Raw genomic sequence first — 144,179 nt, forward strand, 5'->3', positions numbered from 1 at the left:
GCCCAGAGGGAGAAGCAGACAGAAGGGAGGAGGACATCGGAGTGAGATCCAGTGCATGAGATTTGCAGATGACATTTTCATGGCTGAGCACATGCAAACCCTCTACAATGATCCAAAAAAATGGAATCAGAACAACACTGGGGACCAAAATCAGCAATGCAATCTCAGAGGGATAGACAGCTGGTCCAGAAAGTCTGTCGCTAGACGCAAGCCAAAGAGACAATCAGATATACACCATGGCTACGTCTAGACTGGCATGATTTTCCAGAAATGCTTTTAACGGAAAAGTTTTACGTTAAAAGCATTTTCGGAACAGACCGTCTAGATTGGCACGGACGCTTTTCCGCAAAAGCACTTTTTGCAGAAAAGCGGCTGTGGCCAATCTAGACGTGCTTTTCCGCAAAAAAGCCCCAATCACCATTTTCGCGATCAGGGCTTTTTTGCAGAAAACAAATCTCAGCTGTCTAAACTGGCCCTTTTGTGCAAAAGTTTTGCGCAAAAGGGACTTTTGCCCGAATGGGAGCAGCATAGTATTTCCTCCGCAAAAAGCACTGATTTCTTACAGTAGGAAGTCAGTGCTTTTGCAGAAATTCAAGCGGCCAGTGTAAACAGCTGGCAAGTTTTCCGGAAAAGCGGCTGATTTTCCGGAAAAACAGGCCAGTCTAGACATAGCCCATAGGAGTAACTTACCCTTCCCCCCCGAGGACTTTTTTGAGAAGAACTTTCCACCATCTAGAAGAAGATTTGCATTTCATATATACATTTTTTCTATTCTATGATTTGTGTGATTATGATCTGTAAAAAAGTTAATATTGCCCAAGACTAGGTTACCTTTAGCAGATGTTACTTGTTATCTTTAAACACCTCAGGTATACTAAGGCACAGAGGAGAAGCCGAGATTGAAGCTACTACAGAAGTCTCAGTGACTGAATATGCTACTCGGCTATTGGGATATACAGATGGGAAATACTTAAGAGTGGCAGAAAATCCCTAGGAGCTGCCAAGCAAGGACTTCTTCTTTGTATGGCATTTACAAATCATGCTAATCAATGCAGAGATACTGGTGGCTTAACTTTATCCACACTTCTAACTAAGTACTGAGTGGTCCAGTTAAAAAGCAATATTAGATGGGGCCAAACAGTTTAAGGAGCGTGGCTGTGACTTTCCACTATGGAAGTAAAGTGCTGTCCCTCCTGGATCTTTTGGAACTAATTCATTGTGTACCCCACTACAGCATCCGAGCAAGGGTGCAGCCCAAGATGGCCAGTACTCCAGGGTCACTCCATTAGCCTGCCTACTTCCTCCCCTGGCTCTTAGGGAGTGTTTCTGCATCCAGAGTGTGGTAAGAAGGTGTAAATGTCTGTGTTGTGCCCATTGCTGAGTGAGGCACGTCTGGCAGAAACTCCTTGCACTACTTGCCCTGTCTGGAGCAGGTATACCTCTGATCTTACCATTCGGGGATATAAGTCAAATTTCTATAAGGAGGAAGAGATTCTAAAATCTGTCCAAACATCATCTTATAGGAGTGACATTCATTTATTTGGTGGAAAATAGTCACCATAACCAGATAACTAACTAAGGGTATGTCTACACTACAAAGTTAATTCGAACTAACAACCGTTAGTTCGAATTAACTTTCATAGGCGCTACACATGCAAACCACTAGTTCAAACTTAATTCGAACTAGTGGAACACTTAATTCGAACTAGGTAAACCTCATTCTACGAGGAGTAATGCCTGGTTCGAATTAAGGGCTGTGTAGCCACTTAATTCGAACTAGTGGGAGGCTAGCCCTTCCCAGCTTGCCCTGGTGGCCATTCTGGGAAACTCTTCTGCCCCCCTCCCAACCCTGGAGCCATTTAAGGGGCATGGGTTTGCTACGGTGCCCGTGCCAAGTGCAAGCCTGCCAGCACCCAGCCAGCAGACCCTGCACCTGGCATGGCACGAGCCAGCCACCCGCTGCCACCCAGCCCTCCGCCTCTTCCCGGGACCAGGCTGGCGGCTCCCAGGAGCCTGCCCGGGACTGCAAGAGGTGGGCGCCCGCCTGGTCTAGTGCTGAGATCGTGGACCTCATCCAGGTTTGGGGGGAGGCCTCCAACGTCCACGACCTCCACACTAGGCACAGGAAAGTGGCCGTCTAGGGCAGGATAGCTACCAGCCTGGCCACCAAAGGCCACATGCAAACCCAGGAGCAGGTTTGCATGAAAATCAAGGTGGTCCAGTGAGACCCCCGACCCTGAGCCCTGAGCTTAGAACATAAGAACATAAGAATGTCCATACTGGGTCAGACCAAAGGTCCATCTAGCCCAGTAGCCTGTCTGCCAACAGCGGCCAACACTAGGTACCCTGGAGGGGATGGACCGAAGACAATGACCAAGCCATTTGTCTTGTGCCATCCATCTCCAGCCTTCCACAAACAGAGGCCAGGGACACCATTTCTACCCCCTGGCTAATACCACTCCATGGACCCAACCTCCATGACTTTATCTAACTTCTCTTTAAATTCTGTTCTCATTCTAGCCTTCACAGCCTCCTGTGGCAAGGAGTTCCACAGGTTGACTATTTGCTTTCTGAACAAGAACTTTCTTTTATTAGTTTGAAGCCTGCTACCCATTAATTTCATTTGGTGTCCTCTAGTCCTTATATTATGGGAATTAATGAAGAACTTTTCTTTATGCACCCTCTCCACACCACTCATGATTTTATAGACCTCTATCATATCCCCCCTCAGTTTCCTCTTTTCTAATCTGAAAAGTCTCAGTCTCTTTAGCCTCTCTTCATATGGGACCTGTTCCAAACCCCTGATCATTTTAGTTGCCCTTTTCGGAACCCTTTCCAAGGCCAAAATATCTTTTCTGGGGTGAGGAGACCACATTTGTACATAGTACTGAAGATATGGCGTACCATAGTTTGATACTTCCCCTCCTCCTTCTCCCCCTCTGGCTTCCCCCTTCTAGCTCCCTCCTCCCAGGTTTCCCCTTCCCCTCTCCTACCCTTTCTCTTCCCCTCTCCCACCTCCTTTTCCCAGTCTCCCCAGAGGTTTACCCCCCCCCCCCGTTTTGTTAAATAAACTAGTTTTTAGGTCTAGATGCACTAGTTCGAATTAGCTTAGTTCGAATTAACTAATTCGAATTAAGTTAGTTCAAATTAGTGCTGTAGTGTAGACATACCCTAACTCCCCACCATCCACTTACAAAAAGAGTACCAAGCAGTTAAACAACCCAGCTTTTCAAACTAGGAAAGAGTCTGATTGCTTGAGGGGAAAAGTTTTAACTAACTTTGTATTCTTAGGCTATTCATATGACCAGCTCTCATACTTTTGCTACAGAGGGAATTAAGTAATGGGAAATATTTTTATTTGAAGCTTCGTTTAGAACACAACCTATGTAAAAGGTCTCGTCACTGAAATATAAGTGTTGATGAATGGAAGATAGAGGAATAATCAGAGAGGAAATAATCACAAGGAAAATACCTGTTACCAGGGAATAGGGAACTACAAACACCACTGATGTATGAATAGTGGCAATTAGCCTGGCTTTGCATCTCACATGATCGAGCAATTAGAGAAAAGCGAATGTCCAAGTTAATAAAAAATGAAATTCAGGTGAGTTTCCAAGAATGACTGCCGTAGTAAGAGAAGCTGCATGTGCAGATCTTAAATTGAAGTAAAAATTCCGATGCGAGAAGTCGTAGTTGTGATCCTGTAATGAGAGTCTGTGCATACAAGGGGGCAAAGGTCAGACTGGGTGTTCTTCCTAACTGGCAATTTCTGACTAGAATGTTTAACTGTGCAGCTCTAATGCTGTCTTAACAAAAGGCCCAAGGGCTCGCAGGGTTCCCACTCACAATGTAGCACTAGGCCTCCTGGGCAATAGCCATCCTATGCAGCTGAGTCACAGCTACCCAGCCCTTGGCTGTCCTTTCCCTAGGGTGTGTCTACGTGGGATAGCTATTTCAGGATATTTCTGGTGTCTCGAAATAGCATTGCTCCGTAGACATACTCCTAGAGGCCAGGCTCAAAGTTGGCCCAGTCCAGCTAGGGTTGCCAGGTAGACCCCGCCAAAAAACTGGACACACTTGATCGTGGGCGGTGGGGGGAGAACCGGCCAGGAGGGGGGCGAGGCAGGAAGCAGAGCTGGTGGTGGGGAAGGGGGTACGGGGACTGCAGGGCTAGATGGGAGGAAGGGGGGGGATGGGAGGAGGGGGAGGGGGAAGCAGAGCTGGCAGGAGGGGTTGGGGCCGGGGGGGGCTGGACGGGAGGAGAGGGGGGCCCGGAGGAAGGGGGGCAGGAAGCAGACCTGGCGCGGAGGGGGGAAGGGTGCATCCACTGGCCACAGCTGGAGTCCTTCGGGCTGCACCCCCGGCAGGCACTCCCTTTAGTTGCAAGCAGAAGCTAGGCGGGAGCGGGGATGGAGGCTGGGACTGGGAGCCTCTGGTCATGTACAAAAACCGGGCAGGGGGAGTGGCTGGGAGTCCTGGCCCCCGCCCCGCCCCACCCGGCTTTTGCGCTACCATAGGGCTCCCAGGGCCAATTGTGGCCCCGCCTCCCAGTCACTCCCCCATCCCCGCCAGGCTTCCGTCTGGCACCCAGCTGGGAATTCAGAAAATACTGGACATTGCACGTGTCCAGTATTTTCTGAATTTTTCTACCGGACAGACAGTGCAAATACCAGACTGTCCATTAGAAAACAGGACACCTGGCAACCCTACGTCCAGCAGAGTGGCTGGAGTGTGTGCATGGGACATCAGTAGGGTCCTATATCCGTTTGACATCCTTGTTTGAGCTTTCTGGCATAGTGACAGCCCATGGAAGTACGAAGGGTTCATTATTCCTTCTTCCACCCAGCACCAAAACACAAATGAAACCCTCAAACCTCTGGTCCCCAACAGTTCAAGCTCTGGTGTCTCCAAGTGCACCTGCAACGTCAAGGCCCCCTTTGTTCCTTGGGGGCCACTCTGTGGAGGCTGCTGCTGTCTCCAGGCAGCAGACTATAGTTCCAACAGTTCTGCTGTATCCAAGAGTGTCATGATTCCCAGAGACCAATGAGTTCCCTCCCCCACTCCTGCCTCCCCTCCAGGATCTTGGGCCTGCTGCGCTTGCTTGCAGGCTCCCTCCTGCTCAGGCTTTAGTCTTTGGTGTTTTGCATTACATTTGAGCAATAGTTTCAGCTGATCTCCCTGGGGAAACCCTTTATTCTCAGTGTGCTGCTTAAGGAGCTATTCAGAATCAGAAGGGTAAACTGATCTCTCAGTTCCTGGTGCCCCATGATGCACAATCACATCGCCCCCCCTAAAAAGAACCATTTGACGTCAAGATTTGGATGATAAGAATATGGGACACATTAGTCATGGAAGAGCTGACATACATAAAGAAAGAACAAATAGATTATCTTGATACTTGGCCGCTCTTCTTAGACTATACAGACAAGGAAAAACCCTGAATAGCCATCATAAACCAAACAGACTTAATTCCTTTTGCTCCTGTAATATGTGGCCTGCTTTTTGGTATATGAGAATACCGCACTTTGTAGGAGCCTTGTAAGATGAAAGCATAAAAGAGCGGTTGTAAAACAATATATAAAACATTGCTCCAATTAGCCACCACCCCCTTAGTATTTTTGCTTTCAGCATTCAGATTAATTGTATAGTTGTTGCTTATAAAATGTATATGAAACCCCCCTTTTATTATATATATTACAAGGCATATGAGATGTACTATCTTTTTGTTAAAAAAAAAAAAAAAAAAAAAAAAGGAAAAACCAAATAGATTGCTAACAAATGCCCTAAGCCAAAAAGGTACTGGGAAGCATGCCTAAATGTAAGTATTTGAACTGCCCATTTAAGTAGTTGGAGTTACTCACATGTTTAAAAGCCGTACTGAACAGGGTCAAAATTCATTATTTGGGTGGTCCAATGGCTGGTGGGTTAGAGTTCCAGAACCCTTTGTTCTCCCCACCCCGCCAATAAGAGATCTAGCTCTAATTTCCCATCTCATCCCAGTCTGGAATGGGGAAAATAAAATCAGCATGGTGGGTTTTGGAGATGCACTTCTGTTACTTATTAGTTCACTTTATACTGTATATCACATATTTCATACCGTACTAGACTTTCTCTTCCCTGGAGCTATAGTCAAATAGCTGGCCTGTTGTCAAGTGCCAGTGCAAATCACAGAAGGGGCTGGTTATCCCTTACCATGTTAAAAGTTCAAAATATTAGCGTGATGTTGTATCCAGAGGTGAAAGTAAGCAGATGTACCCCAGTCACAGCTCCGGCAACAACGGGGGGTATGTCTACACTACCCCGCTAGTTCGAACTAGGAGGGTAATGTAGGCATACCGCACTTGCAAATGAAGCCCGGGATTTGAATTTCCCGGGCTTCATTTGCATAAGCGGGGAGCCACCATTTTTAAAACCCCGCTGGTTCGAACCCCGTGCAGCGCGGCTCCACGGGGCACGAACTAGGTAATTCGAACTAGGCTTCCTAGTTCGAACTACCGTTACTCCTCATTTCACGAGGAGTAACGGTAGTTCGAACTAGGAAGCCTAGTTTGAACTACCTAGTTTGTGCCCCGTGTAGCCGCGCTGCACGGGGTTCGAACCAGCGGGGTTTTAAAAATGGTGGCTCCCCGCTTATGCAAATGAAGCTCGGGAAATTCAAATCCCGGGCTTCATTTGCAAGTGCGGTATGCCTACATTACCCCGCTAGTTCGAACTAGCGGGGTAGTGTAGACATACCCTGGCTGAGCTGCGGCAAAAGCCAGCCGGGAGCTATTTAAAGAGCCAGTAGGGACCTGGCTTGCAATAGGACAGTATCTATAAGAAATTTAAGTTCCTTTCACCCCTGGTTGTAACATGATGTGGAAAAATACAGCTGTGGTACTGACAGGGTCCAGCTGTAGAAACTCCCTTTGAGAATAAGCAAGTTACATCTCTTTTCACCACTGCACAGGGACAGCAGAAGGTCCTGCTGCTCTCACAATACCCCCGCCATGCCCACTGAGTCACCTGGGAGAGGAGTACTGCTAACACTAGCTTGGCAAGTTTGACGGAGCTTGGTCCTGCCTTGAGGGCGGGGGGCTGGACTCGATGACCTCTTGAGGTCCCGTCCAGTCCTATTATTCTATGATTCTATGATTCTATAAGCTCCCTGCACTCATAGCGGCCCTAGTACTTGAGAAGGGGAAAAACCCACTGTGCCCTGTGTGCGTCTATAAGGAGAGCTCCCCATCGAGTGCTCCTCCACCAAACGTGGGCAACAGAGGCAAAGATCAAGGAATCGCCAGTCCCTAACTCCCTGAAAAAAAATCAGCTGAATTCTAAAAAGCAAAATGTCGCACCTAATTCCTATGCTAAAGATGACCAGCAAAGCACACGATGTGCCCTCACTTAGATGAGGCACAGCTAGGAACAATGGTCTTCTGGTTCAAGCCCTGGTGTGGAATTTAGGAAATCTGCTACTTAGAGCTCTGCATTGGCTTGATCTAGGGCCATGGACAAGACATTTGGGCTGTGTCTATTGGGAGGAAGCCCCCTAGCCCATGTAGACATTACCAGGACTTGAGCTGGCACACTAAAAATAGCATTGTAGCTTGGGCAGCAGTTGGGCTTTCAATCCTAGGGGGGCAAGTGGGCTTGAGAGATTTGAGCTATAGGTAGCCGGGGCCCAATATCCACACTGCTATTTTTGGTTTGCTAGTATAAGTCTGCCTACTTGGGCTGGAAGGCTGGATTCTGCCTGCAGTATCGACATAAGCTTAGGGCTCCATCCTGCAAAGTTCTGAGCACTTCTGTGAGGTGTGGGCAATCGCAAAGTCCTACTGACTTCAGTGAAAATTGAGGGAACACAGCACCTTGAAGACTGGAGCTCTCTTTCATTGTCTGCATCAGTTTTTCCATCTGTAGAATGGGGACAATAACATTTTCTACTTTATAGGGTTGTCAAGAGGCTAAAATCATATGGATGTTTGAAAAGTGTGTTGAGCACCTTAGACAGAAGAGACTGTAGAAATACAAGAGATTACTGGGAGTATCTTTTAAATTTTCATTTATATTTTCCACTCCAAACAATATCACATCTCCAATGGGTTTCATATTTAAAAATCACATCTAATCCGTGAATCTGAGTTGTTCCTAAAATGTAATAAACATAAAATGTCTCAAGTTCAGGTAATAATATTCTGAGGCCAACTTCTGCTCTCAGTTACACGTGTGCAAATACATCAGATTCAGAGCATTTGTGCCTTATCAACTTATCAACCATCAAATACTGCCTGTATTTCTGAAAACCTGGGTTCCTTTACTTACTAACAAAATAATATTAATGAATAACACTCATAGCGTCTTCGACATAGGCTATCGAAGTGCTTTGTGGACAGTACGGACCAGATTCTTGAAAACCCTTCCTTATTTTTACTAGGACTTTATCACTTAGTGCCATTGAGCTCAGAGACTGATAAAGGAGTAAGGCATTACTCAGTGTGAGCAAGGGCACTGGAATCTGGCCACAATTAAACATTTTATGTGGTGAGCCAATTAACAATAATGAGAGAAATACCATTTGTGCTGTAAAATCCCCAGAGCAAATGTATTAACATCCATGTCATTAACCATGTCATGAACGTGGCTTCTCTTCACCGATCATTAGCCTTGGGGCATAATGGGAGGTGCTGTAAGCTAGGTTAGTTATGCAGCAAAAGGCTGGTTCAGGAGTTCAAGACAACTCCAGAAAGAGTGAGGTAAAGTTTAGGTGAATGACAGACGTATGGGAATAAGTAATGAAACCAATTTAACAAAATCCTCTTAGACTGAGAGTAGATATCCTGACCTTAGACAAGGTGACCTGATGCATATCTTTTCCTTTTTCGTCAGGGCTCACTGGAAAGGCCAAGGCAGGGACTGTAGAGGGGGAATTTTCCAATAGAAATCAGAGACATGGAGAAGGTTCTCCCAGTTAGTAGCCACATTGCAAAGGAGGCCGGAATTGCCCCTTCTCCTCTAATACATGTTGTCAGATTGGTTCAATTGATTTTTATTTTATTCAGAGACACCCTGTGTAAATGTCTGTTTCACTCTGCCCTTTATGAGTGAAGAAGATAGATGCTTCATTGGTTCTACATGTCATTTCTATAAATGTATACAAGAATGAGTGTGCAAAGCCACGCGCTGGCAGCAAACAAATGGCACTAACAAGCGTACGTCAAGTCCACAGAAGATGGAGTGCCAACATCCAGAGTGTTCTAAGGTCTAACCATTCCAGTTGGCTAGGGTTTCACAACTTAGAAGCCACCCTGAGTTCTATGGAAGTGGTTCTCAAGCAGGGATATGCATACCCCTGGCAATATGCACAGGTCTTCCAGAGGGTATATCAACTCATCTAGATATTTGTCTAGTTTTACAACAGGCTACATAAAAAGCACTAGCGAAATCAGTAGAAATTAAAATTTCATGCAATGATTTTTTAAACTGCTCTATATACTATACACTGAAACGTAAGGACAATATTTATATTCAACTTGATTTATTTACAATTACGTGGTAAAAATAAGACAATAAGCAATTTTTCAGTAATAGTGTTCTATGACTTTGTTTGTTTATGGCTGATTTTGTGAGCAAGTAGTTTTTAAGCGAGATGAAACTTGGGAATGTGCAAAGCAAATCAGACTCCTTAAAGGGTTTGGGAAGATTGAGAACCAGTGCTGTCTTGCATTCAGAATGTTGTGTGTCTATGAATGTCACCTTAAAGCATCAAGGGAAAATTCACTCAGTCAATTCATTGTAATTACTCCACTTCATGTGGTGTCAGTGAAAGTGTAACTGGTCACCCCCTGACCAGTATGTCCTTGGCTACACATTCCCATATAAGAAGAAAACCTTTTCTTTAGTTATATTCAGTAGAGCTGGTATAAACGTGTTTGCATGCTAATTTTTTAAATGTCAAGTTTAAAACAGAAATGATTTTTTTGCTGATATGATCATGAAAAAAAATCTTGTTTTTTGACGAATTATATTGCTGGTTGAAAATTTTCAGAAAAGAAAAGTGGTGTCAAAATTTTGACTCACTTCTAAAATGATAATACAATAGAAAAGGATGAATTTTTCAAGATTTTTTTTTTTAAAACAAATTTCCCATTTTTTACAAACTCTAATATGTAGCAATAACTTTATTTAACATTTACTTAACAGGACATTTCTAAATTAGGGAGGAATAAGAGCCTCAAACTTCTCATTAGTTTTCAGGCATTGAGAACAATTCTTGATGTTTGGTACTTTTCATAAAGCCTTTCCATCCTAGATGTTTGTGATGAGGTGAGAATCTCAGCTTTCATTTTTAAAAGTTTCTGGCTTCATGGTTTTGGAGAAAAACATGTGAGAACATGACCTCTAAAGACTATGAAACCAGAAGACAAAGAAAGCTATTAATTTTTTTAAATCGCTTGAGTTTTGGGGGCTTCATGATTTCTGAATGCTTGTGGTTAGCTTTTTCAGTGCTGTCACAGTTCCTATGCTGAGGTGTGCTATTGCACAGTGACATAGCTGTAAGTTCTCAGCCATAATGCATGGTCCCTTAGAAAGAATTCGTGGTATTCCAGATTTGTGCTCTAAGGAACATGGTCAATCCACAAATGCCTTCCCTGCTGTCTGAATGTCTGAGGCCAGTGAGGCTGAATAGCTCAATTGAGGGCATTAGTGTGGGACTCAAGAGACCTGTATTCAAATCTTTGCAGTGCCTCAAACTTTGTGCAGGGGCCTGACAGGCTCTGTGGGCAAGGGGGAGGAAGACTGGCTCCGCAGCTCCCAGAAGGGACAGGGCCTCAGGCAGAAGGGATTGGGCTGAGGCAGCCAGACCTGAGTGTTGCCTGCAGTGCACCACATTGGCTCCCAGGCACCCCTCAGTGCCACCCAGACAACAGTATGCCCTCTATGACTGCCCCTTTGCTTCCCCCATCAGTAGTCCTGACTCTGTGTGACCAAGGGCAAATCTCTTCATTTCATCTACGCAATAGGGATAATTGCATTTGTCTATTTCACAGAGGTGCTGGGCAGCAGACCAACATACACTGTGAGGTGCACAGATGTGACAATGATGGGGGTTCATATACATATCTAAAATAGACATGCTGGAAACACAAAATTAGACAGGCATGTACCATGCTAGCCAGAGATTCCCTGTAGCCAGTAACCCAGGCAGGCCAGGCCAAAGGGTTTGCAGGGCCCAAGGCAGGATGCCAGGACTGGGGCCCTGGGCCCGGTTGGTGGATGGTGAATACTAGCAAGGCGGGGCCCTGAAAGCACAGGGCCCAAGGCATTTGCCTTGCTCGCCTTGCCCTAGGGCCGGGCCTGAACCCAGGCCTTGAAGGCAGAGTCCATCTTTTTAGGTCTCTAAAAAACCAGCCCTTGTGCCCATTGTAGCAGCATGCCTTTAAATCTGAAGGTCAGTTTGCAATGAAAAACAAAGGTTGGGGCAGCTCTGAGTTAGTGTCATACCACTTGCATGCTCAGTGGGACCAAATTCCCCCTGGGAGCCCCAAACTCCCCCTGGGAGATGTTTTGATTGGCATCTACAGCCCACATACAATTAACTGAATGTACAGCCAGAGTTAAACCTGACTTTCTGTCCTCTCTATTACACAAGATCGCCAGGATAACACTCAGATCAATTTATCCCACTCAGGAGAATAGAAAAACCAAACATACAAGCACTGTTGCTTGTCAAATAGCCTCTTTTATCCAAAGAGTGTCATACTTCAAAGACAACAGGCGCCCAAACTGAAACTTTTGATCTACCTCCCCTTTGTGGGCCCCTTTCGGTACTTACATGGAATGAGCCAACTAATCTCCTGAGCTTTGCCCACCACAAGTTATTACAGCATTTGGTATTACTGGGATTTTGCCTTCATTATAATAGCTAACATTTATACACATTCTCAGGGACTCTCAAATGCTGCCTCTAGACCCTTCATGCAAAGCCTGAATAAACAGGCTTTGTGCTTTGGATCTGGGGGGAGTAATCCTCTCCCCCACAGCCATACAGTAGCTTAGGGCAGAGAAGCTGCACGTTCCATTGGATGTGTGTGTTGGTTCTGTGGAGCTACAGGCTACCAGCCATTCCCTCCATCAAGGTCATCAAGTTCAACTCTCTGATAAAAGCAGGACCAATCCCAACTAAACCATCCCAGGCAGGACTTTGTCAAGCCAGGACTGAAAAACCTCTAGGGATGGAGATTCCACCACCTCCCTAGGAAACCCATTCCAGTGCCTGATCACCCCACCACTGTCAGCCGACGGTCAGGGCAGTGTGTGCGTGTGTGTTACACCCAAGTCTTCAACTGCTGAGACACAGAGTCTCGTTGCAGCGGGCAGCCTAGGAGGCTGGAGGGCACCCTGAAAAGTAGTTTAACGTCCGTGACTTTACTGCTAGGACCGAGGTCCCGTCGCAGAAGGTAGCCAAACAGGCTAACAGACGCCCCAGTGTGTACAGGAAGAGCTTATTACGCTTCAGATTTTAGCTGCTAGAATTTCATAATTCCTTCGCAGCGGGCAGCCTCGGGGAGACTGAGAAGCTCCCCAACTGAATTTTGCCACCTGGGTGTGACACAAATTCAAACGCCCAAGCTCTTCCTATACTATGTGTGTACTATACGCCTAAGACTTTAACTGCTGAGACCGGGGGTCCCTTGCAGTGGGCAACCTGGAAGAGGTTGAAAGGCGCCCCAATAAGTGTACAGGGAGAGCTTATTACGCTTCAGATTTCAGCTGCTAGAATTTAATAATTCCTTCGCAGCGGGCAGCCTCGGGGAGACTGAGAAGCGCCCCAACTGAATTTTGCCACCTGGGTGTGACACAAATCCAAACGCCCAAGCTCTCCCTATATCTGTCCCTTTATGACCGGCTGAAGTTCTTTTGTTTGTGTTCGGTTCGGGTACAGCAGCACGGGTTCAAGTCAGAAGCTTGACACGCACTGGCTTATTTATAGGAGAAAGAAAGAGAAAAGAAATAAAGAAACTTGGTTCAGTGTATATAGATATATATATTTTATAAGTGAATGAGGGCACCCCACTTGTCCCCAAAGTTTATAGCTAAATCACCTTACCAAAGGTGATTTACAATAGAAATGAAGCAGTTTGACTTTAAGAAAACTATAATAAAGTAACTAACTTACAACAGAGAGACAATTAGAGTGTACACATAAAGAAAACACATTGCAGGTACAATTCTCACCCCTGCGTTCCAGACTTGGCGTGGCCAGCGTCTTTCTCTCAATCCCTCGGGAAGAAGTAGGGCGAGGTTGGGCATCCCACGGACCTCGGGAGACAATCAATACCTGCCAGCAGGTGTAGGTGATTGGAGCTCAAATTGGGTGGGCAACTCAACCCTCTTTATACCCCTTGGGTCACATGGGCTTCTTCCTGGTCTCAAGTGGCCAATCAGGAAAAATGGCTTTGAATGCCAAGTTTCCCACGAAGGGTGCAAAGCATAATTCACACCTGGGAAGATGCAGACAATGGGCACCTCTGGTATGTGATGGGCGAAGATTCCTCTCCCGAGACAGTGCAGGCGTGTCAATTACTGATACTAGCCATCACGGGGACGGGAGGCCTCCCAGTCGTCAGCTAGCCCATTTACTGTCTGGTTTCTGTTTATGGTAGAATAAGGGACAGGCACCACACCTGCGTTCCCAGGGCATCAAAGGCTGACTGCCTTTCTCTTGCTCTCGGGGGGGGGGGGGGGGGGGGGGGAAACAAGATGGGGCTCGTGGAAAAACAAGATGGGGTTTTGTGTCTGGTTACAACCACCTCCCTAGGAAACTATTCCAGTGCCTGACCATCCCACCACCTCCCTAGGAAACCCATTCCAGTGCCTCACCATCCCACCACCTCCCTAGGAAACCCATTCCAGTGCCTCACCAACCTCTTAGTGAAATAGATTTTCCTAATATCCCACTGTAACTTGAGACCATTGCTCCTTGTTTTGCCATCTGTCGCCATTGAGAATAGCCTTTCTCCTTCCTCTTTGGAACCTCCCTTCAGGTAGTTCAAAGGCTGCTATCAAATCCCCTCTCACACTTCTCTTCTGTAGACAAAATACCCTTCTCCTGCCATGCCACCACCAAAAGGCAGGCACAGCTGAATTTCCCTGTACTGACTCCCCATGGCATACTCTTCACCTGCTGCAGTGTGACACCAGAGCTATACAACAGCATTTTGGGAGTCTATGCCTTGGGGTGAAGGGCAGGATATGCAACATTTAGCCCTATGTGTCTAGAGTAAAATGTGCAGTACCTCGAGCAAAGATTACTTTAAACTGTGATGCTGCATTTTGTTTCAGAAAGCAGTGTCTTGTTACTTGTAACCCCTCACCTTCTGGCCCTGTGTTATACCCTAATTACTCTCTTACATTTCTCTTTATTTAACATCATTCAGACTGTCGTCTTTTGTTACCATTTAGTTAACAAAACCAGACAAATCCCAGTACTGAAAGCAGGCAAAGAGCCAGCATGTTGAAACCTGCTTTTAATTTAGGGTTCTGGGGCTAGTTTCCTCAGTATTGCCACATTTTGGAGAAAATTCATTTTCTTTCTCTGTGTCAAGTGACAGTTGATTTAGATCTAATTAGGGTCAGTTTCATCTAATGATGAGTCATTTCTACGCTCATGCTATAGCTTCCAAATGAACAGTCGGAACTAAAATCCAAACTCAAATTCCATTGCTGCTTGGGATTGAAGACTCAATCAATGAATTCTCATCCATAAAGATTTTGGATCGCGGAAAGACAGCTAAGACAGACTGACAGCTAGATGGACAGACAAGATAAAATGAATATAGTCTGAAACAGGATTAAGATAAAATACAGGATGATGCTATTTCAAAGGTGACTTACCAAAGAGGAAAAGTGCTATTTTTGATACTTTAGAATGAATAAGACATGAATGTTCAGTCTTGCGCTACCTGCTTCCTCCACCATAAACAATTAAAATATACAAATACCCCCATCTCTTTGTAAGCTCTTGTCTCTGATCATTTTTGCTAGAGAGTTGTATGAATGATTAGAGAGCTACTGGGATTACAAAAGAAAAGAGGTAAAATCGGAACAACTGAGAGCAGGTTCTTCAATTTGAGTTGTGAGCATGTTTTCAACTCAAATTTCTAGCAAAGACTTGGGAGTAGGGTGCTTTTTGTTAAGTCCCTCTCCTCTCCAGAGACAAGGGGGCACTTGCAGAGAATGGGCAGGCAGAGTGAGGGCAGCTGGCTTCAGCAGTGTTACTGAGTATGCTCAGCCCATGTGCTTATACTCAGTATAAGACAAGTAGCAAATCTGGGGGAAAGGAGACACATGGCTCTGCTTGCTGTACCCCACACCTTGGTGTTGCCTCTGCTCCTTCTTTTGAGAGCAGCAAAAGCTCTTGAAGCTGCAGTTAACAACAGGGAAGGCAAGACTTGGTATTGCTGACAACTCTCAGTGCCACATGGCCTGGAAACCTATGAAGGCAGGAACTGTTAGTCCTCTTCCTTGGGGGTGCTGGCCTCTGTACCATTGTGTTGGCTACTTCCTTTCACAGATCTGCTCTGTATTTGAGAGGGGCAGCAGCAGATTTAGGGCAGAGCGAGCGGGGCGGCTGCCCCGGGCGCCACACTTCCCGAGGCCCCGCGCATGCACCGTGTCAAAGGGGGGCCCCGCGAAATTTTGCTGCCCGGGGCCCCGCGGCGCTGCCCTGGGCCCCAAGGCACTCTCATCCGCCCCTGGAGAGGGGACAATGTTATGAAAGTCCCTTCCTGCCTGAACAGGAGGGGTTAGCCTCTAATCAGGGTTATTGCCAAGATATCCAAACAGTAGGCTAAACAGAGATGTTTGTAACATAGGACGACTATTGCTGGGAAAGGATTAGGTCACTGGCATAGACACATTTTCTTATGAATGCCAATTACAAGCTAATTTAACATTGATGTTTTGTGCTTTGAATGATTTTGTCAACAGAAGGAACCATTGTTCGGTCAGTATTAGCTACATTAGAAACGCCATCAGAAAGATTGATGGCTGCTTAGGTCTTGATTGCAATTACACAGCAGGAGTGTGTTTGATAAAGCATCACTACTAGTTACCAAAATAACCATCTAGCCATAAAGCTTTATTCAGCCTAAACACTTCTAGTTAGACTCCTGGTCACAGGTTGCCTTTGAAAAAATATTTGTATTGATTATGCTATACTATCCCTTAGGAATGAATAGAGTACTTTCTTCTCAGCCCCTTATTTGTTTAGATATTTGCAACATTATGCTGAGTTAGGAACTTCTCTGGGACATGGGATAAGCAAGGAGCAGTTTTCTTATTAACCAGATAAAAGGGACTAAGATCACTAATACTTGTTTGAGTATGGAATGGTATAAGCACAGAAAGAAACTGAAAGCTATAATTGTGTATAATTGTATGTGGTTTTAGTAAATAAATAAAAGCAAAAGCAAGCAGCATTTCTTGTTTAATTTTCAGCCATTAAATTTCTCCAGGATATGTAATCCTTAGTTAATTGAAGCATTCACAGTAGGAGCTTCAGAATTTTTCTAAAGGAAACATAATGAATTTTGGATTGCTTCTCTGAAGTGATCCTCAGTACATTCTGAGATTCATCCATCACCACAAATGGGCCTTAACCCAGCAGTGCATCTAAGCCCGTATTTCACCTTCATCACAGACTAGAGTCCTGTTGAAGTCGATTCTGAATTATGTGTCAATGGAACTATTCACAGTTTTGGCTGGATCTGGGCCTTAGAGAGTAAATCCAAACACAAATGGACCCAAGCCAAAGTTCTGAATCCCAAGAACATTGACGAATTTCAGCCTCTCGCATTTCGTCTTTGCTGAACCAAACCCCCTAACCGTGGGAAATTTAGATCCTGATCCAAATTTTTTTGGTTCAGGCCCAGGTCTGAAAACCAAAGGCAGGTGCCTGTGTGTCTCTTTTCCCATTACCCCTCTCACACACAGTGACACAGTAAGAAGAAAGGGCCATGTGGACTAACAGTGAAGAACTCTTTTGGAGCACCACCAATTATTTCCAGAAGTCTAATTGAAGCCTTCTGGGAGCACATGGCTGCAATAGTTTAGTTATGGATTTCAGCAGAATATCACTGATTGAAGAAAAGCCATCATTCAAAGGCCAACCTGCCCTTTGTTAACTTACTGTGCTTGTAGTTTCAATGCATGACTGAACTGCTGCATAGATATTTGGTTAATTTGAGCCAGCTACAATTCAGCAGCAGTAATCCCCAAACTACATCAGAACACATTGAAAAACAAAAGCACTCTCCCAACTGGAGGGCCCCAGTGGGTTAAATTTGTAGGATAAAATTGAGTGGATCCATTATCCCATTTAGAGACAGTGAAAACCTGTAGGTACTTGCTTTGCTAGCTTCAGTAAAAGAGAGATTTACTGGCTGGCTTGGCACAGCAGTCTCTCCTCCTCTGTCTGCCTCAGCTGACAGCCTTTCCAGCCCTGCCATGGTCTGCTTCTTCCTGGGCCTTAGATCTCCAGCCAGGTCCACCTATCCTAGAGTAGCAGGGTCCCACAACCCAACATTTCAATAATCAGGTCTTTGGCCTGATCAGGTATCAATTGTCCTCACCACCACTAGGGAACCCAGGCTCTCCTCTCTTCTCTGGGATTCAGTCCAGAGTCCCTGCAGTAAGCAAGCAAGATCTGCTTCCACAGACTCCTGATTGTCTCCTTGGACTTCCTAGCATGGCCTATCTCTGGGCCCATTTCCCTAGCCCCTTTCTGGATTCACTCCTCTGCAGTCTTTTCTCCCCTTTCCAGGGTCTGCAGGCTTCTTCCCAGCTCTTGTGCCCGGACTTTCTCCCAGGAGGTCCAGCTCCTGTCTGCCTCCTGCAAGGTCTTCTACATCTGCCCGTGTGTGTGTGTGTCTTTCCTTCAGAAACTCAGCCTCCAGGCTGCTTCCTGGAGTCCTGCCCTGAAGGTTGCTAACATTTTATTTAAAAAATAAGTGTAATGGGGTACACAGCCTGCCCTTCTTCCTCTGGGCCCATCTGCCCTCCCAAATAAGTCCAGAGAGACTTCAGCTCTGGGCAACACTCATGTCCTTTATTCTTTAAGCGTTCTCCCACCATCGGTGTCCAACTATATACAATCTTTACTCGATTCTTGCCTACCACAGGGTGGGTCAGTAACCAGCTAGAGGACTTCCACCTTCCACTTTGACTGACTTCTGGTTGTCCCCTTTCTTCTGGCTCCTTTCCAGCCTATGTAGCTCCTGGCTCATCAGGCTGACAGCTGTTGTCATTCGCCAGGAAGACATAAGGCTTTTCAACCAGCCCCCATGTATCCACTGGATTGGGGCTGGCATAGCAGGCATGATAGGTGTGTTTGCAGGAGCACCCTGCCACAGACTGTTTCTTAGCACCTCCACCCAGCACTTCCTTCCTGATATTATCATCATTATCATATATAGAGTAGCCCAATATTGAGAGTCTGTAACACCGAAATGCTGGCTGTTCCCTCTGGGTGGCCTGTGCTGCATGGGGAGTGCGAGGCCCAAATGACCGCTTGCGCCGCTTGCTCCCCTGAAGAGGCCTGGCTGAGCAGCGCAGAAGTCAGCCAAGCGCCACGGCAGGAGGCTAAGGGGGGCGGCTCCAGGCCCCGCCTCCTGCCATGAATGTCACCGCCCCGCCTCCCTTCGCCTCCCACCATGGCACTCGGCTGACTTCTGTGCTGCTCAGCTGGACCGCCGCAGGGGAGCAAGTGGCACAAGCGACCATTTGGGCTCTGCGCTCCCCATGCAGCACGGGGAGTGTGGATCCCAAATGGCCATTTGGGCTCCGCGATCCCCTGAGTGAGAGGCAGGAGGGGGAGGAGAAGAGAAAGAGAGAGACAGAGAGAGAGGCAGGAGGTGGAGGAGAGCTGAGGGGGGAGGGGAGGCCGTAAGAGAAGGAGAGAGAGAGAGACGAAGCGAGAGACCGGAGGCTCAGGAGAGAAGACCGACATGGAGGAGAGACCTGAAAATCCAGCCTTATGACGGGCTAATTGCCTAGTTAACAATAATAATGAGCAGGACTCACCTACATTTGCTAGGGGTCTCTCTTGCTGCTCTTTGCAGTGCTCAGCAACTCCCAGTCTTGTTTTACAGAGATGAAAAAATAGGGACCGTCCCTTCTAATAGGGGATTATTGGCAACCCTACATGACGACAGATGATTGTGCCATCCTAGTGACTTTTCAGTGCCTCTCTTGAGCTTCTCTGGGCCTTCTATTTCCCTGCTATGCCCCTGGAGTCATTCCTTTATTAGTAACCCTCCTCCTCCACAATTGGGCCTATCCTAAATTGGGCTGGATGCATGGTCAACCCTCCAAGAGCAACCAGGTGACTTATCACTCTCTGGCTCCAGTTAACTTTTTCTTTTCCAGTGTGGAATACACACTCCATCATCGGTATTATTCAATGGCTGTAGCCTGCCGTTTCACAGTGACTTATCTAGTTTTTTAGAGTGGATTGCTGATATGCAAACAACCCTGATTGGACACGATCCACTTTGTATGTCTAACACTCATGACTGTATGTAAATAGGGCTGAGAGGTCAATTGTGTTCCCATCCTGCAAGTATTTTCAATCTTTCAAAATATTTTCTTATTCTCAGGCTCTCTGATGGGGGTCAAAGGAGAGGGACAACGACGACAAAGGAGGCAGTTACCCTGGGGCCCAGTGATACAAAAGGGCCCAGAGCATCCAGCTGCTGCCACCCAGACCCTTTAAATTGCTGTGGTGCTCTCTGGGCAGTGCTAAAGGCTCCCTTGGCTCTGCCCCACCCTATCTGTCTTAGGTCCCTCCCCTTCCAGAGACATGGAGCAGGATCCCCCCTCCCCGCCGCCTTGCCCAGGGGCCTGATCATGCTGTCAGGCTATTCTGAATTAGTTCAAAAAAGTCAAAATCTCCAAAATGTGAATAAAAAATCTGAACATTTTTATTCAGTTCAATCAAAACATTTTCATCATTTCAAAACATTACATTTCTGTTTCAAACTTTCCCTCTCATTTCCCTCCTTTTTAATGTAAATTTAATACAATGTTCTCCCAACCTCCAACCTTTCCCCCCAGTTTTACTGGTTTTTGAGTCAAAATCTTTCCAGTTCGGCAATCTCAAAACTTTTTGTTACTTATTTTTTTAATTGAGAGTTTTGTCAATACTGACACTATTTCCCAAAACCGTTTTGATTTAGATGAATCAGCATTTCTGACAAACACATGTTGTTGGAAAATTCCTATTTTGTTCTATTCCTAAGTGTATTTTCACATTTTCCAACACTTTTCACACATAGACAAATGAAAAGTGAATGTATGAAAACTATCTCAAGTACATATCAAAACAGGCAGAACTGTATCGAAGGAGATATAACTGAGGCCCAAATAAGATTTATTTCTCTTCTGCTGAACAAGTGATTATTGAATACATGTGTTAAGCATACATTTTTCAGGTCATTTAGTTAAACATGTAGAAAGTTTAATGGTAATGAAAAATATACAGCTTTTGATTTAAAGCTAAATATTGAATAAGTCTCAGACAAGTAAGTTTTATCCAACATGTACGTCACAAACACATAGCTTGATTACTGAAAAAATGCATCCAGTCTTCAAAGGATATTCCCAGCATAATATATGTGATAAGAATCCAGTAAAGTGCCTATGCAAATAAGTACAGACAGACTATCACCCAAAGATTTCCTGTTGTCTGGTCTTTATGGGAATCTTCATAAATTTCTAGCAGGCACTCTACTCACACTTCCTCAGAGTTTGTACTAATACTCTTTGGCTGCGTCTAGACTGGCGCTGTCTACACTGTCCGCTTGAATTTCCACAAGAACACTGATTTCCTACTGTCTGAAATCAGGGCTTCTTGCGGAAATGCTATGCTGCTCCCGTTCGGGCAAAAGCCTTCTTGCGCAAATACTTTTGCGCAAGAGGGCCAGTGTAGACAACGCGGTATTGTTTTACGCAAAAAAGCCCTGATTGCGAAAATGGTGATTGGGGCTTTCTTGCGCAAAACCGCGTCTAAATTGGCACGGACGCTTTTCCGCAAAAAGTGCTTTTGTGGAAAAGCGTCCATGCCAATCTAGACGCTCTTTTCCGCAAATGCTTTTAACAGAAAACTTTTCCTTTAAAAGCATTTGCGGAAAATCATGCCAGTCTAGACATAGCCTCAATGTATGGAATCCATAAGTAGAGAGGCAGTGAGGTCTAGTGGATTAAGCAGAGAAACAGGAATTCCTGATTTAAATCTTAACTCTGCCACTGATTCGTTGTGAGGCCTGAGACATGTGCGTTAGCCTCCTTGTTGCAGATGATCATCACCTACCTCAGAGGGGGGATGTCAAGATGAATTAGTTAATGTTTGTGCAGTGCTTTGAAGTTGCATTGTGTTAATATATTACTGTAAATAAAGTTGCAATAATACCTTCTTAGCAAAATTTTGTAATTTGAAAGGTAAATAACCCTTCGTATGAAATATCTATCCTTGTGTATGTATGGTGAATTGAAAAATACATGTGTCAAGCCCCAAATATATGGCATATGTCTCTTTTAAATGTATGCCTCCATCTTGTGTCTGCCTTCAAATACCCCTTTGTATTACACATCTCAAAACTAAAGTTTACTGTGATGCAGCAACTGGGGCATAATCAATTATGGGATAATTGCTCATGGACATAAAGCTTGGTATAAGGACTCACATCATCCTTACATCGTTATATTCTTAAGGAAAGAAATGATTGCCATAATCAGACACATTTAGCTTTGTGTGGCTGACCTAATTATCTAATCAAATTTATACTGCAGTCCGTAGATTCTGATGTACATTAGGACATACTATTCCAGTTGTAAATCATAAGGGCATATTGTACTGTATGGTGACTGGTTCTCTTTGGGATCATGAGCAAATTGTGCCTTGACTCATGCCCTGCATATGACCACAGAAATCTTCAGAGGTTGCGTAGTGTGTTAGGGTCAATATCTCAAAGTGCATGCACTGCTCATTCAGCCTTGTGCCTGGCAGGTTTTATCTATCGTGTGAGGTATTTCCAACTCAGATGAAGTATGGCGCCTGGAAATTTGACCTCTCCAAAAGAGGCAAGTCCTGCAAGAAGCAACCTTGATTTCTGTTGAAGTCAGCAGGAGCTGAGAGCATTCAAGGGAGCACACAGAACTTTGCAAGCGTGAGCTCTTAGCCACTTCCCAATCCTTACTGCACATCTGCTGAATAAAGTCATCAGTGTCTGAAGGATCAGGACCTAAGAACTCAATTTTATACCTGTATGTACGTTTTTCTCCTCTGTGAGGTCTGAAAAGGGCCAGCTACTATATTCCAACTAGCCAATTAACCCATCATAAAACGGGATTTTCAGGTCTCTCCTCCATGTCGGTCTTCTCTCCTGAGCCTCCGGTCTCTCGCTCCGTCTCTCTCTCTCTCTCCTCCTCCTCCTCCTCCTACTGCCTCCCCCTCTCTCTCCTCCTCCTCCTACTGCCTCTCTCTCTCTGTCTCTCTCTTTCTCTTCTCCTCCCCCTCCTGCCTCTCACTCAGGGGACCGTGGAGCCCAAATGGCTGTTTGGGCTACGCACTCCCCGTGCTACATGGGGGGCGCAGAGCCCAAACGGTCGCTTGTGCCACTTGCTCCCACGCAGCGGCCTGGCTGAGCAGCACAGAAGTCAGCCGAGCGCCACGGCGGGAGGTGAAGGGGGGCGGGGCGGTGACGTTCATAGCTGGGGTCGGGGCCTGGAGCCACTGTCACACCGCACGTCACCACCCCGCTCTCCTTCACCTCTCGCCATGGCACTCTGCTGACTTCTGCGCTGCTCAGCTGGGCCACCGAGGGGGAGCAAGCAGTGCAAGTGGCCGTTTGGGCCCGGCACTCCCCATGCAGCACGGGCCACCCAGAGGAAACAGCCAGCATTTCAGCAACAGCGCCACCCAGAGGAAACAGCCAGCATTTCGGGAACAGCGCCCCCCAGAAGGAATAGCCAGCATTTCGGCGTTACAGACTCTCAGACAGTGGGGTACTATATATATGATGGGTCAATTTATAACCAGTGGTACCTGACTTGTGAACAGGGTTTCTTTCTGCTAATTCAGTCCCTTACATGTATACTAGCCATTAACATGGGCCACTCAAGTAACTTCATTTCTTCTAGTTATTTGTTACACAAGCTAATTTTTCTGAGGTTTCTGGATTCCTTGATTGGACTGGTCCTCGCTCACACCAATTTTCTTTGAAGATTACATTTGCAAGCCTAGAGTCATAGTACCACCGAAGGCCATAGTCAGGGTTTACAAGGCCTGGGAGAAGATCATAGAAGTGGAGGTTCTGTACTCGCCTTCCCACACCCTACTCTGAAGAGCTGACTACAGCTTGCAAGGTGTGAATATGAATTTGGTCAGTACTTATGAGTTTAAATTATAGAGGTGCCATTTATGGCTCCATATTAACGCCAAGCTGAGTTTACAGTTCAATGAAAATTACTCCAAGAAGAAGGCTCCAATGAATTCTTACAAATACATGCAGACATATACACTGACATATATAATAGCCTACTACCCCTTTGTTGTCTTTTTAATTCTGTTTTCTCCCTTTGTTGCTGATCAGATAATCCAAATTGGCTGTGGCAAGCAGGTGAAGAAATTAAGGAATCAAGTAAGCAGTAATGTTGTTCTGTCTGCTGATGGATAATATAGCCTAGGATTTATCACCTTCAACAGATGGTTCAGGGATTCCTCCCACCTCTTTCTCACACTGCTCCATGGATATGCTGCATAATACTGGTGGCTGGATGTTTAACACAATCATGACCTTGTTCCACGAGGAGTAACCGTAGTTTGGATTAGAGAGCCTAATCCAAACTACCTACTCCGTGCCGCGTGTAGCCGTGGGCACGGAGTCCGAACTACCGGGGCTTTAAAAATGGCGGCGCCCAGCAAGATGCAAATGAAGCCCAGGATATTTAAATCTCGTGCTTCATTTGCAACTTCGGTTGCCTACATTAACCACCCTAGTTTGAAGTAGGGTGGTAGTGTAGACATACACACACTTAGGATAAAATCCTGGAACAATGAAAGTCACCTGATGTGTTTGGATGGGTTCTGTGGCATGTGTTACACAGGAGGTCAGACTAGTTGACCACAATAATTTCTTCAGGCCTTGAGTTCTATTAAACTATAAAAAAATCCATTAATTTCAGTAGGGACAGCACTTCATTCATTAGGTCTGAGCCAATGCCCATTGAAATCAATGGAAAGACTTCAAAAGAACTCAGTGAAGTTTGACTGAATCCCTTAACTTTACTTTGGGTATGTCTACACAGCAACAGTATTTCAAAATAACTGGTGTTATTTCAAAATAACTTAGTCCATGTCTACACCGCAGGCAGTTATTTCGAAATAATGTTAAAATACTGTCAAGCTGGAGGACTTTTTACTCCAACTCCTCTAACCCTCATTGTACAAGGAGTAAGGAAAGTTAAAGGAAGAGTGCTCTATTTCAAAATAAGTGCTGTGCAGACGCTCCCAATTTCGAAATAAGCTATGCAATTGACATAGCTCAATTTGCGTAGCTTATTTTGAAGCCAGCCCTGCTGTGTAGACCCACCCTTACTGATTCAACATGTCTTTCACAAGTCAATCTTCTGCAAGAGTTTGTACATTCAACTGGGCACCTTAAGTGTTGATGGGAAGAGGCATCTGAGGTTTGGCGTATCTAGTCCGTAATGCAAAGCTGTAAATGTTAACTTGGAAAGTTGTTTCATCAGCATCCTCTTGGAAACAGGAATTAAACTGATCATTAAAAAAAAGATGTAATACATTCTGCTAGAAAAAAAGGCTAAGAGGAAAAGAATCAAAGAGCTAAAATCAGGCAATGAAATGTGCTAGGCTACAGAGAAATTGGAGTGATTAGACGTAATTTGCAGATAAGGCAGTTCCCCAGCAGGGCTACAAGAGGATCCTTTGTTCCCTTGGGAGAGCTACTGTTGATAACATAATTATTTTCCAAAGGAGGAGAATCGCAGATGGGTCTTTGAAGATTGAATTTTTCCAACTAGTGAAGGAGATGTGTTTCATAATCAGCTGGTATGTATGTTGTATTATGTAGCTGGTATGTCCCGCTGTTATTGACCAGTAATAAGTCAATAGTTCTCTGGTATAGCTAGAAAGATGGATTTCCCAGTTCCAAGGCAGAAAGCAAGAAATAAACTACCAAGGCAGATTTCCGTTGGCAAGTGAGCAGAATTCAGCATATCTGCAAATAAATAAATAACTCTACAAATATGCTGGGATGAGCTCTGTGGCTTGGACTGCAGGAGGTCCCTGTCTGGAGGAGCCAGTGCTTATTAAAAAGAAAGCACAAGGGAAGGAGATGCTACTACACAACCAGTTATTATTCTAACAATAGAGCCTGGCTCTCAAGATGGTATTGTCCGAAGGGAATAAAACAGCCCATTTAGATTTCCAAAAGCTTGAGGACAAGAAAAGATTGAGATCTCAATCTAGGTTTCAAACACCCTGAAATATTTGGACCTAAGGTTGGATTCAGACCATTCTTAAAACAGGGATTTTCTGCTAATCTTGGATTGACTGAAATATGGGTTGGATTAGAACCACCCCTACTTCATTAAATTTGGGAGTGTTTTGATCCAGAGCTTTGGCACTGGGCATCTTAAAAAATGAAGTCCCCCAGCACCTGCTGGAATACAGAAGTAGCAATGTCCATTTTTGCCCATGTGTATTTTCTGATGAGGTATCCAGTACCAACTAATGTGCAAGGCCTAGGAAAAGGGCTCTTTACTGGCACAAAATGCCAATTAAAAGTCTAATTATTATTTCACAAGTTAAAAAAGACAGAGAGGAAAGGGTAAGAAAACCAAAAATGATAATATCAGACAGAAATTCTATTGGCAGAACCAGGGTGATCTGTAAGATTAAATAGCAACCTTGTGACCGACAGGCCCCAGAAAATCAGTCCTTCCTTACACAGGCCTTTCTGACAAGCTCCCCTACCCACCATCCACATTGTACTTCTAACCCCAACCTCACCTGAGGCAGCCATTTCTTCCCACCCAAATCCCCTCTGCCCATGGATTCACTGACTTTCCTCCCTCACCTGCATGTCCCACCCCCCAAGAGAGATAGGTGGAGAGAGATTCTGCCCTCATTTACACCATGTGTGACTCCAGTGACCCCTTCCTCCTCCACCTTTTTTCCACAGTTTGTACAATATCTCCCTATCCAGTGAAACTGAATTAGAGATACTAAAATAAGGCAACCCCCTCTGCCACCAACGGGCCAAAAGATCACAAGACAGTTTAAAAACAAAGCGAGAACAGCCATAAGGCATCAGGAAGTACCACATCTCCTTCCCTCCACTGTATGTACTGACTTTTGCTCTTGGGACAGAGCCTGTTATGACATTTCCAGCCCAATTTTACTGACCTAAGAGGCTGGGGGAAACATACAAACTTAGGAATTGTTGAGTCAGAGGAAGGTGTAAGACCCCTGCATTGGACAGATGTGGGGTAATCCCCTCCCCTCACACACACACCACCACTTTAGATTGGTTCAAACTCTGAAGCACCAGGTTTGCTGCCCCTTCCAGTATTTTTGCTTTGATTAATTATAATAATTCTGGGGGACCATATAGCTATTGAGATCTTTGACTTAACTGAACCCATATGCCCCACACTTCTGGAGGCCCTGGGTCTCCAGTTCCTCAAGCCTGGGGAAAGCCCCAGCTGTTTCTCGCATGATATTCTTATCAATAAATTTGGCAAATACAACTTAGATGGGGCTACTATAAGGTGGGTGCATAACTGGCTGGATAACCATACTCAGGGTATGTCTACACTACAACGTTAATTCGAACTAACGTGGAACGAGGTGTCCCGGTAGTTCGGAATAGGAATCCTAGTCCGAACTACCTAGTTCGAGCCCCGTGTAGCCGCGCTACCCGGGGTTCGAACAAGCGGGGATTTAAAAATGGTGGCTCCCCGCTTATGCAAATGAAGCCCGGGAAATTCAAATCCCGGGCTTCATTTGCAAGTGCGGTATGCCTACATTACCCCGCTAGTTCGAACTAGGAGGGTAGTGTAGACATACCCTTAGTTCAAATTACTTAATTCGAACTAAGCTAATTCGAACTAACGGATCCAGACTAAAAAACTAGTTCGAATTAGCGTTTTGCTAATTCGAACTAGCGCGTCCACATTAAGTGGACCCTGAACCAGTCTTAAGGATGGCCGGAAGCAGTGCCGGCAGGGCATCAGAGGAGGACTTAGAGCATGGAGATGCTGTCTCAGGCTAGCCGAGGGCTGTGCTTAAAGGGTCCCGACTCCCACCCCGGACAGACAGTTCTCAGGGGTGCCCCGCTTGCAAAGCAGTCCTGGCTTGGAGTGCCCAGAGTACCCACACTCGGCACATCACACCACTCGGCCATCAGCCCGGCTGCACTTGCTGCAGGCTGCCATCTGGGGAGAGGGGGCAATTGGGGGCTGCAGGAGAGCTTCCACCCCCAGAAGCCCGCAGAGCCAGCCCAGTCCTCCCCATCAGGGGCTCGTGCCCCATTCCTCCCTCACCTCCTTCCACTTACCCCTCCCTAGCCCCCCTTCCTGATGTACAAAATAAAGATAACATGTCTTCCAAAATGGAATCTGTCTTTATTGAACAAAACTGGGGGAGACTGGGAAAAGGAGGTGGGAGAGGGGAAGAGAGAGGCTGGGAGAGGGGAGGGCAACTAAAATGATCAGGGGTTGGGAACAGGTCCCATATGAAGAGAGGCTAAAGAGACTGGGACTTTTCAGCTTAGAGAAGAGGAGACGGAGGGGGGACAGGATAGAGGTCTCTAAAAGCAGGAGTGGGGTGGAGAGGGTGCATTCATAAAAGTTCTTCATGAGTTCCCATAAAGAAGGACTAGAGGACACCAAAGGAAAGGAATGGGTAGCAGGCTTCAAACTAGTAACAGAAAGTTCTTCTTCACAAAGCAAAGAGTCAACCTGTTGAACTCGTTGCTGCAGGAGGCTGTGAAGGCTAGAACTGGAACAGAGATCAAGTCATGGAGGTTGGGTCCATGGAGTGGTATTATCCAGGGGGTAGGAGTGGTGTCCCTGCCCAAGGTTTGTGGAAGGCTGGAGAGTGATGGCACGAGACAAATGGCTTGGTCACTGTCTTCGGTCCATCCCCTCCAGGGTCCCTAGGGTTGGCCGCTGTCGGCAGACAGGCTACTGGGCTAGATGGACCTTTGGTCTGACCCAGGATGGCCATTGTAAGCTCAGGGCTCAGGGTCGGGGGTCTCAGTGGACCCCCTTGATTCTCTTGCACACCTGCTCCTGGGAGGCCAGGCTGGCAGCTCTCCTGCCCAAGCCAGCTACTTTCCTGTGCCTAGTGCGGAGATCGTGGACGAGGTCCACGATGTCCGCACTAGCCCAGGCGGGTGCCCGCCTCTTGCAGTCCCGGGTAAGCTCCCGGGAGCCGCCAGCCTAGTCCCGGGAAGAGGGGGAGGGCTGGGGGGCATCAGGTGGGTGGCTCGATCCGTGCCAGGTTCAGGGTCTGCTGGCTGGGTACTGGCAGGCTTGCACCTGGCACGGGCACCATAGCCAGCCCGTGCCCCTTTAAGGGGTCCGGGGCTGGGAGGGGGGCAGTAGAGTTTCCCTAGTGTTGGCCAGAGTGGCCACCAGGGAAACCTGGGGAGGGCTAGCCTCCCACTAGTTCGAATTAAGGGGCTACACACCCCTTAATTCGAACTAGCTAGTGCGAACTAGGCTTAATCCTCGTGGAATGAGGATTACCTAGTTCGAACTAAGCGCTCCGTTAGTTCGAATTAAGTTCAAACTAATGGAGCGCTAGTGTAGTGCCTATGAAAGTTAGTTCGAACTAACATCTGTTAGTTCGAACTAACTTTGTAGTGTAGACATACCCTCAGAGAGTAGTTATTAATGGTTCACAATCCTGCTGGAAAGGTATAACAAGTGGGGTTCCGCAGGGGTCTGTTTTGGGACTGGCTCTGTTCAAAATCTTCATCAAAGATTTAGATATTAGTATAGAAAGTACGCTTATTAAGTTTGCAGATGATACCAAGTTGGGAGGGTTTGCAACTAATCTGGAGGATAGGGTCATAATTCAAAATGATCTGGACAAATTGGAATAATGGTCTGAGGTAAACAGGATGAAGTTTAATAAAGACAAATACAAAGTGCTCCACTTAGGAAGGAACAATCAGTTTCACACATACAGAATGGGAAGCGACTGTCTAGGAAGGAGTATGGCAGAAAGGGATCTAGGGGTTATGGTGGACCACAAGCTAAATATGAATCAGCAGTGTGATGCTGTGCAAAAAAAGCAAACATGATTCTGGGATGCATTAACTAGAGTGTTGTGGCAGGACATGAGAAGTCATTCTTTCGCTCTACTCTGTGCTAGTTAGGCCTCAGTTGAAGTATTGTGTCCAGTTCTGGGCACCGCATTTCAAGAGGGATGTGAAGAAATTGGAGAGGGTCCAGAGAAGAGCAACAAGAATGATTAAAGGTCTAGAGAACATGACCTATGAGTGAAGGCTGAAAGAATTGTGTTTGTTTAGTATAGAAAAGAGAAGATTGAGGAGGGACATGATAGCAGTTTTCAGGTATCTAAAAAGGTGTCATAAGGAGGAGGGAGAAAACTTGGTCTTCTTGGCCTCTGAGGATAGAACAAGAAGCAATGGGCTTAAACTGAAGCAAGGTAGGTTTATGTTGGATATTAGGATGAAGTTCCTAACTGTCAGGGTAGTCAAACACTGGAATAAATTGCCCAGGGAGGTTGTGGAATCTCCACCTCTTACCATTTACTTAAGAGTAAGTTAGGTAAATGTCTATCAGGGATGGTCTAGACAGTATTTGGTCCTGCCATGAGGGCAGGGGACTGGACTCGATGAGCTCTCGAGGTCCCTTCCAGTCCTAGTATTCTATGATTCTATGATCTCTAGCACCTCAGGGTTCGTTTACACTACAGAGGAAGATCAAAGCTGCCATTATCGATCTTCTAGGGTTCGAATTAGTGGGTCTAGTTAAGACAGCTATTTCAAACTGAGAGGGGCACTCTGGTTCATGCAGGTAGTCCTGCTTCCATGAGGAGTAAGGGAAGTCGAAGGAAGAATGTTCTCCCTTCAACTTCCTGCAGTGTAGACAGCGCCAAAAGCCAAGTTAAGGTGCTTCAACTTCAGCTACACAATTAACGTAGCCGAAGTTACGTATCTTAATTCAACTTTGTCCTGTAGTGTAGACATACCCTCAGAAGCTTGTTTAATCAGACAAGCAGCTTCCTTATGCAGCTACAACTTTACTTCAAAAGTTGAAGCATAGTTAAGCGTCAAGGAATCCTGTGGCACCTTATAGACTAACAGATGTATTGGAGCATAAGCTTTCGTGGGCAAAGACCCACTTCGTCACATGCATCTGATGAAGTGGGTCTTCGCTCACAAAACCTTATGCTCCAATACATCTGTTAGGGTACGTCTACACTACAGCGTTAATTCGAGTTAACTTAATTCAAAATAGTTAATTCGAATTAAGCTAATTCGAATTAATGCAACTACACACAAAAACTATTTCAAAATAGCGTTTTGCTATTTCAAAATAGTGCGTTCACACGGAGTGGACCCCGAACTGAAGTTAAGGCTGGCCGGAACCAGTGCTGGCAGGGCATCAGGTTAGGACTTAGTGTGTGGGGCTGCTGCCTGAGGCTAAACTGAGTTCCATGCTTAAAGGGACCCTACCCCCACTCCGGACAGACAGTTCTCAAGGTTCCCCGCTTGCTTGTCTACCTCGATGAGGGACAGCAAAGTAGTCCTGTCTCGGAGTGCCCTGAGTGCCCGCACTCGGGACACCACAGTACTTGGCCACATGGAGCCAGAGCTGCCCCTGGGCATGCCAGTGGGTCTCATGGGGTCGTTGCCATCAGCCCAGCTGCATTTGCTACAGGCTGCCATCCAGAGGGGTCCATTGGGGGGGCTGTCAGGATCCAGGAGGCCCTGAGGGAGAGCGTCCACCCCAAGGAGCCCTCAGAGCCACCCCGGTCCTCCCCACCAGGGATTCATGCCCCATTCCTCCCTCACGTCCTTCTACTCACCCCTCTTTAACCTCCCCTTCCTGATGTCAAACAAAAGACACGTATGTTCAAAAATAGAAACTGGGTTTATTGAACAAAACTGGAGAAGGATGAACCTCTGGGGAGACTGGGAAAAGGAGGTGGGAGAGGGGAAGAGAGAGGGTGGGAGAGGGGAAGGGGAAACCTGGGAGGAGGGAGCTGGAAGGGGGAAGCAAGGGGAAGAAAGGGGAGGGGAAGCTCAGGCCCCAGCATTGGGGGGGGGGGGGGGTGTTGCTGGACCAACTTGATTTTCATGATAACCTGCTCCTGGGTTCGCATGTGGCCTTTGGTGGCCAGGCTGGCAGCTATCCTGCCATAGATGGCCGCATTCCTCCATCTAGTGCAGAGATCATGGATGTTGGGGGCATCCCCCCCAAACCTGAATAAGGCCCATGATCTCCAGCCGTGGCCAGGAAGGTGCCCACCTTCTCCAGCCCCTGGCAGTCTCCTGGGAAGTGGCAGACTGCTCCTGGGGAGCGGTGGAGGGCTGGCTGCCAGTGGCTTGCTGGCTCATGTTTGGAAGCCACTGGGTCAGAAGCCCCGGTGGCCACTGCTGGCTCTGGGCTGGCAGACTTGGAGCTGGCACAGGCACTATGACCAGAGTCTACCCCTTTAATGGCTCCGGGGCTGGGGAAGAGGAGAGTACGTTTTCCTGGTTGTGCCCAGAGTGGCCACTGGGGCTCCCTGGGAAGCGCTGGAGGCCCCCTATTTCGAATTAAGTGTTTACACAGCACATAATTCAAAATAGCTATTTCGAATTTGGTGTTACTCCTTGTAGAATGAGGTTAACCAAATTCGAATTAAGGGCTCTGCTATTTCGAATTAATTTCAAAATAGCGGTTTGCATGTATAGACGCTATTAAAGTTAATTCGAAATAACAGCTTTCTTCTAGTGAAAGCGAGAATGCTCTGCACTGCCCTACAGAGTGCCAGCTGCCAGGTCAACCTGGCATTCACTCAGAACAGACTGGGAGGCGCACCTTTCCTACCAACAGAGAAACTGCACTCAGGATTGCCACCTACTGGAGCTGAGAAGAAGAGAAGAAAAGAAAGGAATATCAGCCTGAAGTCTGCAGTGGTCTCAAGTCCCTGGCATGGGAAGATTTTTCTTTGCATAATGAGCTAAACTGACATGCTGTTTTGCTGAAGGCTGTTAAAAGGGCAGTGTCAGGCAGTGACCCTTTGTGGGTTTACACAACCTAATAGTCATAGAAACAAGTATAGAAATAACAGAAATATTTCAAGGAAAACATTTTTTTAACTTCAAACAATTCCCATAGGTATCATTGCAACATTATGTTATTACCTGAGAACCAGAAGGTGGAATGTGTGAGACTGCTCAGCCTAGCGTCAAAATCCAAGGGCAAAACATTAACCCAATGAATAAATGATAAAAACTAGGTGACACTTTCACCATTATTTCAGGGTTAAATAGGGCTCTGTTGGCCCAGATAAAAAGATCCCTAGATGCAAATACTAAGGCTACGTCTACACTGGCACCCTTTTCCAGAAATGTTTAAAACGGAACAGTTTTCCGTTATAAGTATTTCCAGAAAAAGCGCGTCTACATTGGCAGGATGCTTTTCTGGAAAAGCACTTTTTCTGGAAAAGCGTCCGTGGCCAATTTAGACATGCTTTTCCGGAAAAAAGCCCCGATCTTCATTTTCGCGATCGGGGCTTTTTTGCGGAAAAGACTACTGTGCTGTCTACACTGGCCCTTTTCCGGAACAGTTTTTCCAGAAAGGACTTTTGCCCGAACGGGAGCAGCATAGTTTTTCCGGAAAAACACTGACAATTTTACAGTAGATTGTCATTGCTTTTCCAGAAAAGCAAGCGGCCAGTGTAGACAGCTGGCAAGATATTCCGGAAAAACGGCTGCTTTTCCGGAATAAGTGGCCCAGTGTAGACACAGCCTAACAGAACTGGGGTCTGAGCCAAAGCCCCGAGCACTGGCTCCTGCTACTCCCCCTTGCTGCCTCTCTCTGATAGAGGCAGCAAGGGGTGGGGGAAGCAACTAGTCGAGTCACTTCTCAATTATCCAATGAGCATTTGCTAATCAGATAGTCAACTAGTCGCTTACTTCCCTACTGCATACATGAACCACACTTATGGGTAGCTAAGTTAAGAACTACTACAAGATCGGGGAACAGAAGCTGTGAACTTAAGAGAAATGATCCACTGCCATGGAAGCATCTTAGAAATTGGGATGATAGGACACATACCCATCTTGCAGCTTTCCTCTGAACCATCCTAAGTCTTACTGAACCAGTCCTCTTATCCTCTCATTAAGCCTGCCTTCAGATTGGAAAGGAAACATGGCATGAATCCCTCCTTACACAGATTCCTCCTCCTGGCCATGCACTGAAATGTGCAACCTCTCTGTATTGTTTTTCCTCTTCTGCATGTTTTTACATGGCAGGGGTTGATTTATCACTTTGGAAAGCACTTAGGGGAAATCTGTTAGGAGTTAAAGTGCTGTGCAAATGGAAGATTTTATGATTATTATTATTATTTTAAGTGAGAGTCACAAAGCCAGGTTGGTTTCTGCTGGGAGCTAGGTGAGAATTACAGGTGTTCAGCTATAGGAGAGTCCAAGCCAAAAAGAGGAGAATGCACCTGCTTGGTTGTTTTTTTTTCTTTTTTCTGAGGTGGATGGGATTTCCCCTCCCCAATATGATTTAACACAGGTAATACTCGCAGGGGGAATCATCTGTTGAATTTCAAGACCCTGGCAACCTCATTTTGGCCCTAGTACCTCCAGGGCTTCACTTGGCTCTACTGAATATCCTGGGCCAAACCTGATCACAGACTGGAGATCCAGCCAAGGTTACTGGTCTGTGTTTCACTGGTGATTTATTTTCTTCTTTCCTCTTTTTAGTTTTATTAGGGCATAAGTTTTTGTGGGTAAAACCAACTTCATCAGATGAACTGGAGTAGAAATTGCAGAGGTAGGGATATATATTAGGATAACAAAAGAAGGGAGTTACTTATCAGCTGCATCTAGACTGGCATGATTTTGCGGAAATACTTTTAACGGAAAAGTTTTTCCGTTAAAAGTATTTCCGCAAAAGCGCATCTAGATTGGCACGGATGCTTTTGCGCAAAAAGTGCTTTTGTGCAAAAGCATCCATGGCCAGTCTAGACACAATTTTGCGCAAGAAAGCCCCGATCGCCATTTTAGCCATCGGGGCTTTTTTGCACAAAACAGTTCTTCCCTGTATTCTTGTGCAAGAGGGCTTTTTCCTGAGCGGGAGTGTGAAAGTATTTGCGCAAGAAGCACTGATTTTGTACATTACAAAGTCAGTGCTCTTGTGCAAATTCAAGTGGCCAGTATAGACAGCTGGCAAATTTTTGCGCAAAAGCATGTGCTTTTGCACAAAATCTTGCCAGTCTAGATGCACCCATCAAGTGTAGAATCAGTGGTAACAAGACCAATTCAGTCAAGGTGGATGTGGCTAACTTCTAATAGTTGATGGGAAGGTGTGAATACTAAGAGAGGAAAAATTGCCTATGTAGTGGGATAACATTTTAAGTCCTTATTCAGTCTTAATTTAATTGTATTAAATTTGCAAATGAATTCCAACAATGCTGCTGTTTCTCTGTAATCTGGTTTTGAAGTTGTTGTTTTTTGTGTGGAAGGATATCTACTTTTAAATCTATTACTCAGTGTCCAGGGAGGTTAAAGTGTTCTCCTACTGGTTTAATGTATGTTTCCTTTCTTAATGTCTGATTTATGTCCATTTATCCTTTGTCTCCGAGACTGGTGCTGTCACGACAGAGCACTACCTTGTTTCAAGATGCAACATTACAGGACATTTTATCTCCAGTGTCCCATGCAAGTCATCCCTGTGATGCAAAGACAGCCCTCAGACTGAGAAGCAGCTAGTCCAACCCCTTTCTGGGAAAACCAAATGTCCAGGTATTCTCCAGAATCCTAAAGAATCAACCTGTCTTCTCAGCCCAGTGCTCAACCCTTGCCTGGGGCTCCTCTGCCTTCCCTATTGGTGACCTGAAGGAGGCTGGACTGGTGCAGTCACGGTTCAGTGTGGGGCATGCCCCCAGCCAGCCCCTTTCACCTGCCTGCTGCTTAGAACAGCAGCCTGCAAGAGAGCCCCAGGATCATGGCTCGGAATGCGCCACACCTTCAGCAGCCGAGCACCCCAGATGGCTTTTACCGGAGCACACAGCAGAGCATAGCAGCTTACCGTCACCTCTAGTGACATGACTCAGTAAAGAGACTCCTGGATCCCCTGCGTAGCTGTTGCCAAGAGATGGATAAATGACTGCTCCACGGAGATGGCCTGCACTAATAATAATTCTGCACCCACAGTGATGAGGGTGGTTAAGGTTTGCCAAGGTTGGGTGGGCATAGGACAGAGTTATGTGACAGGAGCAGAGAACCTGCTCCCAAATGCAAAGCATATTTGGTTCATGGTTGACTTGGAATCAGCCGTATCATTCCATTTGTGGCCTTTACAAAAAAGGGCAGTAATTACGTGCCTCCATACAGACTGTTCTGTGCTCATGCATCCACCTCTGACTAGAAGAGCTTTTCTTGCAAGAACCGGATTCTAAGACATTGTTGAAGGATGTTGGAATGAACAGGGTACTGTGAGGTCCAGAAAATTAAGATGAATATTCACAGGAACACCAGATTTTCTATTTTTCAAACAGAGTTTGTGATGCAGAACCCTAATATAAAATGCTGCTCAGAGAGAGCCATTTCTGATCTAAGGGGATAAGAACATAAGAACAGCCATTCTGGGTCAGACCAAAGGTCTATCTAGCCCAGTATCCTGTCAGCCGACAGTGGCCAGTACCAGATGCCACAGAGGGAGGGAACACAATAGGTAATCCTCACGTGATCCCTCCCCTGTCTCCCACTTCCAGAGAAAGAGGCTAGAGATACCATTCCTACCCATCCTGGCTAATAGCCATTGATGGACCTAACCACCATGAATCTATCTAGCTCTTTTTTTTAACCTTGTTAAAGTTCTAGCCTTCACCGCATCCTCTGGCAAGGAGTTCCACAGGTTGACTGTGCACTGAGTGAAGAAAAACTTCCTTTTATTTGTTTTAAACCTGCTGCTTATTAATTTCATTGGTGACCCCTAGTTTTCATATTGTAGGAATAATTAAATAACTTTTCCTTATTCACTTTTTCCATACCACTCATGATTTTATAGAGCTCTATCATATCCCTCGTTAGTCTCCTCTTTTCTAAGCTGAAAAGTCCAAGACTTTTTAATCTCTCTTCATATAGGACCTGTTCCAAACCTCTAATCATTTTTGTTGCCCTTTTCCAAACCTTTTCCAGTATCAATATATCTTTTTTGAGATGAGGCGACCACATCTGTACGTAGTATTCAAGATCTAGGCATACCATGGTTGTATACAGAGGCAATAAAATATTTTCTGTCTTATTCTCTGTCCCTTTTTTAATTACTCCTAACATTCTATTTGCTTTTTTCACTGCCGCTGCACACTGAGTGGGATCTGGGAGAGATTTTGTTGATATTTAGGGAGAAGTTTTCAACTAGCTACCCTTTGTGTCTTTGAAAATCCCTCCCCCACACACACAGACACCCTCATACATCATTAGTGACTTAATGGATGAAGGGAGAGAAAGTAACAGAGGTGGAGCATAAAAAGAGGAGAGTTAGTACAGGCTGAGTGGATTAATATGAACATTAATATGAACAGAGTGGATATAGTCCTGGCAGGATTTGCAAATGAAACATACTTTGGTGGAGCCATAAAGAATGCCAAAGAAAGGCTCGTTACGCAAACTCAGAGTTGGGTCGCTTGGTAACAATGGGTCCATGGGTGTGTTTTTAATAGAACCAAATGTGAGAACATGCATCAAGGAACAGATAATGTGGCGGGGTGGGAGAGGTGCTACATGCTAGAATGCAGTAACAGTGAAAAGAATTTCCGTGTCATTGTGGATAACTAATCGAACACAAATTGCCAGTGCAAAGTTGTAACTAAGGAGGACAAATGCCACCAACTAGAAATAGGGAGCGGGAAACATATCCTGAAATCCTATGTCAAGTTCAAAACGGCTGTTGACAAATCGAAAAGGGTTCTGAAAAGAGATACAAGAGTGATTCCAAGTCTGGAAAATATGCCATATTGCAAGAGATTTAAAAGGCTCTTCTATTTATTTTACCCAAGAGCAGATTTACAGGTATCTTTATCATAATCTCTAAGTACTTGCACAGAGAAGAGATTTCTGACAGTTGATGGTTCTGTAATTTAGCAGAAAAATGCATATTGAGATCCAATAGTCAAAATCTGAAGGGAGGCAAATTTTAACTAGAAATAAGGTACATATTTTTTAACTGTGAGGGTGATTGACCATTGGATCAACTTACCTAGGGATTGTGATAGTTTCTCCATCAGTAGAACCCTTTATATTAAGACTGGGTAGCTTTCAAAACAAGATGTTCAAGCTCAACCAGAAGCTATGGGCTGGATGCCAAAATTACTGGGTGAGAATCCTATGTCACGCATTAGGTCATAACGGTCCCTTGTGTCCTTAGTCCATGTGATGGGGTGCCAGGGGCTCGCACGGGGAATCCCGCACCCCATACTACCCCAGTGCTCTGTGTCAGTATCGCAGCACGAGCTGGGAAGGGTGAGCACGCCCAGCAAGAGGGCATTGAGCAAGCCTGCCAGCAGGGGAGACTTCGCTGAGGGAGGCTAAGAGAAGCCACGAGAGGTGAGTGGCTCTTGGGAACACCACAGGAGGGTAGGAAGTAGCCCAGGACAGGGCAGAGGCGGAGGCCGTGGGCCAGTGAGTTGCGTCTTGGTCCCGCCGGCCAAACAGGAAGTTGGTGTTCCTGTTCTTAGCATCCTGGGCTGAGACGGGGAGAGAGGGTGGGCCCAGGTCTCCCTACCCTTCCTGCATGCAAAAGTCAGAGGACGGTCGAGAAACCCGCAGGTAACTGTTGGGAGAAGCTGTATAGGATTGGTTCTTGGTCAGGGGAGGGGTCAGGTGGTGGGCATTTCCTCCGACCCCAGCAAGAACTCGTAACACTCCATAACAGAAATGCCACTACTGTACTGTCCAGACACCGTACTTTGAAAGCAAGTTTGGACACTGGAATGCCAACCACCCTTACATTTAGAGAGTCTGTTTGAAGAAACCAAACCAAACCTGGTGTTGTGTTAAATTTTTGACAAAGGTGTGTATGTGGTGGAGATAGGAAGTGTCACAAAAATTCTCCTGAGAAACACTCTCCATTTTTCCAGCCAACTCAAGGAAAACATTGAAAGGTCTAATCCAGGCTCCCTGTAAGTGCCAGGAGTGTGATTGTAGACAGGTGATGTCAGTTACTACTTCTACCTACAAGCACAGCTCCTCAGGAGCATGGAAGGAAATACTGCCATCTGCTGGCAGAAATCAGTTCCTGCTAAGAGAGCCATGATTTCTGATGATAGGACAAGGTTTCAAGTCCAGCAAGAACCGTGCGATCTGGTGGTTGCCCATGACAGTGAAGACTTCTAGTTGATGCTCCTATTGGGTCCACCGCTGGAGCCCAACAAAATGGCTAGAGTAGGAAAATGCAGGGAAGTTCTGTGAATTTAGGTAGGAACGTTTGCACGGAGTTCCCACAGCTAAAAAGCTGCTGGACTGGGAGTAAATGAGATGTGCTCTGCCTGACTTTCGTCACTGTCCCCTGACCCAGTTCCATTCTCTGATAGCTGTTGAGGCCTGTAGGCCAGGAGGACATAGGCCAGGCTTCAAGAATTGCTGCACACCAACCTGGATCATGCGGCTGCACAGCCAGCTCCAGACTGAGCAGGGTTTCAACCAGCATCCCAACAGTCATGGGTGAGTTTGCTAAGGGCAGTTGCTGCTGCACAGGGTGGTCTGAACCAGGGTTATCACCTGATTTAAGTCTCTGTCTCAACCCCACAAGTCATGTGATTACATCAGAGTCTGGACTTTGATTTTAATTTTTTTGTCTTGCTCTTAGATTTGTAAAGGCAACCTTGAAAACTGATAGAAATGTAGCCGTGTTAGTCTGGTGTAGCTGAATCAAAAAACAGGACTAATAAACCATCTTGTTAGTCTTTAAAGTGCTACATAGTCCTGTTTTTTTATTCAACCTTGAAAACGTGATTCAAGTGTCACTGTGTGATGCCTGCCTGAGTCTGCAGACAGCCTGAAACAGTGCAGAAGGGTACAAGCTGCCCTATGAATCCCTACAGGGCTGACACCGAGACCTCCTGCCCTCAGGGCCCTCCGTGCCAGCCCCATCACAACAGAAGACTAGGTGTTACAGGAAAAAAAACTGCAGTGGCTCTGTTAAACTCACTCACATGAACAGATACGTCCTTGCTGCTGAAATACTAGGAGGTCCCCACTATTACCCCTGCCTCTTAGAGAAGCCGATAGAATCCTGCCACCATTCCTTGGCAAATAAAAAGTCCTCATGTCCCTATAGGAAAGACTCCGTGCACATGTTCCAGTCTGAATCAATGGAACTTCCCTGCATATCTCAGGTCACTAGTTGATTAGGAGACCCCACATGATGGAAAACTCTGTGATAATAAACTGTGTGAGCTGGGACTCGTGTTCCCAGGTCCTGGTACAGCAGAAAGAAAAGTATTGGCAAAAACAAAACAAATAAGAGGAGACACACAAGCATGAAGATAAACTTATGAAATTAGTTTAGTATATTTTAAAATACATTTTAGGGCAGTACTGCCTTGTGTTGGGAAAGCTGCACAAACTGTGGGTGTTTAAAAAAGAACATACTTTAAATGGGAATTTTTGTCTTTAAACTAATTGCTTTGAATTTGGCATTCCCTTCTATGCTCCAGGTGGCAAACTGGAAGGATGAGCAATCGGAAATGCAAGCAGAGAGCGTAATTTTAACAAATAACAGATTTTCTGCTTCCCATGCACACACAGTCCCCTTGGTGAGCTTTTCCTGTTAGCTGATAGCCATGCTACTTCCTGCTCCTTTTTTTGAATCAACAGATAGACTACTGTCACTGAAACCTGGAATAAATCTGAATGGCCAGAGCTGGACTCTGTACAGTTTACAATCATGAATGAGTACAGAGGAAGTGTTCTCACATCCTCATCAATGGAACCACAAAGGTTCATTCAAATCAGACCAATATTAGGATGCAGCAAAGCATCATCCCCTTTCTGTCCAGCTGACACCATTGTGAAGATAGATTTGTGATGAACCAGTTGATAGATTTATGTGACATGGGCTTTCCTCACCCTCCTTCATGTGCTTTCTAAATATTATCCCTTCAGAGGAGATGATTGAAATTCTTAAGCTAGCCTGCCCACCCCAAATGATCTTCACACACACTACAAGAGTTACAGATACCACCACTCAGGTTTCTTTCATGGCTGTAGAAATAGTTTGGAAGGAGACAGAAATGTACCTGTGGGACTGTGTTAAACCAGACATGATGGGCCAGACTGGGGAGGTGAGGCTAAGTTTGGCACCTCTGTACAACCCCCACTACATATATTTTATTCCAGCTTTTATTGCCTTTGCCTTGCTGAATCTACCACCTTTCTTCATGCTGAGTAATACTTCCCCATGCTAGTTGGCCCATTGGGTGGAGAGGCAGAATTGGGTGCAAAGATGATGCTTGCACTGTAGGGCCTGCCCACAACATTTTGGCACTTGAGGCGGAGAGCTCAAGTGACGCCCCCCTGCCACCTTTTCTCCTGCCTGCCTGTTATGTCTCTTGTGCCCTCCTTCCTCCAGCACAGCCCTCCACCATCTCTGTGCATCTAGAGCAGAGAGAATACATATGCACCAGCAGCAGACACAATTTTCTACACTCTGGGTCCTAGCGGCGCCCCTCCCCCCCCCCCCCCCCCCCCCGTCTGGCCCCTGAGGCAGCCGCCTCAGTTCGCCTCATGGTAAGGCCAGCCCTGGCCAGCTCCCACAGGAGTCCTCTTAGGTGGAAGGGATCCCTGAGAGCAGAGAGCTGGCAGAGTGACTCTACATCACAATCGTCCCTTCCAATGTGGGGTGAACCCCTGTGCTCCAGCAATCCCCAGGTACTAGAATGGCCCCTGGGGCACTCTGGCTGGAGGATACGTCTTAAAGCAGCCCTGAAACCATTTTAAGTTGGACCTGCCAACATTTGGAAAAGGAGATTTGGCTTAAAGCTATCTTTGCCTCCCCCTGGGCTGCACTGAGCACATCTCTGCCCTGTTTCAAGCATGAACACATATTGTATCCAAGTTCATAGGTTTCCTTTAAACCATTATGCATGTCATTAAAGCCAATGGGATAAAAAGCCTTCATAGCTAGACAGGTGGACTTTTCATTAACTACCAAGTGCAGTGCTACAATGCCAGGACTGTCTCATTAGACAAGAACAACTTGCCAAGATGCAATTCCCTCTGTGGGCAGGTGCTTTCAAAAAGAGCATTACTAAGTCAGATTTCACTTGGAAAAAGTAACAGTGGGGCCAAGGAATCAGGTAGCTTCAGTCCACCATGCCCAATAACTAAGTGTGTTCTCCATCAGCACAAATGGCACAGTTCGTGTGCCTAGAGGGTAATACGGTTTGGTAGTAAAAGCTGTTTAAGTAGTCCAGTCCTGTTGCTCAGCTTACAATATACCACCCACAGTCTCTTCCCCCGCCAGTGAGTTTGAACATTCCAGTCTCACGAAGGGTTCATTGATTTGGCAGAGGATCAAAAGACAATGTAAGATACCTCCTGGCTCCTCACAATGGAAAGGAATCTCAGCTATCCTCAGGGACTCATTGTGTGTGTCTATACTGGATCTGGGATTGAGCCTCCCTGCCCAGGTCCACAGATTTGCACTCAAGATCACTCCCCACACCTGGGTGGGAGGGCATGAGTCCCAGTCTGAGTTGCAATGACAAAGCAACAGCTAACCAGTTGTTTTCAGCCTGCTCACGTGAGCCTCACCAGCACAGGTCTATGGACCCAGATGCCATGTAGCTATAACCCATTGATTCAGTCAAGGCAGAATGAGTGGATCTACATCTCAAACACCCAAGGGATTTCTTGACAACTTTCTAGTGTCTTTTTGGGCTTGATTGAACATAGGATGACTTCAGACCAACGTGCATCTAGTTTATAAATCATTTATATGAGAATTATTTGCCAGAAGCAGCTTCCTAGAGCTATATCACTCTAGAAGGTGTTCTCTAAGGCTCCTTTTCACAAGTGCAGTGGGAGGTTCATCCAGGTACTATACCTTTTTGAGAGATTCCCACTCCAGTAGCATGTCACAGAAGGCAAATCAGTTTAAATAATGTCAAGGATAAAAGGTGCAGAGACACAATTGTATGTTTCAGATCTGATTGTCACTGCCTTGTATCTCGAGTAGACATTTCTACCTCTGCAGCATGGGTGTAAAATCAGGCCCCAGGTCTCTTGCAGATGTAATATGAACCAGGTAATAATTGCTGTAAAGGCAAGTAAGTTGGAAAATGTCTTGATGTCCGGTGGCTACAGAGAGCAATAGCTCTCACTAGCTAGTAGAATGGCAGGAGGTGTCTCTGTTATTTTGTTTTACTTATACAGAGGCAAGCTTTTCACTTGAGACAGCATGTGCATTTTTCTATGCTCGCAGAAAATGCTTAGGAAATGAATCACATGGTACTTCATAAAACCAGTGGGAAGGTTTTAATGTTTTTCCTTTCCTTCCCTTCCCCTCCCCCACCCCAAAAACCCCACAGAGATTTTTTTCCTGTGGAGGGGTGTTGGAAGAGATTAGGGAAATCACAACACCCTTGGAATAGGCTGTGTGTATGCCTGGTGTCCATACATGGTACAGTACAGGTTCTGTCAGACATTCCCTATTAGGAGCCTGACGTGAGTGAAATGAGCAATACTTCTTTCTCACAGATAGTTGTAGCCCCACTTCATAAATCCTCCATCACTCAGACAGACTCCGACAAAGAATGCAGATAGTATCAGAGCTGGAGCAAGCAGGCTTGAGCAGGAACAGCAATGCTGACAATGTACTGTACTGTAGCTCCATCTGCGGGGCTGCCAGCATCAGATCCTGCCATGTCTCAGCACTTTTCCATACCCTAAAGGTGAGCTACAGACAATCTCAGATCTGGCTGTGAGCTCTCAAACAAAGGGACCTTTAACACTGCAACAGGACAGAGCTATCAGCCCCTTCACTGTATCTGAAAACCTGTCATAATTAAAACCAACCAGAAACAGACTTACACTGTGCAGAGCGAGTGAAACTTATACACAGATTCTAGTTCGAATCTCCTTTCATTAACCCTGATGTTACAGCTCTGTAGCACAAACTTCAGTGGGGTTACTCTTAATTTATGTAAATGTAAGTGAGAGGAAATGAAGCCCACATGGGAATTGTAGCAGAAAATGTAACACAATCAGTTATAAAGGAGTCTCCCTAAGCTTGTCATGAGTACTGCAAGCAGCCCAGAAGTAGCTAATAGCCACGTATAAGATGAACCAGAGCTGCTAGTACTTTAATATACAATATGCCCAAACCATCATGGCAGACCTCTCTAACCAGCAGTTTCACCCAGTCACTTCAGAGCTAGTTTTGAGAAAATGGCTCCACAAAAATCCAAAAGTTCTCCCTTCTCTGAATTCAGACAATTTTCACAAACTTATACCAGCATTTGAAAGCCTTGTATTTCTGTGTTCAAAGAGCCTTTCTGATCAGGCTGGCGACAGGTTACATGTAGGGTGCAGAACTCACTGAAAAATTGTAAATATATTGTTCGAGGAGGGGAAGGTCTCAAAAATGTTCACTGTCTTTGATGAACAAATGGCCTGGTTCTGTTTTCAGGTTTTTCTCCCCTTTCTCTCTTTTTCCTATTTGGCAACTGAAAAAGGGAGCTCAACTGGGGCAGCACACCAGAATACTTGAATGGCTGCCTATTCTGCTATTCCTGTTCTGTGCATATGTGGAAGCCTTGAGTCTCCAGAGCTGCCATTCCATAGGGCTAAGGGGCCATGCAGGTCATGTAGTGTAACTTCCCGCCAAGCACGTCCCAGCTGTACTAAACTCCCTGACAAACATGGACAAAAAGTTCACAAACAACAACTTTTCTTCTCAATAGATCAGAAATAAAGTCAAAACACTCACGTGTAATTTATCAGCATTTCTAACTTGTCTGGATTTCCCACTAGTGGGAAATCCAGACACCAGGAAAGTTCACCACAAAAAAAAGTAAGAACTACCATATTGGATCAGACAATGGTCCATGTTGCCCAGTATCCTGTCTCTGACTGTAGCCCATAATGGAGCGTCAGCTAGAAAACAGAACAGGGCAATATAGGGTTTCCTCCAACATAGGATTGCATCCCTGACCATTTTAACGAATAGCCATTAATGGACCTGTCTTACGTGAACGTATTCCGTTCTTTTTGGAACCCAGTTATATTTTTTGACATTACAACATCCCATGGCAACGAGTTCCACAAGTTAGTTGTGTGTTGTGTGAAAAGGTACTTCCTCTTGTTTGTAATAAACTTGCTGCTTATTAATTTCATTAGGTGACCCTGAATTTCTGTATCATGTGAAAGAGTAAATAACACTTCTTTATCCACTTTTGCCTCACCATTTACAATTTTATAGTATAACTTTTTCAGATGGGTTTTAAGGCATTTAAAAAGCCTCCTAAAATGTGTCTGGGACTTGCTTCAAGAAAAGCATGATCATTAAGCAATTACGAATAGCAGGATCATGTTTGTTCATACAAAATTATTAAAGAACCCCATTTCTCCTCTCTTTATTTTCAATATTATTAACCAATTCAATTTGCAAATGAAGAAGGGACATATGTAGAGTCTCAGTTTGCTTCATAAAACTTTTTAGATGCATAACTCTCATTAGCCCTAATAACAGTTGACCAGCGAAAGCCAGCTGTGCAGTAAGTTGAGTAAATACCCTTCAGATATGAAACAAAGTGCTTTTCTCTTAAAAAAAATCTCTAGAGTCCAGACAAACCACAAAGATTCCTTCTATAAATAAAGCGTTGTACTTAAGAGATAAGGTGAATGAAACAGAACATTGTGAGTGGATAATAGTCTCATGCTACAAGATAAATACCAAGGCACTTATAGAAAATAAAACTCAAGACACAGCCAAGACATGTATTGTCAAAATAAGTTATTTCCCAATGCTTACATTCGGTGCCATTGACATTTACTGTTGTACCTAATGTCATGCTAAAAATATTTACCGTAAATAAATAAATGTCACTGGCAGACAGTCTGGAAGCAAAACTGCCAATCCATTGCAGTATGCTGGGGAAAGGGAAGAGGCACACTACCCAGGCAAGAGTTATGACCTCGAGGCTTTCGGAAAGCAAGTAGGACTGGATTCTGATCTCTGCTAAAATCAGGAGTAAAACCAAAACTGGTGTAAAAACAATGCAAGAGGAGAATTAGAACAAATGGCTCTGCTCATGCTGAAGGAGGGAGTGCCTGGCATGTGAAAAACTTAGCCAACATTCTTACCCAGCGCAGCTCTGCTCACACACACAGGCTAGTGTTTCCAGCAGCTCACCCTGCTCTGCCTAGCTCTCTGAAAGCAAACTAGGATTGCCCCTGTGCTGATGCCTTATGTGAGGGAAAAGGTTCCATAAACCCTATTACTCCAATGCAACTGGGCAGGGCCCTAACACTATTCTGGATATACATATAAACTGTGATTTCTGCCTGGCATGGACGTGTTCTGCACTCCAGCCAGCCTACGAAACAGTTTGTTCAAAACAATGTTGTTGATTGTACTGAACTGCTGTTTCATTGTTTGTAATTTTTTAAAATAAATAAATCTGTTCAGCCAGCCGAGATCTGGTGGCTGCCAGACACCAAATGCAGTCAATGTAATTGACAGGACTGGAAATCTGTTGCCTCACCCATCTCAGTATGTGCTTGGTGGAAAGTGTGCTGGCACTCCTTGAAAATGTAGCTCCAGTGCAAATCATTAGCACATCTAACCTCAAATATTTTGAAATCCAGAAAAAGCATTAAGTCATGCCGCTTATTCTATAAAGTTTTATTACATTGGTAAAGAAAGCTAGTCAACAGCAAGACTAGGATCATGTAAGTTATCTCTACACGTGTCACACACAGGAATTTGGCACATGTATCAAAATGATGGAGAAGAACAAAGGGGCCACCCATCGTGTATCGTTAAATGAAAATAACTTCAACATTGAGAATATACCACAGGTCATCAATCAGTTTAGTATTGTCTGTGCCATGCACCCAGCTCAATTTTCCAGCTCTGAAGAGGTGAAGCCAGAAGTATCTTTGATGTATATTAAATATAAGCAGTTTATAAAACATTGAGTTGAAAATATATATATATAATGTTCTAGTCTTAATCTGTGAGTGCCCCAAAGGTATGCGTTGCCATGGTCACTGTATCTACAGGCCGGTCTAGCCAGGGAGCTGCAGGAAGGCCTCTGAAAGACTGACAGTTGCTGATGAGAGTTTCCAGAAAACTCTAATCAGGAAAGGTCAGGATTCAATTATGACAGAAACCATCAGTCACCTTTTCATGAATGATCCCCACAGTTCTGGTGATTAAGCTTCTGGGACAATATTGTTATAGTTAAAGCTTTGCAGGGAAATATATTACTTCGGGTCTTAGTGTGTTAGTACTAGTAAGTGATAATAGTTTACATTTATGTACTGACTTTCATACCATAAGATCCCAAGAGCATTACAAACTGTGGGGCAAATACTGATTTCTTTACTCAGGTAATGCATTTAAATTAATGGGATAAATCATTACTTAAGCAAAACTCCCATTGAAATGCAGTAGGAATTTTGCCTGCACAAAGACTGATTAATAATTGACTAGTTACTGAAGGATTTGGCCCACCATGCCCAATTCTGCAGCCTGCACTCAGTCAGAACTCCCATTGATTTTCCAGATGTGAAAATATTTGGGGTTAGATGCACCAGTGCAAATGGTTAGCTCTACATTTCAAGAAGAAACAGAATGTGTTTTGCCAGCACACACAGATTGATGCAATAGATTTCCAGAATTGTCAATTAAACTAAATGGATTTGGTGTCTGGCAGCTACCAGACCACAGTAGTAACTTTTTAATAAAAGTTACACTGACATCTGTGGGAGTTTCGCTTGAGTAAGACCTGCAGAATTGAGCCCTTGGTATGTGATCTACATAATGAAATGCTGCCTCCTCTGGGACGGATAACCCAGAACACTGCTCAATGAGATGACTTTTGAAAGGACATCAGAACAAACCCTACACATCTACAGATTACAATGTGATCTGCAGCATCTAAGCTGACAGACAGGACCTTGGTTTATCTTCAGGTCACTGTTCTTATTCAGTATACTTGTTGAAAATGTGACCTTTCCACATCTCGGGGAGTGGCTGTAGGGCTCTTACTTTCCAAGACTCCACAATGAGGAAACACAATGGACAACTCCTTAATAACATCATACAAAGTGTGCTTTCCCAACTCCAAGTGTGTAACCCTCCTGTTGCCATAGGGACGTGGACAAGCAATTTAGAATAAAAGTGGCCAATGGTGTGGATGTAAAACGGGGAGAAGGAGTCCCTACACAGAAGAAAGATCTGACCTGAGAGCCGTATCTAATCACCGGTGGATCTCTAGCCACAAATCAGGCATACACAATTTTAGGGCCAAACCATGTATTTAAGTAGAATAGTGGAACAGATATACAGTTAACAGCAAGTTTCAACAAACCAAGCCTCCCTAACCCGAAGAAAGGAGATAGAACAGTTCCCTAGATACATAAGGTATATACAAAGCCTGAGGCGATTGATGCCTGTGACCTTCAACCCTCGGGCTATTTGTAAGCCTCTGGGGAGGACAAGCAGGGAGATCCCATGGTAGTGAGTCCTCTGTGAAGAGACGACCCCGATATGGATCCTCGATCTGGAAAGGAATCCCCTCTGGACACAGTCTGATCCGTCCTTCGACAACACCGTCTGATCCAGTAGGCGGGTAATCCAATGAAGATGATAGGAAAAGAGAGTCCCGGTTCCAGTGGCCAATGCAAATTTACCACACAAGGGTAGCACAGTTCAAAAGTCCAGGCCTCTGATTACATAGATGGTATCCAAGCTTCAAGCAAACAATACAGAGGAGCAACAAATGAGTAGATCCAAGGCTGGGGAATATCCAAGGACCCGAGCCCTTGATACCTCAGGGCTTTTATTGGCCCAGAGGCGGGAAAAGTATGCTAATGAACCTAGGTGTTGAGTGCAGCTTCCGAGGGGCTGTGTGCAGCGGTTTTGGTGCTGAGTGCACCAGATAGTAACGGGTACACAGCCTGTTTGAGAGGTGTGCACAAGGTGGTACCATGTACAAATTAACAGTTTGAGCAGGAAAACCTCCATCATGTAGAGAAAAGGAACTGTCTCTTTCAAAATGGAACCCACTGAACCAAACTATAATATAGCCCCTTTTCTAGGGTAACACTCGTAACGTGCTACAGGTTTACATTTTCACAATTTTTTAGGTCCTCAGGTTGGGACACTCCAAAGCATGGCCTGATGGAAAATGTAGGACAAAATGACTTTCTGAACCCCCTTTACAGGTGCACCTGTTTGCTTTACAACATTATTGTCACCGCGAGCACTCTTTGAGAAACACTGCTTTAAAGGAATCAGCTACAAGATGTTTAAGTACCATTGTTACTCCTAAGTAGTTCCATAGTCTTTGTCTGGTTTGTATCTGCTATAGGGCCTGTCAGCAAAGGTGGAGCCACATAGATGTAGGAAGAGATGACACATCAGGTTTCCATAATACAGCTTCACAATATGAATCAGATTTCATAAGCTGTATGCAGGCCTGCTGATGAGGAGAAGGGGGAAACAGCTGCCCCAGGGACTGGCAGTTCAAACTGCGTCTCTGAGGCTCCATTTGGCAATAAGGGCTGAGGGAGGAAGAGGGACCCAGCACGGCAATCTGGGCAGTGCTTAGAGCTGGCTACACTGGCCCTACCCCTTCTGCCTGAGGCCCTGCCTCTTCCAGGGTGTGAAGCCACCACTAGGGTTGCCAGGTGTCCGGTTTTCCACTGGACAGTCTGGTTTTTGCACCCTCTATCCGGTAGAAAAATTCAGAAAATACCAGACATGTGCAATGTCTGGTATATTCTGAATCTCCGGCTGGGTGCCGGACGGAAGCCTGGCGGGGGTGGGTCAGCGACTGGGAGGCAGGCCGTGATTGGCGCTGGGAGCCCTGTGGTCACGTGCAAAAGCTGGGTGGGGCGGGGCGGGGGCGGGGGCAGTGGCTGGAACTCCCAGCCACTCCCCCCACCTAGTTTCTGCACACAACCAGAGGTTCCTAGCACCAATCACGACCCTGCCTCCCTGCTGGGAGCCTCTGGTTGTGTGCAGAAGCCGGGGGGGAGGGGGAAGGGAGAGACTTCTAGCCACTTCCCCCGCCCCCACCCGGCTTCTACTAGCAACTAAAGGGAGTGCCTGCCGGGGGTGCAGCCTGTTGGACTCCAGCTGTGGCCAGTGGCTGCACCCCACCCCGCCAGCTCTGCCTCCCGCCCCCCCCTTCCTCCGGCCCCCCTCCCCTCCGGCACCCAATCCCTCCCCAGCTCTGCTTCCCGCCCTTCCCTTCCTCCTGGCCACCCCCGCAGTCCCAGACCGCCCTCCCCCCGCCAGCTCCACCTCCTGCCCCCCTTCCTCCCAGCCAGCCCCGCACCCCTCCCGGCCGGTCCCTCGCCCTCCCTTCCTCTCCTCCCTCCCTCCCGCCCACGATCAAGTGTGTCCAGTATTTTGGAAGGGTCTACCTGGTAACCCTAGCCACCTCCCCCACCACATACCTTGCCTAGGGGCCCACCGAAGCAGTAGAAAGGTAGCCTGAATTCATCACAACTGTATTTTAACAAGGGATCTGCAATACCATACCTCTGATTTGAAATGGTCCCAGCCTAAAATAGTCAACATGACCTTCTTACAGAGTGTCTAGATTTAACCGGGATTAATTGCATTTGGATCTGCAGCCTTTGCTAGATGCATTATGTGGGTTTCCAATTTCCTCTGCACAATCGGGGATTGGGCTCTGCCAAAGGCAGCATAAAACACTCGATGAGCCAATGGTCTGCTCCAGTAGGGCAGATCCTGTGTTCCTAAATCTTATGACTTCATATATTTAGAATAGGCCATTGTGAAAACCTTTGAACTAGAGCCCACCAAAATACGCAGAATGAGAACATTTCTTAGCAAGCGTTCTCCTGCTGTGTGGGCATGTGACATGTCTGTGTAATTCATAGCAGTGGCTAGCTGTCTGATGCACATGAGGTGAACTAGTCAAGGAACAGTCGACTCTAAACCAGCAAAATCACTAAAGGCATCAGCCAGTACAGGAAAGTTTCATCCCTCCCATGCTGCTCCACTGGATTCAGCGAGCCCTGGAGGCAGTGGGAATGCTGTAGCCTTGCTGCACGTGGAGGCGCAGGTTCACCTGCATTGCTAGGCCCACTCCCCGTGAGTAAGTGTGAAGGGACGTTTGAAGCAGGCATCTGCACAGGTGCACCGGCCATTCATCTACAAATGCAGGGACACAGAACCCTGGTCTACACTAGGGAGTTATTTCAAAATAAGTCCCCTTATTTTGAAATAACAAGCGGCGCATCCACACTGCCAAGCTAGTTATTTCAAAATAAGGAGCTGGTTATTTCAAAATAATAACTCCTGATTTCTGTGAGGAATAATGCTCATTTCAAAATAGTTCTTTTGGGAGTTATTATCACAATAGTTATTTTGAAATTATTTCCTAGTGTAGACATGGCCTTACAGAGGCTATGCACGCATTGTCCTTATGCCCTTTTTAGTGCAACCATATTCCCATTTGGAAAGCCACTGTCTCCTGTGTAAAAAAGCCATGAGTTTGACACAAAATATTGATTAGGATGAGTAAAAAGCGTGTGTATTCTGAATTACTTTTTAGCCTCTCAAATAAGGAGTATATCTGAGTTTCTTTCCACCAATTCAATAGCAGTACTTGGCAAGTGGGAAGTGAGCCATTGCCAGCCCTTTCCCCTTCACTCACATACCTACCTCTTCTTGGAAAAAGGGTAAAGACTCTTCTACCTCATTATGGGTGTGTCTACACAACAAAGTTATTTTGGAATAGCTGTTGTTATTCCAAAATAACTATGTGAGCATCTACACAGCAATTCCGTTATTTCCAAATAATTTTGAAATAATTTCAAAATAACGGATGGCTTATTCCGACTTCTGTAAACCTCATTCTACGAAGAATAATGCCTATTCCAAATTAGATATTTCGAAATAAGGCATGTGTAGATACTCCACTTCTGCTATTTTGAAATAGCCCCTCACCAGCGCCATTTTAAGTTATTCCTTTTAGGGCTCTAAGTCAAGATAGCAGGTCTATATTAAAGAAGTCTGCTTAGGATTAATTTTGAGGCTTCCCTGTAGCGTAGACATGCTATTTTGAAATAGCTATTTTGGAATACCTATTCCGGATTAACTTATTCTGAAATATCTGTGCAGTGTAGATGTAGCCTATGGTGACAGTTCAAGTACAAAGAACTGTCCCTCATCCTAATTTGGTGGTTGAAAAGGACTCTCGCCATATCACTTCAAGGCCAAATTCTGCTCTCTAAGGGTATGTCTACTCTACCACCCTAGTTCGAACTAGGGTGGTAATGTAGGCAATCGGAGTTGCAAATGAAGCCCGGGATTTGAATTTCCCGGGCTTCATTTGCATAAAGCCAGTCGCCGCCATTTTTAAATGTCCGCTAGTGCGGACTCCGTGCCGCGCGGCTACACGCGGCACGGACTAGGTAGTTCGGACTAGGCTTCCTAGTCCGAACTACCGTTACTCCTCGTTTCATTACCGGTTGCCTACATTACCACCCTAGTTCAAACTAGGGTGGTAGTGTAGACATACCCCAATATCCACACACATCTTGCAGCATAATTATGTATGTAGATCTACAGGCAGAGTGGGAAAATATTTCCATGGTGTGGGAAAGACTATACAGAGAGGTGAATTTTTCATATCAGCTAAATGAAGAAAAGATTTTAGAGTTCATAAATAGCCTAATTAGTGTTAATCCTTTATTTTGCTTTCACTATAAGCAGCTCTGGATTCTTGGCTCGTTTTTTTGCCAAATGAAATCTCGCTTCCTATTTCATTACTGACCCAGCAAAGTTATTCTGTGTCATTTATATTGAAAAAACATGGTAAAGTGTGTTACAAGTTGAGAAGCAAAGTGTAATTTTCTGCTGCTCCATTTTAACACTAGTAACTGAGAGCATAAACAACTTTAGCTAAAAAAATAAAGACTGCCAAAGGTTATTTCACTTCTGTGTTGGCAAATTTTAGGGAAAGAGAGAGAAGTAGTTTTTGTTTTGTTTTTTAATCAGAAGAATGCACCAATGTGCTTGTTGTACATCATTTAGTTAATGTTTTCTTAAGTTTTTGTTGTTATTGTTGTACTGGTTTTATCATGAGCCGACCTTTTCATTTTGTTTATATTTTCCTCATGCAAATAGTTACTTCTAGCCTGAGAACATTACAAAGTCTTTCTTCACAAATGCCGGGAAGACAGGAAACTAACAGCGTTTCCCACAAAGCAACTTTTACTCTTATTAGCTGTGATAATTCTCCTAGAAAGATCCCAGATATCCATATGTAGATCAGTGCATCAGATTAACATGAAGGGAGTCTCTCATCTGCAGTAGGGAAAAGGCTAGTCTAAATGGGGCTGTGACAGGGTGGGGGATCCCATCCAGTGCAGGGTGAGTGAACACAGGCTGCCCTTGACCTCAGGACAGTAGGGCTAATGATTCGAGCCAAAGGCATTGTCCCTGCTCTCAGAGTGATAATGCCTAATAGTTAGAGTCAATAGAGTTGCTCAGGGCAGTCAGGCCTAGCTTTTGGAGTCAATAGGGTCACCCTGGCTCTCAGGTCTGTAAGATCTTTTAAAGATATTTTTTAAGAGCAGGTCGGCTAGACATCTATCAGGGATGATCTAGATGGTGCTTGGTCCTGCTGAGGGCAAAGGACTGGACTTGATGACCTCTTGAGGTCCCTTCCAGTTCTATTATTCTATGATTCTATGATCTAGGTCTGTTTAGAGATCTATATTCTGTCTGCGAGCTAGTGGTGAATCCGCAGTGTGCATCTACTGTTGCCCCAAAGGTAAGGCAACGTGTTCATAGGCACTACCTTTACCGAATGGATCAAAAAGAGGCACGCACTGTGATGTGGGTCTTCTTTGGTAGAAATACATCTTGATCAATTCAGATGGAGTCAAAATATTCCAAAGGTTTTGTAGCACTCCTCTCCACCTGGTTACCTTCTTTAAGGCCAATCTCCTTACAGGTTTTGATGGACAGGTCTGGGTTCTTCTGGATCCCGCCATCCACTCAACTTTATTTTTTCCGATGGATTTATTTGGCAGTGCCTCCACCCTCCCCCTCACTCCTTCCTGGCAGGGTCACCAGAACAGCTTCGGAGGAAAATTTGAACCCAGGGGAATCCCCACGTACTTGCCAGATAGTTGGAGACTCCCAGAAAATAGCACAAACACATACACTATAATAAACACAATTATATTAAACAGGAGACAAATAGAACAAGGTAAACCACTATTTTTAGGTTCACTGGTGCCCAGCAACTGTAAGGTTAGTGTCCCGTTGGTACGTGTACTTTGTTGGGGCCTTTGATGACTTTTCACCACAAAATTCTTCTCTGCAGTGGTTTAGCAGTGGGGCTGACTAGGTCCAGTATAGCCCAAAGGACTCACAAGTGGGAGAAGGCAGTAAGTCTCTCCACAGGTTTAATATGCAGCAGGTAATAAAATCCCCAAACAAACAATTCCCTGACTGACTAAAATATGGTGCACTCACACACTCCATGAATGAGCCTCAGGTTCAGAGATGACTCAGTCACTGCAGAGGGGCTGGTCTCTTCTGGCAAGGATCTTCTTCGGGCAGGAATTAGGCTGCTTCGGTCCCAGAATTTCCCCTCACCACAAAGGGCTGCAGGGCTCAAGGTGCAGGCCATACAACTGCACCAAAATTCAAACTATAACCTCCTACCCCAGCATTCAGACACACACAGCAGGCAGCAGCCCCGAACCAGCAGACAGAGCAGAGCTGACCATGCGGTGACTGGTCTCACCCAGGGAGCTGGGGAGCCAACTCAGCATGGCTGGGGAAGCCTCCCAGCAAACTCCGCAAACTGGGAATCAACAGTGGAGACATAAAACCCAGCTGAGGGATCCTGCCTTCAGGTCCCTAGAGGCTAGTTCTCAGGGTGAACCCTGCATGCAGGCCTGGGGCTTACTAGCTCCCATGCAACCAGTCCTCCCCTTGCCCTGGCTGGCTCCAGACTCCCCTCAACAATAGCCTCTCCTTCCCCCTCCTGAACTCCCTGGGAGGGGCATCTCACTCCCTATGGGTTGCCAGGCAGACTCTGTCCCTGGTAGGGAGGGGGAGCCAAGGCAAACTCAGTGTGCCTGTCCCTGAGCTGCCAGCAAACAAGGCCCTGGGAATCTAAGTACAGGCAGTCCCCGGGTTACGTACAAGATAGGGACTGTAGGTTTGTTCTTAAGTTGAATTTGTATGTAAGTCAGAACTGGTACATATTGTAGGGAAACTCTAGCCAAACATTTCTCCAGAGCTCAGTTTTATTCTCCCACACCTCACTTCCCTCAGTCCTTTATTCTCAAGCTGAGGTGTCCGCTGAGAAAAGCCGCTCCGCGTCTCCCTGGTCTGCTAGCGGGGTCGCTAGCTTCGCGTCTCCCTGGTCTGCTGGGGGGAAGCAGCTAGTGCGGGGTTGCCTCACCCCGTTTGTAAGTAGGGATCCGATGTAAGTCGGATCCATGTAACCCGGGGACTGCCTGTAATCTCCTTGGGGGTTACAGTTTGATAAAGAGAAAATGTGTATGATCATTTATGGTAATCCTCTGGGTGCCATGTTTATTCATTTCTCTGTGAGCTGGTTTGTTAACAAGGAGAGCTTAGCTGCTAGCCTCGTGCCATTACGTCATTTCTAGCCTAATGCCCATTACTGCCATCTACAGATGACATGTACCAATTGTATTTACAAACCAGGTAACAGTGGAGACTGGGAAAAGACTAAGGATTAGAAATAGTAAATGGAAGGGTTAGTGCAATGGGACCTGTGATACTGCCAGTCCAGGTGCCAACTGATGCCAAGGCTCCTAGTCCTCTCTTAACATTGAAAAATGCATAGCTGAAAACCAGTCTGGCTCACCTGTGTGTCAGTTCTATTAAAATAGGTATTAGATTTACAGAGGTGTCATCTCCTTTCTAACAAAAGAAGGCTCATAGAAAACAGGCTATTAGGACAAAAGATTTTGTTGATTGCTTTCCCTGTGCCCAAGAAGGGGAGACATACATGAACACCCATCCCATCATCCTGAACTATGGAGAAAGGGAATAAAAATACTTCTCAAGAAGAAATGGTTCTCTATGCTGTTTGAACTCTGAAGGGCAAAGATTTCTAAGCATAAGCAAGGGATCCTCAGCTGTTTATCTTGGGTTAGCCCTAAATAACATAAGAGCTAGTATATTGCAACGGATTCTATTATCTCTTTGAAACTTAAGACTGTAATTCATTTGTCTGTGTATGTTTACCAGTTTTCCTCTTGTAAATAACTCTTATTTTTTCCTAATTAATACATCTTTAGTTAATTATAGAATTGGCTACAAGCATTATTCTTGATTTGATATCTGAGGTGCAATTGACCTGGGATAAGTGACTGATTTCTCTAGGAATAACCTGAGTATTGCTGTGATTTTTGGTGAAGGGACCATCTATCACAAAAGCAGGCAACAAGAAGGTCTGGGACTCCAACTTAAAGCAGTTATAGTGGCAAAGGAGTTCACATTTGATACTTACTAGGGGCAATCTAAGTATACAACTCACAATCCGTTTGGGCTTTGTGCCCTAATTTTTAATAGTCTACCTTGAGGTTGGTACTCGTGTATTTGAGATACCCCAGATGGATTGAGAGCGCCAATTATCTCCATGGTACATGGAGAATATGAAATAAAAAAGTGAATTACTAAAATGAACAAAAAAGCAAACCTTTGTTCAGGATCAGAAGTAGGTATTAGTATCAAATTATACAATGCAATTTCTGAGTAAGTAGCTCCCCCAGGCATGTGGACTGTGCAGCAATAAATAAAGTAAAGTAGTATATATGAAAAAAACAGAAAGGACGTGGACTCTTAAAAACAAGTAAATCAGAAACTAATACTATAGTTGGCTGCTATTTAAAGGGTTCAAAGGCTACCCATTGAAAAGGAAGATAATATACTAATAATATGAAACATTAATGAGCAGATGATGCTTATTAGTGAGACCGCAAGCAAGGAAATGTCACAATACCCTTACTGAGGAAATGACCTAAGAAATGTGACTTGCCTGCTCTTTGGAAACTGAGGGATCTGGGTGAAATTTCCCCTGTGCAGAAAGCCAGCACAAGGCCACTTCTCCTTTGCAGACTCATTTAAGTCCTCAAAAATCAGTCTTAAAAGGAACTGTAGTGGTGTAAATGTTTTGTGTAGGCTTCTGCATAGACTACCGAAGTTTCTAAAGGAGAAAAGTGTGTTTCTAAAGGAGATTCTGCTAGTGGCCTGTTAGGATACGATGAACATCCCTGCTCTTATGTCACTGATAAAGTAGCTTTATAAAGTCCCCTTTCCCACCTCATCCTCACAGCTGATTTCATTGTATCAGCAACCTTCAACAGTATGGTGGGGCCACAGTCATTTGAGTGCTGATGGAAAATGGTCCACTTAGCGAATTAGTGATGAACCCAGCACACAGTATTTTGGAGCTTAGACCAGGGGTGGGGAATCTCAGGCCTGAGGGCTGGATGTGGCCCCCAGTTTGCCTGGATCTGGCCCCAGAGGCTCAGGCGCCCCCCCCCCCCCCCCCCAGCATTGGGGAACCCATGCTGGCACTCCAGCCCTTCCTTTCCCCGCTGCCCCACCATGTGGCTGGAGCACACAAATCTACTAGGCTGGCCCCCCCAGGCACTGGTGTGGGAGGGGAATGTAGCAGGGGATTGTATCTTTCATGTAATTGAAGGGTTTTTTTGTTTGTTTGTTTGTTTGTTTTTTGTTTTGTTTTGTTTGCTGACTGATTTTTCTGTGGGTCACCAGCCCCTGACCTAAAAAAAAGTTCCCCACCAGTCTTAGACTATGACGCCAATGGAAAGTTTTCAGGTTTTCTTTTCCTCCTTGATAGCCACATACAGCATCTGGACCAGCAAACTAAGGGTATGTCTACACTACCACTCTAGTTCGAACTAGGGTGGTAATATAGGCAACCGGAGTTGCAAATGAAGCCCGGGATTTGAATTTCCTATTCCTATTTCCTATTCCAAACTACCATTATTCCTCGTTAGGAAGCCTAGTCCGAACTACCTAGTCCGTGCCGCGTGTAGCCGTGCGGCACGGAGTCCGCACTAGCGGACATTTAAAAATGGCGGCGGCCGGCAATATGCAAATGAAGCCCGGGAAATTCAGATCCCGGGCTTCATTTGCAACTCCGGTTGCCTACATTACCACCCTAGTTTGAACTAGAGTGGTAGTGTAAACATACCCTAAGTGGTAGGCAGCCTGGAGAATCTAAGTAGTCTCCCTCACCATCACAAAGTCAATTAGCATTCCCTGAAAATAAATTTCCATGTATCAGTCATATTTGAACCATGCACACTGCTTCTATGGGCTCAGAGCTGTCGCAGGAGGGCACACCATCTCCTGTTCTTTTAGCTAGTCATGCTTTATTTCCATGTACACAGAAGGGGTGAGAGAGGGAGAAAGAGAAGCATCTTTTGTCAATTCCTTCCCAGGCTCTTAAGTCACGGGGTTAGAACTAGAGTGCTCTGCAGCCATCATCTCTGCAGCAGCAAAGATGAAAGTCAGACAAAATAATCCAAAGAAGTGCTTAACTGTGACTATTAAGTCCATAAGGATTTATCAGAGTTTACTTTCCTCTGACTGCTGGGAGAGACTTGGGCTGAAGTCCATTAAGCAAATTAAAAAGCAGAAGGAAAATAAACAGAGATTAATGGAGATAGTCGTTTTATGAGGGAATGAAGCAGTTAGTCCTTTTGACAAAGCTCTTGAGCTGATATTCAGATTTTAGTGGCCCAGACCTTATACATGGAAGAGATTAGTCTCTCCACATTACCATGCTGGTAGTTATAAAAGAAGTTAATAGAATTTCTTTTCCCACCACTGAGAAGTCCTGAAGAAACTAGAGTAATAATAGAATCCATAAAGTTTCAGTTCAGTGCATGACATGCAGCTATTTGTGCCTTTGTTTCCAAGTAGGGAATTATGTTGTAAATCTTGTAGTGTCACAGATACTGTACTTTCTCCATGGCTGGCACAGAAAACTATCAGAAATGCTTCCATGCCATTAGGGACTTGCATGCTAAAACTATCTGGCAGACTTGATTTATTTATTCTGCTGATGTTGTGATTAATATTTAATCTAAATGAGGTGAAATCTTACATATGTTTGAAATCTCTTATATCTTGATACAAAATAAATTTAATCCAAGAAGTGAGAAAATTACACCACTACCACAGCTCTATTACTAGTTAATTTTAGGCATTTATGATTTAAGAATGAAGCAAAACAGCTTTGTTGCTTTTAGTTATTCAGGTGCCCCTTAAGAAGGAATTCCCATTCTCTTCATCCGCCCTGTACACACACTATATTTTAAATGAGTGTATTAATTCTCCATGCTAAGTATACAGAATACCCAAAGAAGAGATACAACAATATGGAGATAAACAAAATATTAGCATTTGCAAACACGGGAATTTTGGGAAGCAGTTTTCCAGGTGAAGGGTGAGTTTGTTGCCTCCGTGTGTGTATGTTTGTCTTGTTCTTGCTTGCTGTGTCTGCTTGATTGACATTGACACTGTCACTTTAGGGAATAGTAATAGAGATGCAGCCGTGATAGTCCTATCTTTTCTTTCAGCTAGACCAGACTATGTAGCACTTGAAAGACTAACAAGATGGTTTATTAGTTGATGAGCTTTTGTGGGCCATACCCAGGAAGTGGATCTGGCCCACAAAAGCTCATCAACTAATAAACCATCTTGTTAGTCTTTCAAGTGCTACATAGTCCTATCTTTTACTTCTTTGGGGGGCCGTGGCTGAGCCTAGCTGCCTGTTTGGAAGCTCTCAGCCTTGCCTAAGGAGGCTGTAGTCTGCCATCCTTTGATCAACTTTAGGATTCTGGCAAATGGGAACTGCAGGAAGCAGTGTCCCGGTCCACGCCACTTCCCACAGCTCCCATTAGCTGGGAACAGCAATTTGCAGCCAGTGGGAGTTGCAAGTAGTCGCACCTGTGGATATGTGGATTAAAAAAAAGCATCTGATGACTTGCCAGGGGCTAATCCTGGTGAACTGCATCTGGCCTGTGGGTTGTTTATTGCCCCTGCCCCCCACTATAAAGGAAAGATGGGCTCCACCTAAAACAAAAAGGAACCAGATTGCTGGCATGTAAAATTTAAGACTGTAGAGAAGTTTTTATACAAAGAGATGGGGCAGGAAGCTGATAAGTGTGTGGGAGCACATGATTCAGACAAACACATCACTTAGGGCTGGGATAAGGAAAACTTTTTTTTGCTGGGGGCCACTGACCCAAAGAAAAATCATTTAGGGCCCTTACACCAAACACTCACTGGGCTGGCCCTAGAGAAACAAAACAAAACAAAACAAAACAAACCTTGCCCTCCTGGCCCCTAAGAAACAAACAAACCAAGTAAACAAACACACCCTCAACTGGCCTGGACCCCGAGAAACAAAAACAAAAGACATAACAGACACACTTAGGGAGCTAGGCCTCACTCCACTGCAGGGGAGGAGCCCCAAACCTCGCCCCAGCCCAGATCAAAGGGGAACCAGGGACCATAGGTTCCTTACCCCTGATTTAGGAAATTATTTAATAAAGGGGATACTCTAAAGAGGAGAGGAGAGGAGTTAATAAAGCACAGATAAGAATTGAAGAGTTAAATGAAAGAGAGTCCTGTTCAACAACATCACACAAAGACAGACAAATAAACATTGACAGCTTTTATGTACTTTTATACACATGCAAGAAGTCTAAAAACTAAGATTGATGAATTTGAGTGCCTGGTATTAAATGAGGAAGTTGATATAATAGGCATCACAGAAACTTGGTAGAACGATGTTTATCAATGGGACATGGTAATATCAATGTCCTAAATATATAGGAATGACAGTAGGTCACACTGATTGGGGGAGTGCCACTGTATGTGAAAGAAAGCCTGGAGTCAAATATAAGAAAAATCTTAAATCAATCAAACAGTACCAGAGAAATTCCATGTTTGAATAATAAGAGTATATCAGAAGGAACATACTACCATCCACCTGACCAACATACCGATGGTGACTGAGAAATGCTTCATAGATTGGACAGACTACAAAAACAGAAAAGCCAATAAAAATAAGGGATTTCAACTATCCGGGTGTGTCTAAACTACACCCCTCTGCCGACAGAGGAATGTAGATTAGGCACATTGCTATTGCAAATGAAGCAGGGATTTAAATATCCCACGCTTCATTTGAATAGAAATGGCCGCCGCTTTTTGCCGACACGGCACTTTGCCGGCAAAAAACGGCCGTCTAGACGGGGATTGGTTGACAAGGAAAGCCTTTTCCGACCGATCCTGTAAACCTCATTGCACGGGATATTTAAATCCCCACTTCATTTGCAATAGCGATGTGCCTAATCTACATCTCTCTGTCGGCAGAGGGGTGTAGTTTAGACACACCCACCCTGTATGAACTGGGAATATGTCATCTCTGGTTGGAACACAGAGGGTATGTCTACACTGCAAAGTTAATTCAAAATAACAGGTGTTATTTCGAATTAACTTTAATGGCGTCTATACATGCAAACCGTCATTTCGAAATTAATTCGAAATAGAGGAGCGCTTAATTCGAATTTAGTAAACCTCATTCTATGAGGAGTAACGTCAAATTCGAAATAGCTATTTTGAATTAAGTGCTGTGTAGACACTTAATTTGAAATGGGGGCCTCCAGCCCTTCCCAGGGAACCCTGGTGGCCACTCTGGGCACAACCAGGAAAACTTACTCTCCTCTTCCACAGTCCCGGAGCCATTAAAGGGGGAGACCCTGGCCATAGTGCCTGTGCCAGCTCCAAGTCTGCCAGCCCAGAGCCAGCAGTGACCACCGGGGCCCCTGACCCAGTGGCTCCAAAACATGAGCCAGCAAGTCACTGGCAGCCAGCCCTCCACCGCTCCCCAGGAAGCAAGTTGCATATCTTTTTCCGCTTTTTTTCTAGCCCCATCTAGACAGGGCCAAATTTGAAGAAATCCTCCTCTTTTGGCACATCCTTTATTCCTCATATAATGAGGAATAAAAGGAGGGCAAAAGAATGTCTGCTTTTTCGGAAACTGTTCTGAAAAAGCAGGTGCGTTCCTTGGACGCGGCATAGACACAGAAAGAGCTTTAAAAATTGGAAGTCACATCTTTCTGAGGAAAATAGAAAGGAACACAGGAACTCTGGCAAGTCAAATATAAAAGTATAACTTAGGGTATGTCTATACTACAGCACTAATTTGAACTAACTTAATTCGAATTAGTTAATTCGCGGGTCTCACTGGACCAACTTGATTTTCATGCAAACCTGGGCTGGGTGGCAGCAGGTGGCTGGCTCATTCTGTGCCTTGTGCAGGATCTTCTGGCTGGGTGCTGGCAGGCTTGCAACTGGCACAAGCACTGTAGCCAGACCGTGCCCCTTTAAGGTCTCCGGGGCCGGGAGGGGGACAGAAGAGTTTCCCTGGTTTGGTCCAGAGTGGCCACCAGGGTAACCTGGGAAGGGCTAGCCTCCAATTAGTTTGAATTAAGTGGCTACACAGCCCTTAATTTGAACTACTTAATTTGAACTAGGCGTTACTCCTCGTAGAATGAGGTTTACCTAGTTTGAATTAAGTGCTCCGCTAGTTCGATTTAAATTTGAACTAGCGGTTTTTATGTGTAGCCCCTATTAATGTAGACATACCCTTAAAGGGGCCAAAAAAGAATTTGAAGAGCAACTAGCAAAAAGACTCAAAAACTAACAGCAGACATCAGAAGCAGGTAGCCTGCCAAACAATCAGTGGAGCCACTGGTTGGTGGGGGTGCTAACAGAGCACTCATGTGAGACAAAGCCATTGCAGAGACTCTAAATGAATTGTTTGTTGAAGAGAATGTGAGGGAGATTCCTACACCTGAGTAGGTGTGGGAGGGGTGTGTAGCAGATTCACTCACTTTCCGCACGGCTTCTTCCCTCAGGGTGGCTTGTGAGGATGTAACTGGCTGCTCCGACGCCAATGCACCCTTTGGGTGAGGTGTTCTCTTCAGGGCACTGCCCTCTGGCAGTGACCACTCCGGTCTTGGTCCACGCCCCCTTCCGGGGGGGGGGGAGTCATTGTTTTTCCTCCGCTCCTCCTCCAGGGAGGAAGAGGGACTCCCTAGAGCCCTCCGTTCTTCTCCTACTCTGCCTGCCCAGTTGCCTCCTGCAACCCTGCCTTGCGGACTTATGGCCTGGGGCTTCCCTGGCTCACACTCCCCCAGCCTACCACAGCTGTCTCCTTGAGAACCGCAGCTGCCTCCTTGCGAGCCGTGGCTGCCTCCTTGCAACCCAGCCATTTAGGGCTGCCTCCATGCGAGCCCTGCCCTCCATGACTACCTCCTTGCAGCCCCTAGGGCCTCAGGCCGGGTAGCCTGGGTTTGCTAGGCCGAAGCCTCTCTCATTGCAGGCAGGTCTCTCTTCTCCCAGGAACTGCTCTATATGGCCTCCAGCTGGGCCCTCCTTAGCTGCCTCATCTGGGCTTCCTCCTGACTCCAGGTCTTAGCCCCTTAAAGGGCCAGAACAGGGCAACACCCTGCCACAAGTGTTATATGACAAATCTGAGGAATTGTCCCAGACTGAGGTGTCAATAGAGGAGGTTTTAGAACAAATTGATGAACTAAACAATAATAAGTCACTAGGCCCAGCTGGTATTTAAACCATCAGTTCTGAAGGAACTTGAATATGAAACTGCGGAACGACTAACTGTATTATGTAATCTATTGCTTAAATCAGCCTTTCTACCAGATGTCTGGCAGACAACTACTGTAACACCTATTTTTTTAAAAGGCACTAGAGGTTATCCTGTCAATTACAAGCAAGTACGCCTAATTTCAGTATCATTCAAATTGGTTAAAACTATAGTAAAACAAAGACTTATCAGACACATAGAACATGAACATGGCTTTTGTACATGAAAATCATGCCCCACTAATTTATTGGACTTCTTTGGCAGGGCGGAGGGTCAACAAAGATGAGCAAGGATTATCTAGGAAATACAGTGCAGTGGGATTTTCAGGAAACCTTTGACAAGGTTCCTCACAAAGTCTCTTAAGAAACATAGGCAGGAATGGCAATAAGAGGGTAGGTCCCCTCATAGATCAGTAACTAGTTAAAAGATAGGAAACACAGGGTAGGAATAAAGGATAGGTTTTTACAATGGAGAAAAGTAAATAAGTAGGGTTCTCCAAGGATCTGTACGGGAACTGATGCTGTTCAACACATACATACCTCAAAAGGGGTAAACGATGAAGTGGCAAAGTTGGCAGATGATACAAAATTATTTAAGATACTTAAGTCCTAAGGTGACTACAAAGAGTTACAAAAGGATCTCACAAAACTGGGTGACCAGGCAACAACATGGCAGATGAAATTGAATGTTGATAGATGCACAAATATCTATGATTCTATGCATGGAATAGCTTCCATATGAGGAGAGTTTTAAAAGACTGGGATTGTTCATCTTGGACAAGAGCTAAGGCATGTGGTGGGGGGAGTGTTAGGATGAATAGGCCTCAAACTGGGAAACCAAGGGTCAATGAGCAGAATTGGACCCCAAAGTCCCTTCCCAGCCACACCCAAAGGGAGCAGCTCATCTCAATCAGGCAGGACAGAGTGATGGAGCAGTTCTATGCTCTTAACTACACAATGACTGGACCAGACCTGACTGTCAAGTTACTAAAAGGCCTCTGTGGAGACCAGGAATGATGGGCTACAACTGAGAGAGAAGAGTCCCCATGTCATTGCCAGAACAATCCCCTCTACTTGCAGAGGGCATCAATAGACTTTGCTGTGACTTTAGAAGGTCAGAGGCTGTAGTAGGGGGTGACCCAGGGAGCAGGCATGTGAGTGCCACCTCAGACATCAGATCTGACCTATCAGTCTCAGTACCCTGGGTTGGGATCCAGTGGAGCAAGGAGAGCCTGAATTCTCCTACCACCAGCCCCACTGACTCTGGCTCTGAGTGATATCACTGCAGACTCTTGCTACTGGAGTCAGATGCTGAACCCCCTCTCTAGAGAGGATATGATAGAGATCTATAAACTCATGAATGGTATGGAGTCAGTGACTAAGGAAGTGTTATTTACTCCTTTACATAATACAAGAACCAGGGGTCACCCAATGAAATTAACAAGCAGTGAGTTTAAAACAAACATAAAGAATTACTTCCACGCACAATGCACAGTCAACCTGAAGGCCAAAACTGTAACCAAGTTAAAAAGAATTAGATAAGTTCCTGGAGGATAGATCCATCAATGGCTATTATCTAAGATGATCAGGAATGCAATCCCATGATCTGGGTGTCTCCAAACCTCCAGCTTCCACATGCTGGGACTTGACAACAGGGGATCACAGAAGATTAAGATTAGAAGGGACTCTCAGGAGCTCATTTATCCCAACCCCCTTCTCAAAGCAGGACCAACTCCAACTAAATCATCTCAGATAAGGCGTTGTCAAGCCTGGCTTTAAAAAGGTCTAATGATGGAGATTCCATGACCTCTCTAGGTAATCCATTTCAGTGCTTCACCACCCTCCTAATGCAATAGCTTTTCCTAATATCCAACCTAGACCTCCCCCACTGTAACTTGAGACCATTGCTTCTTGTTCTATCATCTGCCACCACTGAGAACAGCCTGGCTCTATCCTCTTTGGCTCCATCCTCATCTACTCTTCAGGTAGTTGAAGGCTGCTATCAAATCCCTCCTTACACTTCTCTTCTGCACATTCAATAAATTGCCCTGTTTTGTTGATTCCCTCTGTAGCATCTAGTACCAACCACTGTTAGAAGGCAGGATACTGGGCTAAATTGACCACCAGTTGACCCAGTATGGCCATTCTTATATTCTTAGCAATTGAAACTTTTCCTATGCAGATTATCTAGTCTGACCCCCTGCAGACTGCAAGATACGGACCCTCACCCTTTTAACAGACCCATCGGCCTCTGGCTGAGTTACTGATCTCCTCAAAACATGATTGAAAGACTTCTAGTTACTTGAAGTTAGGTTGGAGCTAAAGCCTGGCCTGACATGAGTAACTAAAACATGGAGAGAGGCCTCATTTTTTGGATGACAGAATTAGGGCATAAATGAATCATCAGGTTGGAAACAAAATGTTTGTGCTAAAAAAGATAAGTAAATAGCACGTGCGTGTACACACACACACACACACTCTGTAGCCATGCTGTATGCATAAAAAAAAAAAAAAAAAAGATGAAACCTGGAGTCGAACTGAGTTCTTGGGATGCCGAATGGAAAGAGTTCTGAGGGAATCCCAACATAACTCCATGATTTAAACCTGCAAGTAATCCAGGCCCCATGGTGCAGAGGAAGATGAACTCCCCCTCCCCTGCAGTTTCTGCCAATCAGACATGGAGAAAATTTCTTCCTGATCTCATCTGTGGTGATTAGGTGGACCCTGAGTATGTGGGCAAGACCCATGAGCCAGATACCAGGGAAAGAATTCTCTGTAGTAACTTAGCCTACCCATCTAGTGACCATCATCAGCCATTAGTCTAGTGAGAGCAGTTGAAGATAGGCAGTCCCATTGTGCAATCCCTTCTATAAACACAGCAATCTCAGACTTGAAGCCAGTTAGGTTTTGCCCCCACTTCTCCTCTTGCAAGACTCATTCAGAATTTCACTTTCTGATGGTTAGAAACCATCATCTAATATCAAGACTAAACTTGTTGATGGCCAATGTATATCCATTTATTCTTGTGTCCACATTGGTCATTAACTTAAAAAACTCTTCTCCCTCCCTGGTATTCACCTGACAAATGTATTTACAGAGACCAATCTTATCTCCTCTCAGCCTTCATTTGGTTAGGCTAAACAAGCCAAGCTCTTTAAGCCTCAACTCATAAGGTAGGTTTTCCGTTCCTCAGATTATCCTAATAGTACTTCTCCGCACCTGTTCCTGTTTTAATTCATCTTTCTTAAACATAGGAGCCCAGAACTGTGCACACTAAACCGGATAAGATGTCACCAGTGTCTTGTATAACAATGCTACCCTTCCCTTTCTCTGTGGAGAAAGCTAGTTCAATGAAGCCGCAATACCTGATGAGGGACCAGAAATATCTCTCTCAGCTCCGACTGGAGGCATATGGCACCAGCAGACGCTCCAGGAGACAACAGCATTACACCAAGCAGTCAAAATGCCTGTGCTGAGCCACAGGTGAGGAGAAAACTCCATTATGTCCCTGAGAGGAACGATCGTCTTGTGGCTAAAGCATTGAGCTGAGACACAGGAGACAAGCTCCTGGTTCTACAAGATACTTTCTGTGTGACCTTGGATCAGTCCTGAAGAGCCTGAACAGGCCTTTACTCTTTTCCCATCTGTCAAATGGGTATGAAATGCTTCTGATGTCAGTCTTGATAAGAACTGTTTCTCACTATTTGTGTTTACAGGATCTAGTACTATGAGACCCCAAACTCAACTCAGGTCTCCGGATGCTGTCACAATACAAATAAATAATTTATTTTTGAAAGCATTTACTGAGTGATTTATGAGAATAATTCTTGGCCTGGGGCTTGTTCACAAGCAACTCATTGTGAGTGTTTTAGACACAGGTTTTACAGGATCATTTGATCATATGGTAAGATGCTGTTGCTGGATTGGAGGAGTTAGAATCTCTTTTCAGGTGTGAATAGTTGTGATTAAGGATTCAAAACTATTTTTTGTGCACATGTCCTGCAAGAGGATACTAAACATGCTTTTTGAAGTGACAATTTGAAGGAATATGTTTGCAGTATTCACCCAGCTCTGTTGCAGCCAACCCAGTTCATTAATTCTACAGTATACTTTAGAATTCAGGCATCTGAGACATACGACACACAACAAAGCTTTGTTGTGTTGTTTTGCATTGAGAATGGCGGTGAGTGATGTCACAGGGACCTGAGGAGGAGCAGGTTCTAGAAGGGGGAGCAGTTATAAGGGGAGACACTGGGTGACACTGGCTCAGACCAGACTTTGCTGTGGAGAAAGCTGTAAGTTAAGGTTATGAGGAGGCAGGGGTGGAGGAGGAGGAAAATTGTCCTTCAATTTATTATCCATCATACCCAAGAAAGCTTTGGACTGTGCTGCTGTTGTTATTACCCTGTCAGAACCGATAGTATCTTTTGTTGCTGCTACATTATTGCTGCCATCAGGGGCAGATGAGGATTTTGCAGGGCCCAGGGCAGCACAATTTCGCGGGGCCTCCCCTTTGACATGGCGCATGTGCGGGGCTTCTTGAAGCGCGGGGCCCGGGGTGGCCACCCCGCTCACCCTGCCCTATATCCGCCACTGGCTGCCATACCTGCCAACATCTGGAGAAAAAACAGAGCTTAGCCAGTTAACATTAAGATGCAGATATTTGCATAACTTCAGACCCAACCTATCAGAAACTTTTGGTTTCCCATTTGAGGGGGAACAAACCACCAGTGAGAGAAGTATTTGCATGTTGGATGGCTCTTGATAGGGGTCACTTAGCTGACTCCTTAACTGAAGCTAAGATGTGCTCCGCACCACTGTGGGGGCAACGTCAATGGGAGTGTTATACTTCTTAATTAGGGGCTAGCTAGAAGCTGGCATAACAGTGTGCTGAGCACCCTGCTTTCTCCCCTATTGGAGAGTTAGGGTTGGGCCAGCCACATTGAGTTTTTTCACCTGCCTTCTGCTGCTAGAGTGGTGTGAAATAGGTGGAACAAGGGGAGCAAAGAGTATACCCCATATATATAAGTCTAATAAATAATTAACCCCTGCAATATTCCCCTTTTTACTCTTATTTTTTTATTCATGGTGACAAATGCTAAGACAATAAGGATGTGGGGCGCGAGGAAAATGCATTTTAGAATGACTTATAACTGTTACTTATAACTTAATTCACCCCCAAGCCATACAGGAACAAAGAAAGCCAGGTCATTGCCAACACGTCTCTACTGGTGGGTTTTAAAAAATCCAGTAATGGCCTATGAAATATTCAGTCTGGAAATGCAGGGATTAAAAAAGCACATTACCAATTTTTCCCCATCTTTGCTTTATGGCCTCAGGAAAAAGCTGATAAATTTCCAATTAGCCCCTAAGAAGTTCTCACAGTAGATTTGAAGCTGGAATAGAACGAAAGGAAAAATCTGAGAAATGTGGTCCAAAAACAGAAACATCAAGTACTTGCTGCCTTGCAAGAGTGGGGAGTCAGGTTAGAAGATCTAAAGGAGGGATGCCAATGTCTCTGAAATATTTTAGTGCCAAAGCTTTTCTGAATACATACAAATAACTCTCCAATTTCAAAAGATTTCTCCCCCATGCCTCCCTCCATTCACACAGACTCTGAGCTCAGCATCAGAAAAAAACAAGTTTCCTTGAAGACCTGGAAAAAAGGTCAAAACAGTGTAGCATGCAGGGAGAAACAGTAGACTTGGCCCTCAATGCCACATACAGTTGCTATGAGAGTCCCAGGGAAAAGGGGGAGAAGGAAGGTAAGGAGGGCCTCTGAGAGAGAAAAGTTACTGCTTTTACTGTGAACATGCTTCCAGAGTAAAAAGTTGCCATTAGCCTAAATGTCTTAGCCTCTAATACGTATAATTCTTTGCCAACCTTGTCACATTTGTCAGTCCTAGTTCCCAGAAGACGTGACTCTTCAGCACAGATATAACTGTGAGAGAGTTAGCTGTGAAGTTCTGATGCCTTTAGCCTTGGTGTTTTCAGTTTCTGGATAAATAAAGCCTTTTAGATTGCCCGGTTGAGAGAGAGAGAGAAAGAGCGTCATTACCACATCTGGGTGACATGAAATAGCTCAATGCTGGGTTATCTCAGGGGCAGTCCTGTCAGTCCATGTTATGGAAGAAGGGGTTTAGACTTTTGACTGTGACTGGTCATAAAATTCCCCCTCTGATATTTATTTCTTGCCTTTTTTCTCCTCAAAGGTGGAACTGAAGTTCCCCATTCCCTGGCAAAAATGAAGGTGCTCGCACTTCTCTTCCTGGTCAGCTGCCTGATCATGGCAAATGAAGCAAAAATCTTTAGCCGATGTGAACTAGCCTATATACTACATGAAGAAGGGCTAGACGGGTATGAGGGTTACAGCCTCGCCAACTGTAAGTTTGAGTGTTCTTTCCTTCTCTCTCACACTTTTCTCCCCAATTTCCCCTCCCTCCAATCTCCCTTCACTCTTTCACTCTCTTTACCACTCCCTCAGGTAGCTGCCTTTCCGTCACTTCCTTGATCTGTCTCCACATGCTGTCTCCCTCGCTTCATTCCAGGGCTCTGCCTTCATGCACTCCCTCAAGTTGATCCTGTTTCTGTGGACTGCCTCTGCTGTGGGCACTGAGCATGTTCTCTCCCTGCATTAGGGATCTGCATGGCATTCTTTGAGAGCGGCTTCAATTCAGCAGCAGAGGACGACAATGCAGATGGCAGCACCGACTATGGCATGTTCCAGATCAACAGCCGTGTCTGGTGCAACAACTACAGGAGCCCCACAGAGAACCTCTGCCACATACCCTGCACCGGTACTGTCCCTGACCACCCCTTAAGAGTGGAGAGAGCAGCTGCAGGATTCCTGCCCATGCTGCTCTTCTGTCCTCAGTTAAAATTAACACACAGCGATCACTCCCTGACATGGAAGAGGTGGCCAGCCGCCACCATGGCATCATCCCCCTGGGGAGGGCCATGTGCAAGATCACGATTTGGATGGAGAGTAGGCAGCCCTGAATTGGGTGGGGCTGAGCCAAATGGGGTTACCTGGGAAAGGGAACAGCCTGGGGCTGTATCACCTCTCATGGGGTGGGGATACCCAAGCACAACCATAGTAATGTGTTTTCTCTGGCAGCCACCATGCCTGGGCTGGAGTGGGAAGGCAGATTCAGAGCCATCCACGGGAGCCTCAGAGGGGATGGGCAGGATGAGGTACAGTCCCCTGTGGCATATCCTGGGATAATAATACTCTGCCTTTCACCTGAGGGTGTCAAAGGGTGTCACACACTCCAATTAATCCAACCTCCCAGGCAATGTTCCCGCTAATATTTCTCTCCCTGTGCGGGATACTGTACATTTTGCTCTGTGCACTGTGGCGCTTGTGAATGTGCACCACCAGGAGAAACACAAACCTAGCTGTGAGCGCTCTGCATATCAGCTGGGCAGTACTGGAATCTCTTCTGATGCCAACCAACACATTGGATTCTCTCTTCAATGGAAAGCTGCAGATGGTGCAGTGCAGCTTCTAGGAAGCTGGGGTGGGAGGTACCTGCTATTTACCATGTGCGCTGAGGGGATTCTCCTCTTGACCTTTCTGGGTAGGGCAGGTCCCCTGGATATCTCAGATACCCAACATTGGTCCCTTTGAGTCTTTTCTTGTGTGGCTTGATAGGCTGAGTAAGCACAAGTTTAATTCCCATTAACTCATAGACTCATAGACTTTAAGGTCAGAAGGGACCATTATGATCATCTAGTCTGACCCCCTGCACAGTGCAGGCCACAGAATCTCACCCACCTCTCTTAGAATAATCCTCTCACCTATGTCTCAGATATTGAAGCCTTCCAATACTTTGAAGGCCCCAACATGCAGAGAGTCCTTCAGCTGTGATCTGTGCCCAATGCTACAGAGGAAGGCGAAAAACCTCCAGGGCCTCTGCCAATCTACCCTGGAGGAAAATTCCTTCCTGACCCCAAATATGGCGATCAGCTAAACCCTGAGCATGTGGGCAAGACTCACCAGCCAGACACCCAGAAAGTTCCCTATAGCAACTCCTATCATCCCTCCATTGACCTATTTCCAACTGGAAATGAATGGTCAATTAGTTACCAAGATCATGTTATTTCATCCAACCATCCCCTTATCATAGAATCAGAACTGGAAGAGACCTCAGAAGGTCGTCAAGTCCAGCCCTCCGCTCTAGGCAGGACCAATTCCATCTAAATCAACCCGGCCAGGGCTTTGTCAAGCCGAGACTTAAACACCTCTAGGGATGGAGACTCCACTACTTCCCTAGGTAACCCATTCCAATGCTTCACTACCCTCCTAGTAAAATAGTTTTTCCTAATATCCAATCTGGACCTCTCCCACCACAACTTGAGACCATTGCTCCTTGTTCTGCCATCTGTCACTACTGAGAACAGCCTCTCTCCATCCTCTTTGGAACCTCCCTTCAGGAAGTTGAAGGCTGCTATCAAGTCCCCCCTCACTCTTCGCTTCTGCAGACTAAACAGACCCAAGTCCCTCAGCCTCTCCTCGTAGGTCATATGCTCCAGACCCCTAATCATTTTGGTTGCCCTCCGCTGGACCCTCTCCAATGCGTCCGCATCCTTTTTGTAGTGGGGGGCCCAGAACTGGACACAGTACTCCAGATGTGGCCTCACCAAAGCCGAATAAAGGGGAATAATGACATCTCTGGATCTGCTGGCAATGCTCCTCTTAATGCATCCTAATATGCCATTAGCCTTCTTGGCTACAAGGGCACACTGTTGACTCATATCTAGCTTCTCATCCACTGTAACCCCCAGGTCCTTTTCTGCAGAACTACTACTTAACTGGTTGGTCCCCAGCCTGTAACTATGCTTGGGATTCTTCCGTCCCAAGTGCAGGACTCTACACTTGTCTTTGTTGAATCTCATGAGATTTCTAGTGGCCCAATCCTCCAATTTGTCTAAGTCACTCTGGACCCTATCTCTGCCCTTAAGCGTATCTACCTCTCCCCCTAGCTTAGTGTCATCTGCAAACTTGCTGAGGGTGCAATCTATCCCCTCATCCAGGTCATTAATAAAGATATTGAACAAAACCGGTCCTAGAACCGAACCTTGGGGCACTCCACTAGAAACCGACCGCCATCCTGACATCGAACCGTTGATCACTACCCGCTGGGCCCGGCCTTCTAGCCATCTTTCTATCCATCTTACCGTCCATTTATCCAATCCGCATTCCCTTAACTTGCTGGCACCTTAACTCAGCCTCTCCTGGCTCATGTTCACATTATCACTTGTGTGTTCTTGCTCCAGTGCACCTCACTCACTCATCCCTACATTAAATGTAACTGTCCTCATGGGTTCTCTCCTTAGCCCGTCCCCTTTGCTTTCATTGCCTCTCACTCATTCCCTCAGCTTGGCCTCGTGTTCTCCCTCCTACTCCAATTCCTTCTGCCACCCACATGGTCTCGCTAACCCTTTCCCTTCCCATCCCATCACTCTTTCCCTACCCTCTCTCATCTCTCTTATGCCATCTCTCTTTTTCCACAGGTGAGAGCATGGGAGTACTAGGCAAATCTCTCCCTACCCAATGCTGATTGGGGGAAGGGCAGCTATACTGAGCTCATCACCACTGAGGCCCAAGACAAGTGGAGGACTGGGCCTGCCAATGTTAAGGTGCAGTCAGGAGCTGTTACTCTGGCCTAGGTTCTCCTCACTCTTTCTGCCCTGAGGGTGTGTCTAGATTACATGGCTCCGTCCATGGAGTCATGTAAACTAGTTTACCCGGCATAGTCAATGAAGCGGGGATTTAAATAATCCCTACTTCATGAGAATACATATGGCCACCACGCTGTGCCGACGATCAGCTGATCCAGCACAGCGCGGCAGTCTAGACGTGGATCTGTAGGCTGGGGAAGTCTTTGCCGACCGATCCTGTAAATCTCGTTTCATGAGGCATAAGGGATCGGTCGGCAAAGGCTTCCCCTGCCGACAGATCCGCATCTAGACTGCCATGCTGTGCCGGATCAGCTGATCATCGGCACAGTGTGGTGGCCATGTTTATTTTAATGAAGCAGGGATTATTTAAATCCCCGTTTCATTGATTATGCTGGGTCGATGGAGCCATGTAGTCTAGACACACCCTGAGAGTGCAGGAGCGGGAGCCCAGTGCAACACGGCAGTTCCGCAGCACAAGCAAGCGGCCCCTTTTGAGTGCCACTTGGAGAGTACTGCCTAGGGCTGGCCAGCAAGATCTGCAGCTGCATAGCCATATCCCTTATACATGGGTGCCCAGACTGAGGTCTCACAAGGTAAACCCCCATTCATGTGCCCCTCTCTTCCTTGCAGACTTGCTGTCAAACGACATAGCAGATGACATTGCCTGTGCCAAAAGAATTGTGCGAGACCCACAGGGAATGGATGCTTGGTAAGGGGGGCTCTGGGAGATTCTCTTCAGAAATACCAATGTGCATTTATTATTGTGATTTGCTTATTTCTAATGCTAAAGAAATACAATACAGCCTTAGAATGGGGAGAATGGACAGTGACAGATAAGCAAACTTATATTGCCTAATTTCAATTAAGGAAAATAATTTAGGAGAGACTTTAGCAAAAGGAACAAAGAAAAAACACTGGCAAAAACAAGGCAAAAATGAAGCATAACAGAACAGTAAAAATCTACATAGCCACTACACTGACCTCCTTAAGGCTCACCTTTGTCCAGATAGCTACACAGTAGCTTTGCAGTAGGTAGGCCGAGGCCAGGTCTACACTAGGGGGCAAAGTCAAACTAAGATACGCAACTCCAGCTATGGAAATAGCGTAGCTGGAGTCAATGTACCTTACTTTGAATTTCCACAGAGTCCCCACTGCTGAGGGGCGATTGGAGAAACTCTCCCATCGACTTCCTTTACTCCTCACAACCCAGTGGAGTACCATAGTCGACAGGAGCCTGATCGGTGCTTGATTTAGCAGGTCTTTACTAGCCCCGCTAAATTGATCCCTGGAGAATTGATCTCCGCAGTATTGATCTCCTGGTAAGTGAAGACAAGGCCTATTCATTATACCAGCCATAATGATTTCATGTTCCCTTATTTTCCCTGCCTTTGTTTTTCTCCACCTTTTGTCTCTTCTCATATGATTAGAAGCTCCTGGGAAAGGGGCAGTCAATTTAGGATGTACAGTGCCCAGCATAGTGAAGCTCCAAATCCTAATTAAAGAATATACATCATGATAAAGACAAAGTAATAAACAAATCAGGACCGAGAAAGGAGGGCACAGAACATTTCCAAAGAACATATGCATATGGAGTCATCACAAGACCCAGAGCACTTTGTGCAAAAATAGATGTTTGAACCCCAGAGTACTGAGTTCCAATTTGGGGAGCGACTCATTCTCTTTTCAGATTTTCCACCTGTAGTTTCAGTTGGCCACATTATCCCGCAGCTATCCCTGCAGTAGGGTGTTGCTGTGTGTGTTTCACCACAGAGGCAGCAGTATGTGTTCCCCAATCTGAGAGAAAGAGCCAGGGAGCTTCAGGGTCTGTGTGTCCCCAGCAGTCTGACAGAAGAATCCTCTTCCTGGGCTTACTACAACAGATACACATCTCTTCTCTATTGCAAAAGATGATACGGGTACGTCTACACTGCAGGGCTTAACTCAAAATAAGCTACGCAAATTGAGCTAGCTTATTTCAATTGTCAATTGCCTAGCTTATTTCAAAATAGCTTATTTCGAAATTGGGAGTGTCTACACAGCACTTATTTCAAAATAGAGCACTCTTCCTCTGACTTCCCTTTTTCCTCATACAATGAGGGTTACAGGAGTTGGAGTAAGAAGTCCTCCAGCTTGACAGTATTTTGACATTATGTCAAAATAACTGCCTGCTGTGTAGACGCAGACTGTTATTTCGAAATAACGCTAGTTATTTTGAAATCATGTTGCTGTGTAGATATACCCTGAGTGAACCAATTTATTATTATTAATAATAAAAACTAATATTCATTCTTTGCCTTTTCCTTCCTCAGGGAGGACTGGACAATGCACTGCAAAGGGCGAGACCTGTCTGAGTGGGTGGATGGATGTGACCTGTGAGAAAGTCACCAGCGTGGCTCTGCTATGATTCCTCAAGGCTGTCTATGTTTTCATGAAAAGGGAATGCTTCTCTTACTGCACTGCTGGCAGTTAGCATGTACAAACAAAATCCACACCATAAACCAATAGGAAAAACAAAAAATATTAATTTAAAATATAACATTTTTTTAAAAAATAAATCCATTTAACTGAAAAGAAATCAGCACAGCCCATTAGTTTCATATGCTATTTAGGGCTCAACCCTAGAAGATTTTCCTGAGCTTATTTCTGTGGGAAACAGCACCTGGAAGAGGATTCGGCTGACAGGCAAGGGACTGGAGCTGCAGTTGTAACTGTTTAAACAGAGCTTCCAAAAGCTGCTGGGTTCTCTGGGATTTTCAAAGAAGGCAAACTGGAGAAGCTCACAACATGTGAACTTGTGCCATAGAGAATGTTTTCTACATACCTGTAAGCTAACGGGTGCAAAATACATGCCATTGGCTCTTTGGGAACTGGGGAAAACTTGTATTTGCAAAACAAAGCAAGCTATCATTTATGGAAATCAAAATGCTGGGCAGTTCAACATGGTCAGCATTACACACGTTCCCACTGAAGTGCAGAAAAATGTGTCAGTATGAAATCAGTTTCCCACTGGCTGAAACGATAAATAAATGCTACTATCATCTCAAGTTTCAAAGGGCGTGTCTAAACTACATCTCTCTATGGGCAGAGATGTAAATTAGACACGTCGAAATTGCTAATGAAGCAGGGATTTAAATATCCCGTGCTTCATTGGCATAAAAATGGCCGCTGCTTTTTTTCAGCACAGAGCTTTGCTGAGAAAAAGCGGCAGTCTAGAGGCTGATCTTTCAAAAAATATACCCTTTTTCGAAAAGATCCTGTAAATCTTATTGTATGAGGGATAAGGGATCTTTCAAAAAAGGCTATATTTTTCAAAAGATTAGCCTCTAGACTGCCACTTTTTCTCTGCAAAGCTCTGCACTGAAAAAGAGCGGTGGCCATTTTTATGCTAATGAAGCATGGGATATTTAAATCCCTGCTTCATTAGCAATTTCGACGTGTCTAATTTACCGTCGATAGAGAGATGTAATTTAGACACACCCAAAGAGTTTAGCAGTTACAGTACAAGCATGGTAGACTCTATAATCATTCTACAAACAACAACAGTACTGTGGCACCTTAGACACTAACAAAAAAATATAGCACCATGAGCTTTCATGGGTAAGAGCCATTCTACTGTTGCCATCAGCTGAATGTAGGCAAGTGAAGCTCTGTATCTTGCAGACCAGTGCATTGGTGCTCCTATAATCTGGAGGAAGCTTGGGTTTAGAGGCTTATCCCTACTGATGGGTATCCATGTCCTAACACGACACCCCTCTATCTCCTGCAACATAACTTACCTCCTTGTCACTCAATCAAACTTGCTGACAGCTTGTGTCAGAGATTAAAGGTATAATTAGGAGTTCAACTGTATCCCAAATGTAGTACCCCACTCTCTTGTTTTAATTTGCAAAACAGAATGAACTCTGTTGTTTACCTCTTCCTGTTAATTTTCTCTCTTTGAAGATTTCATAATCCTTCATTATCATTGGGAGTCCCACTGTGAGCCATAGAAAACTGAATTTACATGAAAACAGATAGATGGTTTTCTTTCAGGCATAAAATGTTTATTTATTTTTCACCCTTGCTGGTGGCCAGTCCCTAAAGAAGTCCTAAAAACAGAATTCTCCACATATATACATAACTCCTTATGTACTAGCCATATATGCATTTTCTATATGACACAGACTTTCATTGGAGACCTCGTATGACAGCCTGGTGAACTAGAATGTAAATACCACATCCAGGGGATTCCTATATCCCTTATGCCCTCTGCCAGTTGGCATCAAGAGATCTCTCAGGCACACAATTAAAGAGAAATAGTTAGTTGTTGCCACTTGTGAGAATTGCCTGTGCCTTGTAATTTCCTGCTATCTTTGGCAAGGCACAAATATATGAGAAAGTTTTTATTAAAAGGAAAAAACAACCAGCAACCATCAAAGCAACCATCTTGTTATGAATAGAGTTTGGTCTGAAAAAATTCCCACGTTCAAACACATCAAACTTTGGCCGTTTTGATATTGCAACCTAGATTAAATAGACATCATGAAACGGACAGGGAAATAAGTAATGATAATCTTTTTTACAAAAAGTCCCTTTCATATCATGAGTGCAGACCCTAGCCTGCATGAATGTTGGCATATGAGACATCTACATCACATAACGTATCCAAATTAGGAAGAAATATTTCCATCTCAGGTTTTTTCCCTCACTCTAGTGCAAAGGACAATAGAGTGGATTCAACACCAAATTATCTTCTTTGTTTCAAACAACTCTGTGATTCCTATGGATGCTCTGCAGATATATGGTCCTATCAAATGCCAGAACAAGACACAGAAATGCAGTGGAATTCTGTGAATTTCTTGATGGGATCAGCTAAAATTATATCAAACCTTCTATCATAAAAAAGTCTTCCTGGATGTTTTGTAGAGCTAGAAAAATACTACTTGTGCTGCATTTCTGTGGTTGCAGCAAGTGGTTGCTTTGGATAATACCCGACTGGTATCCCACCACATGCCCTATTATAATATAAGGGAAGATTGGGATTCCAAGATTCCCCTTTACTCAGACATGGAATAAGGAACTCACTTTCAACATTATCCTTTTGAATCTCAAAGGACATGGAGAAGAACACATTTCCCTTGTTTTCTGTGTGGAAAGTTTTCCATTCATTTCTACAGCCAACATTTGCTAGGTTTCCTCTAAGATCATCAGATTTCCAGTTCATACAGAACCTGTAAATCTTATGATGACATGAGTATTCCAGGTATCTTGACCAGCACTTAGGGTACGTCTAGACTACATCCCTTTTTCGGAAAAGGGATGTAAATTAGACGTATCAAAATTGCTAATGAAGTGGGGATTTAAATATCCCGCGCTTCATTCGCATAAAGATGGCCGCCGCTTTTTTTTCGGCACAGAGCTTTGTCGGAGAAAAGCGGCAGTCTAGAGGCTGATCTTTCGCTAAAGAAAGCCTTTTCCGATAGATCCTGTATACCTCATTTTACAGGGATGTAGTCTAGACGTGCCCTTATATTTGAACTAGCTAACTAACTGCTAAAAGACTTACCCAGTACTCATGGACAACAGGGATCATGAGATCATTTATAGACACAGTATGAAAACTCCCACTAAGTCATGAAAAATTACATATAGGGCCTGGGCATCTTCCCATTCAAGTCAAAGAGAGGCTTGCACTGACTTCAGTAGAAACAGGGCTGACCACATGCAATACGTCACTGCATAGCACTGCACTGCTTAACACTATTTCAATATTTCCATTATACACCCTGTCTTTCGTAAGTCATATAACTTGGACATAAATCACTTGGCAAAAATCTCAAACAAATTAGGAGATTTATTTTTAACTTTTTTCCCCATACACAAAAAAATCCTCCTTGGATGTTTTTAAGGCAAAGAGTGCCATTATATATAGATGTTTACTATTTTCACAGAATTTTTGCAGTCCTCTCACTTAAAAACGACTTCACTCTTTCTTAAAGGAAAACTGCAATATAACTTAATGGCTCTCCCGATGACTACATCCAATAGCCGAGAGGGGTAGGTCACTCTGGATAGGCTTCTGCTAAAGGGTGCTACCTATGCGTTGAATCATAGAACACTAGAATTTGAAGGGACCTCGAGAGGTCGTCAAGTCCAGTCCCCTGCCTTCACGCCAGGATCAAGCACTGTCTAGATCACCCCAACAGGTGTCTGTCTAACCTGCTCTTAAATATTTCCAGTGATAGAGATTTCACAACCCCCCTAGGCATTTTATTCCTGTGTTTAACCACCCTGACAGGCAGGAAGTTTTTTCTGATGTCCAGCCTAACCCTCCCTGCTACAATTTAAGCCCATTGCTTCTTGTTCTGTATTCAGAGGCCAAGGAGAACAATTTTTCTCCCTTCTCTTTATAACACCCTTTTAGATACTTGAAAACCACTATCACATCATCTGTCAGTCTTCTCTTTTCTAATCTAAACAAGCCCAGTTCTTTCAGTTTTCCCTCATAACTCATGTTTTCTAGACATTTAATAATTTTTTCTTGCTCTTCTCTGGACCTTCTCCAATTTCTCCACATCTTTCGTGAGAGGTAGTGCCCAGAACTGGACGCAATTGTCCAATTGAGGCCTAATCAGCGCAGAGTAGAGCAGAAGAATGACTTCTTATGTCTTGCTCACAGCACTCCTGTTAATGCATCCCAGAATCTGTTGACTCACGTTTAACTTGTTGTCACATTTAACTAGTTCCAGGAACTGCCTCTCTGTATGTTAATGGCAGCAGCCAGATACTTACAGGCTACGTCTACACTGACATGACTTTCCGCAAATGCTTTTAATGGAAAAGTTTTCCATTAAAAGCATTTGCGGAAAAGAGCATCTAGATTGGCACGAACACTTTTCCGCAAAAGCACTTTTGGCAGAAAAGCGTCTGTGCCAATCTAGACGCGCTTTTGCGCAAAAAAGCCCCGATCGCCATTTTAGTCATCGGGGCTTTTTTGCGCAAAACAATACTGTGCTGTCTACATTGACCCTCTTGTGCAAATGATTTGCGCAAGAGGGCTTTTGCCTGAACGAGAGCAGCATAGTATTTCCACAAGAAGCACTGATTTCTTACAGTAGGAAGTCAGTGTTCTTGAGGAAATTCAAGCGGCCAGTATAGACAGCTGGCAAGTTTTTCCGCAAAAGCAGCTGATTTTGCGGAAAAACTTGCCAGTCTAGAAACAGCCACAAAGTTCTATTTGATCTGGTCTCTTTAACAGCTGTTTGTATGAGCAAAATGTCTGTTGCCATCAAAAGAGACACCAACACCATTCCCCATTATTGAAATATTATATTAATGCCCAAGTATTATATTTCTGCAAATGTCTCTGGAAAATATTCACCACAGATGTAACCATGATATTTATTATTGTAACAGGGCACTACTGGGCCCCCCTTGATTCTGTCCCTGTTGCACCCACAAACAAGCCAGAGACCTCTGCATTGGTGCAGTCGCCCATGCTCTTTACTTACTGTATACCTTCCCATCACCTTCAAGCTACAAACAACTTGGCTACGTCTACACTGGCCCCTAATTCCGGAAAAGTCATGCAAAGCAGGTAAGTCAGAAGAGGGAAATCCGCGGGGGATTTAAAAATCCCCCGCGGATTTAAATAAACATGTCCGCCGCTTTTTTTCCGGCTTGGGGAAAAGCCGGAAAAAAGCGTCTAGACTGGCACGATCCTCCGGAATAAAGCCCTTTTCCAGAGGATCTCTTATTCCTACTTGAAAGGAAGTAATAAGAGATCCTCCGGAAAAGGGCTTTATTCCGGAGGATCGTGCCAGTCTAGACGCTTTTTTCCGGCTTTTCCCCAAGCCGGAAAAAAAGCGGCGGATATGTTTATTTAAATCCGCAGGGGATATTTAAATCCCCCGCGGATTTCCCTATTCTGACTTACCTGCTTTGCATGACTTTTCCGGAATTAGGGGCCAGTGTAGATGTAGCCCTTCAGTATTACAGCCTCTGGAACTGCTCCATCTGGCAACCAGCAGAGATGAGCCCATTTGAATTTTAATGACTATAGTACAAAAATTTGCTTCAAAGTCTTCCTGTCCTTTCTCTCCATCACTGCTGTAATTTCTCCCTTCACTCCCCTGTTGAAGTGTGCCCTTAAAATAACAACATCCCTTTTTTTCCTGATAGCTGGACAAATGTTTCCCTTTCTTTACTTCTGACTATTTGATGAACTAGTTTAAAGAGAGCCCTAAGTCAAAATCACTACCTTAGTAAGATATAACATCCTTTGTTATGCCTAATATCTTTTGAAACCTTCAGAGGGGTAGCCGAGTTAGTCTGTAACAGAAAAAACTTCAAAAACAACAAATAGTCTCTTAGCACCGTACGGACTAACAAAACATGTAGATGGTATCATGAGCTTTCATGGGTGCAACCCACTTCTTCAGATGACAGGAGTGTTGGAAGTCCAGATCCAAGAATAAATAAGGGAAGGAGGGAGAAGGAGGGGAGAAGGAAAAAAAGAGACAGTGAATAGGTAAGCTTCAGAGGGGTAGCTGAGTTAGTCTGTAACAGGAAAATGTTAAAAAACAACAAATAGTCTACAAAAGCGGCGAGAAGTCCTGTGGCACCTTGTAGACTAACTGAAGTGTTGGAGCATAAGCTGTCGTGGGCAAAGACCCACTTCATCAGATGCATGTGGATACATTCTTTCAAAATCACATATCACTTTTTCATTGCACTTTTGCTGTGTTGATGCTTTTGAAACCTTCAGAGGGGTAGCCGAGTTAGTCCGTAATAGGAAAAACTTAAAAAACAACAAATAGTCTAGAAGCACCTTAAAGACTAAATAGTTACAAGAGGCTTTAAGGTGCTACTAGACTATTTGTTAAGTATCAGAGGGGTAGCCGTGTTAGTCTGAATCTGCAAAAGCGGCGAGGAGTCCTGTGGCACCTTATAGATTAACCAAAGTGTTGGAGCATAAGCTTTCGTGGGCTATCTCACATTTAAGGCCACCTGGAATCAGTTCAGGAAGGGCATTAGGTCAGCAGTTGCTTCCGGGTGCTGTTGCCTAAGGCTAGCTGAGACACATGCTTAAAGGGACCCCCCGGTTCAGCTTCTGCTGCTTGCTTGCCTACCTCTCCAAGGGACAGCAAAGCTTTTGCAGTTCGTGCTCTGGTTGCCCAGCTTTTGGACGCCACAGCACACTCCTTGACATGGAGCCAGAGCTGCCTCAGGGCATGCAGTGGCCTCACACGGCCATGCTGCAGTTTCTGCAGCAGTTTGTGGTGGCTGCCTTCATGGTCCTGCAGGAGTTCGACACTGAGCTCATCATTGAGACCTTCTCCCTATATGTCAGAGCAAGGCCCTTGCAACCACACCCCATCGTGGAGAGATGGTTCTGGAGGCTGGACACCAGTTCCGACTGGTGGGACCAGGTGGTAATGGAGCGGTGGGATGACCAGGAGTGGCTCCAAGACTTCCACATGAAGAAAGCCACCTTCATGGAGCTGTGTGGCTGGCTTGCTTCTGCCCTCTGTCAATGGGACACCCAGATATGACTCACCATCCCTCTGGATAAGCAGGTCACCATCGCCATCTGGAAGCTCGCCACCCCAGACAGCTACCAGTCTGTGGGCAACCAGTTCAGCATGGGGAAGTCCACCATCAGGGCCCTCCTCATGGAGGTAAGGCACTCTCAGGCTGCAGTCCCTGAAGGGCGGGGAGAGTTCTGGAAAGGGGGACACTAGGGAAAGAAGGAGTGTGAGGGGTGGGCTAAGGGTGGGCGGGAAGCCCTGTCCCTAGGGGGTTCTGTAGTCCTGCCCTCACACTGCCCTGCAGGGGAGACAAACTCATAGGGGGTGGCTCCTTGGTGTAAGAGGGGAAGAGGGAGGGGGGACCTCCCAAAGGCTCAGGTACCCTCTCTGATTCTCTGTTTTGTGTGTTTGTTTGTCTCCTTTTGCAGGTGGTGAGGGCAATAAACTCTGTCCTGCTGTGCAGGGTCATCTGCCTGGGAGACCTGGACCCTATTATGGCTGGATTTGTCACCTTGGGGTTCCCCAACTGCAGGGGAGCCATAGCTGGAACCCATATCCCCATCCAAGCACCAGATCATCAAGCCACCCAGCACATCAATAGGAAGGGCTATTTCTCGATAGTGCTGCAGGTTCTGGTCGACCACTGTGGACAGTTCACCGACATTTTCGTTGGGTTGTTGAGGAGGGCATACAACACTCGCATTTTCAGAAAATCCAGCCTCTCTGAGAAGCTGGCACATTCTTCCCCTAGTGTGACTTTCACGTAGGGACATGCAGATGCCACTCTGAATTGTGGGGGCGCAACCTACCCCCTCATGCCATGGCTCATGAAGCCATACACCAGCCACCTGGACCCCAGCAGGGACCATTTCAATACCCACCTGGGCAGGGCCCACATGTAGGTGGAACATGCTTTCTGGTGCTTGAAGGCACGGTTCAGGTGTCTCCTGACTCGCCTCGACGTGGAGGACACAACATCCCCAAGGCGGTCTCCGCTTGTGTTCTCCACAACATTGTGGAGAACAAGGGAGAGGCCTTCTTACCAGGGTGGGGGGCAGAGGCTGGCCAGGAGGGAAGGGCCTTCGAGCAGCTGTGCACAGCTGCCATCCACCAGGTCCATCAGGTGGGGGTGCACATCCAGGAGGCCCTGAGCGAGAGTTTCTCTGAAGGACCCCAGTAACTCTCCACAGGGCTTCCCAACTAGGGGCCTGTGTATTGCCCCCCTATGCCTTTCCCACAACAACCCCTTCCTTCCCCCCTTCCCTGTACACTCAATAAAAACAATAATTTGGTTTTCAAAACATAACTTTGTATTTTGTTTTTCAATAAAAGTTACTGGGGAGGAGGGGGCCCAGAACCTGGATGGGGGAGGGAGCATGGGGGCTCAGTGCTGGGGCTGGGAGTGGTGCAGCTAGAAGTTCTGCCTCGGGTCCAGAGACCTCGGCGACCTCGGGGGTGGGGTTGCATAGGGGAATAGGTAGGAGAGGGGCTGGAGCAGGGTCAGGCATGGCAGGGGGGGCTGGCATGGCAGGGAGGGTGGGGGCTGGCATGGAGTGGGAGCAGGGGTGGAAGCAGGGACAGGAGCTGGGTATGCCATCATCTCCCAAATGGTGGCACACATGTTTTGGCCCTGCTGCACCAGCTCAGCCCACATTTGGGTCCACCACTGGGCATCATCCAGGACCTTCTAAGCCAGGGTCTGATGCATGTCCTGGAGGATGCCCTCATGCTCCCTCATGAGGTCCCCCTGGACCCTCCAGTGCTTACAGCTTCCCTGGGACTGGGCGGCTGCCTCGGCTGGTGGTGATCGCCTCTCAGTCATGGCTGGTCCAGCTATGGAGAATAGAGGGAGAGGCAGTAAGTCATACAGGCAGACACTGTCCCAGAGGCCATGCCCTCCTCTGTGAGCAGTGAGCTACAACCCTCAGACCAGAGGATGGTGGTGTCCCAGGACAGCAGGCCCTGCCTCATAGGGGCCCACAGGTGCCCAGAGGCTCATGCTTCCCACCTCCCCTCTCTCTCCTGTCCCCGTCCCACAGGCAAGTAGGTAAGAGAAGTGTCCGGCCACACTGGGATCCCATGGGTGGGAGGAGGGCCTGGAGCAGCCTGGCCTTCCATGGGCTCTGCACACACACCTGCACCTGGCAGCATGTCCCCAGCAGCGGATGCTGCCTCAAGCATGCGGACATGCCCGGGTGCCGTGTGCAGCACTAGAGTCTGCATGCGGCCGTGTGTGTGCCCTTGTCCCCAGCCTCCATCCAGTAGTGGCTGGTGGTGGGAGGGCATCCCCTCCTCCCCCGGGGCTCAGACATGTGTGTGGCCTCCCCAGAGCCTGTGAGCAGGAGCCCAAGGATGCTTCCCCATGCATAGACTGCAGTGCAAGGGCCGTGCTGAGAAGGCCGAGTGACGACTGCCCCCTAGATGCTCAGTGCCCATCTCCCCCATCTTGTGCGTATGAAAAACTACGAGCACTCACCTGATGATCCTTCCCTGGCCTTGAAGGATGCCTGGCAGACATACACACCCTAGGGTACTGCTGGCCCTTTCCTCCTCCTCCCCCCCCAGCTCGTCATCCTCCTTCTTCTCCTGGCCTGGGAGCCCCGGGCGGGTGACGACAGGTGTCTCCAGCCCCGAGTCCACAACTAGGGGTGGGGAAGGGTGCACCCCCCCCCCCCCAGGATGGTGAGGAGCTCGTCATAGTATGGGCAGGAGTAGGGTCCTGCCCTGGAGTGAAAGCTGCACTCCCTAGCCCTGGCATAGCCTTGCTGCAGGTCCTTCACTTTGCTTCTGACCTGCTCAAGGCTCCTGGGGTGGTGGCCCCTCACAGACAGGGTCTTGGCCATCTGGTCATAGATATTGGCATTGTACCATTGGGAGTGGAGATCCTGCAGGGTCTCCTCCTCACCCCACACCTCCAGGAGGGCCAGGATCTCCACCCCAGACCACAATGACACACACCTTTTGGTGCCCTGGGCATGCTCCCTGTAAGGGCCAGTGGGCTCTCAGGGGGCTTGAGGCTTGGCCATAGCTCAGGAGCAGTGTGGCAGCGGCAGCCGCACGGTGAGGTTCAGCTCCCAGGAATGGCTTCCTGTCACAAAGCTTGTCCCGAGTGCCTGCAGCTTTAAGAGCTGGCAAGAGACAGGAACTATAGAGTTGTGATGAGTTTGGACACACTGGCAACCAGGGTACCTCTGTTCTTTCCTGGAGGCCTCTTTTTTTTTGACAGAATTCCCTCTTCTGTGTCCACACAAGCCTTTTTCTGAAAAAACTTTTTCAGAAAAAGCCCTTTTTCTCCTAGAAAGAGGTTTATTGTCGTCGGAAGTCCCCCTCCTTTCCCTATTCTTTAGACTTTTTGTCGAAAGAATGCAATAGCAGTGTGGATGCAAGTATTGTTTTTCCGGAATGACTCTGGAGAATAATTATTTCGAAATAGCAGCAGTGGAGCGTTCACACTACTGCTATTTCAAAATAACTATTTCGAAATAAGCATTATTCCTCATGGAAAGCAGGAGTTATTTCAAAATAACCAGCCCCTTATTTCAAAATAACAGGCTTGGCAGTGTGGATGCTTCACTTGTTATTTGAATTAAGGGGAATTATTTCAAAATAACTCCCTAGTTTAGACCAGGGCAAAATGACATACTGAGGTCCTTTCCAGTCCTTCATGTCTATGATATTATGATGCTCTGTGCCCTGTTAAACCATTGTATCAGAAAACTAACTCTAGCCAAATAATGTCACCATGAAGGGTAGAATTCACTCCATGTCTCTACTCAAATCATATCAATGAAGGATGCTTTTAAATTAAACAATTAAGTGAAAAAATATTAATGCAATGTTCAACCTGTGCAGTTGAAATCATAAAGGCAGGGAATGCAACATTTCATGCTGTAGCAGCAAAGTTAACACAATTAATGGCACATAATTAGTATTTTTCTTCCTGTTTTCCAGGTTAAATCCTTAGTATAGTATGTTGCACTTTATTTTATATTTATATTATAAAACTTAAAGGATATTGTTGGCAACTTAGTTTCTACTGTAATGTTTACTTGTGTTTTGCATTATCATATTATATTGCACAAACACAGAGAACATTCGGTTCCTTTCATTAAGGAATTATGGATATTTTGCTTTGCTTATCTTCTGGTTTCCATTTCCCTTTCTTTCTGAATGCATTTCTGAACAGCACAAAGACCTTTCCTTGTCTCCTTTATTTTGGATCTTTTTATTAAAAGCATCTACATCAAAGTTACAGGATCCATTTGATGAAGTGAATCAGTTTCTCTAAGAGGTCACAGTTGGAGTTTTAGCATTTAAGAAAAGCAAAAGATCTAAAGGCAGGAGAAATGGACAACAGTTTTAACAAGATCTCAGATAAACACACAGTAACACAGCAAGAAATTCAGCCCCTACAAAGCAGAACAGCTCAGTGTGATTTGTCTAAACTTCGTCCAGGCGATCGGAGCCAGCCTACACACTGAAAAGTGAGCCTGTGCTTCCATCTCCTCATTAGTCTGTTTTCTGTGGCATGATGTCATTTTGTTGAGATATGTTGTAAAATTACAACAGTTGCTATGCCAGGAATAAGAGGAAGACTTGGAGGAGTAGAACCTCTCTATTTCCCAGCCTCAATCATGCCAGCTGTTAGATATTCACACATTTGCTTTAATCTCAAATAAGGGCAGAAGGGTAAAATAATCAAAGTTTTTTACAGAATAAAAAGATCTAAAAATATATGTTTGAAAAAATTTGTTTTAACATTTTTTAAAAACCCATTCCTGAATCAAAATATTTCATTTGGTTCAGCATTAATTTGCATCCCCCTGACTTGCCACACTGCCTCCTGGGAGTTGTCGATCAAGTGCCTGAAGCCCTAATTTTCATCTATGGACCAGGCTCTCCAATCAGACTTCAACTCCCATGATGCACTGATATCACAAGACTCCTTTAATGCAACATGTTGGGTCACCTGGAGGGGTGACCACAATGTAGCTTGGGAGATATAGTCCAGCCAGAGAGCCTGGCCTATAGAAAGGAATGTGAGCATAAAAACCCAAACTAAAACTCCCATAAAACAGGATACCAACTCAAAGAGAGATAGATTAATGCCAAATTGATCTGAAATTAAACATTTCAATTAGGTTCAACAAACCATAATGTTTCATTTTGAATCAACTGAAAATGAAACATTTCATTTCATGTTTTTCAATGGCAAATCAAAATATGTCACCCTTCAGTTCCAGCTAGGGTTGCCAGATGAATTAACCAAAAATTCCAAATACCTCCCGACCCCCCCCCCCCCAAAAAAAAACCCAGGAAAAAATTCTGTTGAGAAAAAAAAGGAGGGAGACCAAAAAGGACCCCGACAGTTATTAAGCAAAAAAAAAATTAAAAATTTTAAAAAACCAACATGTCCCCTTTAAGAAAGGCCTTTGAGGCTTTTTGCAGGCAGCCATCTTGTTTCCCTGCTTTGAGCCAGAAGACAGCTCCCCTGTGGAACCAGGAAAGTGGGGGAGAGGGAGCCCAAAGGGGGGCCGGGAGGGGGGGCAGGGGCTGGGCCCAGTTGCTAAGTGTGTAGGGTTGCCAGGTGTGCAGTATTTTCACCTCCTGGCAGGAAAAAAAAACAGAAAATACCGGACATTTTAGGTGTCTTGTATTTTCTGAAATTTTTACCAGACAGGAGGTAAAAATACCTGACTGTCTGGGTCAATACCAGACATCTGGCAACCCTAGTTCCAGAAGGGCCATTCTTGAGGTTTGTCCTGGTTTGAAACCTAACTAAGAGGACACATCTTTATGCCCAGATACAACCTGCTTTATAAACTTCTTGTTCTTAGTAATTAGTAGGGCTGAGAACAGAAATGCTGGGCCCCTGGAAAAGATACAGGGCCCAGGTCCAGGCCCTTCTGGTAGGGGCAGGGCCTCAGGTGGAAGGGGCGGTTGGGAGCTAGCCTCCCTCCTCTCTCTTCCCCGTGCTAGCTCTTCTGTGCTGTCCGAACCACGCAGGCAGTAGCTCCAGCAGAAATTTAAAAGGGCCTGGAATATTGCCGTATTCATGGGAGTCAGTTGTTTTATTCCTGTTCTACACCACTGCTATTTTTAATCTTTTCACAGGTGGAGGGCTTGATACTTTTCATAACTTCCAGGGCTTTGACATAGGTGATCAGCCCAACTTGTCCAGAGTTGAGTGACATTCCTGAATTTAGTTTTATGTCCTTTGTCCCAGTGTGTCTGATTCTACAGATTTTTCTTATGAAGAAGCCAGATTAGAGCTTTGACAATTAGGCAGAATGAGGACTGAGGGCATGTTTTGCCATTCTGGGACAATGAGCCAGTTCACTGCCCAGTAACCCAGATCCCTCACAATATTCCACTGTTCAATATTTGGACAATGTAAATGGGTCTGGGAGGAAGGCTTCTTTAGTTTCTCTTCTTAAGGAGGCAGTATTTGCCTGTAGGTGAGTTTTGACCTTTTCATGTACAGGGCCTGATTGGGTTTTCCAACACAGGTATTTCAATGTTCTGTCTTCCTTCTTTATGGCATGTACTTCATAGAACCTTAGTGCCCCAGTGGCCAACTTTGACGAGTGGACATTTTGGGGCTATTCCATTGATGGCTTTAACCAATCATCACTTTTACTATTTCTCCAGATTTTTACTTTTAAGGACAGGGTTTTTTATTATTTGAGTGGGGGATATCACTACAGCGTTAAAATACAAAACAAAATATTCAGGAATCTCAACCTGTATTCCTTTGGATTTACTTGTCTAGAACTGGAAGGAACCTAGAGAGGTCATGAAGTATAGCTCCCTGCACTCATGGCAGAACTAAGCACCATCTTGACCATCCCTGACATGTGTTTGTCTAAACGACTCTTAAAAATGGAGAGTCCATAACCACAGGTAATTCAATCCAGTGCTTAACCATCTCAACAGTTAGGACATTTTTCCTAATGTCCAACCTAAACCTCCCTTGCTGCAATGTAATCCCATTGCTTCTTGTCCTATCATTAGAGGTTAAGGAGAATAACATTCTCCCTCCTCCTTGTAACAAGCTTTTAAGTACTTGAAAGCTGTTATGTCCCCTCCCAGTCGTCTCTTTTCCTGACTAAACAAACCCAGTTCTTTCAGTCTTCCCTCATAGGTCATGTTTTCTAGACATTTAATAGTTTTTGCTTCTCTTCCCTGGACCTTCTCCAATTTCTCCACATCTGTTGTGAAATACGGTGCCCAAAGCTGGACACAGTACTCCAGTTGAGGCCTAATCAGCTCAGAGTAGAGCAGAAGAATGATTTTTCAAGTCTTGCTCACAACACTCCTGTTAATACATCCCAGAATTATATTTCCCTTTTTGCTAAAGGGTCACACTAACTCATATTTAACTTAAACAAAAAACAGGACTATGTAGCACTTTAAAGACTAACAAGATGGTTTATTAGATGATGAGCTTTCATGGGCTAGACCCACTTCCTCAGATCAAATTGTGGAAGAAAATTGGCACAACCATATATACCAAAGGATACAATCAAAAAAATGAACACATATGAAAAGGACAAATCAAATTTCAGAACAGAAGGAGGATGAGGGGGGAGGTAAATGTCTGAGAGCTAATGATATTAGAGGTGATAATTGGGGAAGCTATCTTTGTAATGGGTAAGGTAATTAGGGTCCTTGTTAAGACCTAGGTGTAAAGTATCAAATTTAAGTATGAATGACAGTTCAGAGGATTCTCCTTGAAGTCTGGTGTTAAAAGGTCTTTGAAGCAGGATGCAGGTAATCAGGTCGTTAAGACAATGCCCTTTCTGGTTGAAATGGCAAGAAACTCTTTTTTCTTTGTGATCCTGTCTAATGTCTGTTTTGTAGGCATTGATTCTTTGGCGAAGTGTGCTTTTCCTCTTTCCTCTTCTTTTGAAAGAACTCCCTTTTTCCCGTCCATACACGCCTTTTTCAGAAAAAGGCTTCTTCCTCATAGAAAGAGGTTTCCAATGTTGGAAAAACCCCTCTGATCTTTTGATTTTTTTTTATTTTTATTTTTTGCAGTGTGGCGTAAGTGAAGTTTTTTTTTTTGAAAAATGGCTGTTTTTCCGAAAAACCTCTGTAGTGTAGAAATAGCCAAAGGGGCAGTAGGTGAGTATCTCAGGAGCTGATGAGATGCGAGGAGACTGATTCTGAAAGGGTTGCTTAGCTGCTATAAAAAATGTCTACCAGTCTTCGTTTTTGCCATGGGTAGGCTTTGCCATGGGGTGGGGATCTGGAGTCTGGGTAGGAGTTAGGGTAAGGGAAGGGGCTCAGGGGGTTGGAGTGCAGGGTGCCACCTGGGACAGCTTCCCTTTGGTGGCAAAGGCCTTGGGGAGGGGAAGGAGCAGATAGTTCTGCATGCTGCCCTGTGCTCACCTGCAGCCACCACCTCCCACAGCTCCTATTGGCCACCATATACTGTCAATAGGAGCTGTGGGGTCAGAGCCTGCAGAGAGGGAAGCATGTGGATGGAGCTCCCAGCAGCTGCAGCTCCAACCCAGTGGGGATGGGAGGAATGGCAGTACATAGAATGGCTCTGTCTCTCCTGTCCCCCCCTTCTGAACTGCGGAGACGGCTTACTGAGTAGTTGCTTACATCCCTATTCCAATCTGCTGGGCCCCCTCCTGGAGCCCCCTCCCACATTCTGAGGCCCTTTTTAGCCCCACCGTTTGTGGAGCATAAGGTGGCCCACAAATCTAATATCCCCAGGCCTCCAGAAGAGTTAATCTGGTCCTGGGTAGGGCAGTGCTACTATCTCATTTTATAGATGGGAATTAGGGCAAATCAGTTAGCCTCCCTGTGCCCTAGTCACAAAGGAAGCCTGTGGCAAAGCAGAGAAGGGAATCCAAGTCTCTTCTCACTGGGCCATTCTTCCTTTCTATTACCTTTTACCTGTCCTTGTACTCCCTTGAGACATTATTTAAACCAAAAGTTTTGCATCTTTCAAGGGTGCCAAATCCCTAGTAGGGTGTCCATATTAGCCAGGCATGAAGGAGACCTATCCTGGGGATGGGCAGCTTGAGTAAGTATGGGCCAAAAGCCATTTAAAATCCACATGGTGTGTAATGTAAACATCTCCTGTGCTGCATTATTGCCTATTCTCGGACTCTTGTTTCCTCCAGAGAGGCTACACAAGAAGAAAGGGTTACTATAGCCTTAAGACTGTAGTTAATACTGTGGGGGTAATTCAGCTGGAAGAGAGAGACCGACCCAGTCACAACCGGAGCAATATAAAAGATGGCAGCAATGAGAAAATAAAGGTGATCCAAACCTGCTACTGCAAGGGCTTTTGACCTGATGTTCTGACTACAGGGGCTGGAAGCAGTGTAATAATGGGTATCCCCAGAGCTGTCAGGGCACCGTGGATAGAACCAGAGTTTTCTCCCCCTCCTTTCCTTTCCTACCCTACAATCACTATTTGCGTGGGGTTGGGTGGAGAAATGTTTATGACAATTCTGTGCTTACTGAGAGTTCCTGCTCCATCCCTTTAGAGCAGAGATTGTCTGTCCAGTGCCTGGCATCCCTGCTGGGGAAGTGGGTGGTACCACAGTAGAAAGAGTTACTGCTACTGTGAATTAAGATGGAGCTGCCAGGCAGGAGTTAGTGTTCATCAAAGGTGTCTCCTTTATGCCTCTTCTGTGGATTTCAGTCAGACACAGTGGATCCCTCCTCCTGTAGGATGGGTGGGGTCAATGGCAGCACCAGCACACAGGAGAGAGGAGCAATGGCAGTATAGTCTTTGGGGGCTGAATAAAATCCGATGGGAATTGAGTGCTTCAGCAGGTCCAGTCCATTCCTTCATTCCCGGACATTCACTGCAAAGTGACTTCTGGGCACATGCACTATTGTATACCTGTCTTAGGAGGAGATGCTCCCCCAGGCCATAGTAAAGCTGAAGTTGAAATAGCTTAATTCGGCTTTTGGCGCTGTCCACACAGCAGAAGTTGAAGGAAGAACATTCTTCCTTCAACATCCCTTACTCTCATGAAATGAGGGTTACAGGAGTTGGAATAAGAAGTCCTCCAGCTCAACATTATTTCGAAATAATGGCTTGCTGTGTGAATGTGCATTTTGTTATTTCAAAATAACTTCAGTTATTCCAAAATAACGTTGCTGTGTAGACGTACCCTAAGGTGCCACAGGATTACTCATTGTTTTTAAAGTTACAGACTAACAACCCCCTTAGTGATCAGTCTGTTTTAATGAAAGTCTACTTATTGGCTGTATCTATGCTAGCCTTTTCCCCCCTACATTTTCCCACCATGGGTATAGCTCCACCAGTAGTAGCACTAGTGGGGATATTAGCATGGACCACATACTAGTGTGTTAACTGACATATCATGTAACCCTACTCAGAGCTAGTCCAGACTGTCTGATGGCTAACACAGTGCCTAGGCTACACTAAAAGTCCCATTACAGCTAGGGCCACTGGAGCTCCACTGTGGCAAATTATAGTTCCTACATTGACCAGAGTAGATGCAGCCCAAGTAATGTTTAGTGTGTACCATCATGCCACGTTACCATCTTGGAATGCAGAACGGCCACCTATAAAATAGGTGTGAACTGCTGTTGGATCACTGGGCAGAAGAAGAAGAGAAGACGGAAACTGCCATTATCCCAAAATGGAGGACTGAGAAGGAATCCCTGGCACCACATATCATTTCAGCTCCTTCTGAGTGTGAGTAAACAGTCTTGATAAAGCTTCTGACCATTGAAAAAGAAGCCTACTCTTTGAGCTGCATATTGATATAAGGCTTTATTATTAGTGTGCTCACTTTAAAATGGGCAAACTGAGGCACAAATACATTTAAGGCCGAGATTGTCACATGGGCTCATGAAATCAGACACCTTGGGCCAGACCTTCAAAAGCATTTACATACACAATTCACATTGAAATCAATGGGAGCAAGGCACTTAAATACTTTTGAAAATCAGGGTCTTACAGCCAGAAAGTGGCCTAATTTTAAAAGATACTGAGTTTCCTACTTGTGTCAATAGGAATTGCAGTTGTTCACTGCTACACAAAGCAAATTACAGTACAAGAAAAGCACAGCAACGTTTGTCACCACAGCTCCACAATATTTCTGAGTAGAATAGTTTGAAAATTATTCAGGCACAACTCTAGCCTTTTCTACGTGTACCCTTTCCCCTTTCAGGGGAAAAATGGTTCTTACTGGGGAAGAAAAGTTGTGGGGGTTTTTTGTTCAAAAAAAAAATCTATAGAGGCCTTTAAAAGCCCTCATGCAAAATAAAGCCTAAATTCATACAGTAATCTGAATTTTGCATCACTTTTCAAAACAGCATCTTGTTACAAGCTAAAACAAACAGCATGGTTATAGCGACAGGAACTGCCAGGCAGTGCAGAAGGGCAGATTGGAAAAGATTAAATATTTGTACGAAAAAAAAAAAAGGCTCTGCACAAAGGGCTGCCTTAGTTCAGAGTAAAACGGGAAAAGCATTATCCTCCCAGCGCAATCATTAATCTTAGAAGGAGGAGGGAAAAATTCTGTCACACGGACCAAGTCCGTCAGAGCTTGTCACTAAGTCTAATGTGATAGAGCACTGCAGGGGTGGGGCTGCAGTCGCCAGCCCTCTGAGCCTGCACTTTTGAACCGTGCAGTTGAGTCAGGCCGTGCAGACCCACGGGAAGATGGAAACAGGATGACTAGACCTTTGAAGTTGCCAGAGTGTAATAGCAAATGGAGACGGGAGAGTCTATGCTCACAGTAACTCTCTGTCTCTCATCAACAGCACTACATTAATTTGTCGTGTGAGCATCATGCAAAAGAAGTGGCAGAGTCGCTCATAAGGGGAGGGGAGGGTGAACCACAGAGAAGGGGGGTAAGGGAAGCTTTTAGAAAATTGCTTAAAATTACAGTATTCAGCTTTTGCTGACAGTATATCAAAGCCTATCTTCCGTCTTTATGATATTGAAATCCCTGCCACTTCCACAGAAAAACAGCCTCTGTACAATAGAAACATTATGTGTCTGAAAGGGGGTGGGGTAAATGCTGATGAGATGAGAATCATTTTAGAATGAGGAGTTTGATGTGGACTTTGAGAACCTAATGGCTCTACCACAAAGATGAACAAAGTGCCAGTCTGCAGTGACTATGTCCTGAAGAGGCACTTTGAATTCATCTCATGTTACGTGGTTGCAAAAACAGAAAAATGACCCTGCTGTTCCACTGTGTTAGAACACCGAAGATGCAACAGTATTCAAATTAAATGGGAAGATAAATCATAGCAGACAGCCTGGTAAGAGGATTAAAACGGCTGCCAGGATTTATGCTAACTTCTAGTTACAGTACTTTTGTCTCCTTTATGGGACCTGTAGCCGCTTAATGGACCTGCATAACTACCAAGTTCTCTGTCAGTCAGTGGCCCTCAAAGGCCAGGCCTAAAAGGAGGACTCAGACACTGGACAAGGAGGAAAGAAGGTATGAGAGAAAGTCACAAAATTGCCAATTAAATATTAGTTGCATGAGGAAGACACAGCAAGTTATGTCCACTACTGCAAGAACCCCGGTCCTTGGGAGTGGTATTTGTCATCCCAGAAGTGATCCTGTGCCAAGCCAAAAGCAGATTCCACATAAACCAGTATCCGTTTCCCAATGCTAACCGCCAGCAAGAGGTACTGTGTCATTGCCAAGTCACACAGAAACCCATACCAAACAACCTGTCAAATATGTCCCTCCAACTGGCAGGGCTGAAGGACTGAGGAAATGCTCGTTCCTTTTTGGCATAATTTCAGTCTAAGGCTGAAGCTGCCTGAAGCTTCCACACTGAGTTAGACCCACAAGAATGGAACAAATCAGAAAACGTTAAGTGATTAATGCCAGTGATCTCCAAAGAACCCTGCAAACATTCATTTATCTTTACAACACCCTGTGAAGAAGGGAATTACTCATACCTCATTTTATAGATAGGGAAATGAAGGCACAGATGTCCTGACAATTTGCCTTAGGCACTAGAAAGAGTCAGTATCAAAAAAAGGTTCAAAAGTCAGTATCTGTTGCTTTCCAGTCATGGGTTTGGCCCACTGGACAATGTCTCCCACTCTCTGCTCTCAGGAGCAAAAGGAGATCAGGGATATGGTTAGAAAACAAGATCATGATGATATGTTTAGGCACATGAAACATCATCCGATATCCTGCAGAAAATTTAAGTTCTCTTAGGAGTGAAACCAATGGAGTTACACTCTGAGGGTATGTCTACACTACCCTGCTAGTTCGAACTAGCGGGGTAATGTAGGCATACCGCACTTGCAAATGAAGCCCGGGATTTGAATTTCCCGGGCTTCATTTGCATAAGCCGGGCGCCGCCATTTTTAAATCCCGGCTGGTTCGAACCCCGTGCCGCGCAGCTACACGCGGCACGAACTAGGTAGTTCGGACTAGGCTTCCTAGTTCGAACTACCGTTACTCCTTGTGGAATGAGGAGTAACGGTAGTTCGAACTAGGAAGCCTAGTCCGAACTACCTAGTTCGTGCCGCGTGTAGCCGCGCGGCACGGGGTTCGAACCAGCCGGGATTTAAAAATGGCGGCGCCCGGCTTATGCAAATGAAGCCCGGGAAATTCAAATCCCGGGCTTCATTTGCAAGTGCGGTATGCCTACATTACCCCGCTAGTTCGAACTAGCGGGGTAGTGTAGACATACCCTGAATGATTTTGGCTCAGTGATTGAAACTTGTATTTTATAGATTACTGTGTTTCCTATACACATTACAAACTGTAAGAAGGGGTGAGATTGTGCCCACCCCAGTGCAAAAGGGATGGTATAAGACACCCCTCACCTTCTCTGCCTCTGTGCACAGAAGCCAAGCACAAGGGCACCATTTATTGGGGGTTTAAGGGAACAGTAGCCCCCTCTTCTAAGTTCGAACTCCTGGATTTCATACATGAGGTCTGCTTAAGCCCACGTCCTGACTCCAGAGGCAGTTCTTAAATGCAACAGAGTTTGAGTTGCTTGCAGCTTTGCCTTTGGGTCAGGGAGTTTGTTATAAAAAGAGGAAGGCAGGTGATTAAGAATAACAAAAGGCTGGGCATTCAAGCAACTGAAGGATCATTAGATCATCATGAAAACATTGCCGGGTACTCCACTTAAAAGATAAGGGGGGAAAGGATCAGGAAAGAGTGTTGTGCTGCAGGGATCTGCATTTGGACCACTGCTGTTAAAATTCTCATAAATGTACTTGAAAAAGGGGTAAACAATGACTAACCCAAAGCAGACTGCAAAGAGTTACAAGGGATCTCATAAAACTGGGCAATTGGGTAACACAAGCACAAATGGAATTCAGTGTTGATAAGTGCAAAATAATACAGATGGAAAAATATAATCCCAACTATAGATACAAAAATGATAGAGTATAAAATATCTGCTACCACTCAAGAAAGAGATCTTGGAATCTTTGTGGATAGTTCCCTGAAAATATCTGCTCAATGTGCAGTTGCAGTCTAAAAACTAAAAAGCTAACAGAATATTGGGATTCATTAGGAAAGGAAAAGATAAAAAGACAAAATACCATATTGCCTCTATATAAAGTCATTGTATGCCCACATCTTGAATACTGTATGTAGCTCTGGTCACCCCATTTAAAAAAAAAGGTACATTGGATTTGGAAAAGGTACAGAAAGGGCAACAGAAATGATTTAGGAGTAAGTAACAGCTTCCATATAAGGAGAGATTAACAAGACTGGGACTTTTCAGCTTGGAAAAGAAATGACTAAAGGATGGGAGGAGGTATGTTAGAGGTCTAGAAAATCATGAATGGTGTGGAAAAATAGAATAAGAAAATGTTATTCATTCCTTCACTAACATAACACAAGAAACTGCCCCAATTAAAGTAATAAACAGCAAGTTTCAGAAAAACAAACTAGGTGATAGGGGATGGATCATGATGATTGCCTCTTCTGTTTACTCCTTCTAAAGCGCCTGGCATTGGCCACTGTTGGAAGAAGGATACAGGACTAGAGGACCATTGGTCTGACCCACTATGGGCATTCTGATGTTCTTATATAGAATTGAAATGTATCTGCCCTTTGTGGTAACCCACTAGACCCCATTCCTCTTCCAGAGCTGAGATAGGGCCCAGGAGTCCTGACGGGGTCTTTTTCTCTCCTCAGAGTTAGTACAAAAGTAAGACTATGTATTACAATTTTAAGGCTAATCAGTGCCCCTTAAGTGACTTGCCACAAGATGTCAGAATATGCTAGTGTTAGAGCTGAGTGTATCTAATATTTATTTAATTTTCTTTTATATAGGAATTAGATACAGTGCTCCTGTCAGCTAACTGCTCAGTTATCTGCCAAAAAAGTAGAGTTTTCCAGTGCCTTAGTAGCCCCTAAATAGAGATGATGTGTATTGGGGGGGAGGGGAGAGGGTGGATGGGGTTGGTTCCCCCCCCCCCATTTGGTTCAGCATGCTCAATAACACTGTTGAAGCCTCTATCCTCAGTCTGTCCCCCTCATATTCTCACTCTCTTCCCCCACATCACAGCATGCACAGGTCACCCCTCCGCCCCCCCCCCCCCCCCCCCCACACACACATCAAAATCTAAAATGGCGCCTCAGGCCAGGCACAGTTCTGGCCACAGACCACGTGTGATGCAACACACATGTACCAGGAAAGTCTAACCCGGACAGGACCCATCTGCCATAAACTGGCAAAGGATGATTTCATCAGGAACACACTAACCAATCTCCTGTTCCAATTTCCCAGCTTGTCCATGTCTGAAAGGGGAGGGGTGGAGCAAACTGACAGGGGGCCTGGGTGCAGCACTGCTGACAACAGATATGCTACCCAGGACTATAGGCCCTTTAAATTGCCACCAGAGCTTCACATGACCTGGTCTGGATGGTGCTGAGGAGTGGGGAGGGGAGGCTAGCCCCCGACCCCACCCCTTCTGCCTGAAGTCCCGCCCCTTCTGGGAGCCCAGAGTTGGCCCCTCACACCTTGCCCAGGGTCCAGGAAAGTTTGTTTTAACCCTGGCTAACAATATTCATTGAAACCATAAGCAAAGGAGAAAGCTAGAGGACACCTCTCCCCTCCTGAGTGCAAGCGGCCCAATCCCTTCCTGTGTTCTATGTGTAACATCTTCTAGCTTTCCCAGAAAGCAGAGGCCTGAGCCTTCCTGCTGAGGAGCAATACTTGGTAAGAGACACCATGCGAGGTTGTCTGATGGGGTGGAGAGCTAAGACCCCTCTAAGCAGTGTGACTGCACAGCAGCCTATCGAGGGCTGCACAGGACCCTCGAGGTGGCATTGGGGAGAGATATCTGTCCTCAGTCCTGGAGCTGGACTTGCCATGGCTGGAAAGAGGCTCCTTTTCCCAACCCCTGACCTGGCACAGCAGGGAGAGGGCAGCAGGGAGAGGCGCCTCTCCCTCAGGTGCTGCTGCGGGACAGAGAACTAGGGGCAGTCCTCTATTTCTGCCGCAGCCCCAAGGCAGTCTGCTCCTCAACACCCTCATCCTGGCTTCATCCCAGAACCCTCATTCCCAGCCAGAGTTCCCCTGCCTCTGACTGTAGCCAGACAGGAACCTCCCTTGTAACATCCATTTTTGCTTGCCTGGAGCATGCAGGGCACACAGAGCAGAAGGCCCAGGCTGTGTGACCGTGAATGGCTGTAAACAGAGATACGCCAATTGCTGACCAAGAGGCTGCCAAGGAGTGTCCTTGACTTAACCCATATTGATACGAACACACAGCCGTCCACGGGGGGAGGAATCTCTCGCCCAGTAAAAAAATGTCTAGTGCTCACAATTTAGTTATCTCTCTTGCAAGTGTAAATTAACTTGAAACTTGCTTGTAAGAACTGGCGCCACAAACGGACCAGTACAATTTGGCATCTTAAGATAAGAAAGAGGATATGGGCCCCCAGGGGTATAAAGATGGGTCCAGCAGCACATTTACTCTGAGTGTCAATTTACCATCTATCTGCAGGTCGGGTTAGGTGTTTGATCTCCCGAGGTTCCAGAGGGGACGCCCACCTCGTATTCGTCTTTCCTAGGAATTGAGAGACCGGCCCTGGCCTGACACACTGGAGTCGAGAGGCACAGAAAGGGGTAAAAATTGTACCTGGATGTGGTCCTTTGTCTTACATGTACACATAGACTTAGAGCTCTTTAAAGATTAAGCTGTCACTTGCTACCATTATTTCTATTTTCTATCTTTATTTTCTTTGTAACCATTTTTTAAAATCTGTATTTGCTAACAGTTAAGAAAGAGAGCAATAGCCATTGTAACCATATGATTTATAAGTCTTTTTAATAAACCTGTAACTGTTTAAGTTTTAACCTGACTCCTTCAGTTGCTGTAACAGAACCAAGCACAATTTAAAAGAACTTCAGCCGGTCATAAAGGACAGGTATAGGAAGAGCTTGGGCGTTTGGATTTGTGTCACTCTCAGGTGACAGGTCCGCTGGGGCGTCTGTTGGTCTGCTGCCTACCCTCTGCTGCAGCCCTGAGCCCCCTCCACTCTCTGCCTCCCTCCGCCCCACCTTTGCCACATAAATTGTGTTATGTGCTCCAATAGGGAGGTGATGTGTCACCTCCATGTACGGCGCATAACAAAATCCATTCCACACATAGAAAAATGGAAACGCTGGGGGGGGGGGGGTGAGGTATTCAGACTCCAGTGCAGCACCAGGTGGTGTGAGGCATGCAGCGCTGTAGTATCTCATTGAGAAGTGGTCAACTTCCCTGATATCCCTTATTCCTCAAAAATCGAGGTTTACAGGATTTTGCAAAAAGGGGGGGTTTTCTGACAAATGGCCCCGTGTGCTTTTCAGGCAAAACCTCTTCTGAAAAAAGAATCGGAAGAAGATATACAAATGAGCACACCCTTTGCAGATCCTCTTCTGAAAAAAAAAACTGTGTAAACATAGCGGCTACGTCTAGACTGGCATGATTTTCCGGAAAATCAGCCGCTTTTCTGGAAAAACTTGCCAGCTGTCTACACTGGCCACTTGAATTTCCGCAAAAGCACTGACGATCTAATGTAAGATTGTCAGTGTTCTTGCGGAAATACTATGCTGCTCCCGTTCGGGCAAAAGTCCTTTTGCACAAAAGGGCCAGTGTAGACAGCTCAGATTTGTTTTCCGCAAAAAAGCCCCAATCGCGAAAATGGCAATCGAGTCTTTTCTGCGGAAAAGCGTCCGTGCCAATCTAGATGCTCTGTTCCGAAAATGCTTTTAACGGAAAACTTTTCCGTTAAAAGCATTTCCGGAAAATCATGCCAGTCTAGGCGTAGCCAGCCTGAGTTCCGGTTGGGAAATGAAGCTGGAATGCTGAAGTGCTGCTGCAGGAGAACCTAGCCATAGTATTTCCAGCCCAACCAGAAGGGCAGGAAATCTCCCAAGAAAACATGCTTTTGAGAGCTCATCAGACACATTTTGCAGCCCCCAAAGGCTTACATATATCAGCTATGTTTATCCACACCAAACCCAAATGCTAATCCTTTTAGGAGTCATTCCTAAGACTCTGGAAGTCTTGAAGCAGAAAAGATGTGCGGACCAGCATTGTAGAATGGATGTTGTTTTATTTATTATAATACTAGCCAAAACAAGTAATATATCTCAATGCATTCCTTTTTCATGCATTTCAGTCCCTTGCATCTCAGACTTAGCAATGTGAAGGGTGCGGGGAATTAGTTGTGATCAGTTACGTAAGTCACATAAAGCTAACTCAGAACAAAGACAGGGGAAATCTACTTCTTTCCATTTTCAAGATGTGAACTTTTGAAATAAGAAAAATTTGAGACAGACTTATATAGCTGATCAAAAATAAGGGTGAAGTTGGATTTGTGTTCAAATCCAAAACATTCTAAAATGTTTGACCAACTAGTGATGGGATATTATTTCTTGAGCCTAACTAGATTCACATAACTCTAATAATCAGTCTTCTGGTGCAAAAACCCATGAAAAGCAAATGTAACATTTTTCTTCCAGGAATATTCATGGCTGCAAGCTTAACTTTTTTTAACAGACCTTATTGATAACCAACTCTGATCAACAAATATCAGCAAAAAGTCAAAACATATAAGTTGAAAACATGTATGAAACTAATTACTTTAAAAATGTGAATATTAACCAAAGATCTTATTAGTATTGCCCAGTTTGGGGGTAACAGTAATATTGCACAATGAATGGATAATTAAGCCCATAGGTTATGTTTTCTGTTGAATTAAAAATAAAAGCACATGGAACTCTCTGACAACTACAGCATAGAAAGCATAGCTTGCTTTGGAAGATAACTTTATTTTACATATTAAATTTAATATGAAAGCCTCTATAACCAGTAAAGTTTGTCTGTTCAGCAAAACAAGCAAAATCTGAAGATCTGCTGATAGCCAGTATGCGCCACTCTGAAATGTGGCTTTCTGGGCATTGTTGTCAGAAGCTGATCTAGAATGCAAGTTATATCCTGTATTAGGAGATACAATCTACATTTCCCAGTGTTAATAATCTGACCTCCTTGAGAAGGCCTGCTGTGTGTACTAAAGCTATCTATTAACTCCCTAGTGGACTGCTGGTTTTGGTATTTAAACTCCATCAGGAATTTAAGAAGGTCAAAGTCCCCTTCGTTGAGGAATGCCATACCAGTAATAAAACAAAGTTCACCCCTCAGCGAGCTAGAAGGCTGAGCACTATGTTGATAAGAGACCTTCAGACTATTTATACAGGTACTAGAAATTAGGGGAGCAGGCGGAAAGTTACTGTAGCTTAACAAGTAAAGGGGGAACAACTAAAATACATAGAACTTCACCCTCCTGTGATATTTAATTTACATTAACTATGCACATTAGATCAATTTTTGGTCCCATACCCATGTAACCCCATTGGCTACACTGGGACTGCACACAGGTAAGAGAAGATAGAATTTGGTCCACTACATTTTCTTTGTGTGAATGAGTATAGGAAGAAATAAAAGCTCAGAAGAGGAAGTATAAGAAGGATGCTGATGCAACCAAAGTTCTAACTGTGTGTGAGACTCAGCCCAAGTATTAATAAAGCCATAGCCCTGTTGAAATAGATTCCAACAATTGTGATGTGCACATCATTTCATTGCATCAATCCAAAAGTCCTAACACATGCAACAGTCTCAATGGAGAGATTATTTCAGCTCCCTTGTTGGGTGACTGAAATGTTTATAAGCAGGAGAGAGGAAAGTAGTGGCAAGATGGCGGAGTTAGCATTTCTTGTGTGCACACTCTGGGAAGTACATACATTCACTCAAGCATTCAGAGACTTTCATTCTCTGCGGACTTTCTTATGGACAAAAAACACCCCTTGCTCATGCTATTGTCATACACTCTCCCAGGCCATATCATTACTGTTCATGATACACCGCTCAAAAGGGCTGTGTAAGGGTGAACTTTCAGTTTTATTTGGACAAATGCTGGACAAAAGCTATTGAGCATTTGCCCTACCTTGCTGCTAAGGAACCCTCCTTTTACCCATTAAACCTCCCAACAGCTTGTTAATATTCCCCTGTTGCGTAGGTGGAAAGGGCATTGTTACCTTCTATTCACTAGGAAAGGAACATTCCCACTCTTCTCATGCCCTGCTCTGCACCCTGCATTCTCCAGGTGCGGGAGAGTCAATGGCTCCTGTTTCACTTTTATTGCTGCTCCTATTTTATCTTAAGGTAAGATACCATCAGTGACGAGTCAAGTGTTTGGAGATTTCTTTGACAGTCCTCTCAGAGGTCTGATTACAAGAAGTCCTTCTCTTATCCAATGCCTTGATTAGCTGATTACTTCAAAGGGACAATCCCTGTTGTCTCCCACTTCTGCTGCTCAGATATCTTATTTGCCAGCTTTTGAGATCCAGGCCTCTATTTCTGTCCAAGTAGGGGGAAAAGGAGCATTATTGTAACTATCCAGACAGGACTCAACTGGATGACGAACCTGGATTTCTGGCCCAACATTATCAAATCTTGGGATGGGAAAGCCTGGCAGCATATGAGGTTTTGTGAATCTCTAATGATTGTGTGTGTTCACAGGGTTTCAAAAAATCAGATCAAGTTCATCAACCTGGTTTTTCCCTAGGTAATTTGAAACCATGTGATTCACTCGGTTTAAAATAATATTTCCCAGCTAAACAGAAGCCTGGGCTACTGGCTGTATGGCATTAATTGCTGGATATGCAGTGACATAGAAGAACAATTTCAGAAGTGAGGCTTCCGCAAGTGAGTGCCCTTTATGGGTGAAATGCTGGCTTCACTGAAGCTAATAGCCAATAGGCATGGGGACAAAAACATCAACTTCCCTGGGACCCAGTGATTTAAAAAAGCCAGGGGCTCCATGCCACCACCACTGCTACTGTGGCAACAGCGGCAGCTAGAGCCACAGACCCTTTAAATTACAGCTGGAGCCCCACACCACACGGTCCAGGTGGTGCTGAGGGCTGGGTTGGGGAGGCTAGTCCCCATCCCTGCCCCTTCTGCCCAAGGACCTGCCTCTTCCAGGAGCCTAGAGCTGCGCGCACACCCACCCACCCATACACCTTGTCACAGGCTCGGGGAAGTCCATTGCCAGCCCTGCTAGTAGCAAAGCTCCCATGGACGAACAGGGCCATGATTTCACTCCCCCTGCGCCCACATTAGCCTTTCTCTCTCACTCAAATGAGCCTGTGTTTGTTTTTAATCTTGCTTACTTCCTAGCACTCTCTTTGCACTTTTATTTGTTGGATGTTTTTTAATCCACTGCCGTTTCTAGCCTCGTCTCTCTTCAGTGGCATCTGACCTTGGGAACATTTTAGTTTAATGTTTGATCCCCCATCTGGAACGTCATTCTTACTGAGCTATTATATGAATCTTACTCTAGCATCACATGTAAAAAAGATGCCTTGTCTGCATTTATAGACAAATTGTTTTTACAGTGTAAGTTCCTTGTGGCAGAAACCAGCCCATGTATCTGTTTGCAGAGAACATTGCATACATGTGGCACTGAACCAATATTAGTAATGGCCCAAATGTATCTTCCCACATTGTTACTAGAGCTGTAGACTGTAATAATTGAAGGGAGCCAAATACTCCATTGTGTTAGGGCAGCTTTGTACAGCTCTGCCAGTGTAAAGCTGCTTACAAGCTGGCTACAGGAGGGTCTGTCTCTCCAGTGACCCCTGAAGCTGGCACAAGTGTGTTGCAGGGAGAAGGGGGCTGTGATATCCAGGCACCTGGAAATCTCAAGGTGTCACAAAGGTCCCTCGGGGCAGTTGGCAGCCAGGACATCGCGCACGCACACGCACACACACACCCTCTAGCCTTTGAGTTGTGTCAAGCCGAGCTATAGTTCAGGGCTTTAAGCCTGCTGTGATGAAATGTTATTCCACATAGCTCTTGGTACGAGCCAGGCGGCACAGGATGAGCTTTATGGGCCTTGTATCTTGTTTAATTGTTTTGTTGTTTCTCACTCTCTGGTGTTTGCATGTACAGAGAGAGGAGAGGCTGAGCGGCCAGAGCAGTACACAGCAACCTGCTTGGGAAGCAATCTGGCTCAAAGTGTTTGAACAAAATCTTGCTTCCAGGTATTTTGCATCAGTGCAGTTTCTGCTGAAGTCAATACAGTTGCACTGTTGTAACTGAGGGCAGAATTTCTCACTCTGCCTGTTTGGTCGGGAAATGATCAACAAGAGATGGAGTACTTGATGATAATTGTTCTGTTCATTCTCTCTGAGGCATTGGCCACTGTCAGCAGGAAAAATTCTTCCTGCACGTTGTTCTTATTAACTATCCATCTTGCAATAATGTCAAGAGCTGCAGTCAGAATCAGAGCTATACAAATAATAATGCTTAAGTCTTACATAGTACTGTTCATTGGCAGAGCTCAAAGCAGTTTACAAAGAAAGGCCAGCATAATTATTATTCCCATTTTACAGATAGAGAAAATGAGGCACAGAGAGGAGAAGTGACTTGCCCAAAGTGACACAGAAGGTCTGTGGCACAGCTGGATCTTGAACCAGGTCTCCTGAATCCTAGTCCAGTGCTCTATGAGCTAAACCACACCCCTTTCTGTATGTATACACCATTGTGTTAGGAGCTATACACATACAAAGGCATGATCCATACCCTGGAGAGTTAAAATCTATGAGAATTTTAATTTACATTTTCATCCCTGGTGTATGGTGACTAATTGTCCCACTGTCCAGTTAGGGCTCCAGAATACCTGTTTGCAATGTATTTCTACCTCTACCAAGAAATCAGATGTTGAGTCTATATACTACAGAGTCAACTCATTTGCTTAAGTATGCATGATGACAACCTGTAAATAAATATCAATGGAAAGCTGCCTCTTTAACTGATTGGTCACTAAAGTTGCTGGAGCACAAAGTTTCCTGTCTGGCTAGGTGACAAAGCACAGGCAGTTGAATTCACTATTTTCCCCAGTTGTCCCCTCTTCGGAAATTAGAGGACAGTACTGTCTCAATGGTCCATTCAGAACTTGGCAACAAGGAGGTACACACTAACTGCTACTGTGTCAAGAAGGTGCTCTGAGAAATGGTGGCCTAGCCAACAAGACTCATTCACTGATAAATTCAGTGTGCTCTAAACTGTGCTCTCTTTGTGCTTGTTTCAAGTATCTGGGTTATCAGGACACTAAGAACATAAATGGAAACTGCAAATGGAATGTCAAACACCAGCAGGATTCTGCAAAACATCACTGACAGGTTTCAGGTTAAGGAGGATCTGGCTGATACTTTCCAGCTATTACACCGCTGGGGAGTGGCCAAAATAAAGACTGACATTCAAAATGATCTTAAAGCCCCTCTTTAGAAGGGCTAAGGTCACATTTGTCATCTTCCCTCAGCTTTGTTGTATAAAAGAATAACTCCTTCAACTATGAAAAGCAGCTGAAAAAGAAGAACTTGAGGCATTTGGATTAATGTACAGGAACAGGAGGATTAAGAGGCCCAGTCAATTAAGGTGATCTCTTTAAGGCTCTGCCCTTCCACCTCCAGGGCTTGGCTTTAATTCCTGCTCAGACTGATGTGACTAAACTCATTCTAGTCTGACAGCTGACATAGGTCAAAAGTTAAACATGTTGGCTACGTCTAGACTGGCATGATTTTCCGCAAACGCTTTTAACGGAAAAGTTTTCTGTTAAAAGCATTTGCGGAAAAGCATGTCTAGACTGGCACGGATGCTTTTCCGCAAAGCACTTTTTGCAGAAAAGCATCTGTGCCAATCTAGACGCGCTTTTGCGCAAAAAGGCCCCGATCACCATTTTAGCCATCGGGGCTTTTTTGCGCAAAACAGTATTGTGCTGTCTACACTGGCCCTCTTGCGCAAATGATTTGCGCAAGAGGGCTTTTGCCCGAATGGGAGCAGCATAGTATTTCTGCAAGAAGCACTGATTTCTTACATGAGATTGTCAGTGTTCTTGCAGAAATTCAAGTGGCCAGTGTAGACAGCTGGCAAGTTTTTCCGCAAAAGCAGCTGATTTTGTGGAAAAACTTGCCAGTCTAGACACAGCCATTGAGGGAGGAAAAGACAAAAGTCTCATGGTCCAGGTTTCAGAAGTAAAGGACTCTACAGTGGCAGGAGGAGCCAGCCTTTTTCAATATCATGTTGCTCATCCACTGATATTACACTTTCAGATACTTGCACCTTCATCATGGTGGCAATGTAGTCTGCAGACCAAACACTCCTCTCCAGTTCCCCAAGAAAGATTACCCGCTCACCTGAGGAAGTGAGTTGTGCCCACAAAAGCTCATGATACTATCTATATAGTTCATCTCTAAGGTGCCACTGGACTACTTGTCATTTTTTAAGTTACAGACGAACACAGCTATCCCTCTGAGACGTCAGGATTTAGACTTGAATCTCAGATCCACCTCCCTGGATGAGATCTAGGACCTAGATCCTGAGTTCCTACTGACCCAAGTCTGTGCCCAGGTTTACAATGGGGCGTTACCAAATCCTGCTCCTTACCTCTAATGCTGTGTTTACCCTTGCGCTATCTTGCACAAAAGCGGCCACTCTTGCGCAAAAACTTATTGCCTGTCTACACTGGCTACGTGTTCTTGCGCAAGTAAACTGACGTTCTAATGTATGAAATCAGAGCTTCTTGTGCCAGAACTCTGATGCTTCTGCTCAGGAATAAGCCCTTTTGCCAACTATTCTTGCGCAAGAGGCAAGTGTAGACAGGCAACATGAATTTCTTGCGCAAGAAAGCCCTATGGTTAAAATTGCCATCAGAGCTTTCTTGCGCAAGAGAGCATCTACACTGGCATGGATGCTCTTGCGCAAAAGCACATCTCTTGTGCAAAAGCACATGCAAGTGTAGACGCTCTCTTCTGGAAGAATTTTTGAAGAAAAACTCTTACGCTAAAGAGTTTTTGCGCAAGATCACGCCAGTGTAGACGTAGCCTAAAAGTTTGCCTCTCTTCCCTGCATTCTTCCTACACTATTGTGTAGAATGTCTGATGCCATCTGTAATGGCTGCTGCATCCCAGCCCTGCCGTGGTTGCGTTTTGGCAGTGAGTGAGATTGGTAAGTCTGTAAGGCTACTATGACCACTGGGATGGAGGGGATTTTGCTATAGGCATAAAAACCTATTTATTCCATGAGGCTAAGAAGGGACTGCAATACTGGATGATTCAGGGAACTGGTTAGGGATGTGCAGCCCTTCACCTCTTACTGCAGATCAGTTTAAATCCATCCTACAGGGATACTGGAATTCGTGACCACATTCTAGTAAGTGGATTACCTTTTGGTGGCCGCTCTGAATTAGATGATGGTCTCAGTCTAGTTCTCAACAGATATTAGTCACATCACATAAACCATCAGCAGTAATTGGCATCATTGTTGGCAGTTTTAGCAGAGAGGTCATGGATCACTGCAGCTGAATTACTTTATTATTCCCTTGGGTTGGTTCCCCCATCAAGTTGGAGGCACATTAGTGGAGTTTGATTCACCTTTGCCCTGCTGCACCTGTTCTGTGAGTAAAACAAGGGCTTCAGTTTCCAGAGCTGCCAGTCTCCCACCTTTCACAGGCACAACATTCATTGATGAGAGTTAGAGTTAGACAGCAGAGCAGCCCTGCCCTTCCCCCCAACCCATTAAAAGACATTCTGGCATAACGTCAGCTGATGGTTTGTTTGCCTTTCTGCCACTATGGAACGACACCACTGCGAGGAGCAGCCAGGTGACAGGAGGAGATATCAGAGAGCTGGCGTTGGGGGCCAGCATTTGGGAAGCACTTTGAGAATTTGGCTGCTTGCCACAGATTACAAATGGGGGAAGAATGGGACTGGAGAAGAAGATGACAAGGGGTAGGGCAAGCTGGGGTGAGCAGGGAGAGTTCTGGGGTATGAGGATCCCTTCTGCAGTTAGAGACCCAAGGTCCCCTACCATGCACTGGTGAGCAATGGAGAAACAACTGCAGCTGCCAAACACAATAGCATCAACCAGTATTCACTCCAGATCTATCACCAGGCATTCGAGCTTTTTGTCTTTTTCTGGGAGCCACTAGAATGTTTAATGTCCCAAATCTTATTTAGCCCTGGTGAAAAGTCTCCATCTCTACTTTGCTCCCTGGTTTGCTGCCTGTGTGCTTGATATATTTATGGGAAGGAGCTGAGGGAGAGGCATAGCATGTTGCTAAATCAAATCCTACTCCCATCCCTCCTATTCCCGGTAGTTTTATGGAGGTTGGCATGTAAGGATGTGCAGAATTTTATGGCTCAATGAAACTGCTTCACCAAAGCTGCCCCTTATGTTAAAAGTTAACTGAGGTTATATTTTCTATGAAACCACTTTCTTCACTCAATTCATTTTGTATGCTGTGCAGTGGTACATACATAAACAATCCCTTCCTAGTTCCTTCCACTTGCTTGCTTTTAAAAGGCATTGCTGATCATTTACTAACAATTATGCTTAACCTACAACTTGAAAGTGGGAAGTCTAGGAACTCCAGCCTCCTGTGGCCTGAAAAACTTCATGGTTTTTAACAGTTTGAGTTTTGTCTTTCCATCTCCGGAGCCACACAGAGGAACTGTATTCCTTAATCAAACAAACTGACTTCTACAGAGAGCTCATTCTGTTGCAGCACCAAACCACAAAGCTACGGCTGGCAACCCTGACTTGATAGCTTTACACAAGGCCAGCTGGCTTTGTAGCCTGAGTCCCTGGCTGACAGTTCTAAGACAGTAGAATTCTGCCGCCTTCGCTGATTAAGGGGCCATATCCTTTTCTCAGGGCCCAAGCAGGAACCATGCTCTTCCTTCTGGTGCTGGAGTGGCAAAGGAGCCATTGTGTGGCTTCTACTGCAGTGGCAGTACTGGAATCACTGGCCCTGCAGTCTTGTTGTCCCCCTTTGCATGTGGGTCAATGCCCAGTGGATTCACGAAGCAGAAGCACTGGTCTTGCCTCACCCCAACATGCTGTTGAGTGCAGCTGCACAAGGGGACTCCATGGAGCTGGTCTTTCATGTACAGGAGTTTGCATGTGTTGCCTAAATCCTGCCCCTTTTCACAGGCAATAGAACAACAGTGGTTCCAGTTCAGGCTAGGCCTTGTGTTGTGCCAAAGAATGGGGTGGATCCGGGCTAGCTGTAGCAATACCGAAAGACCCTTTTCCTAATTCTGCCCTGCCCCTTCGCACAAAGAACGGAAGGACTCTGTGTTTAGCACAAGAATTAGACTTTTCCCCATCCTGTTTGAAAAATGACATAACCCGTGAGAGCTCTCCAAACACACCCATGTGCACTTCCAGAGGGCACAAAGGGCCACACGGAGGCGGGCCTGACCCCAAAAAGGAAGTTGGGCTTGGTGCCTCACTATTATAAGAACAAAAAAAGGAAGAAGAAGGATAAACATTTCCAAATGATCCCGCTGTGGATTGAACAGTCACTGTAGTTGGGATGGATTTGCCACACGCTACCTCCGTGTTCAGTGATTCATCTCATCACGTGGTGAGTGAATCTCCCATTCTCTGCTTTGCACCATTCATCATCAACAACTTGCCATTTCCCTTGGGGGTCCATAACTGAACATCTCCCCATCCCTCCAAATTTCTGCCAAACTATTCTGTTCTAAGCCCTCCTTGCATCTTTCACCCTGAGCACTTGGCTTGGCATGCTGCTTGAGAGAATAAAAGCATTGTATAAAGGTCTCCAGAGAGTTGTGTGGAAGTTCATTTATGCTGCTTTTAAGCAGACACACATTTTTGGTTTGGAAAATATGTACATGCATTTACCTTTAGGGGCCACCCACATACTTGCACATGAATCATTTGTGCATTCAGTTTCTAAATGTAGGGGGGAAATGTAACATGTTTCCAGGCAGGGGAGGGCAGATGGATTCTCATATGGTCTGGTGGATGGAAAACGTATTTGTGTTAAAAGGACTGAATTGTGTGGCTGTGGAGACATGCATGTACGCTGGTGTACGGGAATGTTACCGCTCGGGAAAGTTGTTAGATTGGTATGAGGACTAGTGAAAAATTTCAAATTTTGAAACTTTTAATAAAAAAAAGGACATTTTCATAAAATTCACACAATGTGTCCTGCTTTTTTACCAGACCTAATTGGTATCTTGTGAATTACTTACTTTTATTCACTATCTTCAACAGGGCCTAAGCATAATTTTTTTCAGACCCAGTACAAACTTGTAACATGGGCCCCCTTCTATACACATACCACAATTTGCAGCGTGGGCTGGGCCCCCCAGAGCCTGTTGGCCCCAATAAAGTGTACCCTTTTTCCTCCCACATGGGGACCATGATCTTCAATGTTGTGATTTCTCTTGTAGCAAAAGACTGGAGTTTTTAGGTGTCTGACAAAAGTTCTTAGCTCTGCTCCTGCTTTTTATTGTTCTAAAAAACAAAGCGTTGGGGTAAGGTATAGTCAGACTAAAGAAGTCTATACAGCAGCAGCGCCTGACAAGTTCAACACATCATAGCAATGGGTGAAACTAACAATCTAGACATAAAGGAAATCCTCAAGAACATCACCACAGTTATCTCTGACTTTGCCATAGCAATGACACAGGAGATGAGCCACAAGCCGGAGAATCTGAACAAATGCTAGGACTACACTTGGAACTGATAGGGAGTGATTCCCAGCTTGCATAGCTGTGTGCTCACTCGCTCTGCTTGAGCTAGTGCTTTAATAGAGCATGGGGCTACCCCCAGCCTCACCCCTGTTTTTACCGCAGCCATTCAAGCAGCACAAGCAGAGCCATAACAAGAGCAGGGCAGGCGGGGCACTCACCCCGGGGCACATCATAATGAGGGGTGCAAAGTTGCAATAAGTAAAAATAATAATGTGTCAAAGTAAAGAGCGCGACGCATGCTAACCTGAGGAGAGGGGGCGCATAATTAATACTTTGCCCCGGGCACAAAGATACCTAGTTACAGCATTGAGCACAAGCACAAGTTCATCAATGTCAGCTGGGAATCACACCCTCCTCTCCCCTCCCCCGCTCAAGCATAGATGGAGTCAAAGAGAAAGCTTTTTTCATGAGCTCACGCTTTCCATATCCGTTGGGTCCCTGCCAACCCCTACATCTTTATTCCAGCTAGAGCTCAGTTTGCTTAAATGATGCAGTAAAATTCACTAGCAGTTGTACAGTACTATCAAAACTGATCCTTTGAAATAACACCTTTACTCTCTAGCAGGCTTCCGGGCAGCCTTCTGAAACCATGTTAAAGAAATAGCTGGTGAGAGAGAAAGACAGCCAGACAGGAGCACAGGAAACCCTTCCTAATACTTACTGGTGAAATGTTGCATGGCAGGTATGTGATCTCATAAATATACCTGTTGAATGAATGGACAAGCAAAGAGAAAGAAAAGAAACATTACTGGCTGCCTAAGTTTGAGGTGCTGGCAGCACCCAAGCACATGAGAGGTGGAGCCAGGTCGCAAAGCAGAACGAGGGGATATTCAGAAAGGATTGGAAGTGTGACTGAAGAAAAGAGGCACATGCTTTGATAATGTGCACAGTGGGCACATCAAGGGACTCGAGTCCAAAACCCCTTACTCATGCAAGTAGCCCCACTGACCGCAAGGAAACAGCTTGGGTTTGAAATACTAAGCCCCACATTAGCTCATAGATGCTTAGCATGGTAAATAATTTCATCCCAAGGACATTGACGAAGACAGAGAAGGAGGGATGGATTCAGACACTTGAGCAAGCTTTGAGCAGTTGGAGCTGTTTGGAGGCCTTTAAGTGGTTGTTGTCAGTTGGTCCCATAGCCTGGGCTTGCTCAAGAAGTAATAACGCTAGAGGGACCCGGTTTCTTTAAGCACAGGCTTCTGTCTGTCTCATAAGCCTCAATATCACTAGCACGCCTGGGCTTTGTCAGCACCACCTTCGTGTTTGTGAAGCAAACTGCATCCCTCCCATGGCAGAGCAGAGATAGCTAAAGTAGCCCCTTCTATCCTCCATCAAGGAAAGAAAAATACAAAGCTTGCACTTATGTGCAGCAGTGTTATTCAGTAGGGATGAGCAAAAGTGCACCCCAATCACCTCCGTTCCTGGCAATATATAAATGTTCCAAGACATTATCAGAACCCATGCATCAAAGCTAAAAAAAACCCCAAACCCAAAACCCCCTACATTTTCTGTCCTACTCCGATTGGACATGCCCCCTTTTTCCACAGGAAGTGGATGACAACCACAAAAGAAGATGAGCACCAATTGTATAAAAGGAGTCCTGTGGAACACACTAAGAAATGTATTTGGGTGTATGCTTTTGTGGGCTGGAATCTACTTTGCCAGTTGCTCCAGCCTATGAAAGCTTATTCCCAAATAAATGTAAGGTTGCCAGATGGTTTCACCAAAAATACCAGACACCCTCCCCTCCCCACCCCACCCCCAAAAAAGCACCAGGAAAATGTTTGTTGAGCAAAAAAAAAAAAGGCTGAAATGCCACTCCGCAGCCACGTTCCGCACCCCCACCGCATGTCCAGTGGGCTCCAAACCAGGAAAAGCAGAAAATACCAGACATTTTAGACGTCCAGAATTTTCTCAATTTCTTTACCAGACAGAAGGCGCAAATACCATTCAATACCGGACACCGGGCAACCCTAAATCAATGTGTAAGTCTTTAGGGAACCACAGGACCACTAGGTCAGACAGCCACTGTGAGCTCCGGGGCAAGGTGTGGAGGAGCCCAACTCTGTGCTCCAAGAAGAGGCGGGGCCAAGGGCAGAACAGCCAGGACTGAGGGTATTCTGCCTTTAGCTCTTCCCAGATAATAGCACCCCTACCCCCCCAAGCCCTCAGAGCCACAGAGCAATGCTCCTGAAGCAATTCAAAGGGCTTAGGGTCTATCATAGCTTAGGTCTTTCCCTTATGAACACACACACACACATATCCATAGATAAGATCAGGAAAATCAAGACATACTGGTATTCCTTACTGCCTCCCCTTTCCCACTCCCCAGAAAAGCATGACTCATGTGGCATGTAGCACAGATAAATATGCAATTACACATACCATGTCCATGGCATTGCTTACCAGCCATAAGCAACCAAATCTGCAGTAAGGTGGCACAGGAAGGGCTGGGGAGACAGGCTCAAGAGCTGTGCAAAAAGAGAAGCAAAATGAATGACGAGAGTCTCCACTAATGCTCCTTCACAGGCTTACAGCTGGAGCCATTATTGTGCATACAGGAACGGCATAGAAAATCCAGCCTATGGTACATATACACCAGCATCCTCTCCCCACCAGCAGCTAGTACCAAAAGCTCCAGATGAAAGTACAAAGAACCCCACAGTGGACAAATTAGGAAGTGCTAGGGTAGTACAGTAGTTAGAGCTGGGCAAAACTTTCAGCCAAAACTTTTTTCAGGCAAAAATATATGGGAATTTTATGGTACCAAAACAGCTTGCAAATTCATGTTGATTTCACCAAATTGTTTCAGTTGTTTCAAGAACTCAGAAAATCAATGGGTACATGTTGACTTTTTTAAAATTAAATGTGTTGATCTGAAAAACCTTTTCATTTCAATTTTTTAAAAATTTTATTTTTAAAAGTTAAAAAGGCTCAATCAAAATAAAAATATTTTATTTGACCTGTTGCAGGGTGTCACTCACTGCTGCTTTGGCACCTCTACCATGTCACTCTGGGGATTTGCTCATGATGTTAATGCCCCCTTTCATGGTTTTCAAACCATCACTTTGTCTATCCCTCTCCTCTGCAACTCCCTATTGTGCCAGTAACCTCAAATTCCTCTTTGTGACTCATTTTCCAGCCATGGTCATTCATTGCTCCCTGCTTCAGAGGGAGCCAAATTCCATTTCCCTAGCAGTCTTTCATCTCCCTGCCTCATGGTGCCACTCCCTAACTGGCAGGGGGGAAAACCCAGGGCCACCCTCTGCACTGGCTTCCAGTCCAGGAACCCTCAATCCAGCAGCTCTGGATTTTCCATTCTTCCCTCACTGCTTTCTCCCTTGACTACTTCCTACCACTCTGATTCCCTACCTTTCTGTGTACCAGCTCCAAACTCTCCTCCCACAGAGTGACTGCTTTCAACAGACTTCCCAGCAGTCCCTTGCAGTGCACAAAACTTTATACAGACCCCTCCTGCTCCTACACAGCTGAACCTGCTTCCAATCAGTTTCCTGCTCCCTAGCTCTCCCTCCAGGCACAGCCTGTGGAGTTAATAGGACATCTGAACCCTTTGCAGTCCTGTGTGGGGTTGGCACCTTTCACATTACCAAAATATGAACATTTTTTACTTTTCAGAGTGTCCAGTGAACCAAAACAATCTACTAGTCACACAGCTCTGGTGCTAAATGAAAAGGATGACACAATCTCTTCCCTAGCAGCTTAATGTGAAACCTGCACTCAGTCCAGGTCTCTCAGACATGCCACGAGCTGGAGAGCTCAACCACTTTACAAGGGTATGTCTACAATAGCCCCCTAGTTTGAACTAGGGAGGCTAATGTAGGCATTCGAAGTTGCAAATCAAGACCGGGATTTAAATATCCCACGCTTGATTTGCATCTTCCCAGCTGGTCACCACTTTTTGAAATTTACAAGTCCATACTAACTGCCCACATCTACATGTGGCAGGGACCCGGTATTTCGAATTAAAGCCCTAAATCGAACTACCTGTTATTCCTCCTGCAAGGTCTTGATTTGCAACTTTGAATGCCTACATTAGCCTCCCTAGTCCAAACTAGGGGGCTAGTGTAGACATACCCTAGATTTTTAACTTAGTTTGAAGCTTACTGCCTTATTGCTGCCAGACTGTCTGACAGATACCAAACAATGAACTGAGACAAGGTGGGTGAGGTAATATCTTTTATTGGACCCACTTCCACCAATGAAAGAAATAAGCTTCTGAGTGGCACCCATACCTACCTTGTCTCTCTAACAGCCTGTGTTCAAAACAGCTATAGCTACACTGCGTACACATGGTAAACTGGTTTTGATGAACTGGTTTTGTAAGATCATTTGACAATATACAATACTGCCAAGGTAACAGAGGTCTGCAACAGCATTCAGCTGTGTGTTGCTGATGGTGACTTTTGGTTTCATGTAGGGTTTCCAGGCTCAGGTGGATGCATGACTTCTAGACTTCTACCCCCCTCCTCCGTCCCTTCCCTCCCCCTCCCCCCCGATTGCTTGTTGGTCCATATACTTCTGCAAACTCTGCAAGTCTGTCCATAATTAATTGTATTTCTTCTAGAATATGTGCTTCTAGAGCACAGCCATTGGCATACAGCTGTTCAGATTAAACAACTTTCCAAAGGCTCAGAAATGTATCCTGATACAGGTCTCTATTGGCATCACTAGGCACTGCTGAATAAAAGAGACTGAACAAAAGTGGACCAATTATGGAGCTCTGCTTAATATCATTAGTGATAGAAAACAGGTGAGAGAAAACCTTGTCCGTACAGACTCATCTGAGCATTCCATTGTAAAATAGCCTCCGGATGTTGGTGGTGATTATTTGGACAACCTAACTTCCATAATAATTGCCAAATTCCATGTCTACTAACTGTGTCAAATGCTTTAGCGGCCAGATCAATAAAGGTCTTGTTGCTGTTCTCCTGACTCTGATGGGCTACAAATACCATGCCTGCCAATTGTTTCATTTGCAACTAAAACTGCATTGACACTCCGGTAGTGTGCTGTTAGTGATGTTGCACAGTAGGCAATCAAAAAACACTCTGGTCAGAACCTTTCAAACAATGGAGAGTAATGAGATACTGCAATAGTTAGCACAGTCTGACTTTTCACGTTTCCTCCTGTCTATTGTGACAATGGTTGTGTGTTCAGAATCTCATGGTATATCCTTAGTACCCTGGAGGCTGAGAAATAATTCATGCAGTAGCCTCAGCAGGGTCTTGCCTTCATACTTGAATAGTTCTGAAGGAATGCCATCAGACACATGAACCCTGCAGATCTTCATAGCACTAATTGCAGAATAGTGATTTTATCCAGGAGTGGGCCAGTGGATATTTGTCATTACATAATAATTCAGCCACTACTCTTATTAGTGCCTCATCTGTGATGTTGGTGGGGTATTGAAAGATCACTGAAATTATGTCATAACCTCTGAAGGATTTCTCCTTTGTCAGTGATCAGTGTTAGGCAGTTGTAGACAGTATGGGTATGTCTAGACTACATGGCTCTGTCGCCAGAGCCATGTAGATTAGTTTACTAGACATACCCAAATGAAGCGGCGATTTAAATAATCGCTGCTTAATTTAAATTAAAATGGCTGCCGCGCTGAGCAGATCAGCTGTTTGTTGACTCAGCGCGCTAGTCTGGCTACACAGTTGACATCAAAGGCATTTGTCGACCACCCCGGTAAACCTCATCCCACGAGGCATAACAGGGCGGTCGACAAATGCCTTTGATGTCGACTGCGGAGCATCCAGACTAGCGCGCTGAGCCAACAAACAGCTGACCGACTCAGTGCGGCCGCCATTTTAATTTAAATGAAGCAGCGATTATTTAAATCACCGCTTCATTTGGGTATGTCTAGTAAACTAATCTACATGGCTCTGGCGACATAGGTATTCCAAAGAAGCCTGGAAGTCCTTATTCTCATGATAGTCCGCATAGCCCTGCTATTACAGAGCTCTGCTTGAATGATGGGGTATCTGCCCCACACTGGAAAGCAAGGAGTTAATAGAGTGCTAGGGAGGTTGTACATGGAGCAGCCAATAGGAAAGAGGCCACGGAGAGCAGCTAATCAGGGCCCAGGAAATCCATGTAAGAAGAGCTGCAGAGCAGGTTCAGTTGCTGCTGGGGGTTCAAGAATTGAAGTCTGTCTCCAGCAGGTGGAGAGCCCTGGATAGCACCTTGGACAGTGCAACAGGAGGCTGTGATCCAGGCAGGAACATGCACTAGTGGGTGGGCATTGGGTCCCCACAGTGCCACTGGGGAAGTTAGTAGACTAGAAGCTAAACTGCCCCAAAAGGGGGAAACATTGGATAGTGACATAACCAGAGGGCCAAGCCATGAAGAGAACATGATGCTGTGAAATGGGTTGCAGGTGGGCTGTGGAGAATCAGTGACAGGGTGTAGACAAGGGATGGGAAAGATCCAGCTTGCCAAGCCATTTGATCCGGCCCATGTCCTGCCCTGCTACACTGCCATCTCCAGGCCAATCGAGACCTAGGGGCAGGGAAATATGTGAAGTCTCCTCCCCCTGCCAGGGACATGTGGCACCTGAGGGAATTGCCAGCCATTCAAAATCACTGGCAGTTCCTTCTAGGTACTATATACCCCAGTTGAGTGAGGGCAGGAGACTTCGCGCACTCCTCCTCCCTTAGGCCAATCAGGACCTGAGGGCGGGGAAGTGTGCAAAGGGGTACATGGCACCAAAGGGAACCAATAGCTGTTTAAAATGTCTGGCAGTTGCCTATGGATGCCGTGCACCCCTAGCAGAGTGGGAGGAGAGATCTCCCGTGCTCCCCCACTTCATGGGGGAGTGTGCAAAGTCCCTTCCCCAATATGTGCTGCCTAGAGGCAGTGCTTTTTTTGTGGTGGTACATCCCAGAACCTATTTCCCCAGCCCACAGAAAAGAAATGGCATTTCCCCCACATGTACCAGAACCTGTTTTCCTGGGGCAGCTCAGCTCCTGATGGAAGCCTCCAGTAGGGTGGTCACATCAAGTCCTAACGTTCTATAATTCATGCTGTGAGCTGCCTACCTGCAGAGCTGAGACTATGGCGACCAGTATCACCGCGCCTGTTGCTTCCGCACTCACCCATCACTGCAGGGCTTTCCTCAGTCATTGGAACACATGCATGAATTGTTCTTAGTGGTGACGGTTTGAATTTACTCATCCATGTTCTCTCACCTGTTCGTCTGTGTTCCAGAGTCACGCAGTCATGAGAAGCAATGGGCTTAAATTGCAGCAAGGGAGGTTTAGGTTGGACATTAGGAAAAAGTTCCTAACGGTCAGGGTTGTTAAACACTGGAATAAATTGCCTAGGGAAGTTGTGGAAGCTCCATCACTGGAGATATTTAAGAGCAGGTTAGATAGACATCTATCAGGGATGGTCTAGACCGTGCTTGGTCCTGCCATGAGGACAAAGGACTGGACTTGATGATTTATTGAGGTCCCTTCCAGTTCTAGTATTCTATGATTCTATGACTGCCAGGGATTAGGATGCAATCTGTGGCCATCAGCATGAGATCATGTCATGTGCCCTATATGGTAATAGATTACTGCTATGCCTGCACCTACTTCCTATGCCCTTGTAAAGTGTAATACTCTTGTCCACCATAGAAACCACTGTGGTCTTCGCCACTGACCTGGTAACTAGAGGAATGAGGCAATGAATGTCCACAGGTCTTCCACACACTGATGGGCCTGTTCAATACACCAAGCCAGGGGCAAGGGACGCGGGTAAGCTGTAGTCTCCTGTGTAACACCAGCCCCACCACCACAACTGGCATTAAGGTCACTTCTAGGACTAGACAAAAATTTCCACCAGAGCTATTTTTAGTGTGTTTTGCTCAGTCAGAGCTAGTGTGGATATGTCTCTTCCAGCTCCATTGTTGATACACCCTTGGTCATGCTGGCATAAATTCCACTTTATATCAATGTAATTACACTGCCGCAATTTTGTCTAGAGTGGACAGGACTTCATTTTTGGCCATCTCAGCAAAAAGGCCAGGGATCCAATGCAAATGCAGAATGAAGGATCTTTCCACTTCTAGACATGGTACTTCAAGGCAAGGGTCAAGACACTCTGATAGGGCAGGGTAGGGATATTTGCACTGCTGGTGGCTGTGCTGTTCCTCTTCTGTGGCCTGATATGAGAAATACACTTGTATTCATGTGCTGAACCCCACATTTTCAAGCTTAAATGAAGGCACTATGCCCATAAACAGGAAGTTAGGTGCATAATTAAGCTACAGCAGCCTTGTATGTTCCTTTGCCTCTGCTCTGTGGACAATGATGGATAGATGCATCAACAACGTTCATCTATCAGCAGCCTCTGTCCTGCCCCTTCAACCTTCATGGATGACCCTATTAGGGTGTGTAGCACATAGAGGTATGGACACTTCATAGGCTCCTTCCATCCAGCAGCCTGCACAGCAGAATCACATCAGGATTCTGCTAAAAGAGAGGAGGAAGCAGCATTTGCGCCACAATGTCCGTTGAATGTCCATTGATGTGGGCCAACATGGGACGCTGCTTGTGCAAATGGACCTGCTCATAAATAATGCAAAGCTATTTAAAAATTTGTCCCCAATGTTCATTGGCTAGGAAAAACATCCTCAATGATCCATTTTAATATATTTAATGTAGTGGCAAGCATAATTATCTTAGATGCAATTGCACTCAAGGAGGGAGGGCTCTGAGCATTTTGAGTTCCATTTTTTTGTTTCAGTTTGGTTTTTTAATTGAGCATTGTTGCTCCGCAATTAACATCTGGTCCATATTTCACCTTCATCACATTCAGGTTTGAAAGAATATTTGTGTCTAACCATAACACGTTCATTAGTACAAATAATCATTTGAACAATGTCCTATTCCAAATGCAAAGCTTTCATTAAAAGTTCCTTCTAGCTCTGAAGATACCACTGGTTCCAGCAACATTTGCTGTTTTAACTTGGCCTGGTAACATTTCAGCATGGTATACAAATTAAACATTTTCAGAAGCTCTGTTAGGCCTACCTACCTAAAAGGTGGCATTGTGAGCTCTCAAAATGATCATTTATGTTCAAAATCTGTATGTATAATGGAAACTTGCCTTGATAAACACAAGGTACTTTGTTGACTATGGTTGAAGTAATCTTGAACATGGACACAAAATGGACCCTTGGGGGGTTTGCTTTTTTCCTCTTCCCTAGCAAGGTCAATGGTTTCCAGACACTGCCTAGCGAAAATGGAAACTTGTAGCTCATTAAACTAGCAAGTGAAATCAAGTATAGCTCTTTGGCACATTAGTTAGCCAGTTTGGTCAAAGTTTTCCCCAGTTTGACTAACGAGGATTAAGTGTTTTAGTTTGAAGCCATTGAATATGACATCAGCGACATCTTTGGAATTGCCTTTGTGAAAGCTGGCAGAGGGGTCTTAGTGTGCTGACACTCATCTCTCATTTCCAAGGTAGCTCAGTCACAGGACTTAACACATTCAAAGCTATTGGCATTTTGGGGGGATGGATTGAGAACAGGGCAGCAAGGCTTTTAAACAAATAAAAAACCCTTCCGTTTGTCTCAGAGAGGTACCCGTGTTAATCTGTATTAACACTAAGGAGTCCTGTGGTAAATAAAAGACTAAAAGATTTTTTGGACTTAAGCTTTTGCGGGTAAAACCCTTGTGTTATAAGCTATTGCAATTTCATATTCATTTACCATTGTTTGGTATTGGGAAAGACAGATTTATGTAAACATTAATTATGTATGTAATAATTCCATATTCAACCCCCTTTCCACTTTTTTTGCTATCTGATCATCTTAATGCAGGGGTGGGGAACCTCAGGCTGAGGGGCCAGATGCAGCCCTCAGTATGCCTGGATCCAGCCCCCAAATCTCAGGGTCCCCCCCCCCAGCATTAGGGATCCCATAATGGTGCTTCAGCCCCCCTGCTGCCCCACTGTGGCTGGAGCACAGAAAATCTACTAGCCTGGGCCCCCCAGGCTCTGTTGTGGGAGGTGGATGTGGGGAGTGTCTTTCTCCTTCTCAGTTGGGAGGGCACATCAGTGAGGGTTGGTTGGTTGGTTGGTTGTTTTTTGCTTCTCACTTGTGTGGTGTGTGGGCCCAGACTGATTTTTCTGTGGGTCAGTGATCCCTGACCCAAAAAAGTTTCCCCACCTCTGTCTTAATGGAACATCTATTTGTCTTCTTAGAAATAGTTGTATACAGAGATAAGATGATTTGAACTGTGGTGAATGGCAGACCCTATATGTAGTCATAGTAATAATACTCTGCATTTTGGCCACCACCATGACCACTACTCCTAAGTGCTTTGGGACCCTCTATCAAAGGTCCTGTCAGACAGACTCAAAGTACTTTGCAACAACCATTCATTTTCTCCTAAGCATGGCGTTTGCTTGTTGTTTTGGTTTCTTCTTTTTTTTCCTCCAGAGATGTTTTTTGTTTAATAATGTCTGTTTTGTACCTTGTTTGTTTTATGTAACAGCTCATAGTTCTCCAAGTCATTTGTCTCTCCCCGACGGTACCCTCCTTTCCTTCATCTCATTATCTGGGGATGGTGATCCCCACCTCCTTTGCCTGGCACTTTCTACTCAGCCTTTTGCCCACCAATTCTACACTAATCCAGCTAGATATTCAACCACATGCTTAACTTTAGGCACATGAATAGTCCTGTAGAGAATGACAGTGCTGCCTAATAGATAGAGAACTATAATAGCTCTCCGGAGACTTGGGATCAGTTTCTGATTTTGTAAGTGGCTTAGTGGGTGGTCTTGACAGAGTATATATAAGTTTCCCTTCTCTGTGCCATTTGTACAATGAGAATAAGGATAAAATGTTTTTGGAGCATTTTGAGATCTACAGCCAAAAAGTGCTATCCATAAGCAAGGATTTATTATTCACTTGCTTAAAGTTATGCCTATGCTTAATTACCTTCTTGATGCATATTCCAAGTTCCTACCTCCCTTGAGGTCAGAAGTAAGTTTTTCTCTGAAGCACCTGTCAGTCATTGTCTTCAGCTAACAGGATCCACAACTCAATTTGGGTGTTTATTAGAAAATTACAGAATAGTAAAGAACAAAATAAAAGGGGGAGCTAGGACAGAGACAAGAATCTTTCACCCACATTTCCCATTTCTCCTCAGGCTTTCAGGCACTTGCAGAGGTGCAGCCGCTTCCCAAATAGGGCCCCACATATGCTATATGGACAAGAGAGAAAAGAAACACAAGCACCCTAAAAAGGACAAGCAAGAAAAGAAACATGCGCACCCTAAAAACCAGCCGTGCTGATGTTCTTTCAAAGGAGTCACTGTACCCTGAGTCTGTTCCTTATGGCTTGTGTGTGTTTCAGAAACAGGAGTAGAATTGCAATCAAATTAGCATGCCTGGGTGAAAACTGCCAACTACAGAACAGTTCATGTGCTGCAGCTAGGACAAATAGAACTGGTGCCCAGTTTTCCTACTCAGGATGTTACTCCACACTATTTACTAATGATGACAGATTGTTACCATAGGAATAGTTGCTTCACTTGCTGCCTTGGAAGCAAAAAAAAAAAAATCTTCTCAAAGAAAGTGACATATGTACCATAGAATGTGGAGTTTTACATTTTAATAGTACAGAGGGAATACTTATTTGTTTAAACCAGGTATATTCTTTTTTAATGGTAATGTATGACCACTTTATACTAGCACTTTTGGTTGTTTTTTCATAATAAATATATACTGGACACCATTAAAAAGTCAACATGTCATTGTAAACCCTATGTAAGTATTAAGAATTATTGTGATGTATGCCAACTCTTTGATGGCAGCCAATGTAGACTAATTTAAATTCTGTGGATTCAATTCCAATCACTGCAGGAAAAACAGTGTAACTCTTCCCCAGATGGGATATACAAACAGGACTAATGTATGCCTTTATTCTAGCTCTGAGCAAAACAGGATAAAAGTGATTCCATGCCATTTCAGCACCCTCTGCTTGCTGGAAGTTTGTTGTGAGAAGTGATTATTTTCCCTTTTACCAGGTAGTGCTGAGCATAAAGGGAAGGAGTGGAACTGAAAACTGCAACTCTGAACCAAAACCAACTGAAAACAAACATCCCCCTTATTTTCACCATCACTGAGCCAAAAAGACTGCCCTGCAGACTCTGGGGATGGTACCGTGCTTACAGATTTACTTTGTTTATGTGCATTGCCATAGGTTGATACTAGATTACAGTTATTAAATAGACAGTGCTTATGAGAGGGGAAGAATTGCCTCTAAAGGAGCCCAGTGGGTAAGTTGGAATTTTGCCAGTTTACTGGGTGGAGGCTCGAGCCAGATTGGTTACATTGTTGAGAGAACCTCCCTAGATACTGAACCCGGCCCTTCTGGCTGCCAACTGCTACCAATAGAAGGGTCACAACAAACAGCTACAATTAGTAGGGCTACAAAAACCCCAAACCAAAAATACGTACTCCCTACCTCCCCAAAGAAAGAAAAACACAGGGACTGGGACCTCTGTACTCTAACTAAAGTTATATTTAATTACACATTATAGAGCATGTACATGATAGAACAGAACTTTCAAAACACTGCCTGCTTTTTCTATCTAGAAATCTAAATTATGGTGCATTCAGCCTGAAGAAACATTTCTTTTCTCCATATTAACTAGACTATCACAGCTCAGGAACATTTGGATGGCTGGCACTCTTTATATATAAAAGGGAAAGTCCCTGAGGAGACTCTTTACCATGATTTTCCTTTTCATGTCTTCGGTAGGATCTTTGAAAAAGAGGAACACATGTTGGACACATTCCATACTTGTTTAGTTTTGCAGCATAGATGGAAAGCAAAACTATTACATGTGGGACTGAAGAAACTTCCTTTTCAGCTAAAGGTACTTGCTCAGTATGCTAGAAGACTTTGTTGTGGTTAACTAAATACATGTCTACAAAATAAATCTCTCCCTCTCTTTAGTTGATGAATTTTCTGGTTTGAACCCCAAAACGATAGGGCCTAGATCAGAAGTGTTAGTTCAAACCCCAATACTTGTTCAAAAGAAACGTCAGGTTCAATAAAACTCTCAAACAGCATTTGCAATCATCCCACTGGGCTGTTGTTCAACCATGCTGATTCCTTTGGTGTTCATGAATATTTACCCAGATTACTTTTGTTTATAAAAATGACTGGATGGTGGCTGCTCTTAAAACACATGGCCACGTTTGCATGCAGACAAGAGTATTCACCCTCAAAGAAGAGCATTCACTATTTGTCATTCATCATTCTACTGTTTATAAACATCTAGAGAGTGAATAGAAAATACAGTGCATGGCTCGGGTGACCTCAAATAATGAAAGAGTGAATAGCCGATGTGAACAGTTCCCAGACAACTCCTAGGCTGAAAACAGTTTATCTCCACTGTTCGGCGAATGCTTATACGTAATGAATAAGCAAGCCAATGTCAGGACCTGACATCAACCTAGGGTCAAACTGATACAAAAAACCTTATTCACCACTATTAAATATTTGTCAGTCTCTCAAAACAATAATATTGTTCCCTTTAGCAACGTCAAGAGGTAGGAAGAGTGTTGCCTATCAAATGGTGATTGATTATGTTGCTGAAGTTACCAGGAAATAACTTTAAGTGAATACCTCACTTTAGTATCACTAGATATATGATGTTTCATTTGCCTCATTACAAATACCAGATATGTAGGTGTAACCACCACCAGGTGGATTTGAACCTGAGACCTCTGAAGCAGAGTATAAGAGCCTCCACCCTGTAAGCTAAAAGCCAGCTGGCTCCTAGCCTCTGCTGAGGAGGTCTCTTAGGCTTAACTGTTGCTGTGGTCTAGGTAGCACTTGCATTGCTCAGTTACTACACTAGGGCTATGTCTACACTCGTGGCTTCTTGCACAAGTAATATGCAAATGAGGCTAAGCGTGGAATATCACCAAGCCTCATTTGCATACCGAATAAGCCACCATTTTTTTCAGAAGAGGCTTTTGTGCAAGATGGAGTGTCTACACTGCCCCTTCTTGCGCAAGAAAAACCCTCTTGCGCAATGCCGTTCTTCCTCTCAAGTAATAGGTGCATGATATTTGCTTTTTTTGTCAGTGTCACACTGTTGACTCATATTTAGCTTGTGGTCCACAATGACCCCTACATCCCTTTCAGCGGTAGTCCTTCCTAGACAGTCACTTTATATTCTGTTTGGCTATGTCTAGACAACAGGGTTTTTTTGAAAAAACTTCACCTTCATCTAAACTGCCGCCATATTCTTTTGAAATTAAATCAAAAGAATGCGGCGTTTTTTTCAACAGCGATAAACTTTATTTTTTGAGGAAGAATGCCTTTTTTCAAAAGAGCTCTTTCAAAAAAGGTATTCTTGAATGCAAACAGGGCTTCTTCAGAAAAGTGATCCAGATTGCCTGAGTGCTCTCTTTCAAAAAAGTGGATCGCTTTTTCAAAAACAGTTGTGGCTGTCTAGAAGATCCCTTTTGAAAGAAGCATGTAGTCTAGACGTACCCTATGTGTGAAACTGATTGTTCCTTCCTAAGTGAAGTAATTTGAATTTGTCCTAATTGAACTTCATCTTATTTACCTCAGGTCATTTCTCTAGTTTTTCCATATCATTTTGAATTATAACCCTATCATCCAAAGCACTTGCAAGCCCTCACAGCTTGGTATCATCTGCAAACTTTATGGCTACATCTACACTGCCCTCTCTTGTGCAAAAAAAGATGCAAATGAGTCAAAGCAAGGAATATCGCCTCACCTCATTTGCATAATTAATTAGGCTCCATTTTTGCACAAGAGGCTTTTGCACAAAACCCCCTTCTTCTGCAAGAGCCGTTCTTCCAGAAAAAAAAGCAGAAGAACAGCTCTTGCACAAAACCAGAGCCTCATTATTTATGCAAATGAGGCACAGTGATATTCCACGCTTCACCTCATTTGCATTATTTTTTTTTGCACTAGAGAGGGCAGTGTAGACGTAGCCTAAAAGTGTAGTTTTTATGCCATTTCTAAATCATGGATGAAGATATTGAACAGAACCAGTCCCAAAACTGATTCATGTGGAACCTCATTTTTATACCCTTCCAGCATGACTGTGAACCATTGATAACTACTTTCTGAGAACAGTTATCCAGCTAGTTATGCACTTACATTATAGTAGCCCCGTCTACACTGTATTTCCCTAAATTATTTATATGAAAGTCATGCTATACAGTATGAAATGCTTTATTAAAGTCTGACATAGCTCCACAGAAGTCAATAAAGTTGCATTGATGCAAGTCTGCGGTTACAGCATAATGTGACCCGATGGGAATCATGGCATTAACTGCACTAGAAACTGGAGAAAGCAGATATTGATGAGTACATAGCAATTTTTTACATCATTCATGACTGTTTGCCCAGTGTGTTTGCATAAATGTATACTGAGTGCAAGTCAATTTAAAGTGATCACTGAAATCAATGTAAAGTTCTGTGCTACTCTGAAAAGTGATTAAAACAATACCTTCATACTTGGCAGATCTGTTGTGCTCTGTAATTTCAGTTATATCTGCTGACTCTACCAACTAAAATGCAGGAAGCTTCCCACTGCAGCTTTGAGACAACTGGGAATTCTGTTCCATCACATGCATCAATTAAACAGGTTACTAAATTCCAATCAGTTACACAGATTCAAAAGTGAAAGAAATCTGGACATGGTTTTTTCAAAACCCTTTTTTGAAAAAACTGCGTAAACCTAATTTTTTAAGGAAGACAGGAATTTTCAAAAAGGGCTTTTTTAAAAAAAAACTGCGTCTAGACTACTTTCACTGTCAAAAGATCCACTTTCAAGAGTGAGATTGGAAGAAGATATGCAAATTCCCACTGAATTTGTATATCCTCTTTCGAAAATAGAACATAGTCTAGACATAGCCTCAGTTATTTTGAAATAATGCTAGTTATTTCGAAATAACGTTGCTGTGTAGACGTGCCCTAAGTATATTATTTTTTCCAAAGTCAGAAATACATGTAACAAAATCTACCATACTTGAGAACATCCATACAGGCTGGAGCAGGGATAGTCAATTATTTTTTCACAAGGGCCAAATTTCTTGGTCAAGGTATAGGCAAGGTCCATAGAAAATAATAAAAAATAACAAAAACAATATTTTGGGGTCTGTTCAAAAGTGTGTAGTAGTCCAGATTTGGCTTGCAGTCTGCCTATTAACTACCCATGGAGTGGGGCATTCAGGGCCTGAAACATTAATCCTGCTCAGAAACTTTGTTAACATACAGCACAGCTTAAGGCACAAAGTGCGCCTGCCTTTTTCTCTCCTCTCTGGAGGATGGTGAATGTGCATTCCTGAGAAATCAAGGACCCCACAATCGTACCTTTCCTTACATATCATTTAGGTTGCAAAAACAATCAAAAGCTTCTTTTTCCTTGCCTTTTCACTCATCCAAGGGCAGAGCAGGTAGAGCTGGAGCGGACGGAGGTGCCATTGCCAATGGCCTCCTCGTTACCGTCTCTTGAATATGCTTTCTCAGAAGGGACGCCTCAATTTCCCTCAGCAGCTCTTACTGTTTATTTTGCAGTCTCCTCCTAGCAGCCCATTTTTCAGTGAGCTGAATCACTTCTTCCTGAGCACTGGCTGCACCCTGTGATCATTGGAAATCAAAGATTAAATACAGTCTGGAATGGCCTCTTCTCAGCAGCCCCACACCCTAACTAACAGGGCAAATAATAATAATTTAAACATACTTACTGAGTTGAATGAGTCATCAAAGCCTCTTCTCCACTGTGAGACTGATGTTTTGACCATTCTGGCATTCATAGACTCTGGAGTTGTAAGACATACAAGCAGCCAACCCAGCCCTTCCTGTGCCTGTGGATGTGTTTTGCTAAGTCAAAGCAAAAGGGATAAAATGAAATTTAATATCTATATCTCCGCAATGCTGGAGCTAAAAGTCACACCAGAGAGAAAGAACTGCCGTCTGAAGCTACTACATTCATTGTGGCGCATGCAGGCCAATAGCAATTAACATAGCACGTTTCTTTTCTTTTAGCATTCAGGAGGATAAAGTCTTCAGGATGACACACTAATCGTTTAAACCCCTGTTTTGTTATTTTCCTGAAAATACCCCAATTGTTAGTTACCAAGGCAACAAAGTCTACAAGTATTTAACCTTTATTCCTCCATGATACCCCAAGTATAAGTCTGGGCCATAAGGAGCCCCTGGTCTGAAAGATAACTGCCTAGAGGTAAGGTGAGTATCTCTTTGCTCCAAAATCGCTGCCAGGAACTCAAACTCCCATCTACACCTGGCAACTGCAAGCTCCATTTCCTTAAACTTTAACAAGGGCCAGATGAGGCAAAGCCCTAGTGTTTTAAATGTGTGGCGTAACACCCATTGCAGGCCTTGAATGTAAGTTCTGCTCTTGCTGCTGACCTTTTATTGTCTCTGTATTGCAACTGATCTCTAAGGCTCTTCAAAGTTCTGTTCCACCAAAAGATCTATTCTCATTCTGATTCCTTCTTTTCCTCTACCCAAACCCAGCTCTAGCTGCCACCTCCAATCACCTTATTACACCCATCCCAAATCTCTACCACATCTGACGCATCATTAAAAATATTGCTGCCCCACTAGATATCAGCCCAATTGGTGTTGTGTTTAATTGGGTGTCTTGTTTTGTTTCAAATAAAGCCACAAATGAGCTGAAGTGAGCAGCACATCCCAAAAGAATGCCAATAAAAGGGTGATACCACATCATCATGGGTTCCATACATCTCATAGGAAAACTAGTTGGCAAATATTTTACATAGTTCCAACAAAGATTTATTAAATTATTTTTATGTCCCTCCACCTGAAAAGCCAGATGTATTATGTACTATGAGGCCACTTGCACAGGATTAAGAAAAAGGGGGAAAAAACAAAATTTCAAAGACTGCTAAAATAAGGACCAAACATTACTTTCGTGCACATGATAATTTCACAACACAGAAGTATAACATCTCAGGACCTTCCAGGTCCTGCATCTGTTTAGAATGCAATGACACACCCCTTTTCCAATAGCATAAAGCTCCTGCTTGTCATTCAGTTGATATCAGATCTTATACAAATCACTTGTCCAGGACTGAATATTGTCTAGCCTTCCCCTTTGTGATTTTGAAAAATGGAGAGGAGAAAAACAGACTTTTGCAATGGGTGATTTTTAAAAAATTCCACTCAGAATTCAATTCCACTCAGAACTTTAGAATCTTAGAAGTAGTCCTGGGGAAGTCAGATTAATGTGCCGAGAGTAGGTGCTTGATAAATGAAATGCATTCCAAACAACACTATAAAAGGGCAAAGGAGGGGGGGGGGGGAGTTGCCTATGCCATCCTTCCTCTGTTTCCTGGAGCTGGCAGTAAGCAACATGTTTTATCTGTGGACACTCCAGCTACCCTAAGTCTATTTGGTGAACCTCCATGAAATGCTGGAGAATTTGGACCTGCTTGGTATAGGTATGTTTGGGATATGAAGACATGTGTGGATCAATGAGATGTGCAACAGGGTTGCAATTATGGTAGAAGGAGATCTATGTTTCACACCCTCTGATGGTCTGAGCAAAAGGGTAAAGCTGCCTATGTGCCTTCTAGATCCAGCATGCAGAGCAGAATTGTGTATCTTACAATTAGCAGGGCACAGGGCTTTTATTACAAAAGGTATTGTAAGGAGCAAGCTAGGATATGAAAGCAGCTATAAGCATTTATTATCTGCATGCACTGCAGGTTAAATTTGCGTGGTCAGAATCAGATGGACAGAGGACAGTAGCTGGCGCTACTTGGTGGTTAGCTGTCTGAACTCTGGGGATTACTTTGGAGGTGTGTGACAGAGCAATGACTGTGCTACGAGGAGACTGGTGGTTTGCACACTTCATGTGTGCGAGCAAAGAGAAGAGGTACATGTGGACCTGTGGGCTGTGTCGTTTCTAAGTAGAACTGTGTGGGCTATGTAAATAGCAGGGCACAGGGCTCTCAATAGAAAGGATATGGTCAGCCGTGAGCGGGGTAGGCGATGCTTTAGTGATGGATAAGTGAAAGTGTAGGCTGTGATGGTATCCTGTGACCATGTGTAAGGAAGTTGTCAAAGGCTGTCTTTCCCCTCTCCACCTCTCTACAGTAATCCCTTACTTGCTCCTCTCTGCCCCCTTCCCTGTGAGTGAATGGTGGGCAGGGCCTCAGGGGGGAGAGGCCAAGAAGGAGTGGGGCCTAGGAGCAAAGTGCGGGTGGGCACAGGGGGAAAGAGGCCAGGTAGAGGCAGGGCCTCACGGAAAAGAACAGGCAAGGACAGGCTTTGGGGGTGCTCTGGGTGCTGAGGCCCAACAAAGATTAACCCAGCCCTGACTGTGCACACGTGGTGTTCTGTTAGGGAAGTTGGCTAAACCAGTGAGCGTATACCAGGACCTGCATTGCCAAGGCCCAGAGTGAGTATGTGCTATGTGCAGACTGGGGCATTGCACCTGAGGGGCAGAGAGAAGGTGGCGTGGGGACAGAGTTAGATGGAATCCTGTGGAGGAGAGTACAAGGAGGTGAAGAGCTGGCACATTTCACTACCTATGGGTATGTCTACACTACAGCACTAATTCGAACTAAGCTAATTTGAACTAACGCGTCTAGAACTAAAAATTAGTTGCTAATTCGAACTAGCATGTCCACATTAAGTGGACCCTGAACCGGGCTTAAGGATGCCCGGAAGCAGTGCCGGCAGGACATCAGAGGAGGACTTAGAGCGTGGAGATGCTGTCTCAGGCTAGCCGAGGGCTGTGCTTAAAGGGACCCGACCCCCACCCCGGACAGACAGTTCTCAGGGGTGCCCCACTTGCAAAGCAGTCCTGGTTTGGAGTGCCCGGAGTGCCCACACTGGGCACATCACACCACTCGGCCATCAGCCCGGCTGCACTTGCCGCAGGCTGCCATCTGGAGAGAAGGGGCAATTGGGGGGCTGCAGGAGAGCTTCCACCCCCAGAAGCCCTCAGAGCCAGCCCAGTCCTCCCCATCGGGGGCTCGTACCCCATTCCTCCCTTACCTCCTTCCACTTACCCTTCCCTAGCCCCTTTTCTTGATGTACAAAATAAAGGACAATTGTGTTCAAAAATGGAATCTGTCTTTATTGAACAAAACTGGGGGAGACTGGGAAAAGGAGGTGGGAGAGGGGAAGAGAGAGGGTGGGAGAGGGGAGGGCAACTACAGTGATGAGGGATTTGGAACAGGTCCCATATGAAGAGAGGCTAAAGAGACTGGGACTTTTCAGCTTAGAAAAGAGGAGACGGAGGGGGGACAGGATAGAGGTCTCTAAAAGCAGGAGTTGGGTGGAGAGAAGTTCTTCATTACAGAAAAGTTCTTCATTAGTTCCCATAAAGAAGGACTAGAGGACACCAAAGGAAAGGAATGGGTAGCAGGCTTCAAACTAGTAACAGAAAGTTGTTCTTCACAAAGCAAAGAGTCAACCTGTGGAACTCCTTGCTGCAGGAGGCTGTGAAGGCTAGAACTGGAACAGAGTTTAAAGGGACGTGAGATCAAGTGATGAAGGTTGGGTCCATGGAGTGGTATTAGCCAGGTGGTAGGAGTGGTGTCCCTGCTCAAGGTTTGTGGAAGGCTGGAGAGGGATGGCATGAGACAAATAGCTTGGTCACTGTCTTCGGTCCATCCCCTCCAAGGTCCCTAGGGTTGGCCACTGTCGGCAGACAGGCTACTGGGCTAGATGGACCTTTGGTCTGACCCAGGACGGCCATTGTAAGCTCAGGGCTCAGGGTCGGGGGTCTCACTTGACCGCCTTGATTTTCATGCACACCTGCTCCTGGGTGGCTAGGCTGGAAGCTCTCCTGCCCTAGACGGCCACTTTCCTGTGCCTAGTGCGGAGATTGTGGAGGCGGGTGCCCGCCTCTTGCGGTCCCGGGCAAGCTCCCGGGAGCCGCTAGCCTGGTCCCGGGAAGAGGGGGAGGGCTGGGGGGCATCGGGTGGCTGGCTCGATCTGTGCCAGGTGCAGGGTCTGCTGTCTGGGTGCTGGCAGGCTTGCACCTGGCACGGGCACCGTAGCCAGCCTGTGCCCCTTTAAGGTGTCCAGGGCCGGGAGGGGGGCAATAGAGTTTCCCTGGTGTTGGCCAGAGTGGCCACCAGGGAAACCTGGGGAGGGCTAGCCTCCCACTAGTTCGAATTAAGGGGCTACACACCCCTTAATTTGAACTAGCTAGTTCGAACTAGGCTTAATCCTCATACAATGAGGATTACCTAGTTCGAACTAAGCACTCCGCTTGTTCGAATTAAGTTCGAACTAGTGGAGCGCTAGTGTTGCGCCTATCAAAGTTAGTTCGAACTAACATCCGTTAGTTCGAACTAACTCTGTAGTGTAGACATACCCTATGGGAGTGGCAGCATAGAGGTGTATGTGTTAACGGGCCACTGTGGAGCAGTGCAGAAAGAGGGCACCATTAAGGTTGCATGGGCAACTCAGCATTTCCTGATTTTCAGAAACTTGAGTTTTGCTCAGTTCAGTGTTCTGCAAGGGGACAGCCAGGCACCAAACAATCTCAACTGTCCATCAGCACAGTTTTTGACGCTGATATATAGTGATGTGTATATATGCTTCAAGCTCTTGCAGGTTCAACACAGATATCAAAGAGTAAGGCTAGTGATCTATGAAAAATTAGCTCCAGAAAGACTCTGAGGTAACCTTTTGGGAGAACTCACTGAGAAACAGTTAGAAGTATTTGGGCTTCTCCCTACTGGAGAAGGACTCAGTTTAAAAGGACACCATGTTTAAATTTAGTTTTCAAACAGTTTCACCTGCTAGAATAGTCAGAAGCTGCAAGTTGCTTTAAACTAGTGTTACCAGTGGTAGAAAGTCACCTTGGACTGATCAACATTCGGGGGAGTACCATTCGGTGATGCTCCTTGAAAAATGCAGAAGGAGGTATTGTGGGGGGGCTTAGACCTTCCCACTCCACCAGGCTTCATTCTAGGACACTTTGAGGACTATCAAAAGGTATGATACCAGGAGTCCCCTAGGGCTGCCCTCACTGGGCCTCTTACACCCAGGTATTGACAACATTCTGTAGCAAGGAGGGTGTCACCTCATCACTTGGCATTTTTGTGTCCAAACCTGGTCTGTCAGCTTTCTCCCTCTTGGATTGGATGTTGACTTCTCTTATGCTTTGGTTCTCCACCTAGATCTGGTCTCTCTCCTTCCAGCGTAGACCATAAACAAAAACACAGGGAATTACAGAAATGAACTGGGTCAATATGCTGGTGGGGAGGGGCAGGATGTAAAGGCTGAGCCCAGAGGAGCTCCTTATTGCCCAGTATGGCGTTTGTACAAACTATTACAAGTTGGAAAAGGGGCTGGAGTATCATTGGCAGATTGCTGCTTTGAGACCACATTTTGGACACATTGTGTAATGTTTTATGTATGTTAGCATCAATATTCACATCATTGTCCTAGCTGGTGTATTTTATTTATTTTCTGTTTCTTTACATATTCCACTCAATTGTAACTGTGTCTTATCTACTTTGTTTATTATTAGTGGATGTTCTATAAAATTAAAACACACACAGCCAAAAAATGTTGGCATGTTTTCAGCATGTGACAGGCACTATCAATTAAAGTAGGGAATGTTTTACTCTTTAGCCTGTTTCTCTAACGTATTTCAGGCAAGAAAACTAGAACTGTGTCAGGTCTGACAGATATTGGTGTTTTAGAGCAAAATGCTCACTTATTTTCAGATGAGGGCTAATCAGGTAATTAAGATAACATTCTGCTATTTCACTTCTACAGCTGTTGATCTTTAAATCTCCATAGCTCAGTGGTCTCCTACCTTTTTAAGCACAAGATCACTTTTTGAGTTTAAATCAGTCTAGGATCTATCCCTGCTCCATCCGTTTGCTGAGGCCCCACCCTCCTTCCTCTGTGAATATGGGGTACAGGAGAGGGGGACAGAGAGACATCAGTGCTCCCCTGCTTCTGTTTCCCCCACCCTGCAAAACAAGCAGGAAACTCTCAGGGGCAGCTCTAAGGCTCTGGGCAGAAGCAGCTGGGCAGCGGTAGGAGGGGCAGCTGAAGTGCCAGCTCTTGATAGTCTCCCAGCCAAATCAGTCAAGGTCACCCATCAGGGCTCCAAGATCTACTGGTAGATCCCGATCTACTGGTTGGTGACCACAGCCATAGCCTATTAAGCCTATGGCTATGGAATAGGTTGTTTGTATATCTAGTAATAAGACAGGGTATGTCTACACTACCACCCTAGTTCGAACTAGGGTGGTAATGTAGGCAACCGGAGTTGCAAATGAAGCCCGGGATTTGAATTTCCCGGGCTTCATTTGCATAAAGCCGGGTGCCGCCATTTTTAAATGTCCGCTAGTGCGGACTCCGTGCCACGCGGCTACATGTGGAACGAGGTGTACCGGTAGTTCGGAATAGGAAGCCTAATCCGAACTACCTAGTTTGTACCGCGTGTAGCCGCGGGCACGGAGTCCGCACTAGCGGACATTTAAAAATGGCGACGCCCAGCTTTATGCAAATGAAGCCCGGGAAATTCAAATCCCGGGCTTCATTTGCAACTCCGGTTACCTACATTACCACCCTAGTTCGAACTAGGGTGGTAGTGTAGACATACCCACAGTTAGTGGGCATATAATTACAAAGAATAAATGAAGAAACAGGTTAATCATAATTTTGTTATGGTAGGTTGCTTGAATTCATATTAAAGGGAGATTATTTTCTTAACTCATCTGTTAAAAAAATTGCAGGCAGGGTGCCTAGGTGAGGATGGTGCATAGCCACTAGATGGTGCTAGAAAATAATAATATCCTTGCTATCTGTAAAACCATGGGTGAATTGCTGGGAAGGTGCACTGTTTGCTGCAGTAACCCCTCCATCAGCTCCATGTGCATGTGATGTAGGGCATTATCTACACACAAAAGCCGCAGCAGTTGAACTAAAGGGATCAAACCTGGACCTGTAATAAATCTGATTCTGTCACACCCTGGGAAGGCAGCCGTTCCTATCTTAGGGTATGTCTACACTACCCTCCTAGTTCGAACTAGGAGGGTAGTGTAGACATACCCTTACTTATTTCAGTTCTGCCTTTACACAGATTACATGCTCTTAGGACCAGAGTTAGCTACTGTATGCCCTTCAGAAGGGTTTCTCTGCCTTCCAAGCTACTTCCGTGTACAGCAGCATTCTCACAGGACAGAGCTGCTGCAGCCTGCAATGCCTGCCCTACCTTCTTTCTTTCTGCCTATGAAACAGCAATATTCTTCATGGGCCAAGCTGGTTTCCAAACACCTTCATGCACAGGAACTCAGCTCTGTCAGAACCTCCTCTTTAAGCATCATTCTTCTCCATCAGGTCAACAGATTATTCCATAGTTTTCCCTAGAGAATAGCCTTCATCACTCTCTAACCATCCGCCTGAGCTCCGGTCGTCCTACCCCTCCTCTGTAGGGCTGTTCTTTTCTGTGTCCCACTCTGGCCCTTTCCAGCAAGGTCACTTTGTGTAGATTTCTTGTGTTTTGTTATTTATTTCTCTGATGCTCGCTCCTTCTCAGTGGTTTGTTTAAAGCCCTGAGCTCTTTGGCAGGGACTAGCTCTTCATAAACAACTGATTATTTAATCATTTGTATTAGAGCTTCAGTGTGAGAGACACCAAAGCAGCACATGAGCCATTAGAAATGGTAGAGTGTGCCTGGTTAGAAGGGGACAGAGCAGCGCTCCCTTAGAAGCAGCACCATGGCAGGCCACCTAATGCCACTGAGCCACAGGGCTGACATGGAGTGGCCTCCTGTTGCAAGGAGGTGGAAGATCAGCTTCACCCTGTCCACTCAGTCCTTGGCCCCTCTTCTGTGACTGATGAGATGCTAACTCCTTAGTATCTGTGAGGAGCTAACACATAGCTTGGGGAAAGGGTCATGCATGAGCTATCCCAGCCCAACAAACATTGCTAAGACATAGTTCCTGCTGTTGTCCCCTTTGTCACAGGAGCTGGAGAGTGAGTTGCTGCCTGTGCCACGTAGGAACCTTCCATGTCAAAGTAGATGTCCCACCCACTTCTTTTGGGGCAGGGAGTAAACTGGTGCCCATCCACACAGACCCATGGCACAGCTTACTTCCAGACCTCTCTCCTTTGCACAGCTGTGCAGGCTTGCCTTGGGCCAACAAGATGAGTTCCAGCACCAAGCAATCCTTGGGTCCATACATTGTCTGTATACACTATGATGTGTGAGAGTCATACCCGTAACCCAGGCCAGCTTGGTATGACACCATCCTCTGCTGGTGATGTATAGGTCACATGGACATTGATGAGCTTCCTACAGCTTTGGGTATGAGAGCTGGCTCCCTCAGCCCATGCACAGAGAGCCACAGGTTTTAGACTCTCTGCAGTGGAAAGCTGTTTGACTAAAAAGGGGACGTTTCATGCCTTACACCAGCTTTTGTTTCTTTCACTACTTCTTGAAAAAAATATAAAATTCCTTATTCAGAAGAATAGGCAGTGCACACTTCCAGCCAGATTCTTAGTCAGTTTCCACCAGGATAAAGCCATAGTAACTACTGAATTCAATGGAGTTACGGCATTATGAGAGATCAGTATCTGGCCTTTGGGATTAAGCCTGTTTCTCCACCACTGTGTTTAGCCATGTGGACCTGTGCAGAGGGAGTATAGAACATATCAAACATTCACACCAGTCATAGCATTTTACTCTCACTTTGTATACATGTAAATGACTATGCAAGGTGTAGGCAGTGGAGAATCAGCTCTTGAAAGCTGAACCCTTTTGTTTTTGCTGACAAAGCCTTCTGGGTAGAACTCAGTACTGCAAATCAGAATTTGTGTGGGTGGGGTCACTGGTAGGTCATCTGAGGTCAAGTTGTTTGCACTAAAGTGATATTTCCATTTTGGAAGCTGGTAGTGTGGTCCTGGCACAGCTCTGTTCCAAACACATGGCTGATGTTTGGTATTACAAATCGTTAGTAAAGCTCAGCCAATCATAATAGTCAGCCTGGGTGCATGTGAAGATCTTGCTATTCTGCCAAGGGTGGCTCATGCATGAAAAATATTACAGAAACATTCTGAACATGTATCAAAATAAACAGTACAAATTACAGGAAATATGTTAAAATGACTCCCATTAAAGCTTCAAGGTTTCCTTAGGATTACTCTGATGGTTATAAAAGCAACGCCTCTCATATCCTTTGGCTGACAGAATAACTCAGCTTTTACCATTCTCCCCCTGTAAGAAAGGGTCAGATCATTCTTATATCCACCAGTGTTCCCAAACATGCACAGCAGACTCTAGGCGGGTACTTGCATAGCCCAGCCACGTTACTCAGGCGGATCCTCTCAGACCACAAATATTGTCTGCCCCCAGTTCTCCAATACTGACCGTGATCAGCTTCCTGAAACCCCAGGAATAATTTCCAGCTGAGGCAGAGCCGGGCCCCGATGCAGTACTGCCCTTCCACACAATTCTCCCACAGAGCTGGACCATAAAAGGGCTGTCTTCCTTGAATTGAAATGTATCTACAAGAAAGAATTATGGAACCTGACACCTCTCTCATACTGCAGTAACTCCAGTACAATAGAGCTGGAATGGCTAATTAAAGAGAAATGTAGTGAAATGCTCTTTTTTTTTTTTAAAGAGCTTGATAACCTTTGTGCTTGTCTTTATTCTTTTGGGGCCTGATCCTGCCCTTATTGGACCTGAGGATTCTGCCAGCTTGTTCAATGACAGGGGGATAAGCCCTATGAGGGTACATCTATACTTGCTCCTTAGTTCAAACTAGGGATGCAAATATAGGCGACCAAAATTGCGAATAAAGCAGAGATTTAAAGAACCCGCTCTTCATTAGCATAATCTCGCCCACGCGCTATTCCGCTCGCCAGCTGATTCGACCAAGGAAGTGTGCTCCGGGATGCATTAGTTCAAATCAAATCCCTTGGTTCGAACTAACATTACTCCTCAAAAAATATTTAAATCCTCCCTTCATTAGCAATTTCAGTCACCTACATTTGCATCCCTAGTTCGAACTAGGAAGCAAGTGTAGATGTACCCTGTCAGATTTAGCAATAGTAAACTACATTGGAATTGGAAGACAACCCACAGGACTCCTAATCCTCAGTGCTGACTATAGTAGTGAAGGCCCATCATCTCACAGTAGCATTCCAGTCCATCTGTGCAATGACAGATAAAAGCCAAATGCCGAGTGTTGCAGTCAGCATGTACAAATTATTTGGCTTTTCTAAAATGGATTCTTTGTGGTAGTCTTTAAGCAGGCCCCTGCAATGCAGGGATATAACAGTACCATATGAAACATGGAGAACATCTGCCACTGTTCTTGATGGGTAGCCATCAAAGATACCAGATATTCCATAATAAAAAAATATTTACAACTAGTTTGTGTTTCCCTCCTTCTGCCAACCATTGTTGACACCTGGAGCAGTCATAGTGCTCAGCCTCTAAGCCACATTGGGGTTAGCCCCTCCTCAGGATTACACAAGTAGTGGGGCCTCTTCTCCCTTACACTTCCATACACTGGCCTTTAACTTGAGAAATACAACAATCACTGTCATAATTGGCTACAAGCTCTACTGGGAAGGAGATATTAAGTTGGGGAGTAACACTAATTAAAGATATCTAAATAGATAAATGTTTCTGAATAGAAGACAATACAATGAGGCTATGTCTACACTGCAGGTTTTTTGTGGAAGAGGAAATGCAAATGGAGCACTCATTTGCATATCTCACACTCTCATTTCCATATCTTCTTCCGATCCTTTTTGTGGAAGAGGTTTTTGCGATAAAAAGCCCTGTGTAGATGGGGCCATTTGTTGGGGGAAAAAACCCCTTTTGCACAAGATCTCTTAAAAAAATGAGGTTTACAGGCAATTTGATTGGTACTCCTTTCTATTCATGTTCCTGTATATTTATACCTGCCTCTGGAATTTCCACTACATGCATCTGATGAAGTGGGTCTTTGCCCATGAAAGCTTATGCTCCAATAAATCTGTTTGTCTATAAGATGCCACAGGACTTCTTGTTGTTTATGCAGATTAAGACTAACATGGCTACCCCTCTGATATTAATATCAGAGTCTTTCCAATGACTTTAGTTCAAGCCTAAAGACACTAGAGTCAAAAGCAAGGAAATTAGAGGATCAAATCTTTAAATTATGTAAATTGTCATGTCATAACCGAGATGAAGTCAATGGAACCAAGGCAATCAAAGTCAGCTGAGGATCTAGTCCAGAATCTTTAGATTATAGATAATGACAGGATCCGTTTACGCATCTTAGAAGGCATATATGCCCCTAAACAAAAGAGGAAACAGGAAGGCAAAAAAAGAAAGAGCTGACAAATGCACACTGGAAGAAATAATTTGAAGCCCTACCATTAATGTATAGAGAATGACACAGAAAATTATCCTGTGAGAATTATATAAATGAATAACATGTCCTATTGTAGTATGATGTGTTCAGGACTGGTGAGCTCATCTCTGAAAAGAATGTAATGGAGCTAGTGGGGACTCAGAGGTGGATCATGAAAATTATTAAAGACATGAGAGCGAGAGAGAGAGAGACAGGATTATTCCCATTAGATAGGAGATGAGCAAGACGGGAGATGACAGAGACATACAAAGGAATGAAAGACAGAATAGGTAAATCAGATGTTCCTAATTACTGAGTCATCGTATATATAGTAGCCCAGTGTCTGTGAGTCTGTAACGCCGAAATGCTGGCTGTTCTCTCTGGGGGGCGCTGTTGCCTGAAATGCTGGCTGTTCCCTCTGGGCAGCCCGTGCTGCATGGGGAGTGCTAGACCCAAACGGCTGCTTGTGCTGCTTGCTCCCCCACGGCGGCCCAGCTGAGCGGCGCAGAAGTCAGCCAAGCGCCACGGTGGGAGGGGAAAGGAGGTGGGGCGGTGACATGCAGTGTGACAGTGGCTCCAGGCCCCGCCAGCTGGCCGTGAACATCATCGTCCCGCCCCCCTTCACCTCCCGCCATGGCTCTTGGCTGACTTCTGCACTGCTCAGCCAGGCCGCCGCGTGGGAGCAAGTGGCGCAAGCGACCGTTTGGGCTCCGCGCTCCCCATGCAGCACAGGGAGTGCAGAGCCCAAACAGCCATTTGGGCTCCATGGTCCCCCGAGTGAGAGGCAGAATGGGAAGGAGAAGAGAAAGAGAGAGATAGAGAAAGACCGGAGGCTCAGGAGAGAAGACTGACGTGGAGGAGAGACCTGAAAATCCCGTCTTATGACGGGCTAATTAGCTAGTAATATGAGAACAAGAGAACAGCCAATGACAACACTCTTAAGGCTGATAATGAAATATATTTTTACATAATGCATAACTAGTCTCTCTGGAATTCACTGGCATAAGATGTTACGGAAGCAAGCATTCCAGAAAGGATTAGACAGTATGTGAATAATGATAACATCCACGGTTACATTCAGTGAGATAAAAAGTGAGAAATTCTAGATCTTCATGCTTCAGGGTATGTCATCCAATCTATCGATGGAGGGTAGAAGGAAATTCCTGCAATCAGAGGATTATTCTATAATTGTTTCTTATAGGATTCTTTGCACCTTCCTGTGAGGCATCTGGTATTGGCCATCTACATGCCCCTTAGGGTATGTCTAGACTATCTGCCTTTTTCGACAGAGGCTTTTTTGAAAGTATCCTTCGAAAAAGCCTCTGTCAAAAAAGAGCGTCTAGATTGCATAACGCGGAACGAAAAATCGACTGCCGGACACTCTTTTGAAAAAAAAGGCACCTGGAAGTGCTTCTGGCAGGGCATGGGGGCAGCCTTTACTTCCAGGTGCTGCTGCCTGCCCTTTGCAGAGACGCGTGCTTAAAGGGATCCCCCTGGACAGCCGTTGCTCTCCTGCTTCTGGCTTGCCTGCCTCCTAGAGGGAAAGCAAAGCTGCTGCAGTGCTTGCTCTGGTTGCCCTGCTTCCTCGGACACCACAGCAGTTTATTTTCAGGGGTTTTTTCTGCTTTTCACTGTGTTTTTGGCGATGGAGCCTGAGCTGTGCCTGGCCAGGCGATGGCCCCACACTGTGATGCTGGAAGTTCTGCTGCATCTTCATGAGACCATCATGATGTTCGTGGCAGAGCTGGATTCAGAGCCCAGCTTTGAGCCCCTCACTCGGGCTGTAGCCCTACCGCCGAATTTATTCCTAGAGAGGCAAGTTTGGAGGCTGCACACCAGTTTAGACTGGTGGGACCGGCTTGTTATGGAGCAGTGGGACGATGACCAGTGGCTCTGAAACTTCCGGATGCGGAAGTCCACCTTCCAGGAGCTCTGTGCCTGGCTTGCCCCTGCCCTGCAATGCCAGGACACCCACTTGCAGCCCGCCATCCCCCTGGAGAAGCATGTCGCTATTGCTCTGTGGAAGCTGGCCACCCCCGACAGCTACCGCTCCGTACGACACCGGTTTGGCATGGGGAGGTCTACTGTTGGAGCTGTCTTGATGGAGGTAAGTCACTCTCTGGGGACAGTCCATGGGGAGAGGGGCAGATAAGGGGGTAGTCAGGACCGGACAGAGGGAATGAGGGATGGGGGTGGTAGTGGTAGAAATCCTCCTGGCCTCACCCTGCCATGGTGGGGGGGAGCATGGGGAGTTTCCTGAGGGGGGGGCTCTTGGGGTCTCGGAGGGGAGAAGTGGGGAAGCACCTCTCATCAGCTCACGCAACTCCTCTAATGTCCTGTGATGTGTGTTTCTATTTGTCCCTTTCTGCAGGTGGTGCCGGCCATCAATTCAGAGCTGCTTCACAGGACTGTCTGCCTCAGAGACCTGGATACCATCGTGCCTGGATCTGCAGGGCTAGGATTTCCGAACTGTGGCGGATCACTCGACGGGATGCACATCCCGATCCATGCACCACCCCATCGAGCAGCCCAGTATATTAACAGAAAGGGCTACTTTTCTATGGTGCTGAAGGCCCTGGTCGACCACTGGGGACAATTCAGACATTTGTGTTGGGTGGTCAGGCCGGGCACATGATGCCTGCATCTTCCGGAACTCATACCTGTACCACAGGCTGCAGGCTGGGGCATTCTTTCCGGAATGAAACTATGCAGTCGTGGATGTGCAGATGCCTATGTGCATCGTGGCCGACATGGTGTACCCTCTTATGCCCTGGCTCATGAAGCCATTCACTGGACACCTGGTTGAGAGCAGGGAACTCCTTAACTCCCACCTGAATCAGGCTCACTTTCAGGTCGAGTGCGCCTTTGGCTGTCTGAAGGGCAGGTTTAGATGCCTGCTCACTCAGCTGGACATGGGGGAACACAATGTGGTTGCTGCATGCCATGTGCTGCACAACCTAGTGGAGAGGAAAGGGGAGGCCTTCCTCCCAGTGTGGGGGACACGGGCTGATGTGGAGGGGAGGCACTTTGAGCAGCCCTGGACAGCTGCCATTGGGCGAGCCCACCAGCTGGGATTGCACATTCGGGAAGCCCTGAGGGAGCAATTCTCCCAAGGAGCCCGATGAGTTTCCCCAGGGCCTTCCAAATGTGGGATTGCCCCATGTCCCCAGTGCCTTCCCCCCCACAACCCCTCCCGGCCCCACATTCACATTGTATACATTCATACTGAGAAGAGAGACAGGTGTTGAAAACATGTTGACAGTTTATTTCACTGTTGATTGTTTCAAAAACTATAAAACTTTTTTGTTCAGAAAAATTAATTGTTTGTTAACAATTCGTGCATGCTCACACTTTCTCTGAGAGGGCATGCCCTCCTTCTCAGCAGTCAGTGCCTGCCCTCTAGGGTCAGGGGATGCTGATGTGCAGCAGCGGATATAGAGCAGGGCGAGCAGGGCGGTTGCCTCAGGCCCCGTGCTTCAGTAGGCCCCGCGCCAGCCCCGCTCACCCTGCCGTATATCTGCCACTGCTGCCCTTACCTGCTGGAGCCGCCTCTGCTGCTGCCTTTCGCTGTGAGTCCACAAGCGGCTCCGTTAGCCAGTGGCGCGCACGGCAGCGGCTCGTTGCCAGAGAGGAGAAGGGCAACGCCTAGCCATGGTGCCCAGGTATCCCACTGCTCCACCCTTCTGCCCCGCCCAGAGAGAGGCTGGAGGTGGTGCGGTTTATCCCCCAGGGGGAGCCCAGACCCCTTTCCCGCCGCGCCCGGGGATAGAGCGACCTGCCCACCAGGGAGACCCAATCTCCTCCTCCAGTCCCCGTCTCCCCCCACTCGTGGGCTCAGTGCAATCCAGCTCCACAGACAGCCCCCCCCCCACACACGTCCCTGGGAGCAGGGGGAGTTGCCAGCTGCCTCTGCCCAGCCAGGAGCTGTTCGAGAGGTTGAAATGGTAATTTTGGCCTGTCTGATGAGTCAGACACCCCTGCCCGCTGGTCCTCCCTATGGCCCATCATGCGCCATCCTCCACGTAGCCACACCCTGCCTGCCCCCCAACCCGAGTAACCACATGCTGCCTGCCCCCCAAATCCCAACACCTAATGCTTCCTGCGCCCCCCAAGTCCCAACACCCACACACTGCTTGTCCCCCAAATCCCAACACCCACACTCCCCCTGCGCCCCCACAAGCCTCAACACCCACACTCCACCTGGCCCCCGCAAGTCCCAATGCTGCCTGGCTGCGGAACACCCAACGCTGCCTGGCA

At 45.3% G+C, this 144,179-nt stretch overlaps 1 protein-coding gene and 1 long non-coding RNA gene across 2 annotated transcripts; one reads left to right on the forward strand and one right to left on the reverse strand.

The window, feature by feature from the left end:
• The first annotated feature begins 67,477 nt into the window (after positions 1 to 67,477).
• On the forward strand, positions 67,478 to 75,508 carry LOC102457905 (sperm acrosome membrane-associated protein 3-like). The gene is made up of 5 exons (XM_014569839.3): positions 67,478 to 67,544; positions 69,462 to 69,632; positions 69,888 to 70,046; positions 73,564 to 73,642; positions 75,243 to 75,508. Exons 2-5 carry the CDS (start codon positions 69,494 to 69,496, stop codon positions 75,307 to 75,309), a joined length of 444 nt encoding a protein of 147 aa, XP_014425325.1. The 5' UTR covers positions 67,478 to 67,544; positions 69,462 to 69,493; the 3' UTR covers positions 75,310 to 75,508.
• An 8,317-nt stretch (positions 75,509 to 83,825) lies between these two features.
• On the reverse strand, positions 83,826 to 114,936 carry LOC112544520 (uncharacterized). The gene is made up of 3 exons (XR_003087852.2): positions 114,894 to 114,936; positions 113,907 to 113,992; positions 83,826 to 84,275 (listed from the first exon to the last, which is right to left on the reverse strand). It is a non-coding gene; the product is annotated as an uncharacterized LOC112544520 (long non-coding RNA).
• Positions 114,937 to 144,179: the final 29,243 nt, after the last annotated feature.

The sequence above is a fragment of the Pelodiscus sinensis genome, chromosome 2 (genome assembly GCF_049634645.1).
Source record: "Pelodiscus sinensis isolate JC-2024 chromosome 2, ASM4963464v1, whole genome shotgun sequence".
Classification (NCBI taxonomy): Eukaryota; Metazoa; Chordata; order Testudines; family Trionychidae; genus Pelodiscus; species Pelodiscus sinensis.

Coding starts and splice junctions, on each gene's coding strand:
- LOC102457905 (XM_014569839.3), top strand. CDS start 69,494: ATGAAGGTGCTCGCACTTCTCTTCCTGGTCAGCTGCCTGATCATGGCA. Junction 69,633..69,887: donor GGGTTACAGCCTCGCCAACT/GTAAGTTTGAGT, acceptor TCCCTGCATTAG/GGATCTGCATGGCATTCTTT. Junction 70,047..73,563: donor CTGCCACATACCCTGCACCG/GTACTGTCCCTG, acceptor TCTTCCTTGCAG/ACTTGCTGTCAAACGACATA.